Genomic DNA, 121,896 nt, shown 5'->3' on the forward strand with positions numbered 1-121,896 from the left:
CAGTAGCTCCACATGAGAAACAGACTGGGTTCGTATGAGGAGTCTGTCATGTTGTACAAAGTAAAGCATCATGAGTAGTGGCTCAGAGGGACCGAAAGTCAGGGTTATTATTAATAAGTGGAGGAGAAAGAACATTATGCTGGCAAGCTGGCTCATGAGCTAGCAAATTGAGCTTGCAAGTACTAAAGCACCACAGAGATACGTCATTAAGATACTCAGAATGGAGCTAAGAAACCCACTTCTCACAAAAAGGATTCTGTGTAATTTCTTGGTTTGCAGAACAGCAGAACCCTTCTGGTGCTATACAGAAGCATTTAGACAGGTTCTCTATGCAGGCAGTGGCTGTATGCAGAACCATTATGGTGTTGAGCAATCTTTTGAAAATGTATGAATCTACAGTGCACAGGGTTCAAAACAAGGTCTTCAGCTGCTAACCTCCTCAAAAAGCAAATGCTTAAACCACTTCACCTCCAGTCTCAGAGATTTATTTTTGTCTGTTGGAGTACAGAACTATTAAACCGCCAGGTGCTGTGTGGAAGCACTAATGGTTTTGCAAACATCAGCAAAGGACCATTGAGAGGTTGAAGGGGCGCTTGAAATGGTAAAATTTCTACAGCTAAATTGGTTGCCAGTAAAAGCCAAAACTTGTCAGCTACTGCTTACACAAAATCATTAATGGTAGAGCCCACGAATACCATTCAAATTGTTTTGTGAAGGTGAATGACATATGGGCAGCACATGTGAAAGCATTGCTTGTCTAACTCTGTTTTGACACTTGGATCCGTGATAGATAAGGTTTCATTCTTCAATTAATTGTTAAGGGCTGAACTGAAAAGTGATTACTGGAAAGTATCTTCATGTCAAGGATGGCTTATGTTACCTCTGCTCTTCAAGGACATACTGTACTTTTAAAGTGTTTGTATCTGTAGCTTTTAAGAGGATGTGTATGATTAACATTTTCTTCACATGGTTAAATGGTATTCATTGGTCAAAGAAAGAAAGAATTTATCATGTATCCCACAAAAACCCTCTGGAGAACCAGTGTCGGGATTTGACTTCTATGCTTCACCCACCATCCCTGGAGAAACCATCAGTGAAGTGGTGTGCTAACCCAATGACCAGGAGGTCACTGACCTGAATGGTCACCTCTGATTTCCTGAGCCAAATAACTATCTGTATTGCATTTTCTCTCTATACATCTGAGGCTTTTGGTTATTCATTACAAGGAAAATAATGGAATTATGGAGGATGAGTGTTAGCACTGGCACAACAGGAAAGTGGTTTGCTTTCTTTGGGAAATGGTAAATATCCAGCATCTGTATAATTTGGATTCTGAAAAACAATTAAAGTGAAAAAATATCACTGCAATCATTTGATGTAATTAAATGCAAATGTGTATATGGATGCGCTCATGCTGTGTGTGGTATATGTGTGCTTATATAAGCCACGGCATGTTTTTACCTTAGATAAAAAAGAGCATTATCCCTTCTGTTTATGACTCCACAGACACAACACATACAAACACACACACACACACACAAACACAAACCATGCATGAATACAAAACAAGTTGTTGAGATTCACTAGTGTTACTTTATTAACACAGCAAAACTACTAAAGTATCGTGCTGTTAGGGTTGCAACAGAGATAAGAATGTGAAAAAGGCAATTTCCGAAAGCAAGATCCAACTAATCAACAACTCTCTTTTCCAGCCCATCTGATATACAAATTGTGCCTAATGAACCTTGCAAAATCAATTACCTAGGTAATACTTTGCATGCAAGGGAAACCAAACACTGAATGCATGATGCATACGTAAACAGACATTACTCACTGCAGATTATTTTGCTCCATTTACATTGCATTAGCACTAGAAACAGCAAAATGACTGGTGCATATTCCTCAATCATGTTCATTGCAATGAGATGCAACTAGGCCAGATACATAAACCATATCCACCTACTGATAAGTTAGAGAATTCACTACATCATCCACTGGACAAACAAATAACAACAACTGTGATTTTCTCTGCTTCATGTAAAAGCTAGGGCACAAAATAATACAGCATAAACAATTTAGGTGACTCCTGAATGATTGATGATGGTACTACTTTCTGCTGATAAAGTTCTTTTTTACATGCCTGTTTAGCACTGACATTTTGGCATGAAATACTGTATCATACTTGCGGAAGATAACATTCTTAATGTATTGTTTGACCATAATATAGTTTATGCTCAGGCGATACAAAAGAGGGAGGTGTGAGTATGTTCTCTGTGGTGCCTTCGAGACTTTGATTAAGCATATATCTAGATGTTATCAAGCTCCTTACAGGAAGCTATTTCCAGAATAAATAGGCTTTGGTAAAATGTTCTGTAAGTCTTATAATGGAAAGAGGCATAGCACATACACTTGTCATAATTCATCCTTCAGTGCTTGCTCCACTGCATTTACAATAAAATGGTGATCAACAATATATCATGCTTGGTAAAAAAAAATTGTTGAACTGTACATCAAACTTAAAAAAGCTGATCCACAGCTCTTCTGCAAAGTAACATAGTGGAGAATTTTCAGTTTCTGAGCAGTGAGGCACAAATCTAAATCTGGCATCATGAATTATTAAAGCCCCCTTTATGGAGCTTTCTTCAGAGGAGAGTATCCAGCGCAGTACAGTACAAGCTCAAGATCAAACAGAGCAGAGAAAGAGAGCCAAATGTAATGCCAAAAGTATTTCCACCAAAGTGTTCAGTGTTGTTCTGCACTTGAACATAACGGCAACTTCAGTCGGATGAACTATGAGAAAAAGCTCCATGGCTCTAAGTGAAAACACAGAGAGAGGCAGAGAGAAAGCGAGGGACTGGTCTCTCTTCAAATGGTTAGTGCCAGTCTTCTCCATGGCAACCCATATTTTGAATGCATACAGAGGAAATGAGAAAACTTGGCGTACTTTACTAGATGACAAGATGATGACAAGAATTCAGATTTACCTCTGCTGAATATCACTAGACAATAAATAACCATGGTTTGAAAGTGAGTGTCAATTGTATGTGAATTTTTCCTCTCAGTGTCATCCATCTCTGCATGCCTTTGTAAAATTGCTTTTTAAGTGTGAGTCACATTTACAAAACATTTGATCTTATCTCTAAAAGTATTTCTAAATAGCATTTCAAGCTATATACAAAAGTCTTTTATAGGCTTTTCATCCCTTTGATTTTGAATGTTGTGTGTTTGGGCTGCTCACTTGTTTCAAAGCAACATCACATTGTGTCTTTAGTCTCTCACAGCATTACTTGTGTAGGCACATCACACAGCCTAAAATTTAAAAAAGGTTGGATGAACTGAAATACAGTATGTTTATCAATCATTTGGTCCACATTTCTGAATATTCAGTCATGTCTCCTACTTTCCTCCCATAAAATGTACTCTTATATTTAGGCTGTCATACAGTACACAACTTTGTATATATGAATATAAAAAGATTTAAAAGATGGTGCTGCTCAGGATGTTTTTTCCAGGGCAAACAGTAATTTATGATGTGTAGCATTTATTGTAATATTGCCAAAGTATAAAAGTAATTTAGACATAAAAACAAGCTTTGTGAGAGTCATGAGAAAAATTGTATCTTAGTTAAGATGTATCAAGGTGTATGTTGGCTATTCTACTCTCACCTAACATGACTGAACATGAATGAACATGACAAGTGCAGTTTATTCCTCTTCTGAAGCTAATCAAAGTATAAAAGCAGTCTAAACATTAATGCTCAGTAACGTCTGATCGAAAAATGGAATTGTGAAACTGTTTACTACCCATTTTGGTCATAATAAATTGAAATATAAGTAATTGCAGCAAACCTTTTAAATGTGATTAATAGTTTTTTGGATGACAATTAAGCCTTATGGCACAGAGGCAAACACTATATCAGGCTGTGGCTACACAGACAGTACTTGTTAGCTTGATTAATTCATTGTTTTGGTTCAGTTTCCTCAGTTGGTTATTTGTTGAAAATAATAAAGATAGAAAAAGATAATGCCAGAGTGTAATTCTACAGCTAAATATATCCTTTTCTGCATTTGAATGAATTCCATCATTCGGCTGTTAAGTGCAAGGATCTGTAAAATTACAACATACAAAATGTATCACAATAAGGTGTGCAGCCATATAGTGTACGTAAATATGATACACCACAAGGAAATTACCAAGTGTCTTCCAATACAACTAACAAAACATTAATGTGTGCAAGCTGGATTCAAACAATGGTCAACTCTATGATGCTAACTAATCTCAATTAGTTAGGCAATAAAATCTCCCAGAAATCTTCAATCACCAATTAAATAGCAAATAAACATGAAAAATACTTACATTTACTTACAGATGATGTATGAACAATATATTACAATGACTGAAAATGGACCTGTATGGCAACCAAAAGAAATACACAAAATGTTGATTTGCCATCTATGTACAAAGCAAACTCTTCACTTTTATGTGTGTATGTATTCCATCCCAAATGCATATGGCCAAATTACTGATTTGACCTTTAGCATTAAGCATTAGTTGACAAAATATTTCTACTTATTCATGGAACATAGCTAATCTGTAAAAAAAAAAAAAAAAAAACCTCACCTTCAGTGTTTACAGAGGTGGCTGCTGAACCGCCAATCAGCTGAAGTGATGATGTCACTGTGTATTACTCCCTATTTCTTAATGAATACCTTTCCAAAAGGGTACCCAACAACACTTCACTAACACCTTTAAAAATAAAATAAAAAATATATTAAAGATCAAACTGAGAACAATTGCAAGTGCCAATCAATCTATAATGCTTCTACAACACTGCTCTCAACTTGCTTAATCAATTTCATCTTGAGGTGCTAATTAAACACTTTTTTATGTTTAAGTTTTTATGCCTGACTGAGGTGAAGCACGTGACACAAAATGTGATAGAAACAGATTTTTATTTTTATTTTTTTCAACTTCTGGTGTCCCTGTTACTCTGGATAATCCACAGACCTCATTGTTAACAGTTTCTTATATTTCTTTTGTAGAAAGTGATTCCTGGGACAACATTCCTTTTCAAGGTCTGTGGATTATCAAGAGTAACCGAGACATTGTTTCTTGAAAGAGAATTTACTGTTGAAAATTCAAAATGCAATTTTTCAAAACTGCCAAAGTGATGTGGCAAATTACTGTGATGACATACTGTACATTTTCAACATACATACTGTACTTCTTGTATACACTATATTATCACATATGATGTCACTAAATTCATTTTATGTTTCACTGCAGTTCAATCTTGGAAAGATATAAGTGAACGGCAATTCTGTAGCTCTTTCACTTGTAATAAGAATCAGAGAAGGGCAAAGTGCTCACCTCCTCAGACAAACAAACTCAGCTCAGAGTTAACAGCTTTCTAGGGGGAGAAAATGATTTTCCAATGTTTATACCATTTAAAACCACTATAAATTAGAAAAAGAAAGAAAAAGCTGATATAATTTTGTTTCAGCTGAATCTCTCCACTTGACTGAATGTGTCTATAAAATTCTCAGAGAAAAGTAGGTTGCTAAAATGCACTTAATTTGGCATGATAGATTGAGTCCATGCTTCAGTGACTGTAATTGAATCTGTGACCTATTTCTTCAGAAGAAAATTGTCTCTTGGGTTATTTGTCACCATACATTTTAATTGAATTCAATAGACTGACACTGAATTTATACATTTTCATCCAATTATTAGCATTCTCCTACCAATCTGCAGGTTGTTTTAAATTTAGTCCTCTATACAGTAATAGCTTAGCCTTAAACAAAACAGGGTCATGCTTGTCACAATGTAGATTTGTCTGTGTATTTATCATAGAGCACAATGGAAATCAGCACCAACACAGCACTGAATGACAGGGCACTGTGGTCGGCTGGACTGCTATTTATCTTGTGCTATTCCTTACTCTAAATCCCACTAGAGATCAGCTACTAAGACTGAAATCACAACACAAGCCAACCACGTCCAGTTGTTCCCGGACTGAATGTCTCTATTAACAGGGATCATTGTGGTCTGCTATAAATAATATATAACTTAACTTATAAACATGACTGAAATAGTCTGACAGACTGTAAAGCTTGAAAGGGATTGCTAAAAAAAAAATAAGATGAAAGAGGGTCAATATCACAGTCCTGGAAATCTTTAGTCCACCTGTCAAATTTATGTAAGATCAGGTCTATCTTATAATACTGTGGTCATAATCATTATTATGTAAATGTACACCAACATAGCACACATTTCACAGTATGAAAGACTAAAAAGGCATTGTTGCCAACCAAAATAAAATAAACATTTGATCTTTTTCCTTTTTCCTCTTTTCCTGCATGTGCTTCTTTTCTATGAACATGTCAACAACACCATCATGCCATTTGTGGGCTGATCTTCCCCAGAATACTGAAACAGGACATGATGGTGCAACCTAATACTGCATGTATTGCCAGAGGTTACTGTACGGACGTCATGGTTTGACCTGATACAGTACAGGACGGGCTGCTGCTAGATGGGGGTGACAGGTCTTGAGACAGAAGGGTGACCAGGACCATATTTTAAACCTTTCTTAACATTTTCATGCAATCTTGAACAATGCATGGATGCAAATAAATTGCAATATAATGCAATATGAGTGCAGGGTTGAACTTGTGTTCATGAAATTTATATTTAGAATTACATGATTTAATGTAAGTGTGGCCTACAAGGAACTTCTAGTTGTAAAATGCAATTAGCAGGGGCACCAAACAATCAAGCTGATGCCATCAGATGTCATACCTACATTTACAGTATGTGAATTATAAAGTTAAAAACTGAAAAGACACAACCGATAAAAGGCATCATACCAATTATGGATTGTTTCTGTGACCTCTGCTTGTTCAATTAAGTCAAATTGAGAACATTTTCTTCATACTCTCATAGTAAGCTGCTGTTTATCATTAAACGTTCAGTTGGTTGTCTCTCTGAGGAAATGTTATCCATATCACACTAATGAGTTCCTAGACATTTTTTGTTCTAATTAATGCTACTAATTCCTGTTAATTAATTGTTGCTGAGGCTCACTCCATCTGCTGAGTTGAGGAAAGTAAAATTGGGTCATCGTAAAAAAACAACTTGGTGATATTGAAATATGGGTCTAGTTTTCCCTTTCTAATTTGTTAAGCAAAATGCCTCAGCAGTCTGCTAAGTAGCAGATGAAAGTTAATGTTTGCACTGGCATCTATTTTGCATGAAAAAATCATTCTGTTAAATGGTTTATCATATTTATGGATGAGCAAAATGTAAAGCAGTGAAGAATGCCAGTGGCAGTCAAATACATTCAGTGCATTACACTGCTGAAATGTAAAGATTTAATGAACATGTAACATGTGACTTCGACACAGTAGAGAGAAGTGTTCAAAATATTTAGCCTCACAGAAACCAGCATAAATCTCACAAGTTCAATTTATGTTAAAGCTATAGCTGGTAGCTAGGATCAGGAAACCATACGGTAGAGAGTTGTTTAGATAATGACGGCAACAAGCAAAGACTCTGCCTTGCTAGAGATAAATCCAGCAATCCTGAAATGTTTATTTCATCTATGCTCATTTGCACCCATGCTTGACACCTCTAACCTAAGCAAATGCCTATTAAGTTTTGTGAAACCACGAGCCCAGCTATGATTTGAAGGATGGCATTGTATGGCTACAAAAATGTTTTTATTCTGTTACTATCTGTTACTCACTTGAAGAAATAGCCTTAACATCCTATTGTATCTGATCGTGTGTGATGCTCAGACTCTAAGGGTTTGATTCAAACTGCATGAAGTAGCACTGGTCCTTACCTTATTTGAGCTGTTTATCCTGTATTCAGCCTTGGCCTTTTAGATGTGTACACTGAGGCTATGTGCAAATATTTGAGGCTGAAATGTGATGGAAACTGCAAGTCAAAGTATTAACCTTCTCTGGCTTAGATTAAAAAAGGTAAGCTTAGCATACAGCTTTACCTTGTGGCTCAGCCAGTTTGTATTGTGCTGCTTGTGGCTAAACACTGAATACATAGAGACCAGAAGCCCCTGTTAAATGTAATGCAATACAATGCAGTAGGCCTGGAATAAATGCTAAAGCATTTAATCATAATCATAATCATTACTGATAATTAATCATAATGCACTTTCCATGTTAGTAATGGTGAACAAAAGACAGCGTTCCTTCTGTGCAAAATTGCATTTAAAAGTTCATCTGAAGCTAATATGAGGCTTCAACTGTCCAATTTAAGTCAAGTCAAAGCTTTTATTGTCATATGCACAGTTAAAACAAGTGTCCCTGTACAATGAATTTCTTCCTTTGCCTTCCATTGTCTGCACAAGCTATAGAAAATGAAAAATATAAAAATAAAAGAAAATAAATAAATAAAATGTCAGGAGAGATAAAAAGAAACTAAATAAAATATCTTAAGAACACTGTGAGACATTAAGACAGGGCAGAGTGAAGCTTCCTCTATGGTAAGATGGGTTAGGGTGAGGGCAGTTAGCTGAATCAGAGCAAAATTAGTTGAATCAAGTCAATATCTTTCAGTTGAAGTCTTTTTAGTGCCACATTCCCTCTTTTTGTTACGATCCTTCCACTGCAGCTGAATAGGAAACATTGTCCATTGAGACACAAAGAGGATTTTTTTTTTACCAAAAAGACTGTAAGTGTGGAAGATATCCACTTTATTTCACTAACTCAGACACCTGAAGCGTCATATTATCTTCAGATAAAATTTTAAATACATTTTTGCTCAAAATGAGGACTGTGGATTTTGTCCTCCAACACTTACACTGTAAACACGTTTGGAACGGCAAATTTTCTACAAAATGTGGCACATAAATGACAGAGTGCATCTTGAATGCTTAGTTGTAGCAATTTCTCAATCTTGGGTTTCGTAGCTCATATGGGTTCACTTAGGTAGGGACACAGAACACTTCAAAGACCTACTGTATATGCCTATAAAAATCAATTGAATAGGTGTGGATTTTGGATGATGTCCTATATGTGTAGTCCTTTTGGAGCTTTCTTTATGCTCTTAAAAACAGATTACAAAAGTGTGACACATTCAAATTCACATGACAACTTGACAACTGGGGTTTTGAGACTTTTAAGACCTAAAAGGGGGGTCACTGGTAAGAGAAACCTGAGAATCTCTGTTGCAGAGAGTCATTAAATTGTCTTAAATACCATTCCAATTGCTCAGAGACCAATTAACAGTGTTTCACCACTCAAAGATACAGTGTGATCAAAACTGCTTTTCCCTGTCTGATGGTATTGTTCAACAAATGCCGGAGCTATTAAAACTGGCACTGCTGTGGAATATTAACTACAGCCCTCTGAGATCTTAATGAGCCAGTAGTCTGTCAGACAGACAACAGCAGCTACCAGCCAAAAGCAACATTATGTTTGTAATGATATTGAATTAAGATATTTCTCTCACTCTCTCGCTCTCTCTCTCTCTCTCTCTTACACACACACACACACACACACACACACACACACACACACGCACACATTGTTGTGTGTATTATAAAATATTTAGAATCTATAAAAAGTGCTATTTCTACAACAGAACACATACCACTGATACCTGCCAACAAATAAAGTCTGCTTGTAAAGAGATTGTGAGAGAGTATAATTAACAGCATCTGTGACATTTTATGTGCTGCTAAACATAGCAAGTATGTTTGTTAACTTAAGCCTTTTTGCTGGTAAAATAATCCAAATAGACAGGACACTTACTTGAAAACAAACCTAGCAACAAGGAATGAGGAGCTCATTAATCATTTCTAACACATACTCACTGACTCTCTCTCTCTTTCTCTCTCTCCCTGTTTGTGTGTGTCTTTGTGTGCGTGTGTGTGTGTGTGTGTGTGTGTGTGTGTGTGTATGTCTATTCAACATGAGGATCCATAAAGATCCATAAAGATTTTCTGTACTTTTTTTTCAAAGCCAGTGCTAGCTAGTACAACTGTATTTGCCAACTGCGATGGACAATAATTATTCAACCCCACTGATGAAACAATATGAATCAAACCCACTCAGACATTTGACCTTGCCTCAGGGTACACCAATGTGCCTCAGCACACAGTTTGAAAACCTTTGATATAGATGAATCACCAAAAATAGAAAAAAAGACATACTGCACATTGCATTAAAATCCATAGTGAGCTTTTCTTGACTGAATTAGATGCACTATTTTTAACTTATTTGATTCGAAGGGTTGTGACTCAACACTGCTGATTCTGTTTGATGCTTTTGGCATTTAATATAGCATGTAGGTTTCTTTTCATATAACAAGAAAAAGAAACAAAGGTTAGAAGGTACAGTATTGTAATACACTGTATGGGTTTTGGTTCCATGTTAAAAGTTGTGATCCATATAACGTAATTTCAATTATGATCAGCACTTACTTCACACATTACACAATTATATTTATACATCCTATAAGATCTTGCAGGAGGCCTAGTATTCCCACACATCACACCAGGTTTTAAGAGCATGGTGGTTTTAATGCCAGCAGTTTTGTTGATCATTGTCTGCTTCAGTGCCTTTTCATGCCATTTCCTGCACTACATTTGAGTCTTTTTGATTAGAAGCCCCTTTTAGGCATCGAATCTGTAACATTGCTGGGTTCATCTATCCATTGAAGTAATAGCTTTTTGGCTTTCAGATATGCTGTAAGTCTCAGAAAAGTTCCATGTCGACTGGTTCAAACATGACAGAACTATATGGAAGATAGAGCTAAAATGTTCACACGGCTGGTATCCAGCAAGCAAGAGTAGGAAGATCTAAAGCCATTGTTTCCTCCTCACAGTGGTAAGTAAGGTAAAAATGACACCAAGGAAGAAGAATGTTGTATTTTCATAGGCCGCCACAGTTAGAACAGGCTTTTCACTACATGCCTTAGGCATGCCATATTATGTTATTATGTTACTTTTTATTTTTGTTGGGTATTTTTTGCTAGATTTTCATCCTAGTATCAGTTAGTATGAATGAAAGTTCAACATTAAAGATGTCTTGGTGATCTTGATAAATTGGATTGGGTCCTGAATTGACAAATCACTGCAATGACAAATACACAAAAATGAATGAACATACAGAGAGGAATGCATGTCTGAATGGAGTTACAGTATAAGCTAAGCTGAGCAAAAACACACTGGAACTGAGGTCCTGTCCATAAAGCAGCTGCATACAGCACTGATTTTCTACATATGCCCAAAGAACAAAAATTCAGTATGGATATAATCTTCCACTTGACTATTTGACAAGGAAATAATTTCCCTCCTCTTAATACACGCCACAGCATGAAATGTTTTTATTAATTTCCCTGAAATGAGCAGATTGTCACCACTATTAGCGTCAGAGAAGAACAATGATGCTGACTGCTGCCTAAGTATGATGTGGGCTCCCTCTGAAGCAGCAGCAAAAAAAGGCCTCATAATTATATTCTGCTGTTTCTGACACAGCAATCCAATCCACAAGGACTGTAGATTGTGTCTCAGTAAGGTGACCTCTACTTTACTGTGGCAGATCTTTAAACACATCCACAGCCAGACCTGCCACAGCAAAGACTGCCTTTGTTCAACAAAGCGTCGCATCAACCTGAGGAGTGTTTTAGAGAGCGTAAAAGTGAATAAAACACACACACACACCCACAGCATATACAAGCCTATCATTGAGGTCGATGCAGGAGGCCACACAACAGAGACATTTGCACTACAAAACCTGCGGTTTCCTGTGGCTGTTCAGGACCAAGATATTCATTTGTGTGAAAGCTTCAGTGGGAAAGATGGGACTAATAGGCAGCCGTGCAATGTTTTTCTCTCAAGTAAGCATGTCGTGTGTGATTGCATGTTTCATAATCAAAAGAATACTGGATCGTTTTGTACCTATAATCTCCACATTTGTCGCAGTATCAGCAGGCAATTTCAGGTTGCTGAAATCACTGTTGTCTCCAAAATAACCTCTAAATATTTCAAGGTGACAGCATGGTTCCCACCACAGAAATTGGTTAGGACCTTTCATTTTTGAGATGTCAGGCATCATTATTGTGGATTTTGTTGCCACTATCTGAGGTAAAGGAGACTCCATAGAACACATGCAATAATCAGAGTGACATTGTCACTAGATAGCCTATTTATTTAACAGTGAAGACAAATCTCTAAGTTGCTGATTAAAATCCAAACATGACAATAAAAATGGGTATATTGATAATGTGCTGAATGGTTTTCTTGATCTCTTGTGAAAATGCATATCATAATCTGCTATACCTGAGTGATTAAGATTTAAAGTAAAATTGGCATAATTTTCTGACAGTATGGTTTAAAGTGCTCTGAATTTGAACAGGCATTCAGAGCCTGCATTAGTGTGGAAAAATCCACACACAACTTTTACAGTAAGTACCTTAAAATTCAGTGTGGGCTGCTTCGTTTCTTTAAATAATACAGCTATGAAAATGAAACATAATTTCATTTGCAAAGGTCAATCAAAAACTGTGTCTGACTTTTCTTTTTCTATATTGATCAGAATACTAATTAAAAAACAGTAATGTACATACAACAGATAATATCAACTACTTTTTCATATGCCTTAAGGGATTATAATTTTATTTTTAACCCATGTGCTTTCCAAGGCTGCTGAATTTATTCAGAACATAGTAAGGTGTGTATATTGTAGTAATCATTGTTTGCAAATGAAGTTGTTGAATGCTACAACCAGCGGTAGCTGTTTAACAAATAAATGGATGAAAAAGTATGGAAAAATGTCTGCCATCTAAAATCAAAAACTGCATTGACATTTTAATATTTATTTTAAAATAATAGCTAGTATCCCTCTGATGCGACAAAATTTGTAATATACATTTGTCATGATGGCATCATCTAGTAATTGGAGGAGTGAAAATACCCAGAATCCTCCTATAAATTGGCGAGATTGAAGATGTTGCTACATTTAAAGGGTCACAAGACTAGACTTGGATTCCTTTAAAGCATTTGTGGTGAAAAACAGTTATTGTGTCTCATTAGAGTGGACTCAACTTCATTTGTTAGATTGAAGCCCTTGTCTTGTGCTGCATGCACAAATGCCACAAAATCATATTTTTGAAAAATGGTATACTCACAAATTACAATTCACCATGTGACACTTATTCCATCATACTGGACTTCATGCTGTTGGAACAGTTTGAGGGTTGCTTACTTGAAAAAAAATAGCAGAAAGCAGCTACTTTAACATCTCCTGCTATTGGGGCATTTTAGTTAAAGAACATGCATCATTTCTTAAAGGTATTCTGTGGCCATTTAGACAGACGTGGCTTTGCAAAACATAAAATGTTGCCAGGTACAATACCTGAACTTACTTGGAAAATCTGGGCAGGCAACAGCAACTATCACTGAAGAGCTCTTGAGCAAGGCACATTACACAAACTGCTCCTGAGGTTATATTCTGAGAGCAGTGAGAGTGAAAAACACATCCCTGTATTTAAAAAAACTGAAAATCGCTTTGTCTAATTTTTGTTTATAGTGTTGTGTTAATGATTTTGTCTGCATGTAAAAATCAAAGCAGTACAGTACATATGCTCCATTATCACAAGAATACAGGCCCCCATGTCGCTGCCTTCCATCTCAGCCCTCTGAAGGTAATTAATTGGAGTAGCAATTATATACATGCAGCTGTTCGGCCAGATGCCAGTGAACTCTGCTCTGAAGCCATGTTGGCAAATTAAACCTGACAAACATGAGGCATGTAATCAAGTGTTTGTCTAATAATATGAGCTATATCTACTCTCAGACACACCTGAGATTCAAAGATTCGAAAGATACTATGGAGTACATAATATCTGAAATATTTGATAAATCGTCAAGTCTAATTATGACAGATTAAAAATATACACAAGAAGCTTAACATTTAAGAGACAGTCATATGTTAGATATCATGATGCTAGGACAAATTGTACAATACAATACCATACAATACAATAAACTACGTTTTTGCATATAACTATTGAACCGTAAGTCTCAGAAACACAATTCTTTTTTTCCTGCATTCTGTGGGTCCAGACGAATCTATCCATATAAACCAAGCCCATCTGTGCCTGAGCAGATTTTCTGCCATTTTGAACTTTGTCCAAAAATTTGAGCAATCAGCATCAAATTTGGTACATAGCATATCTGGACTGAGCCAGAAAAAAGTAGTTTATCAGATTTTTGATGTTCCATGTCGTTTTGAAATTATACATTTTTAAAACTGTGTCTTTAAATTTAATTTTACCAAGGCTCATAAATCAAAAGTGGCTTAAGCTATTGTAACCAAACTTGGCGCACCTGTTTGAATGCTAGTTCCAAGTTTTGCTGTGCAGTCCTGGGATACTCTGCCACTAGAGGGCGCCACAAATGTGAGAAGTTTACTTCTCGTAATCGGCTGCGCAGGTTCATACAAAATTCAGTTTGCATGATCTAGGGTGATGACTCAGTTGATGTATAAAATTTGGAAATTATTAATTAAAGTGGGCAGGGCTTATTACAACAAATTTAAATTTCTAGACATTTCACATTCCAAACTTCAAAAAATCAAAATAAATCATCATCAATCATCAATAAATCAGAAGTCAGTCACTCTATATTTTTCAAAATATGCTAAATTAATTAACATCTATATCTCCACAAGTCTTTATTCATATGCTACCAAAACTGACCAACTCATTCTCTAGATGGTAGTTATTAAGTGTTTCAAATGGTGTTCAGATTGGTCAAACGGTGAGTCCACAGTGATATTTAATATCTTGCTGTAATTTGTACTGTATGCACAACATTTTCTATTTTGTCAAATGTTTGATTAATGTTTGATCATCAAAGTATTTGAGAATACACACCAGAAATCAGCAGAATGATTTGTGATTTTTCAAAAGTTTAAATAGACAAAGATACCTGAGTTTTGCACATGTGATGTCATTGCCTCAAGTTGTGAGAAGGTGTGTGGAAGCTCTATTTCCCCAGTAGCTCAGTCAGTAAGTCACCTTCTCTGGGGATCCAAAGGTCTCTGGTTCGAGTTCTGGAGTGATCAATTTAAACTTGCCAACCATGTGGCAATTTATGCATGTGGCATGTTTTCAGATTCTTTTGAAGGTCATATTAAATCGAAGACTTACCTTTGTGCTTGGTCCCAGATCCTTGCCTTGCGGCTATATTTATTTATAATTCTTCTTGATAATATGCACTAATGAAGTAGGTTAGAAACAAAAAAGGCCACAAAGAAAGACCATAATAAAATAAGATCTGTTGATCTGTATCTGTGGAATCTGAGTGGTGAGGATATTATTAATAATCACAAATACTAGTACATCAAGTCAAACTGGAAACGTACAGTATATATAGTAGTAAAAGCCCTCATGTTTTAAAAACATTTTCATCGGTCTCAGTTGGCTGGTTTTACTTTCCCTGCTCATTTCTTCCAGTGAAAACTGCACAGCTCCAAAGCAACCAAACTGTGATGTGCTGCAATGCAGATGGATTTTTCATTGCCCTGCATGGAGAAGGGCAAAGAGGTAACATTGCCTCCATTCTAGCCAGAGTCTTTCTTGTCTCGGCAGCCTCCAGTCAAAACGCATGATCATCATTCCTTCTCTCTTTATCACCACAATGTACCGCATTCTCACTGCCTGACAATTTCATATACGCTGAAATTCATGACCTCATCACAATGTAGAAATTGATTTAGCATGCTGCGATTTCCTGTTCACTTTTCACTGATTCTGATTTTTTATTTTTGATGGCAGTGAGAATATGATGTGCTGAATTTTTGCACTGTTCAATTACATTTGATGTTGTGAAGTCAGATTTGATGGCACTCAAAGAACACAAGTGGCTGGTTTGATACATGACAATAAACAATGGAACAAGGAGATATTATACAGCCTACAAAGTGACTACAGATCTCTATTTCCACTTTAAAATGTCACAATAAATGTAAGTCATGTTTTTTCGAAGTTATAAAGGCACTACAATGCCTTTATTCTCTTTGTAATGTCTTCAGTGCATAAAATTTACATTCATCTGGGAGGGGCCAAAAGATTATACATTGCAATGATTTGGAACAGGAATTGGATTAATAACTGGCTGCTTTAATAAAGCGTCTGTTGTTGTCAAAGATGACAGGTTGAGGCGATGTATTTGATAGGTAGTGTTTATAAATCCCATTGAAAGGCATCATTAATCTTCTCATCTGGATGCCGTGGGACATAAAATGAAAGACTGGGAAATTACTTGTCATCCTCACAGCAGTGCACTGGAACATTTTAAATGGGGGTGTAATTGTTTTCCTGATTAGTTCAGTGTGGGTATGTGTCTATTTATTTACATGTTCTGTTAACAAGGACAGTGTTTGCTGTGACCTACTTTTCGCCCCCCATACCCAATTGAGGATGAAAAATCCCTTTGAGCTCTGGGAGCAGCCACAGAACTGCCTCTGCTGGAGAGAGGAACATCATAGTAGTTTAAGTAGACAGTTAAAATGCACATTTTCACCTGTGAAATGAATAGATTCTTTTCTTTAAGAAACAATCAAATGAGCATATGGGACGGTACTAAAATCCCCCTTTCAGGATCCTGCTGTGAGAGTACATTGAATGGTAACATACACCTGGGATGAACAGCTGGGATTAGTGTTTTAACAGAGGGCCATATATTTTGTATTTGTTATTACAGTTGGACTACTTGCTTGGTGTGCAAACTATAAGAGATGTACAGTAAACTAGATGACAGAAATAAGGCAGTTAATTGTAAACAAGGCTAGTCTACGGTCAAGCTAGTGACTCTGTAATTAACCATACTGCTGCTTTGAGCTAAGTGCTAAAGCATCCTAACAATGACAATGCTGAGGTAAGGTAATGTTTACCTTCTTAGTTTAGTGCATTAGCACTCAATCAATCAATCATGCATATTTGTCACATGTAATCATATAAGGTACAATCCCAGTGCACTGTAATCCTGCCAGTTCCTTCAATTTGTCCATTAAAAAGAGTTTAAATAGAGGGAATAGTAATAAATATACTGTATGTGTTTGGTATGTGATTGGAGGGGGGTTGGGCAGGGGGGTTCAGTGACCTCATTCAGGATCCTTGTGGCCTCAGGGTAGAAGCTCTTCTTGAGCCTCAGTGCAAGCCTGGTGTATCCAGTACCTTATTCCCAACCGCAGCAGGGAGAAAAGGCTGTTATTTGGGTTGTTGGGATCCTAAATGTTTCTCCTAGCCTTATTCTTTTAGCGTAAATATCAATAATGTAAATATCAACAATATACATTGGCCGAACAAACCACTCTTTGCAGGGCCTTGTGGTCCTGTTCAGTACTGTTTCCATGCCAGGCAATGATGTTCCCTGTCAGGACACTCTCGATGGTGCAGGACTAGAAATTCCTCAGTATTTGAGGGGATACCCAGAATTTCCTCAAGCATTTGAGGTGAAACAGTCTTTGCCTTGCCTTTCTCACCACTGAGTCAATATGCAGTGTCTAGGTCAGGCCCTCAGTGATGTGGACACCAAGGTACTTGAAGCTGTCCACCCTCTCCACTGAGGACCCGTTGATATTAAGGGGTTGTAGTTCCTTCCCTGCTTCTTCCCAAAGTCCATTATTAGCTCCTTGGTCTTGCTGACATTCAAGAGTAGGTTGCTGTCCTGACACTAGCAGGTCAGGTCCTCTAATTCCTTCAGGTAGACCTTTTCATTGTTCTCCACGATCAGGCCCACCACGGCTGTATCGTCAGCAAACATGATGATGGTGCTGGAGTCAAAAGTGGCTACACAGTCGTGTGTGTACAGGGCTCAAAATGCAGTCCTGGGATAGTCCAGTGTTAAGGATGAGGGTAGAGGAGGTGTGTCCACACCACCATTGTAATAATCACCAAATTTATTACAATTTATCATGAGAAGAACACGAATGTCTGTACCACATTTTTTGTCAATCCATCCAGTAGTTGTCAAGACATTTTACTCAAAACCACAAAAGTCAACCTCATGGTGAAGCAAGAGTAAAAGTCAGGGGATCACTGATGTCATTAGGATACATCTTGTGGGGACCATGAATATTTGTACAAAATGTCAATCCGTTTAATAGTAGTTAATAGTCTGGACCAAAGTGGGCAGCTGACTAACTGACAGACCGACATAGCCATCTCTACAATCACAAGTCCATTAAGTACTTTTTAAGTTTAAGTACTTAAACTTGCAAGAATTGCTTTTTGGCCACTTGGAGCCAACGCAACAAGCTGTAAACACAACACTGACAAATTATCACCTTATATGTTGATATGGTGAACATGTTAGCAAACATCTGCCTATTTGCACATTAAGCAGACATGCAGCAACATTAGCATTTATTGGGAGTCATGTTTTTGGCCACTTAAAGAATGTATATTCACTCATCTTTTGGCTCTGTTTTGGCCCCCACTAACTCCTTGGGGAATTTTTGGTTTAGTCAGTTTATTAGAGCTTGTTTGCTGAAAACAGCTGCAGCTCAAAATGGGGCTGATAAGAGCAATGAGACTCAACTAAAACAGCTGTAGGGCATGAAACCAAAAAAATGAGCTTAAAAACATTAAAACACTTAGTGGAGCTGAGATGAACAGCAGTGTTGAGGTATAATTATCTGTGGATTTGTCACATACAGCCAAATCCCTTTCACAATAGACATATTTTTATTCATTATTAATATAACCATTTTGATTAGTGTAGCTTTAAAGAATTGTCATGGACATTTTTGTTTCATTTGATGTATCGTTTAATTTTGTATTGTCATCGTGTGAAGTCTTTCGTGAATAAAAAAACTTAACATAGAATGTGCAAATTATTGGGGGTAAAGGTGAAACAACATTGCTACAGCAACCCTCCTACCACATCCTACTAGGGGACACTCCAACAGTGAATAATAATGCAATGCTAATGTCTTTATGAGAATACAATGACACTTTTACTGTAGAAGTAGAGTGGCCGTGTCCTCTCCAGAGTATTCTCAATTGTATAGATAATGTATAGAAAGAGTGGGAGGTGTAGTGCCTCAGCTTTGGTGCAGTAGGCCTATATTTAGTTTAACATTTTCTTTCTGAACCTATAATTAAACTACCTGCCTTAGTTTTAAAGGTTCAAAAATAACTCCTGAATAAGCAGATGTTTGCATTTTAACAGCAGCTGTCATGGCTGGGTGCTGGCAGCCTCATAACATGCATACTTGCTGTAATTGAGAGGTAGTTCTGCTTGTCAAGTGAAAAAATACATCTGTCATAACAAACTGCTGCTGCAACTGGCAGTGTTTATTGATAAGGGTTGTAGAACTTCTCGGCAACCTGGAAATAATTTGAACTTTGTCACGGAGCCCTGGGCTTCACAGTGCTATCGCGCAGGCTAGCCATCCTTCATCACACCGTATCTGAACACATCTGTCATGGCCGTGCTCGGGCTCCCTCTGTGGCTGGACCAAAAGGGGAGAGAAAGCTGATGAATAAAAATACTTGGAGAGGGAATATGGATGATTCAGTAAATGTTTTATTTATTTGTTTACAGAGTAAGTACATCATTATTGAAATTTGGGAGTTTACAGACAGAATGTTTGCGGTATTTATGTACCAGTTATTGTTGGTATAAAACACTTGAATTATAATTCATAAATTAGCTGTCTTGATGCTATTTTTTCTAAAATCATAACACTGTAACCCATATATTGGTTAAAATTATATTCGTTCATTTATTCATTCATTCATAAATGTATGATCATTACTGTAAAAAATACTTATTGCAGTATATTTGTAACAGCGTGAATGAAATCCAGTAATGTTTTTCTTGTGCACCCTGGAGTGATGCGTGCCGTGAAGTGTTGGTCACAGATACAACACACCCCAGTTCATGATGCAACTAGATCTAAACACAGAAAGCTGAACCTGATCATTCAAGTCTCCTGGGAATCTGTTGATGTGCCAAAAAGACTCAAGTTCACAAGCAACAAAAACCCAAGGACGCAAGCCACCTGCTGCTGCTCAAACAAAACAACAGCCAGCCACTGCAGGTTGCACGGCTACTCCTCAGAAGCACTGTTGACCAGCCAGCCAACGCAACATTAGCATCGATCTAGACAAAGCAAGCCCCACACACCATCAATAATTGATGGTGAGTCATAATCACAAGGTTTTTATTAAATGACTGCTTGGTCATTGGTCTTTTCGGGTGTAACCAGCTGTGTTGTAGGAGAAAGTCAAGTCAAACCAGGGCTTTGTTTTAGCCATCTATTTCCTGCTTGACTACACAGTGTATGGTTACTTTACTTCTAATGTGGAAGCAAAGGTTAAAAATAAAAATGGTGACATAAAGTTTCATTGCTTTGCCAAGGGGTCATAGTATTGCAGCACACACTGAAACAAGTTATTGCAAATTCAAAAATATATTGTTTCAAACTCAATATGTGTTGAAAATGATATATTGTTTACTCTCTCTTAAAATAAAACTACAATCAACATTAGGGCATCATTTGTTTGGATCATTTGACATTCACTGCAGCACTCAGCTGCAACAGCAGGGTTAGGTATTGTCGACCATACCCCACATTAGAAGTGCTCTCTGCTGCTGTCATAACAGAGCTTTACATAATGTGTGCTATTTCAGTCTGCAGCGATGGGAAACATGATCCTAAATATCAATGCCCCATTCACTGTACAGTCCTCAGCTGCTCAGAATCTAGTCTGTTGAAGGTGCACAGACTTAGAATTCGCTTAGCAAAGTCAGAAATCATCTATCACCCAGGGGCAAGAGGAAAAAATGTGACAAGACAGCTGCTATGTGTGAATGAGTAGGTGCAGACCCCAGATCTTATGTCTCCTCATACCATTGATGTCCCATTTTTTCAAGGGCAGGACCAACTCAATCACCCAAAAGTAGTCAGAGAAATGACTTATTTTCTCTCAGACAACCCTGATCATTTATTGTACACATGTAATATGAAAAGCAACCACACTATCATATTAAGGTAAGGAGCTACATGGAGATGGATTAGAGTGACACAAAGGCAATTTTCAGTTGACATGGAAGCTACAGCAGCATTTGGTAGGAGCAGCCATTGTAACTTAACATTTTTTTTCATGACAATTTAAAAAATATGTAACTTTCAACCACCTGTACAGCTGTGTCAGTCTCATCCATGCTTTTCTCATTTTTGTGGCCATTTTTTCTGATGCTATTTTGCGTCAATGTAGCTAGGTACCTAGCTAGCTAAAGATGACGTACCCATTCTTAATCCTGCCAACAAATGCCACTCTTCTAAAATCTGATATCTAACTGATATATTGTTTAACATTATATTCATTCATTAATAAATGTATCATTATTGTAAAAACATACTTATTCTACTATGCTTTTTAACAGCATGAATGAAACAGCTAGCTGAAGATGACAGCCTCATTCCTGCCTAATCCTTAATCCTGCCAACTAAACTTTGGTTGGTCGACTGTTTCTTCAACCTGCTGAAACAGCTTTCAGTGGACACAACATCAAATAAGTTTGAACTGCTGAACAAATATGGGCAGCAATTCAGAGGTCTGTAACTGGCTAACTACAACCTCAAAACAATTCAAAACTTAAAACTAAAAGAGCTAACTAAAATGGGTCTGACCAACATTATTTTTTTAATCTCTTGCTTCATCTTATAATTGAAAAGCATCTTATACTGGGCAGGTTGCTTAAGATGTCCTATAAGAAGTTTAATTATATCACCTTACAGGATTTGAGTCAGCAAATCATATAAAATTCAGTTACTTTTTGCTGCTGTTGGGCGTGCTTTTGTGGAAAGTTGTTTGCAACAAGCATGTGCAATTAGATGGCTGCATTCAGGGTAGCATTGTTTGCAAAACTGAGCTCTATCTTGCTGCACAGACTGATGAAACACAAGCTGGCACCCTGTTGCGTGTATTAGAGCTCATACATTTGTGGCTGGCACAGTGTCAGTTTTACATAGAAGTGAATGAGAGAAGGAAGTTGCACCTGCCCCTTTGTTCCCTACCCTAAGGGGGATCTTTATGTTTGTCCCAAAGCACTGTGGAGTACAGTGATAAATTTCAGTCTATAAAACCACACAACCACTACAATGACTGAGGAATTTATTCCACCTCCCCTTCGCAGTTACACTGATATTTAGGCCTATGTTAAATTAGTTGAATTAACCAGCAGGTTGAGCTATCGAGAAGTATTAAGTGAACAATCTCCACTTCTACCTTTCTTTTTAGGCATTTTGAATACAAATACACACTTACGCACTCACAGTTGTATGTACATGCATGCACATACACACACAGAAATGCAAAACAGATGAATTGGGCATTCTGCCAAGCCCATTACCATTTTTTTCACAAAGCCATCTACTGATTTAAAGGGGCAAAATACTGAAAAAGAAATCAATTAAAGTGAATTGGATACAGTATAAGGGATAAAGTGGGCATGTTGTTAAAATGCAAACAGCATCTCAAACACCTCCCCTGAAAGAAAAAAAAACAAAAAAACAAAAACCTCTTTCCCGTCTCTTCAGCTGCTTCGGCCCGGTCCTGAGAGATTGGAGCTGCAGAATAAAGAAGGCATCTGTGCTCTTCCAGGTCAGTCATGCCCTGTTTGGGAAGGTTGGAATTTGAGATCCAAGGATAAACATCAGCTCCCCAGAGAGGACGGTTACTCATGTTTGAATACTGCACGGAGAAAATGAATCTCTCCACAAGCAAAACAACCATGACGAACACTTTCATAGGCTCTTTTGGGAAAGTTAATTCTTCACCTGCGTCTTTAGGGCTACACAGTAACTATGTTTTGCTCATCCTCAGCCAGTTGTTTAACATGGGGAAAATGAAGAGAAATGACAATGCAAATAAAAACAGAAAGTGTTCTATTTTCCACAGAAAAGTGCATTTTGTTTTTACTAACAGAAATCACTGGAGCTAAACTTGGATAGCCAATTTCTGTGCAAACATCTAAAATACAATTTTGATGTGCTGCATGCAGCATTTTTTTTAACCCCTGCACAGTTTCTGTTCATTTTCATCACCCATCTCTTTTCCAGGAGAGAGAATAATGTCTCCATGGGCAGAACCAAGAGTAAACAGCTGTGCCTTTGTATTATGAGTGGTTACAGGTAATCAACAATGCATCCACTTACCCAAGACTCTTCACAGAGGGGATTGTTTTCAGCTGCACTCAATGATTGAAAGCATTAGTGATGAATGGCAAACTGCTTAGATGGTTCACAGACTTTACCATGGCCACAGTGTGATCATCAAAAAAATATACAGTTTTAGTATTTACTTACTTTCTACATTTGAGTAATGCAGTTTTGAAATTGCAGGCACACAGGACGATGTTGTTTATATTATAATTTGAAGGAGCACTATCTTCTTTTGGGCTAATATTGTCACAGGCAGAGCAAACAAAATTGAGAAATGTGTTTTTAGTGTGCTCCAGGTGTGTGTTTGGTATATCTGGAGAATAGAAAGCGTTTTAGGCTCATGATAAGAGACAAGGGGGATTTGTGGCTGCCCAGATGGAGAGCCATTCGACATGTAGATCAGGAGGTAAAATGTAGTGAAGTTACAAAAAGGACACACCTTTATTTTTCAGATCCTTTTACTTAAGAGAGATCTCAGTTTTTTATCTCCCCTCCCCCCTGACACAAAGTCACACCTGTTTTCAAAGCAAATGTTATCAGACCAGAGGCCATCCAACCAAATCAAACAGACAAAGCTCAGCTGTTTGTGTCTTGGTAACATTTCTTGTTCAAAATATCTACTTTCTATTCAAGTAAATCACACACTGAAGTGCTGACATTAATTTTCCTCACTGTGTTTTGAGGGCATCACATCAAAGCTTCATCTCCATGAAAATATGCAGTTGTATACTTTTCTGGAGGAAAATTAATGCATGGGGAAAATAATACTGTGTTTTATAAATCACCAAATGTTGTTTTTCTGTGGAAAATATTTGTATTTTGTGGTTAATGAGCAATTTGGCTGTGAGACAATGCCTTATTGTTACTGTTAGTCCACTGAGATGCTGCGCAGTGATATGGCTCTGGCTCTGTGGTGAACCAGGTCAACCAGAAGTGCAGCACAAAAATGAGACTTTGAAAGTGTTAAGAGTATGAGAGTGTTGAAAGTGTTGAGAGTTCTGTGCTCCTCTGACCCTAAAACACCTTTTCAACCCTGTTTTCTACCTTCAAAAATACAGGTTGTCAATGATGTGAAATAGCAGATGTAGCAATGTTGCTCATCATCAGCTCTCAAGTTTTTTTGAGGGTGCAGATGGAGCAGTGAAGAAAATGAATAAATAAATTGCATGTAAACGTGTCCAAATGGACAACAAGAATTTCTTCCTCTGAAACTCCCTCTCATGCACTCATTGTGGATCAATGATGAAAATTTAGATTTCCTCTGATTCTCTTAATGTAGGTATAGATTTACTGTTTTACTTTGAACTGAATTTTTAGAAACATCACATGATACACATTCTCTGTGGACATTAAAAAAGGTCTATTTTTTTAACTTTTACTTGAATTTATTAAGTTACTGTAGTCTTGTGTACTTACATGCAGAGACACACACAAAAATCACCGAATCACCATGGCATCTTTGTCTCCAGGGTATGGAGCTCTGTCATGTAAACGAACCTGTCTTGTTTGGCTTCGCTAACAACTGCCAGCAAGACAGCAATGAAAACATATTGTGTAAGATAAACATCTGTTGAATTCTGATTCCTTATCATTTTATGCATGTACAGTCTTTTGTTAAACTACTCCAGGGCAGGTGAAAAAATGGCCTAAGAAAACAAAACTAATTGAACTTTTTTAAAAGCCATTTTGTCCTTCCATGTGTAAGTTTGGGACTAATTACTGCCTGATAGAAGCTGCAAGGAACAGGCATGTGCCAAAAGAACTAATTCACAACTCTCCTTGTACCCCCTTCCATCAAGGACCACAATGGTAATAAGCAAACTAGCGTTCTTGTGTTATCCTTGACAGTTTCTGAAAAATTGTACATGGAGCCCATATTCTGTATTTATTTATTTTTATTGTCAAATAAAATCAATCAATTAATCAATGTGATTGTTAGGCCAATTATAACCTAATTGCCCAGCTTACCTAGCCTGAATTAATGCATGGTGGGTTTACAGTGGGTGAACTGATCATGCTTAGCTGGGTTTTAGTCAAGGCAAGTGTTTATCAACACAAATGAGTGAGGGCTATTTTTATAAAAGTTTGAAAGCAATACAGCTATAAATGAACTTGTTTTTCCACTCTACACATCACCTAATGAAATATGCTCCACTGATATTACACCCCCAGTAAATCTTTGGGTTTACAAATTCTTTCACGTCTTAACTTGTTGCATTTAAAGGAATAGTTTGACAAATACTCTTTTTTGCTTTGTTGCTGACAGTTAGACGAGAAGATCTGTACCACTCAAATATCTATTTGTCATATGTGAAGCTGCAGCCAAAAGGGTTAGCCTAGCTCAGCATAAAGGCTGGACACAGGAGCAACCCAGCTAACATTTAGACGTTGAATGACCATGGTTTGAACATCCAATCAAGACGTCCCGTAATGGTTCAAAAATAGTTCCAAAATAGGAATTGTGCTGATGTCCGGGGCATTACCTGGCCATCAGCTGGACATCCTTTTTGGGTGTCTCAGCAACATCAAAATATGTCGTTACCACTAACAGGCCTATTCAGCTATTGTGCCGAGGTTTATGTACATAGTGTGCATTCAGCAGCTTTATACATCCTATATGTCAAGATTAACAACTTAAAATGCTACATGTTCTGAAATGGTCGCTGTCAAGACAATCCTGATAATAAATTATATAAAGCCAAACACACAGCAAACACATTAAAGAGGTACTGCACACTAAAATGTCTTTTTTGAGCTGTAAACCAAATTATATGATTGTACTGTGATGAAACACATCAGTGCTGGTGTTAATTGACATGGCACAAAATTTATGAAAATAGGCATTTCATGTGTTGAAAATGGCTTAACCTGTCATCTGCTGTTTAAAATCAGCCCTGAAAAGGCAGGGCCAATGTCGACGTAGAGTCAACTGTTTGGAAGTTCTCTACGTCATGAAATTTGTATAAATGTTAGAATGATAACACCCACCGCGCCCAGTCCCCACCCTTGAGTGTGAGTCTGTGAAACCACAAAGCCCACCCACGCCCAGTTTTAGCTTCAGGCGCTAGTGGTGTTGGCCTGCTGGAGGAAATCTCTCTGCAACTGTCCGCAGGAGGAAGAGCTGCCGGCAGCCACAAAAACAACAGAAATCCTCCTCGCATCTCACCCTGCAGTTCTTCAACTCTCCGGCTGTCTGTTCCTGCAGTTATCAGCTGGTAAAATCTTGCTTTAAAACGTTAAATCGTGATGGAACCTGTCTGCTGCTGTAGCAGCTCCGTCAAAACTGAACCTGTCTGCTGCAGAGCAGAGCTGTGGTCGGACAGGTTCAGTAACAGTTTCAGTTACACTGCAATTTAACATTTTAAAACAAGATTTTACCATCTGATAACTGCAGGAACAGACAGTCAGAGAGTTAAAGAGCTAAAGGATGAAATGTGAAGAGGATTTCTGTTGTTTTTGTGGCTGCCAGCAGCTCTTCCTCCCGCAGACAGTCACAGACAGATCTCCTCCAGCGCATCAGCGCTGCTGTTAAAACTGTCTTCATGTGAAAGTAAACCAAGCAAAATGTAGACAGGTTTATTTAAAATGACTTCTGGCTCGTTTAAATGTTGTTGCGCTGTTTGCATTCCTCTCATTGTTGTTATCATTTTTCTCTGGACAAGGGATGTTGAGCAACTCCTGCCCTCCTGCCTCACACAGCCACGCTCCCCTCTTCCAGGCCTAGACCCGAGAGTGTAGTTACACTTTAAGTATCTTAGTTAATACAAGACACATGCATCATTACTCAATAATCAATACTGACGTGCAACAGTGTTTTATTAGGATAAATAACACAGAAAAAGATGATCATCAAAAATACAGCTTCTTGTAGATAAATAACAGTTTGAATTCTTAACTCTTTTAATTCCATTTGATGCACTTTTCTCCAGTTTCCATCGAGGCACTGCAGGCTAATGCTAATGCTAACTCCAGGATGTAAACAGCTGCTGACAGTCCTTGTCAGAATTCTGTGAGGAAAACAGCAGTTCTAAATCACTGAACTCTTCATCAACATGAGCGTTATAGAACATACACATCAACATAAAAGCAAACTTTAAAAGCAAATGTACAAACGTACAAAGCACAACGTTATTTCTGGACCATTTCTGTCCTCTTGTTCCTGTTTCAAACTCAGCTCATTGATTTCAGCTCTCAACTCTTGTGCTGAACTACATGTAATCTTGGACACTGGGTGATGGTCTACTCATATTTAACACAAATGACTTAACATAACTTTTATTAACCCAGATAAAGCCCACATGATTGCTAAACTATTAAAAATCTTTAATGCCCAATGATGTTGATTCTATGGGCAGATGATGTCGCTCTCACACAATCTGCTCTCAACCAATTAAAGAATAAAAATAAGATGTTGCACAGCAAAACTTTGAGAAGTATTTGAAGTGTTTTTGAAGTCAGGTCCAGGTGGATTTTTATTGAACATGGAAAGGACGACACCCTGTGACCATCTGTTCAACTGTTTTTAAGCCAAAATTGGACAAGACCAAATATTCGTTAGAAGGAGAAATTCACACTTACACATGCATATCTGTATTCCAAATATGTGCACATGTCCACTAAAAAACAATTTGACTTTAGTTTCATGATTTGCATTTCATGTGCATGTTGCTATTTTTGGCATCCAGTCGGAACCATTCTGCCGGGGACACGACATCACCGTCTGAAAATGCTTGCTGGGAAGCAGCTACCAGTACCTTTCCAGGAAGACACTGCACCTGTACAATAAAGAATCCGGCACATGCACCCCACTGTTAATTGAGCTTTAGGAGTACTGATAGGCAGAATTTCTAACCTTTCGACAGAGCCAGGCTAGCTTTTTACTCCTGTTTCCAGTCTTTGTGCTAGCATAAGGTCACTGGCTGCTATTTGAAGCATTGTTTTTAGTAGGGGTGTGCCCGAATACAAATACATTATTCAGCAAAGCACAAATAGTGGGTTTTATATGAATATTTGTTTCATACAAATATTTTAAAAATTATTTGATTTTGGGAAAAAAAAAAACATGTCAAACACCAGTGCGCAAGTCGGTTACATTGTTATCTCAGTCTCTCTCCTCTGCTCCACTGTTACATCTATCAGGGGTAAGTCCAAAGGGACTCTCCGTAACCTGTTGTTCCCCTTCCCCTTTCTACAACGTTAGGTTGTAAAAAATAGGCAATAAATGAAAAGTGCAAAGTAAGAATCACCTTTGAAGGTCTTCTACATGTTACATGGTATGCTATCTCTGTGTTATGGGTGTATAAATAAGTAGAAGTCTGCCTGCAATGAGTTTTATCTCAGTAGTCAGCGTAGTCGTCTATGATCTGGGAGACTCCAGTTCGAGACCTGGTGTGAGGACCTCCTTCGTAAGGTAGTTTATTCATGAACACTTATTGTAACACTTTAATTTTCTAAAATTAAAAGCATAACAAAAACAAAAACAGGATTTTTAAGCCTCTTTCCACTTTTATTCGAATACAAATACAAATAATTTTGCTGCCTCAACAAATACCGATACAAATACCAATACTGGGCTCTCTGCACATCCCTAGTATTTAGTGTACAGACTTCTTATCTAACTCTCAGCAAAAAAGTGAGTAAGGATATTTCCCAAAATGTTTGAAGCTTTTCAGATGGTTCTTACTGTGGAGGGGATGGACAAAGTAACACTTAACAATTTAATGGAATACATCATTTGTGAAGTTTACAGTTTTCTGTTTTGTTTCAAGCTTTTCTTCCTTCAAATGTGGTTATTTTGAGCCGCTATTTTGTGGTGGTTTTGAAAATAAAAACAATAATCTTTAATAATAATCTTTTTTTGTTTGTTCGTAGGTTTGACCAGTCAGCAGTGGACAGCCTACAGCAGTTTTTCCCAGAGCTGGCTCCAGTTGTGTTGTGTTACGCTGGATTAGAATCAGAGATGACAGCCTGGACAAGTATGAGGCAGATGGTTCCTAACATGGCATCAGTTACAGGTCTTACAGGGAAAATCTTTCATCCTTTTGCTTGCCCTCTACTCGATGCTAGCAGAGATCACATCATTAGAATCCCATTCTTCGCAGACGCCATTGGTCAACTGCATTGTCAACGGATTTCTCTTATTTGGATGGTTTGCTTTGTGGTGCACGGGTTAACTGAACTTATCCTTTCATAAAGGAAGTGGTTAACACCAGTGCTCCATTGCAATATACTGTAAAACAAATCATTTCTTCTGTTTATTTATATCTGCAACATTCAGATGTTTCAGTATTTTGTTAAACAGGGACTTGACTGAGAAAAAAATTCAATGTTTACTTTAATTTTTGAACTGTCAATCAAGTTCTCAAGACTGTGGATTATTGTTTCAAAGGGAGGCTCATAATGACAAATACTGAGTCCATAATGTTTGGTCTATGAAAAGGTAAAAAAAAATCACAGTTTGTTTTTAAAAGCAGCGAGACAAAACAGAGTGAAAACCTGTTTATCACACTAAACCGAGCTGCTGGTTCACAAGCAGCTGCCTAAAAGCTGTTGAAGAGTGCAGCTGCAGCCTTGAGCTTAGACTGTTCCTCATCAGGGTACTTCTTCTGTTCACTCTAAACATGCTGAGACACACATGTCAATTCAACATTGTCATTTACTGGGGAAATAACATCTTCACTGCTCCATGGCACAAAAGAGCCATATTGTATCTGCATGTTACTGATCAAGCTGTTGAATCTGGCCTGCAAAAGACACTCAAAAATCATGCCAAAATCCTGCATATGCAGTATGTCTTGTAATATTGTGATACAGGATTTTACAACTCTTGAAAGTTCCATAGCAGCAGTCATTTTATTTTCTTTCATGACAATCATGAAGGGCAGTAGACAGTAGAATAACACCATTCACATTACAAAGTATTCTATGTGTATATATATATATATGTGCACTTGTAAGTGTTTGATTGGCCCATCTGTGTTGCCTGATGACATTATATTGCACTGTGGCAAAAGCTGAGCTAGGTTCAACGTTTTGCCAGAGCCCTCTGTGTCTGGATTCCCACTCTGCCAAATGCAAAATGAGTGCGGGGCTGCGATTTTTGATACAGTGTAAACGTTGGTCTGAATGTCGCCTAATGATGTAGTGACTACTCACAGGGCTAGTTAAGCTGGTTAGTAAGCCATGGCGTTTCATAGCATTTCAGTGTATTTACTTTGATTTAAGACTTCAAACAGTGATGACAAAACACAATTAAGAAACTAAACACCCCACTGGCAGCAGCCTCTGGAGGCTGTACTGTTTATTACACCCATCCAGGCCAAATTATCGTGACTGACTGGCCTGACCTGCTGACATTACCATGTTTAAAACCTTATAGTTTCTCTAGTGTAACATAAAAATCCTCTGCAGCACACTGTGTTCAACTTGGGAGCCAGATGGAGCATTGCATCAGTGAATTTATTGCAGTGAATGGAAATCTACAAAATAGCCTCAGTTCAAATAACGCAGACATTTTTAGGTCCTTCTTCTCTATCCATGGGAGTCAAATGGTGATAGAGCACTCTCCTCTCTAGCTCTCCTCTCCAGATCTCATAAAGAACTTCATAGAAATAGAAAACATATTGTCTGGCAGAACCATGAACCACTGAGCACAGTGTGGTAAAAATAAGAACCACAGAAATGTTTTAGGCTTTTGGCCATATACAGTAGTCCTGAACATAGGCGGCACCAGTGGGCTATGGGGCTTTACCACCAAATGTTTTTAGCAAAGCCCCAAATCTCTACTGTTCATCACGTGTGGCATTTTTATTATATTAATCCCAAATCATTGCTGTGTAGGGACCGAGGTGTTTTTGTTCTGAGTTCTTTTGACAGAACAGAAAACCAAGCCTTTCCCCTGTACAGTGCTTTCGCTTCGACCTGTTACTGGAGCACCGACCAGGAGTGTTCACAGTGGCTAGTTTTCATACCCTGACAGTCAGACCACAAAGATGCAGCAATTAGGAAATACATGGCCATGTTGGGTGAGTAACTACACCCAAATAACATTTATGTGAATAGTAAAATTCTTATTATTTGTCTCACATAGAAAAAAAAACAATACTAGTCATTTTTTACAATAGTTAATCACATGTGTGCTGGTATTTACTTTAAAAAATCTGGCTCAATGTGCCACCTGAAGGAAGAAATGTACAGAAGCAGTTAATTTTAAGATGCTTGTTTGTAGGATGATTGTTACATGTCATCAATGGAAAAAATGCTCAAGATAAAAGCAGATTGATGAAGGCGTGGCCAATGGACTCAAACATGTCTAAGAAAGCAAAACAACATAACAGATGCTTACTTCTCTAGTAATGATGTTAATGATGATACTGAACTATAAATACTATAAATCAAAGATTTTTGGGCTAAGCCCTGGATCTCAACTGACCACCCCTGGTTGTATACCATCTGATCAGGTTTCAAAATATCAATATAGTGAACTGTAATTTAAAGTGTAATGACAAAACAGACACTATTTGCTCATTTAAATCAGAACATATTTAAATCATTCTTTGTTAAACAAATGTAAATTAGAGAAAATCATACAAACTGTGTCGGTAAGTGAAATAAAACAATGCAGTCCCTATAACGAAATGTACCCTATTCAGCTGAACTCCTTTTTACTACCCTCTTTAGTTCATAACAGAAATAAAAGATGGCTAGCCCTGTCTCAGTTACACAAGAGGTACAGATAAGAAAATGGTCCTGGGTAATTATGCCCATGCTGAGTCAGTTTCAAGAGGGAAAATTCAGCACCTGCTGCCTTGTAAACCAAGAGCAGCACTGCTGTCTGAATACAATGTTTCTCTCATTTATACAGTTACTTTTTTATTTCACCTAATACAATACTATAAATCATCTTCCCAGTAAATGTTAGTGTTCCCATTACATCATTGGGAATTTCAGATGATGTTAGCAGCTAATTACTGAGACTAACTGTTTTTAATTTGCTGCATTTACTGTATTTTCCAAAAGGACTCTTTTGGCACCAAAAGCTGTTACACAGTCTTTCCTTTAAACTAAAGGTCATTTCCTTTTTAGTTTCTTCTGACTGATTAGAATTGATAATCGACATGATGGTTTAGATTGGAAAAAAGTACAATAGGAATGGGAAGAGGCCTTAGGTGTTACTCACATAGCCACAGATCTGCCTGGGATCCAGCTTATACAGAATATATATCCATGATTAAACCACAGTGGCGTCAATGAAGAGGATTTTTCCACAGAAGTAACTAGCAAGCCAAGGTAATACTAAAAATACAGTCAACATCTTATGTGAACATTACTCACAAGGGTCATGAGTAATTTGTACATATTGTTTAACGACCTTAGCTAGCTGTTTGAAAGCAAATTAAGTTCACTTTACTCTATGGCAAGGAGGTAGGTAGCTAATGCTAATTACTTTACTGTTGGTAAATCTTGGTAATTTAGGAAGACGGCCATTAGCTACCTAAAATGTGCTAGCATTTCATTCAGAATTTAGAAGGGAACATTTAGTTGTAAAAATACAGATATCACATTTGAATGTGAAATTTTAGAACACAATCCATGATCCATGCTGCATGTGGTTCTCTCTTTTGCTGAAAAGTTAGCAAAAAGACTCATTTTGGCAGTAAATGGTCTTGTAATTCGGAAATCAAATTACTACAATAACACTTTGAAATGTCTAACAGTGTATCATAAAACTGTATAGGCAAAAAAATCAAGGGTGTACTATAAAAAACAGATCATTATGAAAGCAGCGCTTATACATATAAAAGTTAAATGCTTTTATTTTATTTCATCTAACATTATTACTTAGCTGTTATTACTCTGTGTGCTACAGCTCACTTCATATACAACAGATTAAATGGTCTTCCCTGACACTGGTGTCAAACAGTGACAGACTATGCTCCCACTCACCAAATCTTGTATAAATGGCTTTGGACTGGGAAAGATGTTGTCTGGCTGTACCTTCAGCAATCCACATGGCAATATCATGAATGCAGCAGAGCAGACATTTCTCTAATTGGTATGCTGTTGTATAAGAAATAATTGGCTCATTTTAGTTGAGTGTGAGTTGAGTGATGACTGGAAAATGTACCCTTAAAGAGTCCATTCTGTTCTTTAGGGACTAATCTGGGAAACATTCATATTTATTGTCTGTGCTCAGATAGACATGGATTTCCTTGTTTCACATGTCAAGGGTATGAAAGGAAAGGATGATTAATGATGCAAGTTTCTCTTTTAAGTGCCATTATGGAGCGTCATTCACCACTGCTATAACCTCAAGCAGTGCCGATCTTTATTCAGTCCAAGCTGCCTGTGTAAAGCAGACAAAATTCAATCACTTTCCCCTCAGTGGTGAAGGAGACAGGCTGGCAACAACTTGACTGTGTTGTGAAAGTAGGTAATGTAGAGCAGCTAGCTGAATTCTGAACATGTTTAAAAGCATTAAGCAATAAATGGAAACAAAATGCTCTTTGGATAGCTACAGTTCTCTGAAGCATTCAGTGGATTTATCAGTTCACAGTTTTTGTATTTGGATTTGGAATTTATCATGGGAATTCTGTGTTAGTGAGTTATCTGAAACATGTCAAATGTGAAGCAGTGTTGGCTTTGCAGGATCCTATTGCATTTTTGTGGTAATAAATTATATAACCATACTGTACTCTCTCACTCAGTTTCCTATGGTGCACAGTTTCCCTGTATCAACCTGGCCTGCAGCACTATCTTACACAATAAATAATGGAATAGTGATCAAAGTTCTCCTTTACAATAACTGTGCTACTGTAAATAAGCGCAATTACCAATTATTACACTTGCATCTCCACACAACCACATCTCCAACAAATGACTTCACATTCATTTGCAACTCTTTTGCATTAGCAATCATGTTTTGCAGAAATGTCTAGGGGTAACATAATTACTAATGCCAAATAGTTTCATAGGAATGTAATTTGTTGGACATTGGATTGTTCAGTCAATGAAATTACTTCTTTTCTGGTAAACATGTTGTTGCAAGGCAGACCAGATGCAACACTGAGTGTGCCTGTTGAAGCCTACTTTTGTCTTGGCCAGGGTCACAGGTTCACTTCTGTCTCACTCCCAAAACGCCTTTGGGGATTTTGTTTCATGGCTCTGTCTGGAACAGGTGCAAAAACGGAATGGTTGGCTAGAACACTGTAACACACACATACAGTATAATTATGACACACAATAAAACACTGCACAAAGACGCTATTACCAGAAACCAGAGGGTCCAGTAGTCTACTGTTTATCTACACTAACACTGGTATGTTGGGGCTGTAATCCCTGTTGAGGTATACTGTGTAGTCTGTACTTGGCACCAAACATCAAGAAATAGCTTTTGCAACAGGCTAAGGAGAAAGTAGCACTTCAATTCTGCACCACACAATTATGTCAAAACCAAAGATAAAGGGCATATTAACAATCCTCCATGGTAACATGGAGTTTGAATTTACAGGTTTAGAAAATTACCACTGGGATGACAATCAACATGCTTATTTGTGTATTTGATATTCATTTATACCAAATCACTTTGTTTTGTGTGTTCCTTGCAGGGGGGACTGCTAATATGGGAGGGGGCTACATTAAGCTACAACATGAAGCAAAGTTCAGAAGCTGCGCAAATGCATTGAAAACCAGTAGAAAGAACTGAACACTGGTGATCAGATGCAGATTCACTATATAGGGGGAGCTACAGAATATCTTATGGATCATGCATAGTCTGGTGAGGTTGACAAAAAATCGGTTGGTCCAATGGTCTAAACAAGATATCTTGGGACTGCTGGCCAGAATATCCATCACATCAGTCTGGATATTCATGTTCTCCAGAGGATAATTATGAATATTTTCCGTGACCCTAATGACCTTTTATGTAGAACCACTGTCAGGTCAAAATGTCCCTTTGGCTAACACTAACACAACTAAAAACTGGATTCCCATAAAATTTGTTGTAGATATTCATGGTTCAGGGAATGAATCCTGATGATTATAGTGATCCTGTGACCTCTCCTCTAGGCCAAAGGTTCCACCTTTAAACAAGAAATATCCAAATCTAATGGCCAGATTGCTATGATATTTAGTGAACCCATTCCCCAGAGGATGAAACCTTTTCATTTTTCACTCAATGTAATGGTAAAGCAGACTAGCACTGGTAGTCTGTCACTGGTGCGTTTCTGCATATTGGTAACTGTGATTGGAGTCGAAGTCATGATAAGTCCTGATGCAGGCAGGACATATATTTTACCAGATCCTACAGGGTATGCTAAGGATGTGAATAAACTACATATACAGCCAGAATGTGAACTATCCAGTAATTATTTTGTAATCACTGACATGACTATGTAATCTAATGGTGGGTTTGTTGCGCTTTTGACTGCTGACGTTGTTGCTGTTGGTTGCTTAATGCTCTGCAGTGTATGAAGCTTTTTCAACTGTTAAAGAGCATCAAGTCTGGCCCTTAAAGTCCAAACAAACATTGTCTGTGTTGCCAGGCAACAGACAAATGTATCAGTGGATTTAAGCATACCCAGACAGACTATTACAAATGGAGGGACTTGTTTAGCATTACATCAGCTCAGTGCTATATCCTGAAGTTATTTTCTTTAAGCATAGCAGGCAGAACAAAATGTATTGCAAATGGTCTGTTATGTAGTGTGCTCTTCTCTCTGTTTACACCTCAGGCAACACAACATTTGCTTTTAATGTTCAACTGCAGAAAAAATGTTCTCTCAGTCAATTTTTGCTATCCAATGTATAAGGTAACATAAACACAAATACAGCGTGTTCTGCAAAAATGTAAGACATTTTAAAAGGAACAGTGTGTGATTTACTGACATCTAACGGTGTGGTTGCAGATTGCAACCAACTCAATACCCCTCTCCTTCCCCTCCCCTTCTAAGTATGTAAGAGAACCTACGGTGGCCACGAAAATCGTGAGAAATGTGAAAGGCCCTCTCTAGAGCCAGCGTTTGGTTCGTCCATTCTGGGCTACTGTAGAAACATGGCAGTGCAACATTGCAGACCTCCTCCTTATGCAGGTATAAAGGGCTCATTCTTAAGTAACAAAAACACAACAATTCTTATTTTCATGGGATTATAAAGTGATTAAAACATACTTGTGAATATTATATTCCATTTCTGCCAAGTCCGTTCTGCCAGATTCCACTAAATCTTACACACTGGTCCTTTAGATGTGTAAAAAAAAAAAAAAAAAAAAAAAAAAACAGGTCTAGCAACCTGAAGTTATGTGCTACACTTTAATTAAGTGTTTGTGTTCCGTTCTTCACTGGTCCCAGTAAATCTAATTTGACCAACTGTGATTGTTACAGAGACCCATGAAAAAATCAGAGACAGGGTCAGGACCTAATGAAAATGATTTGTGCTGCTTTTTTCCAATCTAGACATAATTAACCATCTACATAAAACACAGATAAGCCTTGTGTGAAAACACAAGTTCAAGTTCAACCTGCTTTTCATGCAGTGAAGTCCTCAGAGTTAGCCTTGCAAAGTAACAGCCTGGGCAAATCATGATACACAGTGTAGTGACATTAAGCACCCTACACAGTTCAACAGTATTGAGAGCCACTATGGCAGATAAGCTGAATGAATGAATTAGTTACTTTCTGGATTCAAAAGGTAAAGACAAAGAGGCCAACAATTTGGTTTTCCATTCACATGTGACAGGAATGTAACAACACACTGCTTTATATTCTATTAAAATTCACACTACACAGACATTCAGTGGATAGCCAACATAATAATACTGCAATATTTAGTGCTTCTGTTGTCAGATAGGATCAAGTTATATTTTTGCCAGAATTTTACATAATTGCATACTGTAGGAACTGCAGCTGAAAATAACCCAAGACAGGAAAAAACATCCTGTTTCACCGTGTAATTCATGCACATACTCATACCACACAGGGGAAAAGCTGGATAAAACCATGAGTAATAATCTGCTGTATATTGTAACCAAATATGTTATGCCAAATATCAAGCGCAGGAAACTAATAATTACTATATGGATAACTACATGGGGAGATTGAAAACCTAAATCATATACTACCTGGAACAGAGGTGCAGGTCCTTGCAGTAAACATGTACAACAATATAACTGTATACATTTAAAGCCTGTTTTTTTTTAGTTTTCAGTTCAGTTTGTTGTTAAGATTGAGTTATTTATCTGCCTCTTTTCTTTTGTGTACAATTTTGTGCCACATGTAACTTGTAGGGAGGTGGCTGCGGTGGATGGTGTGCATACAAAGCACTTGACTTTGACACCAGAGTCTGGGTTTGGAATCCTGAGTACTACATGTGGTAAGGTTTAGCCAATGATAGCACTTTGGTCCAGACTGGTAAAAGATGGTGGTTTTGGTAAATGTTAATGACGTAAATACGCCCTCTGTCATGCTTCCAGCCGCTGACTTTTTCAATGTTAGAATAAGATTATGGTTTTCCCCTAACTTTAACCAAGGGCTGTTAGTGCCTAAACATAACCATAAAAAGTTTAATCATGCTTTAGTTGCTATACCAGGATCTTATTGTCCATGATTGTTTTTCAGATACATTTTGTAACTTGGCAGATATGTTGATTAAAAATATTTCGTTATTATGTTGATAAAATGTCATCTGGATGACATGTCTCTAAAAATATATTTGCTGTTGTGTATGGAAATATAATTACTGGGAGACAGGTTGAGTGAAAGAGATTACTTCTCAGGATAATTGATAATTCTCTCTCAGCAGTCTAAAGACTAAACATTTGATTTTAGATTCACAGTTATGGAGCAATGAGACCAGACAGTGCTCCATGTTGACTAAGCTCAGTTGACTAGAACAAGTGCATTTTAGTTGAACTATGCATGGGCTGACAAAAACAATGAATCATCACTTCATTCAAAAAAGATCAGTGACACTGCAGTCATAAGACCTTGTACAGTATGATTTACAGCAAATAATAAACAACCTTTTACTCATGTAGAGATGCAGGGAAATGTCGTGCAATATAAATAAAGATCATTATTTTTGAAATGTATTTATTAGACACAGAGGTTTTATCCTCAAAGAAAAAGCATCTATTCATTTACAGGGAAGTGAAGAGAAAAAGCAGGGGCTGGTGAAGCAATGGAAATGAGCTTTTCCTTAAACACTGGTTACAATTAGCCATGTAGAAGAAGAAGGAAGGTTTGTGCATGGTGTTTAGAGGTGTACGCTGTGAGCTTAGAGCCCTAAAACTACTGTCATCTGTTGGCAGATAAATGGGATAATGTACTGATATGAGAAAACTGCCAAATAATATATACACTTTAGAAATAACTCATAATGTAATGCTCAGTTTTTATTATGTTAGACCCATCCTTTTTCTTAGCTATCTAATGTGGCCCAGCCAAACAAATTCATGTACTACACCATCAGTTACTAACCCTTAACTTTTAGAGTGTAAAGTTAGTATATAAGTTTATTAATATCAACAAATAGTCACTTGGAGTCTTGGCAGCTCCCCCAAAGCTACAGTAACCTGTCCTTTCTCTAAGTTCTGCCATTTCCCTGCAGCAGATGGACAGTGGGCCCACAGAGAACCAGTGAAGCATGCAGGAGGCAGGTCTCATGATACAGTACAACATGCAGCAGAGAGAAAGAGGAGCAGAGAGCAAGCAGAAAGGGCTCAGGTTCAGCACGTGTTCAGCTATTCTCTGCTCCAGATGTGCAGTCTTGCTCTTTCAGCATTTTACCCAAAGCTTCTGTGTTAGAACAACAAGGCTTGCATTTGTTCTCTACACAAAAAAAGTTTTATCACCACAGCTCAGCTTGTAATGGAATCCCGGCTCATGAGGCAACTATTTGTGCATTTATTACGGCATTTATGACTGTTTACATTTTCTTTTTGTCTTTTTTTGTTGGGATGAGCTTGCTTTTCATGTAGTTCTTCAGTGTGACCTTACTATGCAAGACTACCTTTGTGACCTTCACCTTTCTTCAGTATTGTGCCAACTTTAGCTTTTTGTAACCAAGCAGCAAGCTCTGGGTCTGAAAAGTGACGCCAATGCTGAAGTGCCTTAAACCTGCATTCTTTCTAATGGTCAGCAGGGGGCAACTCCACTGGTTGCAAAAAGAAGTCCGATTGTATAGAAGTCTATGAGAAAATAACCCTACTTCTCACCTTATTACCTCAGTAAACATTTTCCCAATGAGTTTATGATCTCAATCGCTAGTTTCAAGTCTTCTTCAATACAGCATGATGTTCGTTTTGCAAATTACGGTCCCATTTAGAGTAAAAGAGATGATGAAGCAGGGTAAACTTTAGGGCGTGGCTACCTTGTGATTGAAAAGTGGCTACCACAGCGACAATGCTAGTTATGCACATTACGTATCGTAACCCCTGATTAGAATAGGAGTATAGCCGTAGCTGTTGCTATTTTAGTGTGTTTTCAGTTCATGAAAGTGAATTATAACATTTTGGTCGTCTAAAAAATTCTTGTTCAGCATTTTGTTGTAATAAAAGAAACTCTAAGGAGTCAGCTGTTCAGTTTTTCCAATAAGTATATTTTGTTTTAAGCCTGTTTTTTGCTAGTCAAAATTAGCATTAGCATTATCACTAGTTAACCATAGATTATAAATGCAACATGCTAATCAAAGTAGCAGCTAGCAGCTAGCAGCTAGCAGCTAGCGTTAGGGTCAGTTCCACCCTCTCATCCAAATATGGTCACTTCTGGCTCCAAAAATCAAAGATGGTGACAGTCAAAATGCAAACTCAAGGCTTCAAAACATGAGTCCACAAACCAGTGGGTGATGGTCACGGTGGCTATGTCCATTATTTTTTTTTACAGTCTATGGTTATAACACATTGACCTGAGCATATACATGAAAATTGTTGTAGTGTAAGATGAGAGTGTGCGAGTGAGAGATGAGATATAATTAGATGAGATTAAATTATGTGAGATGGTTAGACTGAATGGCATAAAATGAGATAAAATGAGATGTATTGAGATTAACATAGATGACATGATTAAATCAGAGGAGGTTAGACTGAATGACATAAAATTGGATGAGAATAATCAAAATGTATCCCTGTGAGAGATCTCTGCAGATATTCATAGACCAGAGGTTACACTGTGTAACCACTCTTTCCTTCTAAGTAGCCCCTATTCTGCCAAATATTCAGATTTGAGTCTTAAGATTTTAGTCCTGGTTGATTTGGCAAAACCTGTGGTTACTGATGGTAACAGCAAGTACAGTAACTATACTATATACTAAAGCAAACACTCCTTGAGCATCTCCTTTATCTGACATACAACAGAAGAGCAACTGGTGTATCTATTTACAGTGCAGCCAAACAAATTCATATTTCTGTAATAAAGAAGGCTGATTTTTTTTTATTGTGATGCAGGAGGAAATGTTGGGTTTGCATTAACAGTAACAGTGTTGGGAGAGTGAACAGTAAACAGTGAGGGTGTTTTCAGTGATAGACAGTTGCATCACAGTTACATTTGAGTTGTGGGATTTATTTTCAAAATATGGATTATGACTTTTTCATATATAGATGCAAATGTTGCATCTGTTTCTAATGTGTTAATCAATCACTTTAATCAAAGGTCAGATCAAACTGTTTTAAGTAGCTATCATCATTTGTGTGCAAAGATGTACAGATAACAAAACTAATCAACAGGGGGATATCTAGTTGATAAAATGCACATTTTAACAGGAAATGCCAGGATGTCCTACAATACTGTCTACATGTAAATTGGTATCTTGTTTGTCTTTTTTAACTGAATGTCTCTCCACAGGCCTGCAGAGCTGAGCTAAGCTTTCATCACACTAACCAGGTCACAACAGAAAATTCTTGCAAATGATCAAATGAGTGATGTAACATGACAATAAAGACATTGCCCAGTCTTTGTTTTTTTTTTTTGCTGCCCTACTTTTGTCAAATGGCACCGGGGAAGAATAGAGGTGGGTTGCAGTAATTCAAGCTCTTATCCACATATAAGGAGGGGAAAGGAAACACTTTGAACTCTGCAGGAACAGCAAACAGATGCTAATGAACATGATGTTCTAGTACAGGCCTCTGGCAACAGGATTAAAACAATTTAAAGGCAAGTAAGGAAGAGAAAATATCCACACGAGCAAGGATGAACACTGAAAATACTATACTGATGATGATTCATACTTGGCCTGGTTAGTATTACCAAAAAATAAACTGTGTGTATGTGTGGAGCTTTTTTATATTACAATGATCCAATACAAATGTTAATTTTTAGAGGCTTTTCTATAATTTGTAGTAAATATGGAGTAGTATTCCTGCAAGCAATTATGCTTTAGGGGTCAATCAGTGAATACAGACTAAATGAAAATTAAGAACTGGGTCTCTTCAGCTTTCAAGCACTCTGTCAACGATGTTTTTCCAATGAATTTCCATTAAGGACATAATCTAATGGAGTTCTAATGATCACTGCATGATATTTTATCTATAGCATTGAGAAATGAATAGAAAATATAGCATCATCATATCAATTGGATGTTAAAAATAATGCATTCTAATCAGAGAATCGTACAGGGGAATAGATTGTTTCTTATTTACCCACCTTGTTGGCTTAATATGATGTCAAGTGTCAGAGTTTTGTCCATTATTATAGTGAATTGACCATCCCTGCCTCCCACCCTAGTCCCTGTAACAGGAGAGCCAGATGTAATTGGTTATTTGACCAGCGTAGTTTATCTGAGATGGACTGTGATGGATGCAACAGTGAAAGATGAGGCATAAAATTACATATACTGAGACAGCCAGCCAGCTAGTTCTGGTACAAAAGGTTGGAAAATGTCATAAGCTGCGTCTTGGTGTAGCAATAACAAGCAGTAGCATAGCAAACAGAAGCATGAATAATGTATTTACATGTGCACACACATGCACATATGCCCACATACACGTGCGTGCAAACACACACACGCACACACAAAACAAATCACGTCAAATAAATGCTTGATTATAATGTATGAAATGTTTCTGATCAGTCAGCTGAAAAACTAATTTCATTTTCTCATTAGAAGTCTGCCTGAGGCTCATTCTCATGTCAGTGTTTATTACTCTGAAAACAGAAAATTAAAATCATCAGCTTGGTCAGAATCAGAGCTGTGAATCACTATTTATGACTGAGAGAGAGAAAGAGAGGGGGGGAGAAAAAATATTAAAGACTGGACAACAATTGAAGGAATCCATCTCATTTTACTGAGGCATTGGATGGATTTATAGCCCACATGACCTTTCCTTCTCCAGAGATTTGTTGCTATGCAGTCGTCCATCATGTTTCTAATTTGGCATAAGGTACAGTAGGTCAGTGAATTGTTTTCAGTAGGTGCGTGAGGTTTAAGTAACTAAATGAATATTGGGTTTTACTTCTGAATGGTAACACAGTATAATACTAGTTTTTAAAGCACTAGTGCAGTGCCCATTCTAAACGTGCCTGTGAGAAATGGACCGATTGCTTATTATTTCTCAAGAACCACATATATATGTATACATACATAGATAAATGCATCAATTGACAAATGTATCAATTAAAACAATAAGGAATTAATAAATTAAATGGTTTTAATCCAGACAGAAACTTCACCAGTGAGACTGAACTGAGGTTGGACCGTAGAAGCAACCATATATATATATGTATCAATTGACAATTATATCAATTAAAACAATAAGGAATTAATAAATTAAATGGTTTAAATCCAGACAGAGACTTCATCAGTAAGACTAAACTGAGGTTGAACCCTAGAGGCAGTTTACGGCCTTCCATTGTTTGATTCTGCTGCCAATTAAATGTGTCGGCACTCCTATTGGCCAGTTTTACTGCCTCTGCCTCTGTTTTTTTCTCCTGTGTGCGCTCGTTCTTCTCTCTCAGGCAGTTTAACTGAGTGGGGCACATGCCTTTGTCCCACTCAGCCAGTCAGAGCCCACAGGCCCCACCCCACTGTGATGTGACGGTATTTATATCAAACAGACCCCACTGCACTCTGACACAGAGCTGAGCTGCTTGCTGTTTGCTTGTTTATTCAAAGTTTATTCATATTAAATGTGTTGCGTGTCCAAATTGCAACAAATTCAACACTGCACGTCCTTGGGTACCCAGCAATACACCCACCAAGTGTGAAGTTGATTGGATGAACAACCCTCGAGATCTGCAAAGGAAACACATACAGACAGACAGACAGACAGATTCCTTGCTTTTTAGTTAGATGAACTGCAGTGCCCATTCAAAATGTATCTGAGACATCCTGCAGTAAGTCTTGAATGTAAATGCCAAGTTTCGTTCACAGTACACAGTTCAACAGTGGAGCTTAAAGCTATAATATGTAACTATTCTGCATTAAAATGTGTAAAAATGACTAGATCTGTGTTATATGTTTTTTTCAGTTGTGTATTTACATTATCCCAAATGTTTCCAACAATTTTCAAACCTTAAAGAAATCCGTAATTTAAATCAAGGTAACAGTCCATTTCATTTGGTTGCCTGTCAATGGCGTTATACCCCCTACCAAAAAGTATACATGCCATGATCATCTTGTGCACTGGTTGTCAGCCACAATGGCGTCAACCAAAGAGTATACAAGTACAAGATAATACATCCTTGCGTTGTAGTTGTCCGCCAGAAACTCTGTCATAAATTGACTTTTCTTCAGTTTTCAGCTACATTTTCACTTTTTAGATCTTGGTCGTTTTTAAGTATATCTTGGGTGATGGAAAAAGCGTCATTAACTTTGCACCGCTTGCGATTTTTCCCGGGAATGTCGCCATCAACACCCAGCTCGTAATACTGCAAATGCAAGGGCTTTCATCAGTGGGCCTTAGGCTCAGTTACCATTGTTTTACCCCATTTGGCGATAGGCATTCAAATGAAAATCGTCAAGATTCTTACTTTAAAGCTGTTCTAATCATATATTTTTCTATTAACAATGGAACAATTAACCTGGTGTACTCCCATAGTGACCAGCCCAAAGAAAATTATCACCCAATTCTGCAGTTCCCCTCAGCTTCACAGAGCGTTTCTCAGATTTTAGCTCATTGTTTTGGTTTTATAGTATTGTTGCCACCAACAGGTGGCTATTTTTAGCAATAAGACTAGCTGAACATGTGGAGCAATTAGCATCTAAAGAGCTAAATATTTGTTGGTGGAGAACAAAGCAGAGAGGACACAAACACAGCTCCAAATAAATGCTAATGTTGCTGATGTTGCTCTGTGTTATGTGTTAGCCACTGTTTGCTAACACATTCGCTATAAGCTATATGTTATTGTGTTTACAACTTGTTGTATTGCCCCCAGATGGCAAAAAAAACATTTAATTCAAGTTTAAGTTCGTTACTATTGTTAAAAATATTTTTTAATATTAAATTAATCCCTGTGTAAAAGTAGGTGTTACAATTTAAAAAATGTTTTTAAAAAAGTGTAATAATTTTGATATGATTAAATAAAGATTAAATCATTTCTCCCATTGGTGCTGATTAGACACAGTATCGACAAGGTTCACCTGACTGTACACACATTGTCAGACTGTACAATATTAGGCTAGATAATTATTTTTACTGGGAGAAAATAGAAATTATTTAGGTGTTTTACTGTATTAAAAAGATATAAAAACACTTGAAGCACACTGTTATTCCACTTATTCTGTGGAGATTCTGCCCTTAGAGTTGGCTGTTGGCAGCAAAATTGACATTTATACAAAGATGAATCAAATGAGCCAGTCCTGGATCAATTTAGTTCTGTCTGAGTTACAGAAGTTAAAAGAATCAGGCTTGTCTCCACTCGGGAAAGTGTCAGCACTATCCTCCCGTGAATACATTCTCTCAGGTTAAAATCAGGTTAGTCAGACCCATTGCTATGGATGCCTATATATATAATTACAATTCATACCAACAAATCACTTTTACTGTTTACTGAACCACGTAATAATATGAACACTGCAAAAATACAACATACACAAAAAACATGTGTCTGGTCACAATTTACAAACCTGTCTTAAACTTGACCACAGCTTTTCCTTTAAAGGCTTGTCTGGTAACTATGTCAGTTGGCTAATTATGAAATGAAATGCCCTGATTGTTGTATTGGACTGTGCAGAATCTGCACTTAATGTGCACTGTATAATGTCACTACTACTACATACTAACTTGGTATGTGTTTTGCAGACACTTCTGCAAAGACATGCTGGCCAGTCTGTACTGCCTTGAGATATGTTATCTACACCATATTACAGCCTTACTGGGATAACATCTGGTCTTAGCTGGTCTCCTCTAATTGTTGTCTATGGGGATACTTACAACCTTGAAATTAGTCTCATCTCATCAACCCTTAAGATCAACCAAACAACCAATGAATAGTGAAATGTAAACTGTAAAGCTAAAAACAGGTGCAGGATCACAGCCATTCTGTCAACGTTGCTTGTTATGAATCCACTGTCTGATGAAATATAAAACAATGATTAAAATAGTTCAGTTATGTAAGTCAATAGCTTCAGCCTTAACTTGTCAACCACTGGATGTTTTAACAAATTCCTAAGACATGATCATACAGTACACAGAAAGCATTTGACTCAAGACTCAATAAGACTTGATTTGTTGAGGATTCTTTGTATTGAGGTGCAGTCGGCCAAACCTTACTATAAACAGACTTTATTCCACATCACAGAAACATGTGTCCTGACCTTTCCACCAAGACCTTTCATTTATTTTCTAATACAGTTCCCCTTGTGAGTTATTCTGTTCTCATAGTCATAGAAAAGGTCAAAGCAAGCACTCATGTCTGATGTCTGCCTGCTGAATTAGCTGTGTCACCTTTAATTTCTCCAGAATCAGATCTCACCTCTCTGCCAGGTCTCATTTGACTGTAGCATGTGTTCAGTATTCATGCTGTATCAGATATAGAGATTGCACTCTATATATGAAAATTAAAGTATGAGGGCAAAAATAAACTCAAATATCTTAATTTAATAATTATGTAGGCTCTCCCTGTCCCCTGAATTGAGCTGCTCAATATATATTATAGATTCTTTATTATTTTTTAATCATTAATAATAATTAATTTATTAGTAGGTGGTATTTTGCTAAAAGAATTAAAAAGCTTTAGCTGTGATAAAAGGAATACAACCATGAATGTGGCACACAAATATTAAGTATTCTGTATCACTCACCATTTATTTTAGTGTTAAAAAAGTAGACATAATTGAACTGCAGTGTTGCATCTCTTGTACAAACCCCATTCATCCAAAACACAGGTGTTCCTTTAATAACCAAAAAAGAATGAGGGGATTTGATTTTCCATTAATCAACAATGGCAGAGCAAGCTCGTTTGTATTGTTATGGAGTGAAATTCTGAATTTAGGACATTGTGATGAAATGACCCCCTTATGCTGGTGAACAGCCTCTCAGAGGGGAGGCAGGGGGTGGGGCCTGTCAAACCGATGTTGATCGATGATGCTGCCTCAGATTATGAACACAGAATTAGCACATTAGGAGTTGTATGATAAATAGACCAACCACTAGCCAGCCCCCAAATCACCTCAAAGAGCAGCTAGACAAATTGACTGCACCCACAGCTTAAGCTGATTTCAGCTGGCCAGCATGTGTTTGCATAGAACCTCTAGCTCAGCTCGTCATGGTTACCCAAACTGTCCACAGTGTCAAGTCAGTCAACAATGGAGCCTAAAGATGAGGATAGACTTAATACATACAACATCACTGTAAGCTAATTGACCATGGTGTTGCCGAGTTGGTGAGAGAAAAGACCAACTTATCTCACAAGTTGATTTATAGTGCTTAAAGCTCCTGTGCAGCCACGGTTCACCCACACAGGTTTTTTCACTGATTAAATATCTTCTCTGGACTGTGTGGCCATGGACAAACATGACATCTCCTTTACTACTCTGTGAGGTTTGCTACATTCTTGTTAAGGCAGGACAACTTTTATCATTTTTATTTGTACATGGGGTTTAGTGACTTCAGGTCATTCTCTTTTACAACCCTGCCCTCATCAGAGGTCTAATCAGTCAGGTTAATTAAAAACACCTGTTTAAGAGGGATGGCTAGGGAAGTCAGAATCCTTAAAGTCCGTGTAAAGCAATAATGAATGTGTTCTGAGTATGTCACACCACAGAAAAATGTGCAATTAACCACCCAGCCAAATTTGAATGATTAAAAAAATCACCAAGTATATAAAATTACCTGTCAACTGATACTTCAGCTGCGTTTAAAATAACTCCTTGAGTGTTAACGTTGACCAAAAATGGCCCCATTCCCCAGTAACAGCGGATTATCCAAAGTGAACCCCAGTTGTCTCAAATGAAAGTTTGTAATACTACCCAGTGTAAAAATAGTAACTATGAGTATCTAGTGTTTATACAGTAGGGGAGGGGTCATCCTAGTAACCCCTCAATGTCATCGAGCCACCACTTCAGGCCCACCCAAAAAATCCTGAACACAGAAATGGTGAAAGATAGTTTAACACTCTAATTCCACAATTCAGTACTACATAGTTCACAGTATTATTTTCTAACATGTATAATGTGTTTAAAAAGAAATCCCTGATTTTCCTTTACACAGACTTTCAGTCCTGGTTGATATGGTGACACCCGTGGTATCTGCTGGCAACAGGAAGTGCGGTTTAACACTACAGCAAACATTCTTTCAGCAGCTACTTTGTCAGAAATACAACAGAAGAGCAACTCGTGTATGTGTTTACAGCACAGCCAAACAAATTCACATTGTTTGAATAAAGAAGTCAATCAATAATTTGCCTTTTTCCATCATGCCATGAGCAAACTTGCTCTAATTTCATGCTGCACACAGGGCAAGTAGTTTTCCACACAGCAGCAGAGCACAGTTAAAAGGAGCTGGTGACCTTGGTGAGGAGTTGGAGGTGTGCAGCCTGTCACCTGCAATGCTTCATCTTCATCTACCAGCTCATGGCTGTTCCTTCTTGTTCTATCACTCCCTGCAATATTTAAAACTGATGTGTTGTTGACAAAATGGCAAAAATGACCATTGTCTTGTGTTGTAGACACATTTTTGATGATCACTGTCAGTGCAATAATGGTGACATATACATTGGTTTTCCTGTAAGTGCTTTAATGTGAAGCAGCAGAAATAGGAAATGTTTGGTTTACATTAGCAGTAACTCAATATGGCACTGATATGGCTGTAGAAAGTGAACAGTAACCAGTCAGGTTGATATTCAAAAGATAAAATTACACTGGATTACATGCTGCATTGTTTCCTGTCAATCCCTTGTGCGTAGGTGGGTAATTTGAATCCCTTGCAGGAATAGCAGACTCTGCCACTAACAATAAAAACTATTATGGTAATTACAGAATGTAATTACTGACCATAGCTACTATCAAAAATAGCATTTGATTTCATGAAAATCTTAATCTTAATAACTTTAATTTAACAATAAAGATAATTAAGACAGGACAGTGCTGGTAGTATAATAGTTTTAACTAAACAACTTGTCTTCTTAAATAAAATAAAATTTAATCTAGTTACTCAGTATTGGCTGGGGATTCACACTTTACAGCTTGGTTCAGCCCATGTATGTCCCCTGCACATCTCTTAAAATAACAGCAATAATCAATTCATCCTTTTTTTTGTGCAGTCCTAAAAAGCTACACAGTGATGTGACTTTGTGTAGCTCTGTCTGCTGCTATTAACCTCCATCTTTTAATGAGCCACAACAACTGAAGTTTGTCTGATATAACAAGTTCAGCAGTCTGTCTGATCTGTTGTCATCAATACGGCTGCAGTGAACTTGCTCAAGACACAGTGCCTTGAAAACAAACACTGAGGAGGTTATATGAGAGGAGATAGTGCTACTTCAGTGTGCAAAAGAGGATAATAGGCTGCATACACATATCTGGCATTGACATTGGCTGAGATGAGGCTGTAAATGGGAAACTTCTGAAATTGACTCACTTGTTTCTGTCATCAATAATTAACTGTAGAATGCAAACTGATTTAGAAATCCCAGACTCTTACTACTACTACTACTACTATTAATAAAAACACTGCCAAACATTTATATGTATTTGTAATTATATGCTAGTAGTGTTTATTAACAATTGTCAGCCTCTTCCAAATGAATGTAATGCAAACCATTGTGGTTTGTCATAATAGCACCTGGCATGATTGTGTGATCAATGTCTATATGCAGAGTGATGTCTTTTGGCTTGTACTTAAATTGTTTATGGTGTTTTTATATCAAACTAAATAGCTAAGTAGTACTAGACTGAACCTAAAGCTTTATTGGGGTCTAGCAAATGGAGATAAAAATGATGGTAATGTCTCACCCGAGATTCACACCACAGGAGGAACTGTAAACTTGACTACCTGACACTATTTTTTTTCCAGTGGCTGCAGAACATAATCTTTAAAATGTGGCCACAAATGGCTGAATGATCAGTACTAGTCTGATTACCACTCCTCAATAATACAACACTCAGCCCACTGACTGCTTTAATTGTAATTTATTATCCATTTGCATCCATCTATTAATTTGCCCCTTTGTTGAATGATTGACGGCAGAAACACAACAACAATGTGTACTCAGCACTACAGGCATCACCAAAAAAGGAGTCAAATTCAACTCTGCAGTGACAGACATGACAGTAAAATATTGAAACCAACTGTTTGGATCACTGTCAGTCCGAAACCTGACTACAGTAGATTTGGACCAACCAAAAGGTCTGACCCTCCCTCTCCTTTCCATAGTTCCTCCGTGTTAATGTCTTTGCAATTTGCTTGCAATCGGATACTAATGTTCTTAACTTACACAGAACCTTCCAGTTTTTTATACAAAGCTTGTACATCAGTGAGATCAATCTGCTTTTCCAAGCACTTTTCCAAACACCGACTTGACCTCATTATCTTGCCTGTTTGAATGCTCAGAAATAATATTTTAAATATTTCAGCTGCATAAAGAAATTTCTGACATGTGGTATAGGTCTGAAGTACAGTGTCTTTAGTGTGTGTGTGTGTGTGTGTGTGTGTGTGTGTGTGTGTGTGTGTGTGTGTGTGTGTGTGTGTGTATGCCAAAACACTGATACACATCATAAACATTAGGCTGTGTGGCCTTTTAGGACTGAAAGGACTGTAGGTGAGAATGTGTTGAGGGTAAGTGCAGACCCCTGGCACCCAGCGAGACCCCAGCTCTGCTCCTTCCCTCCCCTGTAGCCGGCCCCTTCTCTCTCTGCAGGCATTGAACAAAGAGAGGACCCAAACAATGGATCACTCTGAGAGCTGAATGGCTTTGCGGGTCAAGCACTAACCCCCCTCCCTCTTTGACAGAAACACAACCCACACTTGTTCTGCTGAAGAGAGGCTGACCCTCCCGGCAAAGAAATAATGAACGCTGCCTGGGCATTAAACTGATAAAACTACTGGGACTGGAATCAGTTTGGCAGACAAATCACCTCTAATGGCATGAGGCTGGAGCCTGTCTTCTGTCCTGTCTCTCCCCTCTTCATTACAAGTCTACTGTACACTGTCCAGGCATCCATGCTGTCGTGTAAACTGCTCAGCCAGGTTCATAGCTCAGGACGTGACCTTAAAGAGCAGCTGTCTGCTCTTTCCCCAGGCATTATGTGTCGCTCATTTTTACATTTAGTTCATTTTTGTTTTGGTTCCAGGTTGCTTAAAATCGTGTTACAAACAAAGAGGCCATCGTGTGCAGCCAGCTGAAGATGTGTTGGTGAGTCATTTGTTAGGCAAATTGACTGATCAACTGCCACATGAGCTTCTGTTTATAAATAAAGCTCCGCCTATGACATCTCTCGCTGCATCAAGGTCCAACCAAGATTTGCATGTTTCGTAGTCAAATTGGTTAAAAATACATTTGCAAATCATTTCCAGCATTTATTATGCTTCTTCCCAGAGTTCCATAGCATCTGGAAATTCAGGTAATGTCAGCTACAAGTTATAAATCACATCACAGAAACATACTCGACTCATTTCACTCATTATTTTCTACTCATTTCAAGTGGTTTCCTATGATTGTCTGAAGCTTCTTGCACATATTCTCTTGTTTTATGGGCAGAAAACACACCCGACCATCTGGTACTGTGAAGTTGAGGAATTATTTAAATGTTATGAATTATGTGAAAATGCAATTAGATCCAGGTCTGTTCATAGTCAGCATAAGGTACGATAAGATAAAACTTAATTATCCCCATGGGGACAATGGGTAAGATCATCATCATTTACCGATACCACCCCTCCTCTGCTTCTTCTCCTTCCTCCAGTTTAACTTTGCTCCCCCTCAGGCCACTGCTCAACCACTGTATCCTGTATTGGGTGCCTTTGAGCTCCTGTCAGCGTTGTATACGGCTGCCGTGACACTTCTGTGTTGCTCAAACAGTGGTTTTATAGCTTGCCGTCTGTATGGGCAGCTGAGGTCTGGAGGCATGCAAGCTGTTCGGTCTTTCACCTTCGCTTGCAGCCCCTCCCCCAGGTCAGCGGCCATACATTAGATCAAGCTAGGCCTCACATTGTCGAGGAACCGGTGCCAATCACACCACAATGCAGTGTGTTGCAAGGGAGAGCAGAAACTATTAGCCTCACTGAAGCAACAGCACATGCATTTTGCCCTTTACTTCAACCCATGTTAATTTTTATCACTGGCTGGTATTAGTGTTATTTGTTCCCCAATACAGCATGTATCATAAATTATTGTCATTAAAATATTCCTCTTTGTGAATTTTTATTTCAAATTTTCTGTATAATCTGCCCTTTAATTACGTATATGCATTCAAAACCTATTATAAGTTAGATAAAGAACATATTTCTATACCAAGTTTGACCTACTTTGCATTGTCTTCAACAGTCTGCTGTCAACAGACTAAAACAGTGCAGCTGTTCGTTGATTGTTCGCAGCTAATCGTTGATTAGTCGATTGATAGAAAATAATCAGCAACAGTTGTCATAATTGATTAATTGTTCAAGCAAAAATAATCTCTCAGGAGTAAATCATTGCTGGTTTTGTTAGTTGTATATGATAGGAAAATGAATCAGTCACATTGGGCTTTTTCTATTTTCTAACAATTAATAAGAAAATATAATACCAATAGGCACAATATAAAGAGCAGTAACAGTACACTGTTCCTGGATGGCCTCTATGTACAGTATCTTCCTGCATCTGTATGCACTTCAGTCAGCAGTCATATACTGTGAGGAGACTCTATGGCTCATTTGCCTCTGCTCTTGCACCCTGAGAATTGACTGTGAAAAGAATCATCCTCAGCTTGAATCTATTATCACCTGATCCTGTACTGTTTTAAGTCTGCCAGACACACAGATTGAGTGCCTCACATTTAACCCCTTCCCCATCACCCTGCTGGATGGCATCCCACTTCCCTGACTATTACCAAGAGTAAATGTTTTCCTTCGCCCTTTCCAATGAGTAATTTTTGGTGTCTAACTTGTCTCTAACCTTTTCCTACCCCCTTTGTTTGGCTTTTGTTTGGCAACAGCTGTTATCATGGATTTCTTTTTCTTTTTTTTCTTTTTTTTTTTTTTTGGTCAGCTGTGATTGCTCCGGGCAAAACAGGAGCAGATGGTGTTTTGCTATGCATGAATGGAGCGTTAGAGGAGTTGGACTGAATAGGCCAAGTTTTGAATGGTGTCTACACAGCACCTGCCTCTTGTAGCAGCAGGGACATCCTAGTGGCATGATCTGTCTTGGCTTCGCTGCCATCGTGAGGGATGAAAGAAAGAAACAGAGGGGGAACCTTGTTGGGTACCGTCCATATTTATTGATTTTCCTGCAAGTCGTGGCATAATGTGGTGTACAGTCAGTTTGAGTTAATTGGATGTGACACAGCGTGCACGTGTAATCTATCACTCTAGTCTCCTGGTACACTTTATCAGTTTTGTTGCCATAGAAACATGTTGGCTCTGTAATAGCCTATATTAACAGGCTAAGTAAGTTGCAATAAAAGGCAATTTCAGAGTTGGGATCCTCTGCTGAACACAAAGCCTATATAATACTGATGAAATAAATCGGAAAGTGGCAGTGGGGGGAGAGCATGCTGGATTTTAAATTCTTAAACCAAATAAGTCCAAATAAAAAGAAACTGCTATCGTTTCCATGCAACACAGGGACATCTGTCAACCTCTGGGGCATGATGATCTGTCACAATAAAGAAAGCTTTCTCAAATCACTGACAGCTTGCTGCGCAATTTTTTTAGAGCGACTATATAACTCAATGGAGAATAAATGCTCCAGATGCATTTGGTCTGCTAAATACTGACAATGCACAATAAAATACTGAGCTAACCATAATAATCTGAAACAAACCAGCTCCTCATATGCTCACTCATGTTATTGTTATGGTGACAACTGCTTCCAATAAACAGTTTTTCTTTGGGCTTTAGATGTTTATTCCATGACCTTTATGACGCTGACAGCAGGATAATAGTGGTTTCCTTATCTGCACTCAGTCTAGCGTGTGTTCATCTGCACAATACATGCTCAAATATATTATATATTTAAAGGGCAATGGTATTAGCATGAAATATAATATCATTTGAATTCCTGATTGCAAGTATGTAAGACTCATGCAAGATTTTAAATCAAGATTTTTTAAATCATTATAAGGCAGGTTGGTTAATCTCAACATCAGATCTTGTTTCGTTCACTGAGTGGGTTGCAAGATTCAAAAGTGTGTTTTAACATTAGCTATTTCAGTGCTACATTGATTATGATTACATACTGTTAATCATTAATTACTTTGAGGAAAGATGATTATTTGCAGCTATAAACAGCAGCACCACTTCCTCCGGCGATATGAAAGATCTAACTGGAGTATCAATCATTGAAGTATACGTTCACAGATCACCGATTTGCTGTACATTAGCAAAGCTGTATCAGAATTATGATAGTGGAGCCAGTGCACTGACTAACCGAGGTCAAAAGACTGGCAGATCAGCCTCAATGTAACATAATTCAGCAAAAGGGGGGATAAACCTAAAGGCTGAATCACTGTGTCACCAAGGCAACATCATTTCAGAGAAATCCAAGGATGGAATATATATGTGTATGTGTGAGTTTGCACGTTGTGTGTGCATGCATGTGATTCTGAAAGACAGAGAGAAGGTTAGAGGGAGATAAAGCAAGAGAGTGCATATGTGATTATTTGTGTTTGAGCTTGTATTTTCTGCAGCACAGATAATTTATATTTATTGTAGGTAATTTAGCAGAGCAATTTTATAATTCAGAAAAATGATCAGTGTTTTTGTTTTTATTGAGAGTTAAGAGATAACGTCATAATTCAAAGATTTAGATAAGATTATCAAAAGGGTTGTGCTAGGGTATCATAATATTTATACTAGCCCCCCCTGAATATACAATTAACTTTGCTTGGAGGCATCGTCTGTGGCGCTGCTTTGGTCTGACAGGTCAAAAGTTCTCTAAACAAACGTTACCATTGGTCAGGGATGTCAACAGACCAGTCAGCCAACAGCCCCCAAACAAAGTTCACTATTCATCTCAGAGGTCAATAGTTCTCCGAGAAGTTCTTCATTGCAAGGTCAAGAATTCCTGAAACGTGGTCAGCCATTTGACTGGAGGCCTAATTCTTCCCTATAAGCAAGGCTTGGCATTGGACTTGTAGGGTCAACTGTCTCTGCACTCCCCTGGACCAGGTCTTATCAGCAGAGAGGTTTTTTTTTTCCTTTTTCTTAAGGAGACAAAGTTTATTGTCAGAGCAGAGAGGCAGGTCCTGCATCTGCGACCTGAGTCCAGACTGTGAGATTGGCTGCAGCGTTGGTCTGATGGTCAGATGGTCAGTGTCAGCAGGGCCTTTGTTATGCTCACATTGTATCTGTGCGCTGAACGGGAAAACAACAAAAGAACCAAATAAATCATTAAAATACAGAATCCCTTAGCTTCCACATCTGACTCCTTAGTCATCTTTGGCATACTGCCGAGCAACTGACCTCAGTGGGGAGGAGGAGGACAATTAGGTCACCTCATGATTGCATTACTCAAATGACATATTAATGTCACAGTGCCCTTAATGCATTTCATCAGTGTTAGTTAATGATGAGGACAGAAAGAAAGACGAGCACGGCTATTGATTGCTTCATGCTTCTATGATCATATCATGTCACACTGTGAAAAAATATATTTATCAAGCAGATACTGCAGAGCATACCGCATTAAGCAGGTGATATTTATTTATTCACCTATTCAAATTAAACCAATCCCCATTATGGGAGGAGTAGTGTATTATCCTTGTAAATTATGTGTGTGTGTATAGCAGTGTTTTGAAAATATCTGTAACCTTTTTATTGCAGAGTCCCATAACTCCAACCCTGGCTGTGAGATATTTGTACACACAGTGACCGCAGTACTGAGGGGTTATGGAATAACAAGGAGCTCCATGCATTATTAATGGGCTCTGCTGTGAATCTGTTCAGAATAATAACAGCGATTTCCCAGAGCCTCATTACTGTGTGTTTTTAAAGCATGTGTTTGGTATCCATGGACACCCGCTCTCACATTCTCTTCTTCTCCCCCTGTATTGAGATTCAGGTCATGCACAGCACTTGCTGTTTTTAATTTTCATTTCATCATAAGCACTTTAAGACTGTTGCCAGTGCTTATTTGCAGTTTTCCTGCAGACCTCTTCACTCAGGCTTCTGACAGGACAGATGCTGCAATTAATCACGGCAGAGAAATGGGCATCGTTTCCATACCGAGCTGAAGAGCCAATCACCGCAGCACCAGCAGCGGCAAGCCTCGGCCCAAATTACAAATGCTCTCCTAAAACTAACTAATTGAAAACAAACCAAAATTTGAAAATTCTATCAAACTGCTATCACAGAAGCACAGGAGCGGATTCACTCTCCTAATTTGTAACTAACGTTAACCCATGTTTAAAATGTCTCAGCTGCCTTTGGAAAAAAAGGCCCTTCTCTGGGCTAGTGGATTCACAGCCTATTGTGAAGATATGATAATTATTGTTTGCCTGCCTTCCCTCCCCCGCTCACCATATTATTCAAGGGAGCTCAGCAAACCCCTGGGGATGTCTTGGAAATGAAGCGATTTTGAAGGGAGTAAGAAAGAGGCAGAATCCAATGCACTGGTGTGTGAGAAGGGGACTGTTATTGAGACAAGTACCAGTTACATGCTGACCTTGTCCAGTATCAACACTGTCTTTACACACAGTTACAATGGATTTCCATTCAAATCATTGAGAAACAGCACACACTATAATAATGCCAACATGAATGGTCTTATATCCCTGCAAAGTATCTTTTTTCTCTTATAGAATTACTCCATAGAAAACATACAAATTTATTTCTTATATCTTGTAAAGAACTGAGTTCTATTAATATTTATCAGTGGTTTATGATCAATAGCTAACAAGGTGAAGAAATACCTCATAGAAATTATGGCTGACATAACTTGAAATAAACCAGTTCCTTCAAATAAATATTTGTGATTGATAGTTTAATTCTGAACAGAGACACAAAGAAATATATAATACTTCATACAAAATTATGGCTACTATCATATTAGTGATGGAATGTCTCTGGATTCGTCTTCATGGCCGAGCAAAACTCAAACATTAAATCACGGTTCCTATTGTGAGCTGAAAACAACTTTTCAAGAACTCCATACCGATATGCATTTATTCTATGGACAGTTTTCAAAAGCAGTGGGTTTGTAAGCAAAATACAAACAAAATTAATCGCTGCTATTGTAACTCATAAAAAAGTATAAAAGAGCAGAAATGCACTATGTGATATAGCAATCCACAGGTCGTTTAACAATGTTTTAATTAAAGCCTCACATATTAAAACTTTACAACAGGTGATATGAAAAATGTACAACATTTTCTTTTTTTTTTCAGGGACTTCTGTACAGCTGGCAAAAATACCTCCGATGCCTTTTCTGTTGGCTTTGGCAGTGCAACAAACTGGCTCTGCTAGTTTTTCTTTTTCCTTTTTTAAAACAATGACGGTATCAAGGAGCAGAGTAAAAATACATCAATCCCCAGACCATCTGCCTTGATCCTGAAATTTGTATTTACCATAAAATATCCCCTTTGTTACACAAAATAAAAACATAATTTAATTGTTAAACATCTGAAGTAAAAACAAATAGATTAAAGAATCATTTTTGGGGGTGCCAGTTACACGCTTTTGGGCAAATCATCTGGAGGGTAGATTACTGGATAAAGGAGGTCTCATCTCTCCCCACTCTACAAATCATGTACAGCAGATTACAGCTACAGTTTGATGATGATGTGATGACATAAATGATTTATGGCAGTTTCTGTCTCAGTCTGTTCAGTCATTCATCCAGAGATCTGCGTCCCAAGACCTTTTACTTTCAGTTCCCCTTACTCTTCAAGACATTGTCTGCATTTGTGACATGGTTTAAATGTGTTCAAATATCACTCGGCTTCCAACGTGTGATGATTTGATCAACGATTTCCCCAACGGCATTGTTGAACAGTTAAATCTGAGAGAATGATGGGTGAAAGAGAAAGGTTGGAGGAAAGAAAGTCTTGCTATATACTGGCCAGTGTGGGAACAAAGACTGATGTGTGGGTTACTGGTTTCCAGCAAGGATCCTGTGAGTCATTCAGTCCAGGCGAGAGCTGATAAAAATCCTTTTGTTGAAATGCATTCAAAATGTTCTTTCGCTGCGCTGAACTGACAACTCTGGCCTCATAAATAAAGCTTTATTGTTAAATAAAACAGTGAAAGACACACGTCTTTCAACATATTGTGTGCCCAGTCAGTTTAAATTGACAATTGAAAGACCTCACAAACAAACAAATAAACAATCACTGGGCGCTCCTGCTAACAGGCTTCTGTCATAGCTCAGCCTATTTTATAGACAAAAACCCAGCAAACATGTTTACCCCCTGTACACCCGAGTGCATATCCGTCTATAACAATGGACAAGTTCTTTGTATAACATTCTAAATCTTACACACTTCTTAAGTGCAACTTAGAAAAGCAACGTGGAATGATGCTTTTATTCTATTCCTGTTCTTTGAGATAGGATTTCCATTTGGCTCAGTAAATGCTGACCTGGGACAGGACCTGGGCATGGGCCTGGATTTGGGAGGGGTGTGGTTGCTGCTGTGGAGCCGGCTGGGGGCTACCGAGCGATGCAGAGCCTCCCACTGAATGGGGTGTACCAGGAGAGTGCTGGGGTGGGGAACACTGGGATTGGTGCTGCTGCTGCTGCTGCTGCTGCTGCTGCTGCTGCTGCTGTTGTTGCTGCTGGAGATGTTGGATTTGCTGCTGATGCAGCTGATGCTGCATCTGCATATGTTGCAGCTGCATCTGCTGCTGCTGCTGTTGCTGCTGCTGCTGCTGCTGCTGCTGCATGTGGTGCTGCTGCAGCTGTTGCTGGAGATGGTGCTGGAAATGCTGATGCTGCATCTGCTGCTGGATCTGCTGGTGATGCATCTGCTGCTGCTGCATCTGATGGTGCTGGAGGTGCTGTTGCATTTGCTGCTGCTGTTGCTGCTGCTGGAGCTGCTGCATTGCATGCTGCTGCACTGGCTGCATGGGTGGGCTCATCTGAGACACCGCTGTGGACTGGGCACCTGCAACCATGGCGCCTCCAGCGCCCATCTGGCCAAGCAGCTGTGGAGGCATCCCGGAGGGCATGTTTTGGTGGGAAACTGTAACCGAGGTCACGATCTGACTGCCTCCTAGTCTCATCTGCAGAGGTTTTGGGGCAATGGCCCGTGGCAGGGCTTGTTGGAGAGCCTGGGCAGCTGATGGCATGGAAGGGTGCTGGTTGAGGGGTGAAGGCAGAACCAGGCCTGGGGACAGGCTGGTGGAGGCCAAGGTCTGCTGTACTGAGCGGATAGTCTGGGCCTCAGCTGATTCTGCTGCAGCCTGGATGGAGAAAATGTATTTTAAAGTTAGACTTCGAATTGCTTTGGTTATTTTATATTTACAACAGAGCTGTCTATAACTTCACAGTGTGTCATATAATACAAAGAATTCTTAGTCATTTAATTCATGTTTCATTCATATTCACACATTTTTCAGGTAAAGAGGAGAAACAGTTTCTCACCTTGGAAACCAGGCTAGCACGGTATGCGGCAAGGGCCTTTAAATAATCTTTCTTAGCAGCTTCTGTTTTGCTTTTGTAAACCTGTGATGACACAAAGGTACTCGTGAATGTACAAATAAAGCTTATTTTTAAATAGCAACAATTTTTATCACATAAGCCAGAATACATTATATACACCTATGTTTTATGTGTTAGTTTCTTGCCAGAATATAGCTGCAGCTGAACGAATCTACAGTTTAAATAATCAAATTTTGCTGTACCTGCTTCTGCTCCTCTCCCAGGCCGTCCCACATGGATGCCACAATCTTGGACACTTCTCCAAAGGTGGCGTTGGGGTTCTGACCCTTGATAGCAGCCTGTGTGTCTCTGAAGAACAGGGCATAAGCTGATACCGGCTTCTGAGGCTCATTGGGATCCTTCTTCTTCTTCTTCTTAGGAGTCTTGGGCTTCTTTGTGGCATCTATTGGGGCTGGTCGCTTCTCTCCAATGACCTGCAATGATTGCAATAATCTCACTAAGATAAAGAAATTTACAAAAATGTCCCTCACATGAGCAGTTAATCCCCTGAATCATTAATCAGTGAATACATTTGTTGTAAATGTAGGCACAGCTGTTCACTGTAAAGCGAGGTGCTTCTAATAAAAATGTCCACCATATGGCTTGCACTGCATCCAAATCATTTCTAACTCTTTGCTCACCCTGTTGCCATCGTCCTGGTCGTCTTCGTTGATGGAGCTGGAGGGAGAGGGAGTGGCGGACTTGCTGGCAGGTGGTGATGGTGAAGTATGGGCGATGTTGGGTCCTGCCATGTTTAGGCTCAACTGTGCGTTGAGTTGGGACTGGTTGATGGTGGTCAGCTGATTCCGTGATAGCATCCCATTGGGGCTGTTCATGCTGATGATGGACTTCATCACCATGGCTGGGTTGGATGGGTACTGGCGAAGATGGCCCGGTCCAACATTCTATAAAAATGACATAAAAGTGGGGGGTTGTTATGATAGTAATAAAATAATAATACAATAACTTCAGTAGGGCGAGCTGCACAGATTTGCACCTGATTTTTCCAGTTGAAAGATCTGTCTCTGCGCTCACTGTGACACCCTGCTGTCCAGTGTATGAAGCTTATGAAGCTGTATCCTTTTACTAGAGAAAATCGGGTCATTGGATTCTGTGGATTGTTATGTGGCAGATCACATGTCATGATGTCCTGGGTCTTAAATGTCTTGGTTACAGGCCATGATAAATTATCTTGACACCCGAGGACCTAACTTTATAAGCCAGTAATAGATGGCTACACAGCTCACTTGATTCATTTCAAAACTCTATTGTATGGAAATCTGTGACACAGCTTTTGACTGCCCAGTCCCTGGAGGGTAACAGTGGACTCAGTTCCCTGCACTGTGGCACATAACTTCAAATGCCACAATAAAAAGACTGTTCAAGTCGCAGTTTGTATGCATGCACCTACATGTCAGTTTAGTTTGAGGGGCCCAGCAGCCTGAGGAGCTCTATACATTTTGATGTAATGTAACTTTAAGGTTATAACTCTGTGAAAGAGGCGCCTTTCATAGATCATGTTTGACTGCCAAAGAGTGGAAAAAAATACTTCTCTATAATCAACTCCATAAATCAACTGGCTGAAGGTATGAAGCTTAAGAGCTTTGGACAGGTCCCCTCCCCTCTACCATCCAGGGTATAATGTAATAACATTTTCAAAATCTCTTTTACTTTTCCTGGTAAAACATTAGGTTCTTGAAAGAGTCTTAGAGAAGGTGCAAGCAACATGTTTGCATTGATTGTGGCGAGGATGAAATTACAAGGACTGCCAGCTCCCTAGAGGGAAGACTGATCAGAGAGCCAGCAGAGCTGACATGGAACAGAGAAGGGGACGTGAACACAACAGAAAAGGTGATTTGTTCTCCCTCGGTACATCCATCTGGTATTCAGCAGCACAAACTCAATCTCTCCCAACATCAACACATCATAAACCCACGCACCTGGCTTTATTGAAAGAACCTTATGAATGCCTGTCTTCAAAAACAATATTGTAACACCATTTCAGACAGAAACATATTGGATCTACAATCCATTTCTTTCTCATATGCCATGTCTACTGCTTATCATAAATACAATCTATGAAGTGCGAGCGGATTTATATTTACATGTGCAAGGAAGATTCTGCAAAGGTGAAGCAAAGGTGGGGGAAGAAATTGAAGACGTATTGTGACGATTCTTCAAATATGGAAGCTCTCAGTTTTCTCTGAAATAAAAGCTGAAATAAACAAGCCCGTGACCAAATGACTGTGATTTACATATCTGCAACCCACCATGTTCCAAGTGCTATTGTCATCTTCATTACTGAGAACACGATGGCTCGCAGTTTGCTCTCTGCTCGCTGCGAACATCAAAGATGCACACACTGAGCTCATTAGTCGTGGCCATCTGTATAATAACACTTTTGCTCAATCCCAATGATGCAGTTTTGACTTAGAGCAATGGCCCGTTCTGCCATTTGTTTGGAATATGGTGATTTCTTCAAAATGGCCTTTGGATGTTGTGCATTTAAAAAAAAAAAAAACAGGCACTGATGACCACAGTTAAATATCCAACACTTAATCATATCACATTCAACAGTCTGCTAAATGTCTTATTTTACCAGATATTGTAGCAATAGTATTTTTCTCTTTGCATCAGAGAAACACCAGCTTTAGTACATGTCTAATTTGAAAGATAACAGCTAATAACACACTAGCAAAAGAAATCATCTTAAGTAACAGTTGCCTTGATTGTGAATATAAATCTGTTACTGGAATGTTTATTTATTCCCTCTGCCTTCTCATTTGCATTTTGATTGCAGTATTGTCAGCAGTCACAGCAGACATCTAACTAGATATTTTGATAGTCATCGTAAATCTGCAAATAAGTCCTTATCTTGAGTACACAGTGGCCAGATGTGCCCTCCTTAGTCAGGTTTCTGTGTGTGTGTGTAGGTGTGTTGTCTGTCTGTGCATGTGTTTGCACATCAAACACTAACAAGCTGAAATCTACTCCATAATCAATAAAGGGTTTTTTAATGTAAATTCAGTCTGTAGTATTCCCTATTGTATTGCTTTTAATGTGAAAGCTGAAAAAGCTGGCCACAACATAATGCTGTCAACAATATGCTGCAAAAAGGAAAAAAAAAATAGCTTGTTTTGTACATTGTTGTTGGCCTCGTCCGCTTTTAACACCGCAAACACTCCAAACAGAGCCACATTAAGCAGTCTGAAAACTAGCAGATGGAAAAAAAACCAAACACGATTGACAATGTGTGAAACCCTTTCCACAATAAACATTGGCCAATAAACACAGCAGCTGGACTCAAAATGCAACATTATGCATTCACCAAGTGCGGTGATAAAAATCTCAACACTGATGTCAATGAAAGCAAGCTCGAGTCTGTTCTTTAAGATACTGAAAATCAGAATTTGGGGAGAATTTATGAACAGTGGCACCATGTACTAAGCTGTAACAGGCTGAAAAGAATGTTAACAAGTTCAATTTCCATTCAATCAATGCCAGAGCTCTTGGAAATGTTCCATGGCAGGAGAGGGGTAAAATCATCTATATGGTAATTATAAGGATGAATCCCCCAGTAACTTTCGCCAGCATGAAAGGTCAGTCCTATTAAAGATAGTTTATCAGTGCTCTGCACATATTCCTTTACTCGGCTTCTAAACGGGTACATCGTTTTATTTTTTTCCTCCATTTTCAGCAAGCTGCTGAAGTCTGTGCTTAAGCCAAATGAGAAAAATGGAATTTTGAATGCCGGTAAAGGCTATAATAGCATGAAGATAAATTGTTTTCTTTCCCCTGCCCTGTCTCAGTCAAACACACTTCTCTCTCTTTCTCTCTCTGTGGTGTGCAAACTCAGTCCATCTATCTTCCCAACCTCTAACCCCCACTTAAAAACAAATCTCTCTCTCTCTCTCCTCCACACCTCAGACTGAGGGGCCAGTAGGTTCCCTCCCCTTGGTCCAGTACGGCCACTGACCCATACCCCCCTCCACCATTTCTCCTGATGCATTATGGGTATTTAAAACTTGTCCAACATGACATCACTTCATTTTGAGAGCTGCCTGAGAAAAGTAAATTACAGAATCAATCATGCAGAAGGTCAAGCTGAGACTTCATTACAAGTATTGCATGCCTGCATGAATATCTTTCATTTCTGACTGACCCAATATGTCACAATAGCTGTCTGTCGAGGGAGAGAAGAAAAAAGAAACGGAGCGAAAAAAAAATCCACTCTCTTAAATTGATGTACAACTCATGTCAGTGCTTCTTGGCTTGGAAGGTAGATAAGAGGGAAGTGTAGAAAAACATGCTTTCTGCAACAGTGCTCACATTTTCCATTTGATTCAGGATATAGTGGTTTTTGACCAGTCAAAACCAAGGGTATTATATTCACTGGCAATCTACACAATATCAAGGCATATCAAATCATGTGAACAACAAACTACAAATGGCTTTTTCAGCCTCAGTTTCATCTTGCATGATCTAAACACACTATTTTATATTGGATATTAGCATATCTTTGCTGCTGTAAAGCTAATGGCATGTGAAACAGCTAGCTGGTAATGAAAAATTTAAAATACATCACCACATAGTGGTAAATGTAATAAGACGGCAGGCCTCATATCTCCTAAATATTGATTCTAACATCTAATACAACAAGTTTACTACTGTCGGTTTCGAATTCAATCATGGAGGACACAGAGCCCATTTCAGTACATGCTTGCATGTGTCAAGAAAAACCTAAAACGTGGTGAAGGCACCAGGTGTTTTTTGAAATAGAACCCAAAGACCCTTGCTGTGCGGCAGGGAGAAAATCGAGAAGAAATTGTGAATAAAGCAATACTGGCAGCTCTAACTCCAGTACTATTTGGCACTATTGAGACTCAATCACAAATCAGGAGGACACATGCTGGGAGACAAAAATGAGAGTCAGAAGCTTGTTAGGAGAGCAGATTAAATAAATAATGACTTCAGATTCAGGGCTTGCCAGGCACATTGCAGCTGAGAAAATGTATTTCTCTTTGTAGAAGCCCGGCATCTGTGGCCAATTTGCAAGACATACGCTGAACATTATGGGAGAAGAATTAGCAGAACACTTGGCAATGCAATGACATGGAAGAAGCTTTTGAAAATAGCTCAGGTATATTCACTGGTTGGGTTTCTCATTAAGTTCTGATAAGGGACAGGCTTTTGCAGACACTAAATATTCTCCACCAGTAAGCTAGTATGGAGGAAGAAAACCAAGACAAGTGTTTGGGAAATATGAGCATGGTGGCTTGATGAAAAATGTAATTGCAATAGTGCACGGTTTATTTGTTTGCCCCTGCAGCCATAACAAATAACACAGAATGTAATCATGTATATAAGGTTGTCATTCCTTTATCAGTGTGCTGACAAAAATGACAAAACACCCCTCTTAGGGCCTTCGTAAATCATTGTCTCTGTATATAGAATGCACTGAGAACAGCACTGTTACTTATCTCATTTAAAGTTGCGTTCTCTTTTCAAGGCTGTGATAAAACCGTAGATGAATAGAATTTCTATAGGCATTGTCACTAGACTTTTGGGGATCAATCCCATTTACAGGAAAAATGAAGGGCCACCACAAGCCGTCCTGCAGTACAATGTGTGATGACTGATAACAAGTGAGTAGTGTGCTGACGACAATGCCACGAGGCAAGGAGCAGAAACCCACATTCTCCCCTCAGTTTTTAATAGAGTCTCCACACAATCAGAGACATGAGCCATGCAAATGGTGTTAAAGAGGAATAATGTTTGAGAATCAAATCTAATCCTCCAGCAAGTCGTGAGAACAGTCAGGAATGTAATTGTGTCAAGGTTCCGTTTCTTCCAGATGTAGAAAGCTTAACTGACCATGAAATGAAAATTCTTTAGGCAAAAGCCTTCTGGGGCTCACTTACTGTATGCAGCAGATATATTTTAAAAGCTGCAATTATTTTACATGCCAGAAGCATGGAAGCAGGAAAGAGAGCTGTAAAATTTTATAGCCCCTTCACATATGGAATGTAAATAAATATCTGTAATATCGATGTGATTCAACAAATGTGTTGGAGAGAAGGAGGGTGGGGGGTGGGGGGAGTCTAAAACACATTTCATTTATTCACACAGTTAAAATGGTCATGGCACCTCTTCTCAGCGCAATGTGTTTTGTGGTTCACGAAGCAAATTCAGCATCAATATCATCATCTCTCCGCTCATGCCTTTGTCCTTTCATTTCTTTTCTCCTAAATGAATCTTCCATTTTTGTAATAGGTCTGTAAGACAACTAGTCAGCCAGTGACATTTCCATTTTTCCTCCTCAATGCTTCTATGATTGTGGCATTTGAAAATGCCTTTCCACCCCGAGACAACAATCTCACAATCTATAGCACATAACAGTATAAACATAAAGAGAGTGATTACTCAGTCTACTGTTGCATGTTTGACCATCCATATCAGAGGAAAGGAGGATTAAGCTAAAACTATGTTCATCATGTTCTCACTATAATTCTCAATCACAAAGGTTTTCTGCACACACACAGAGCTGAACTTCAACTCCAAACAAAGCGCCATTTCTTTTTTTCAAGACCTCGTGTGACACTGGACAGAAGCATGGATCAGCATTTACGGTAGAAAAAAAAGGTTTCTAGAGGCAACATGAATTATATATGAGCATGTGAAACTGTGGCACTTTTGGGTCCCATTTTCACTGTCCTTCTGGGCCTGAATGCGCTTTGTACTCTGACACCTGTGATCTATTCACATCTGCTCACCTTACAGAGGGGATCATCCACGGTCTGTGTGCTTTTTTTAAAAAAAAAAAAAATCCTCACAGTAAGTAACATAATATCATGACATTTACTCAATGTGATCATATACCTCCTGTGTGGTAAACAAGGCCAGATGCTGTGCCAGATGCACTGACAACAGGAGGCTTACAAAAACTGTGAAGGTGACATTATGGTTCAGTAAAAGAGCTCATTTAAGAACTGTACGCTTCTGATATCAGGAGTATCCAGTAGTATATATTACTAAATCATATCTCTTACAGCGGCTACACCCTCAGAAACCACATCTGGAGTTGCCGCTACAACTGTGGCGGTGCTAGCGTAGGATTTCTTTGTGTTGACAAATGAGGATAAGAAGCGGCCGTGATCAGCTCACATGGCAGAAAATAAATAGACTTTGTTATTAAAAGGTGCGTATGCATAGCAGTACTCACCACAGGTTGGCCATTGTTGACAGACATCCCTTCCTGGTCCATCATGTTGCGTGAGATGGTAATAGAGGGCAGATCCAGGCTCTGAGGGGGGAACTGAGGGATTAAATGACCCCTGTGCTGGGCTGGAGGCTCTGGCATTGCTGGGAAAGGTGAATCCACTTCCGATAGGCCCAGGCCAGATTCCGTCTCAGGTGGAGGTGTGATGGGAGGAATCTCAAATTCCTCGTCGCCCAAGCTTGGCGTATGAAATGTCTATAAAAAAAAAGGGGAGAAGAGGAAAGCCATGAAATCCAGCAACACAAAACAGCCAGGAAGCATTCACAGAGGTGGGCTTTATCTTACATGCAGGAAGGAAACCTTCAGGGATTAAATCAGACAACTTTGTTTAAGAGAGGGAGTGTTTTAGTAGAGTGGTAATACACTTGTCTGTAAGTGCACTAAGATGTAACATTTCCTAAACCTATTAAAGTCCACTTTGAGGAAAAGAAGGAAAAAAAAGGCAAGTGCAGAAAAAGACGTCAAAAGCAAAAATATCAAGCAGCAATCATGGGAGAGAGAGGATACATGATAAAAGCCCTTAATCTTAGGGATGGAAGATGTTGGGTTGAAGTGCAGTGAAAATACACGTCACAGGGAGATGGGTTTAAAGAACATTTTCAAAGATTATTACGCTTGGCCAGAAGTGTTTCTTTTTGTTCCCCTTGCCTGCACCCTTAAATCTGCTCATCAAACAGCCTAATCCTTCTGCCTTTCGAATTAAAGCTTTTGGTCACACTTAATTTGCTTATGTGCCTTCTTGGAGATGGGACTGTTCACCTACTTGGGTCTTGTTTTCATCCGCACATTGCATTAAGCTACTCTCTGGAAAGCCAATATATTCATATCCTCACAATGACCACACTGCAGGTCCACATAAATGAAGCTGAACACAGGGCCAAACACCACGATATCTAAGGTGCTAGACTTGGCTTGCTGCTGTTAAATTACTGAAAACCTCTTCAAAGCATGGATCTCTTACCAAAAATGAAATTATTTTAACTTCTAGCACTTGGGTGCCCGAAGGCATAATAGCATAGTGCAAAATCATGTTAAACTCCTAGCACTATAAGAAATGTTTAACAGCATGTCTTTTCTATTGGAAATAAAGATTAAAACAAAGCTGGCTCTGCATTGAGAGACTATTGGAAAATACAAAAACTAAGTGCTTCAGAGGTCGATCTCAAACACTACTTTCTTTGCCATGCGTCACTTTTACAGCACTGTTTAAGAGCTGCCTCCACTACCTGAAAATTCTCAAGCAATCCTGGCATGAAAATAATTGGCCCAGAGGACAAAATGAGGGTAAATAGGCATTTAAACCAATTCAAGCAAGGCACCGATGAGTCTCCTGCATGTCGATTCACCTTTTCACACACCTGCATTTCATTTTCAGAGGGATTGTTGAGTCCTGGAGATGATCCTGCATCACTTTTTGAGATAAACCCAGCTTCTTTGAAAGGGGAGCTGGTTTTTCTCACACTCTTCGCTTGCTCATTCTTAACAAAATGTGACAACATTACAGCGTTTAGTCACATGTAAAACATCATACTGTACCATGCAGTTTCAGCATGGCTTGTCCAATAGGAATTGAACTCCTAAGCTGAATAGAGGTGAAGTTGTACTAACCTCAAACCTATAAACCTGATATTAAGAGTTGCATGACCTTCCAGTAGAGCTACCTACAACAACAACAGAGCTAATCAAGCTTGTCTTCCCCGTCTTGCTTGGCTCTGTCTCTCTGTCTCCAGTAGGGGATGGAATAACAGACGGGAGACAACGGAGGGAATATGCCAACATAGCCCTTGATTAGGGAGTATTAATGTTCCCCTTGCTTGCTTTAGCACACAGACACTTGAAACTAATTCATTGCCTACTCAGGGCAGCTGTCTTGACAAGCACTGATGAATTCCACTGGCAGAGGCAGCTAATAGAGTTTTCATCCCCGCCTTTCTTTCTCTCTTCCTGCTCCCTACCACTGTTTCACTTTTCAATGCTTGTTTCACAGCTAGAGAATCAGTTCTCCTTTCAGAAGGAGCTAAGGTCATATTCATCACAGCCCTGGCCCCTGGCTTGCAGAGTACAGAATAAATCATGAGCACCTTCAGTAGGAACCATTTACTATGAGTCCTCTGCTGTCATATTATGCTTCAGTCCACTCAAAAACCTCTGGAACTTAGTTCACAATAATGCCTGTTCAGCAGCATGTGAATCAAAACACAACGTGTTTAGAAAGTTAATAAAACAAAACTGTCATGAGTCATGGACGAAAAGTTCCAGTAGCACACAGACAGGACCACAGGTCCTCCATCTTCACAGGGTTCATTTATCTTTTCCAACTTCCCCTGTGGGGCAGGGTCAATCTACAAACCAGCCTTGAGACCTAAACCTTGTGGTCTCGGTCTCATCTGTATCATATCATGCAGCAATCTGAAAAATCTGGCACACTATTATAACTTCTGTGACAGAAAATCTCAGCCTTGTCCAGTACAGTCAAATACACAGCACAGTCCGGAATACGTTTGCTACATTTATCCACATAAGCCTTTGCAACGATGCTTTTTTAGGAAGGAAACACGTCACTTACAATTTTTTTGCTCTTGCTCTGCTATAGATACTATTTGCTGAGGTACCAGTAAGTAGGTTTCCTGTGGTGTAACATTGTAAAAGGGTGAATCAGGGCAGATCTAATAATAGATCTGTTAGAGTTAGTGTGTCACAGAGACACAAAGCTGTATATCGGCAGAATGACATTATGATTATGGTTTGGTTTCTATATGAGCAACAAATGTTCTCTCACAAGTAAGTGAGATTCAACACACATTTCCCAAAACAGCAGCTAACCCCCTGCACAGGATCAAATTGGATGATTTTGTGAACTGGATTAACAGAAACAAGAGGAAGTACCATCTGATTTACAACAAAGGTGTCATTTATTGAAAGTGAAAAGTTTTTACATTCAAAATTAACAAAAAAAAAAGTTTGACTGCAGTTCAGACATATATTACACATTAAACTATTTCACATTAATGCTGCAGCAACTTTTAAGATGTTTAAATTAAGAAGTAGCCTAAATAACGCTTTAGTCAATCCAAATAACTTGCACTAATAAACATGCACTCTGTCATTATATTGCACATTGAAACACAGCTACCTCACATCAAATATACTGCACTAGGCCTACAGGGTTACATTAGGCAAGTTTTCTGATTTTTTTGTCCTTCAGTGTGTTTTATATTTGTTAAAAAGCAAATAATTAAAGTGCCAATCTTCCTGAGATGCTCATCTCTGTGGTCAAGTAAGTGATACTGCACTGGTTTAGGACACTGTGTCATTCCACTTGTCTCTTTACATTGAACCTTGTGTTTGTTTGTTTGCTGAGTCAGAGGGCAAGGTCTCCAAATGCCTTGAGTTGGAAAAATGCTTCATCATCCTCCTCCCGGTCAGATTCACTGCTCTGAAACACCTCAGATAAAACATCAAAAATAACATGTGCTTCTTCATGACTCTCTACTTGTACGTTACAGAGAATATCCTCCACTGTGAATAGAATGTGACTTGCTCCTGTCACTTCTAGGATTATTTCTGTTGTGATGTTCCTATTTTCAGTGGAGGTGCAGTAAATGCTCAGTTTTCCATAGACTTCGTCATGTGTTAGCAGTTCTCTCTTGTCCTCCAACAGAATGTGGATGGCTTTCCTCTGCTCATTACTGAACTCCCTTTGTCTGATGACAATAGGCATGTTGTCAATTTCACTTGCATTGCCATCACAGCAAGGGTTACAGTTGCAACGTTGTGCACATATGTCACAACATGAATGTGCAGGGGAGCCAGGGTCCAGTTTCTCTGCATCAAACAGATCCAACAATGTGACCCTCCTGCATTCAGTTGTATTGGCGACATTCTGCTTCATCTTTGCAGAGATCCCCAGCACCTGTAAACCATGGAAGAGAATAAGGGAATGTGTTTGTGCATTATCTGTCCCTGCTCTGCCATAGGCCTGCATACAGTCAATGCCTCAAGATCTTTAGGAGGGCCATAGTTCACAATGTGGTGGACACACCCATCCCAAGAGCAGAGGTAGCGATGACAACGCATAGGACAGATTAGGGATCAGTGAGGGAATTTGTGATGTGTTGCTTGATTTCACTGTCTGTTTCAGAATAGTACATGTCCACAAGCCAGTTTTCGGAGTTGTCAGCAGCCCCAACAGGATATACTGACTTGTCTTCAAGCACTTCACAGTAGAGTCTTCCGTAGTCATCAAGAGATTTGCAGTAAATAACAGTCTTCTCTGTATGAGGCCCTTTTGACTCCAGCTCCCTGACCAACCATGAAAATGTCTCTGTAGGGTCAGAGGACACCTTCTTTATGGTGAGGCAAATGTTGGGACCATCCAGGCTTTTCACAATTTCAATGCTGTCCTGCATACCCAGGTGCTTAATCACACTCTGCCTTGTTGCCAGAGATGCTGTCGCTGTGATTGCCAATATAGGGAATGCTGCTGGAAGTATGGAGCGTAGTTCTGCCACACATCCACATCACTCTCTGAAAGGAGCACTGTAACAAAATAATACCAATGATAAATGTCAATATTGGCAAACAGTGTCAAAAAAGTTAATTGACTATTATATAACACTATAACACCCCTTTGTTTTGAGTAGAATTAGTAAAGGTGTATAAACCACTTCATTGTAGCCTAGACCAGGGGTTCCCAAACTGTTTCATGTCAAGGACCCCCACAATAGATGCATAATAGACCATGGACCTCTATTAGAGAGGATTTTGTCTTAAGGAAACCCTTCTGAGCAAATTTTTATTGTTAGGTGTGAAGATAAAAAGGAAGTCTTTACAGTAAATCAATGATAAAACTTCAACATCTTTATTTGTTTCTTTGTTGTTCCAAATTCCAAAAAATGGCATAAAAGTTAAAATATTCTATTACCCCTTTTGCTGGGGACCTCCTACAACCCTCTCAAGGACCTGTCTGTCCCTGGACCCCAGTTTGAAAACCACTGGCCAGGAGTCATCAGGTGATGCAACATGTGAAGCAGGCTAAATGTGGGGATGGAGGACAATAAAATGCCAGTGTTATTAAACTTAGACAGGAACTTTTAGCACACATTTGATGTGAATGCTTCTTCCCAGCAAGCAATTTTGCATTTACAAGATATTTGATAGTTGTCTATACATAGACCTGTCAGCTAGGCTAACACATGGCTAAATTTGGGCTGAAAGTGAAAGTTTAGTAGATGTCTAATGAAATGAAATGATACCAACACTGTGTATTTATTGTTTACTTTGCTTACATGATATCATGAATCTCACAAGCTGTGTAGGCAAAAACTACATTGAACCAATTTAAGTTTGAAGACAAGTTTGTCTAGAATTTGACTAAATCAGGGCTATATCTAGCCTGGCTGTTGAAATTATGGCTATTGCTAGCTGGGTCTCTTAAAGGAGGCTAAATAAACGTAAGAGAATAATGACGATGAGACTTACCACTGAACGACAGTATGGACCTCATCCACAGCCATCCCCACAAGACGTTTGCAAAAATCAATTTGCAAAATCTTTCTCCACTTATCATTTGCTGAACGATGGACAAGAGTCCCTTGGCAATGTCTTCATCTTTATTTTGGTTCTTCGATGCACATGCGGCAGGTATGCCCATGTCATTCAGGATTTTGACCCACTCTTCCATTATAGGGACAAGTGGACTGATCACCAGGACAATGGCATCCTCTGGCCATTGCTTGGGATTTTGTTTGGCTAGCAGCGAACATGTCATTGGTCATACCTGGTATATCAAACTTTTGCCAAACTCTGTCAGCAAGCAAGTTAACGTTAAACGCAAGCTAGTGTTTGTCAAGCAAATACCTTAAACAAAGCTGTTACAGTGGTTTCAAACTGTTACACTGAGTGTAAACTGGCTACTTGTGAAAAAATACAGTCGTAGTACAGTCCATTCTCACATCTCAGGATGCTAATTGGACTGTAAACAATGATCAGTGCATGGAAAAGGAAGTCTTGGCCCAGATATCCGGTTTAGCCAGCAGCTACACCAGAAGCCCTGAAACATTGGCTGTTGCCCTCAGAGGCTAAATCGCGGTCAGAAGATAGTCGATGGGTTCCGAGATTGTATAGGCCATTGTATCCTATAGGCTGGTGCATTGTGACATGAATTACAGAGCCAACCAAGAGACTCAAGACAAACGTCAAGGTAGAAGGTTGGCTGAGGTGAACTCCACTTTTGTAAGAAAGCAGTACAAACATCACCGTGACCTTTAAGTGAAACACAGACATGTACATGGGGAGCAGGAATGCTTGTGTTTAGTGTCTGTTCAACAGCATTGAAGTGGAGGAGAGAGAAAGAAAAAAAAATTACAGTGGGGGAGGGAAGATGGCGCAAGATCAGTATCAAAGACTAGGCTTGTGTACATTGCCTCTTTTTGTTAATGATGATACAAATTAACATCTGCACCAGGGGCACTGATAATGGAGACATGGCGTTAGTGTCTCATTTGTAGGGGGTATGGAAGATGTCAGCTGTCCACGAAGAAAGGCTGTCTCCCCGGGGAAGAGGTGCCAGATCCTACTGGAACCCACAGAGTGTTACAGTGTTGCACACTGTCTGGTGTCATTTCACATAAAGCCAGTCTAATTCTGCACCAGGAGCAGCTTAGGGGGCTCTGATTGGAGATTAAGAGATGCACAATCCACTTTCTTCGCATCACCAGCCTGATTATCCATTTGAATTGTTCTGAAAGGCTCAGCAGAGCCAAGTGCCAAGCCAGATGCTGGCTTGGGATGTGCAGGCATGTACATGTTAAGGGGTGGGCAAGGGACAGAGAGACACAACAGAGAGAGAGTGAGAGTAGTGTGTGTGTGTGTGTGTGTGTGTGTGTGTGTGTGTTTCCATTGGCAGCCACTGGGTTCAGTGGTATGAGGGCAGAGCAGGGCTTGTTACAGAGAGGTCTGATGTAACTAGCACGAGCATCCTGAGCAGGTGTTTGGGAAATCTGCAGTCCTCAGTGCTGATTGGAAGTGGTAAACCTGGATCAACTATACTGCATTGCAAACTGAGAAATCAAATTAAAATTAAAGTGTGGGGTTTATCTACTTCCAGATAAGTATATAAAATCAGATAAGTCAATTATATAAAAAAAAAATGCTTTAATGACATCCACATACTCCCTATACTGAGCTTAGTTTGCAAATAAGTATATTGTAGGATTACGGATAATATCTAATAATGACTTGTTTGTGTACAGTAGTGCATTAAGTACAGTTAATGCAAAATAAAATGTACTGTTACTGATGTAAAGACAAAATACTGGGAAAATAGTAAAAGGACAACAGAACTTTATCTCTGTGGTAAATAGTATCTGTTTGTTTATATACAGTATGCACATTGTTTAACTCCATATATAATAAATGAAACCCCACAACAATGTTTACAACAATACACACACAGGGAGATGACTAGAAGATGTTTATCAGTGAATTTTCTCTTACGATATTATGTCCCTGTGCTGCCACGGTGCTCTTTCAATATCAGGACAAAGAGCAAGAAAAAGCTTTTCAGGCAATATTCCCAGTCCTTCAATAAACGTAGTAATGCAATTCACAGATGCAATAACCAAGACATGTTAAAGGCAGCAGCATGCAATTACTGCATATAATAGGCCTCAGAATCAATAGAGGCAGGATTGAGGATCCTGTTTCAAATATCTAGACAGGCAGAGTGCAGCTACTCAAATGACAACATCAACCATGGCACCCCTAATCAACATTATTTCAAATTTGGATCATTTGTAGTCCATTTCTACATATTTATAGTTCATTACACGTCTCTAATTTGATTGGGAGAGTAAAGTGATACATCTGAGTGGAACACAATCTCAGTGTACAGTATCCTTTTCCCTGAGGGAAGCAGTCAAGCTTTCCCTGCTAGGATGTATGCTTTACCAGGCGCACCAAGGTCATCTTATCTCATCCTCTAAGTGCATAAGGTAAATGATACACCGGACATTTAAACAGCAAAGCAGGTCTGCTGTTCTGATGCAAAAGCATTCTGCCTCTTACACAAAACATGCACAATTTAACTATACAGTATGTGTTATGCAGACCAATAGTAGCCTGATATAAACAGATGGACATTTAGCTTTAGGACCTTTTGCACAAAAATAACTATTGTATATGCATACTGTATATTAAATAAGAGGTAAAGCAAAAGGAAGGATATAGAGCGAGGTACAAGAGAGGACATGCTGTAGCATTGTAGCTAGGCTAGTTGAATCTTTCTATGAAGGCAATAAAAATGTGTATAAATCCAATTGATAATTCAAAGCCAAGTCATACAATGCCTTTGTCCCCTACTATTTATTTTTTTACATCTTCTAATATTTTTTCCAGACCTAATTTGAGAAAGAGGTGTAACTTCATAGAAAAGAGGGAGTGTATCTTCATAATGGGGCCCAACCAATACTGGATTTTTGGGGTCGATGCCGATACCAATATTAGGGAGTAAAAAACTTCCAATTTCTATATATCGGCCGTAAACACACATTTTTTGCAACAATCCCTCAAATGTGGTTATCAAACACTTGTGACAAAGATATGTGATAAAGACATGATATTTTACAGTTTAACAATAAACTTAATTGTATAAAATGGCATCAGTGCACTGAAACAGTAAACTTCACTGAGAATTTAATAATTATAAATAACTATATACATATGTAGTAAACTTGAATTAACAAAAAGGATCAAATATACATAAAATGCTGCAAAACAAAAAAAATACATCAGCGCATATTGGACAACATATACACCGATACCAATATATCTGTGATAGGCCAATATCAGCCAATAATATCAGCTCACCAATATATTGGCTGGGCTCTACCTTGTAAACTACATAAAGGGTGCCTCTTTTTATACAATACCCTCTGGTTTGATCTGAAAACAAGAGCTAATCAAATGTGTTGACATAAGTTTAGCTGTCAAAATCATGAAGCCCTCATATGGGAGACTTCCCGCTGTACCCTCAGCCCAAAGCTGATAAATAAAGTAGATTAGTAACATTACAGAATAGATAGTGTGAAATCTCACAATTCAAAGTAGAAGTCACTTTAATCTTACTTTTTCTCAGGTTGCTACAAACAAATACATTGGACACTCCATTGCTTGAAAGGAAAAATCTATGCTTAAGACTTCTTCTTGTCTCTCTCTCTCTTTCTAAGCACAATACCATCTGTGCCCTAACACTGGAAACAGTTGTTCCTTTTGATAAAATGCAAATGAGTTGGGCTGTTTTTTATCAAGGAGTCCCCCTCAGCCCACCCCTTCCCCCTTCCCTGACTGCCACAGTGGGCCCTCACAGCTGGGGGCTGAACGCTCTCCAAGCAGCTTGTGTCGGCGTGGTCCCCGCTGCAGTGAGCCTCAGCAGCCCGTGGATACAGAGGATGCGCCCACTCAGCGTAAATGTGGGGGAAAATTAAACTTCTTCCAGAATTCTCTGTGCCTTTGTGAGGCCACCACTTTATGAACATGAGGCCACACGCTCCAAACACTTCTGTGTAGCTGCCTGAGCTTGAATGTCACAGTTGCATCCCGACTGCCCTTCTGACATGAATGAAAACAATAAGGTTAACAATGATATGTATCTCAGTATTTTGGAGCTGTGTAATGACGCTTTGCTGTGGGTTTTGGAGCAAGATCAATCTCCCCTGCTAAACTGGATGAGATTGGACCGTTTGAACCACAGAGGATGACGGGTATTTTTGGTGCACTTTTCTCTAATGACAGGGCAGCAGAGTGGGTGGAGGGGGAATAAAGCGGGTAAATTTAGCACACTGTTAGGACTACTATGGCTCAGAGAGGCGGTTATATACCTCCAGTGAAAAAAAACTATCCCCTTCTTCCTTTTAAACGTGACAGTACAGTACACAGAGTTATTCCAGCAGCTCCACAGACTCAGATTGCCGGTGACATTTCACTTTTTATAAGTGTCAGCAGATAAAGTGGCTGTGAGAGCGACAGGACTACAGAATCTCTTTGGGCTCCTTCATTATGTCTTTGAAAAGAGGACGAAACCAGGGGGTTATATCTTCACCTTTCTGGGATATCACTTAATGTTACTGGGTGCTGTTACTGGTAAAGACAGTCAGATCAGATGAGCGTCAGCTTCAGAAGTTACTATAAGACAATATAGGATGAGCCTAACTCATCTTTCTGTAGGCTTAGTGTCTTATGTGGGTCTCAGGACAAAAAATGAGCAGGCAACATTTCAGGCAATAAAAGTAATGTTACCTGTGACAGAGATGGAGAAACTGAAATTCATCATTGTAGATATTATGGAGGGCTTTATGAAATATTGGGCTTATGCTTTATGATATCGGTCTATTTCCTTGAATAGTGAATCAGGAGCCACAGAGAAATATTAAAAAAGAGCAATTTATACAATGACACCTATGAAAAGGCCTAACTAAATGAAAACTATATTTAGGTATTAACAAGTAAGAAACCAATAAAGACGCATTTACTCACTGTACTTGGCTGCATGTGTATTGAAAAGTACTCTTCATTACTTTAATTTTCTATGTTCAAAGGGGGATTTTAATATGGAAAAAGTAAAGAAATACTCACATCACCAGCAGCAAGCAGGGCACCGTTGGCCTCCGCCATGTTCATGTAGTTGTTGTTATTCTGGAACTGCGAATGAAGACAAAAAACACTATCAGCTTGCTAGTGTCAAGATAACATCCAGTGTTACTCGAGCTCTCCCTTTCATAATGGACACCTGTCACTCAGACAGATTGTCACACTTGGCACTGAATGTTTACACACTGGGTTAACCCCTTTCTCTACTTGCACAAGTGCATTCTGCCACTTTGCCATTATTGTGACATGACGAGAGGCATGTGAGAGGCCCAGGCCAATTCAAACCAGGGTAATGAGAATCTGGTCTGGCTATTCAGCTCTTATGGGATGGCAATTAAGGATATGTTTGCATCACAAAGCCAAGTATCAAGATGCAGTAGCAGGTTATCAACTTTAAATAACCTATGGGAGAGTGGTGATACTGAGGGGAAATAAGGAGGTGGAGAGTGTTTTTAATATGGGTGGAGTACATTTTTGGTTAATGGGAGCTGGTTTAAACAATTTATTCCATCAGCATATTTTTTTTTATATGTATCCATGCATCCATAATCTGATTTGCGATCATAGCCTTTATTGGTTAATATCAGAGTTGGTCTCAGAGTAATGATGGTGGTGAAATAAGTGCCACACTGTGAAGACACATTAGTGTTTAAGACAGTTGATAAGCTATTAAAACCCTGTACTTTGGTAAGAAATAACATGTTTTCACAACATCCCCCGCCTCTCCCAACCCACACATAGCCTGCTGGCAAAATGGCAGCCACTTCCTTTCTTCGGAGACACAACCATGCTGACAGGTAGGAACAATAGGACATAGAATGAAGAATTATGGGCCAGCAGCTGGGCCCAGGAGCACAATGCACCTCACTGTGAGTGAGGAGTGCAGACCCAGCCTACACGGCTTGGAGGAGAAAGAAGCACAGCGCGTTGTGTTTTCATGAGGTTCCACTGAGAACACTCTCCCTATTTTCAACAAAGCTCTGCAGTAATCTCTTTTGTGTGTTTATTACAAAGTCACTCTCTTAAAACATTATGAGTGATGAAGAACTCCAATAGACATGGGGAAGGAGAGAGAGAGAGAGAGAAATAGCTTCTTATCTTAGCAGAGGCCAAACAATAGTGGAAACAAATTAAGATCAGAGCGAACTGAGAAGTGCATTAATATATTTTCTAGCCCTTTGTGTTTTTTTCTCTTCTCCTATTCTTCTGAGTGGTTAGTATGCGAATGTAATTACCGAAAGAACTGCTGCTAATCAACTGCGAATGGTATCCATTAATTAGTCTATGCCCTGGAGAGAGAGTGGGGAATCAGCAGCAATGTTAACAGTGTTACGCACCAATGAGAAAGGGAGCCACAAGCTCTGCTAGCAGTTGCTGAAGCAGGTGGTTTGCACTCTCTAGGCCTCCAGTGCCATCTTACCTGGAGCTGCCCCACTAAACTATATCTGACTCGAGCAACGGGATTTACATGTTTGCTTATAAGACCCATACACACAAAGGCCCACATGGCCCTCAAGTGAGAAACATCTGTCAATAGGTAGTACTTCTTCACTTCCCAGCTGTGTGTAACTTTGAGACATGACATGGCTTGGTTACGTCAGCCACTCGGCTGATAATTAACCTTATGCTGGGCTTATCTTGGAAGTGTTACTCCTTCCCTCTTCTTCTTTTAGATAACAAATTGAAGTCTCAGAGATATCCCTCTCTATTCAAGCACTAGGAACATTGTTCTGATTGTGGGGGGAGATAGAGCAGTGCTGTCTCTGTTTCTTCTATCCCCGTGTCTCCCCGGATATGAATACGATTTTCAAGAGTGAGCATACAATTGCACTTCATTGTAAATAGTTCCCTGAGAATACAGACGGATCTGAAATCTTAAAGCTACTTTTAATATACTTTTCAGCCTGTTGCATGGGAGGAAGCACACTGAGAAAGGTTTCTGTAAGCGGCGTAGCTTTGTGTCAGATTCCGTGCAAATGTCTTGGTGGCATTAATAGTCACACATTTTCAACTCAATTACTTGCCACATTACGCACCACTGGTTAATGTGCATGACAATTTCACAAGCATGTAATTGTTTATACGTCAGGAAGCCATGTGTCATTAAAACAAACATCACACTGAGAGGTATGGTTGAATTACATACTGTAAGCACAGACATTGATCTGGATCACATTAGCTTCATTAGAGGAAACACAATCAAGTTAAGTCCAAGTGCTAATTAGTGGTGTGAAATTCCCTGGGCTCTGTCTGTGTGAGTCACGTTTTATTGTGTTTCCAGGGCCCTTAAAGAGCAGTTCCAATTCCAAAGAGAACTGTGACTAACATCCCAAGAAATGTCCCCAGCCACCGGTATCAATCTTCACCATTAAAACTGTACAATGTCTCGGCACAGCCCAGGCCAGAGCCCTCGGTGGACAACCAGAGTAGGGAGTGGAGATTGTTATTGTTATTCCCAATTCATTTTTTTGGGTGGGAGGGGGGGAAGGGGCATTTGGTGTTCATGTTCGTGGCAGTGCCGATTGAGTCAAATGCCAGATGAAATTAAGTGTGATTGGAGGGACCACGCAGCTGACGGTAAGGGACCGCAGTAAAATGGGTCAGCACAGACAATGAAGGCTCTGTAATTAAAATGATGTGACGAGCTAGAAGAGAGCTGCGGCGGCCATGAAAGGGACCAAACAACCGTGCGTGTGCACGGAAAGGCACATTGAAAACAGAGATGTACATAAATGAAATGTTTGGGACTGAAATCACTTGATTTTTGTGAAATAATTGTTCCTGAAACACAATAAACTTGCTTTGAATGTCTAGTACCAGCCCGGGTAGTGATGTTACATGCATTCAAGAAAAGCATTTCCAAAAAAAAAATCAGCCATGTACTTCTTGTGCTTTGCCTCTTCTGGCAGAAGGGAACCATAGGGAAGCCATAGGAAAAAAAAAGTGCTTTAAAATAGCTGTGGGGAAGGAGGCTTTTATTAACAGAGTGAATTTGCGGTTAAAGGTGCTCTGTAATATGAGTCAGGCACGGCTACATGGCAGAGCAAACACTGGGCACTCAGTGTTTTTATTTCTCCTTCTGCACCACCAGCACATTTCTTCAATAACTGTTTAACAGGAGAGAATTAAGAGCTTACATAGACCCTGATCCTAACGTGAAAAGACTCCACTGTCTGCATGATCGCAGGCAGACAGAAAACCAAGCAACCTCGCAGTGAATGGGATGAATATGAATTTCTCTCTCTTGCTGTAAATGCACAGTACTGCCATTCTTTTTCGTCTGTCTGAGTAAAGATAATACTTTAAGGATATTCTTTGAGTCATAGTGAGGTATTCATTATCAAACAAAACAGTTACAATCAGAATTTAAATCACAAGCATCAGCATGCATACTGCACACTTTTTATTTTTCGGACTAACACCAGTGTAATTTTGACAGTTGATTTTTTCCCCACCTTTTAAATCCCAGTGCAGGAATATTTGTATGAAAGAATGTCCAGTGGGAAATAAGGTGTTTTACAGCTATTATAGCAAACAAAATTATTTCAACCTTGGGGCGAACACAATATTGCACCAACATGACCCCATCTCACCCCCAATATGATGGAGTAACCACACAGATCCTATCAGTAAACATGAACTGGACAACCAAGATCCACAGAATACACGCCTGAAGAGCCTCTGATAGCACAGCTGCCATCTCTGCATGCATACAAATAGAAAAACATGCGCTGGCCAATACCTTCTCATCTGAACATCAAATACGGCTTTGTCAATGGTCATTGAATAATAAAGAATGACTGAGAAAGATGCATGGCACAGCTGTTTTCCATTTAAAAAAACTTCAAGAACAAAAAAGTGAGCTTTCTTTAAATCTGCATTTTCAAATCAGCTTCAGCCGTCTGCTCCTCGGTTTTTATAGTTCAATCAAAAAGTCACAACATCAGTGCTGTCTGTCAGCAGGTAAGCAAATTGGACACATTCTTCCTCCCCACTGAAAACCACCAAACTAATTCAATCAAGAGCCCAGGCTTTTCCAGAAACATATCAACTGCTGACAAGCGATTTTTACAGTTCAGCTTGAGCTCAGTAATCACAGCCTAGCATGTGTTCTGTGGAACATGACACTTGTGCTAATATGTTCTCCAGTGGTCTCCATAAAAGACAGCGAAAACACCACAGTTAAAACTCAATCTCCAATCCAGAGAAACCCACGGTAATTTGCTATGTATTATTTTATTCAATTTCCTCTAAAGCTCGGCATACCGCCAAGTTTGAGCCTCTCATTCAGTGCGGGGGATTGGAGACTCAAAAGAGCAGTACCATTTCCTTTCCTGCAGTCTTGGTTGGGCCCTGTTGTAGCCTCGGGAAAGTTATCTTCTGATTCCCGAGGTCCTCCTCACCAAATACATGCTCATTTACAACCCAATTCAGCATAAACACTCTGCAGCTGCCTCTCTGGTGCTCACAAGGCCTATTCACACCCAGCAGGCCATCATGCATGCAGTGCCAAGCTGACATACTGTATATAGACATATTTCCTCCTATGTGTGCAGCAGTCAATTTGTAAAGCGACTCCACAAAACAGCATGTCCACACAGCCGGCTCCCAAGCTGTGTTCTGATCTGCAGGCCGAATCGATTGGTAATTCAGTTTAAAGCTAAAATCATTACTCCCCCAGCCCAGCACTGTCTTCCACTATTAGCACTGCAAGTCTTCAACTACATAAGGTAGCATTGAATGGAAGTTCGTTGTAAGCATCTCATTCTTCCTCTGCCTCTCAGTGTGAGTACCATCACAACAGAGCGGTGGGTCCAGCGTGAGAAAAAAAATCTAGGTCTTATCTGGGATCCGAATCAAGCTGATGACAGTTTTGTTCAGGCTGTGTGCTGATTATCTCCTCTCTCACACCACACTGACCGCTGTGGCCCGAGCTAGTGTCATCGCAGCTTGTTTTGCTTTAGTAAATGTGGACCTAGAGGCGCAGTTTAAATCCTTGCTGGGATATCTAACTTGCAATAAAAGACCATGTTCCCTGCTACACTCACTTTATTTAGTGCTACGTTTGACATTCAAGTGTCTATACTAAACGAAACCTGGCCTGTACTCCTTTAAACTTATAGAAGATGTTGTCAGTAGAGTCTATTGAAATTTAGATCATAAATTAAAGATGTAGGTAGTCATGAATAAACCCAAAAACAGAGCCTCTGTTCTTCAAATGACTCTTCATGGTAGAGGAACATTACCAGTCTGTCACGGGGCATGAAAGTAAGTTTGCATATCCAACCAAAACGACAAGCTTAACTATCAAAATAAAGGAAAAACTTTAAGCGATTTCACAGCTCAGCAAATACGTATTATGCTTTTTCAAGCTTCCCAGTCATTATGGCAGTGTTGAAAGACAGTAAAAGGCGAGCTATAGTTTGTGCGTTCAGCATATTCCTTGGGGCTAAATTTATATTCAGCACAGACGCAGTGTACACAAGCAGACCAGGGCAAACAGTATTTGTAAGATCTCTGCATTTCTTTTAAAGTATTTGAGAATGAGATTAGTGGAGTTTACTGCATTAGTTCACACATTGGTTCACAGAAAAGTAAACTTCTGGCACACACTGTATTATCGGAATCCCCTCATCTTTTACAACTAGCAAGTAAAAAAAAAAAATAATGCTATCTTCAACGCCTGCTTGACAACAGTAATGTTATGGTGCCTAAACTGTGTTAACTAAAGTATTCTATGATTTTTGAGACCTTCAACCATATATTACTGGGTCCCCCAATGTAAAAGCATAGTTAAAACTAACTGACATTGTAAAATAACGCTACATCCTTGGCTTCTCTATCATCCCGTTTTATGTGTAAGTGTTGATTCTAAGAGTAAACACAGTGACAACTCATTAACACATTAACACCATAGTTTTGTAGCATAAAGTAGCCACATCCAACGCCACCATGTTGCACAATGAAACTAAAATACACTGAGGTTCACCATAGCTACTGTTTTCTCTGAGGCCTAAGACTTGCAAATGCTGCCAAGACAAAGATGATCTAAGCATTTGTCATAATGGACCCATAGCCTGAGCCCAGTAGTCTCAACACTATGCAGGTCAACATCCAACATCCCGTTTTTTTTTCTAGCTGTTGAGTCTGCTCTGTACTCTCAAGAGCAAATCCTAAAAGAAAGCGCAAGCTAAATGGGGTTCCATCTTTGATCTGGTGGGGTGCAAAGCCATTGGCCCACAGCCACAAAGGAGCTTAGGCGATGGAGAGGGCCTCAGAAACATGGTGTAGCTTTCTCACAATGGCTGCTGTTGCATGGACACACAGCTCTTGAGGAAGAAACATGAGAGAGGCTTGGCTTGGTGGTGTTGTCTTGCTTTTACTGCTAAGCCATGTCTCAAGGCTGTTTACTCTCAGCAGCTTTGAAGCAACTCCAACTCAAGATGGTATCAGAGGTGTGGATTTTAACCGAGCTCGCTTTGCTGCGCTTGCCATTCTTCCACTACAGAGCAGAAGGGTGCTGTGGGGTTAAGGAGGCTAATAACTAAAAATTACATGGTTAAATGTCATACAGGAGAGAAACAGCTTTCTGCCACTGGAAATGGGTTTGTTTTTGGTGGCACTAATGGTGACGGTTGTGCTACTTCTCTTGGTTTGTCGGATGGATGGCTATGAGCTCTGGGACTTGGATTCATATAAAGCTCTATTGAAAGCTGCTGGGAGTGAAGTCCTCTCTTATTGCTCTTGCAGCACAGATGCATTTTTCTATTCCCAGTGTGCTGTTACTGGCTAATACACTCATTATAACCGGCTTTGGGAAAGTGCACAGTCAAGAGCTTTTAGTGATGGACCCACTAGTTCCTATCAAGTAATGGCACAGGAAGTAAATATTGGATTTTATGAGTAAAAACAATGCATGTTGCCCATTTACAGTACAGGTACAAAAGCCCAGTGTTTTCAAAGCAACAACATTAAGAGAAGATACATTGAGGTATTCAGCCCATTACGAGCCTTAATACAAAGTAAAGCATTCTTTTGAACAACGTTGCCCAGTGGCTAGCTTGGTTCAATGGTATCTGAAACAAATTATCATTAACTTCCAGAAATAAACAGTCTACAACATGAAAAATACTCTTTCTAGGGGCTGAGATATTTGAAAAAACACAAGAAATTATCAAAACTACTTCTATCTTTACAAAAATACTTTTTAAAAAGTATACAGCCAAATTCTCATATGTAGTTATGTATGCAGTCAGTTGGATGTTTCGTCAAAGTCTCTTTGCCTCTTCCTTTCAGTATGTGCTGTGACAGTACTTTCCAAGTTGGTGTGCAACCTGTGTCTTTTCTGTTATTCTTACCATAAACCCACAATGAGCACAAACCGACCAGTTGTTCAATCTCTATAAATCTGAAAAACACAAACTGCTGAGCGGTGACTCATATATCAGTCTATTATATACTACAGGGCTGACTGTATTAAACAAATGGCTAGGCCTGCAGCTGGAAAAGAGAGGCAATATAGAGAGAGCAGAGGTTATTGTCTAATTTAAATCTTGGCTGCTTTCCCAGAGCTGTACCACATTCCAATTTGTGGCTGTGTTGCTTGGCGCTACTGACAGAGGTCCGGCTGCAAATACTCTCCAGCTCCTCTCCAGAAATGTGTCTCCAAACTGACAATCAACAAGTTGGCGGAGATTAGTGGAATGACTGGGGCAAATTAGGTGAAATAATGAAAATGCACAGATATGGATGTTACTTTGAGCTGTTTCTGTACGTGCCTTTTTTTCCTCCCACTGTGGTTGCAACAATGTATCATTATGACTTGATGTGCAACAACAGAGGCTCATAAAGAAAGCAGTGCATTGCTTCTGTAATGTCTTTGAGTTCTATAATGAAATAGCAGCTGGAAAAGACATCTGTGAACACATAGTAGTTACAGAATGGTTGAGCAGACTCTAAGAAGCAATTAGCTATTTCAAGCATTCTTCTCCTTGGCATACTATTGTCCGTTCATCTGGTAGATTGACAGCACACCAGGACATCATTAGCAAACCTGACGGCTGTTGAGTCGCAGACATTGTTTTTCTTGTGACAGGAATCATCAGACTAAGTGCCTCGCTAATGTTTTTAACAGTATTTAAACTCAAAATGTCACTTTAACATTTCCTACTTCAAAAGCAGTGCGAGATTAAGATACCAGCTTTGAATAATTACAAACACTAAGCTTCAACTTTGATTCCATATCATTGCACTGACATTTAAAGAGATTCAGAACAAAGACACTCTACACATCTTTTAGTCATAACGCAAAAAAATGATTCCTCTCCTCTGTGTAAAACGACAGGTTGGAGATGAAAGGCACACAGAAACCTGGAGGTCTGCTGTGTGTTGAAGCAGTGCTTTTTTAAGAGAACAAGGTATGTTAGCAAAGTGCTCAGCTCTATGCAAAAATTCTTCTCTTTTGTTGATGATACTTGTCAGTGCATGGCCAATCAAATGTGACCATTTTTCCAAGACTCAATTTCCCTATTGATCATATCACACAAAGTAGTGAAAATCCATTCCAGTAATTTCAGCTTGTCACACAAAACTTACACTGCCATGCATAGAATATACACACTGAAATTTCAAAAAAAATAAACTTATGATTATAAATCAAAATAATTTGCAGAACCATTAGTCATGTAGATGTAGCTACAGTGGACATGTTCTTGAGTGTACTAGCAAATAACCCTGAATCTGTCTCTTTACAATTGAAAACAATCGGATACATTGTATTTGTACAAGCCCCCTTTACAGCTGTATTGATTTCCTCCTCTGACCACAGTTCCCTTCAGAGCACTTTTTTCCCATTACTCCAGTACAGGCAGCTAAAAAAGGGGGTCACTGACATTTTCTGTATTTGAGCCTTGACCTCTATTTTAGGACCATGCTGTGAGTTTCTTTGCTAAAATAAATGAGAGCAAGGCACAGTCTGCTCTGCACTCACACCTTCCTGTGCACATGTTCTCCCATCACTCTTCATTTGTCTTCATTAGGCTCATGTTTGACCCGCTTCTTCAATTCTCTGTGAGTATAATATATATATATATATATATATATATATATATATATATATATATATAGTCTGCAGAGAGCATCAGAACATGTGGTATTGTAGCCCAGATCTCCTGGCACCCTGTTGTACATATGCAGACGGGAGGATTTCACATTGAACTGCTCATCAACCATTTAAAAGAAGCCATAGCGAAGAACTGAGTAGATACTATATGATAGATTTAAGGGATGTGTGTTTATTTACAGCAATAAATGTAGATGTACAGTTTTAATTTTACAGTAACCTTTAACAGACTAAAATACATGTAAGAGGTTTTCCCATGTCAGTCAGGTGCATTCAGTCAATAAACTCTGAAACCCAAATGTCACTAATCCAATTAATCAATAGATAAACAAAGCCTGTCATGAGAAAATCAGTTATTTCAACAGGGGGCGCCGTGCTGGTAATACTGACTGCAGCTTTAAGTTGGAGTGAAAAACAGAATTCCCACTGTCAACTTGTCATCAGCTAATTTACCTGGAGCCAGAGGGGGAGATTCACTGGACACATAGGGAGAGTTAATCTCTTCATTCATCTTCGCTAAAGAGATCGACCCAATTAGCTTGCCACATTGACTGACAGCCCCTGTGTTTGCTTTTTTCCCCTCGACTTTTTCCCCGTCTTAAATCAGGAGTTATGCAGTTTATGCTGGCTCCAGTTGAAGGCCTCTAAAAATTATTCGAGGGTATAGTACAACAGTGAAATAATCATGATGTCTTTATTCAAATCTGTCGAGTCTGAAATATTCACCACTGCAATTTGCTGTGACTGATTAGCCAATGGAAGGGTTGCTTGGGGATAGCTCTCCAGAGCTCTGTAATTGAGGGGATTTGACTTGGGAGAGGTTTTTTTCTGCTGATAACTACACACATTCCCTTTTTAATGTACTTTTCTTTTTTTAGCTTCTCCTAAAAGCCAGTGCACACCAGAATTTTGACGCTTGCAGAAACAGCAGTATGTAGGACAGTTTATATTTCGATTGCCGTCCCTGAAAAATGTGATTCCACGTTGTGTTTCATCGGATGATTTAGCACAGTATCCCTGGCTGTGGCCCAGAGACCAGTCAGTGATGGTTGGCCTGGTCACTTCAGAGTTGTCAGATCTAGCAACTCAAAGATCAGGGACAACAATAGCCCTAAGGACTGCTACCATGGCCTCTGACATCCCACAATACATAGAATATAGAGAAAGTTCATGCGAATGTCTGTGTGCCACTACCTCTTTTATTCTAAAAGATATGAAGTCTTAATAATGCTACATTGGCATTTTGCAAAAATATTTTATGAACTTAATCATTTGGCATCTTTTTAATCTACGGATTCTATCTTTGGTTATTATCTTTAGAGTTATTTTGCCAACCACAGCGACCTATTATCTTAAAAGCTAATTTATTTTGTATTCGCCATATGGGGTCTTGTTATTTTAAATTGCTGAGGGAACATTTCTCCTGAGGTATAGCTTTCATGTCACATGTCACATCAAATCTACAGTATTTTGGTAAGTGATGACCTGTGACAATATTTCAAAAGTATGGATATATTCTGTGGCTGGCACATGTGAGGGATTGCAGGGCTTAACAGGGGATGATAAACAGTGCACTGAAAAGGGTAAGCCATCAAATAATGTCTAATAATGAGCTGTTTCATTATAATCCTGTATGGGTAATTATGAGATTAATATGTCAGTCCTGGTTTTGGCAGGTTCTGCAGCCAGGAAAGGCTATATTTACCACAGCCCATGTGCCACAATGCTCTGAAAACAGCTTTTTTTTCCACATTAAATCTCATTTATATTGCGCAGAAAAAAGAAGATATGCTGTTATTCTTTTCCAAAACACACCACTAATGCTCTGGGGCATGATTTGTCATTGTTATTCAGTGCTCGCTCACCTACACTTAAAACATGATCCTTCTGGATTTTAATTAAGCACCAAGGTACCTCCCAGGGGGTTCTGGCTTGGCAAAGGAAACTACTTTGATTTATGTACTACTTTGTTGTTTCTGCTTGAAGCTTGCCTGTTATGAGAGACTGTGGTGATGAATGAAAGAACCGGGCAATTATTCTTATTTGTTAATTAGTTCCTGTAAGGCATGTATTCTTCTGAAAATATCAATACACACTAATACTGAAGCTGAACATAGAGCTGTCTCTTTACTTGTCATCTCTCCACCACAAAACAATCAAACAGAAACCAGTGGCTATGCTCGGACTGGGAATCTTACTGTAAGCTGGGTGCATATTTATAACATGTTCAGCTAAATTTGTTGACACTTCACTGCTCAATCAACTAAAGCTGATAGGATTTTCTCTCAATATGTTCAGCATGCCAACAGGATAATACATCTATTTATATAGTTCCATGCATCCCCCATATCCCCCATACAGCAGAAAATAACACAATTCAGCAAAATACTTAGAATACTAAAGAATGCTATTTCACAACTGATTGTATTTTAACACAATTTACTGACTGTTGAATGAGTAATTATTGATAACACCAAACCAACATAATTCCATGAGCCAAAGTTTACATATTTGTCATTTAGCAATATGCCTGTCAGACCTGTAGAAGTATATCTGTGAGAGTATATCAACAAACCCAGTAAGAGGAAATATGATGTCTGTTTTATTCATAAGAATAAAACTAAAAAGATGTGTTACAGTCTCATTATCTCAAAACCTCCTTTTTTGTTCTTTAGTAATAAGAGGCAAACACTTTTCATAAAGATTAACATATATTTCAGGCAGTGTTGAATATGTACTATAACACCCCAAAGATATTACATTTGTTAGCCAAAGCTAATACTGTTGTTTCTGTTTCTAAATAGGTATTACTTAGTAATCGTATGGCATGGATAGCAGCCAGTTTTCAATATGAAGCTTAATAACTGGCAAGAGTGTAATCCAGACTACCCAGGTTTACAATACGCAGCTGTTTTTGATAACAGGCCACATGCCCTGCAATAACACAAAAACTCTCAAGTGATGTAACCTTGTTCAAATGATTATTTTTGTTACGCAACCTGGTTTCAAATGCACCATAGCTGTTACTGTGTTATGTTGTTGATCTCAGAACTGAAGTTTCTTTTAGTTTTAACTCATTATAAGTTTCTCTGGACAAGCAGCTGATTGATCATAATGTAAAAAACTCTCTTTTCTAACAACTTCATTTTGGCCTGTGGTGCCACATGTGGTGGCGGACATGCCTCATGATGAGAGTTGGAATAGAAGATGGTCAGCGACCTTAATGCCACAACAACAGCATCAGAGAAAGACCTTGTACGAGGTCTGCTCTCCTAGATGCATATCAGAAGCTAATGGAGTCTCGGATCTACAGGGGTGCCGCGGGATCGCTCCGATTAGCTCGTGGAACTGCTGAAGGTCACCACTGCTGAGCTGAGCAGCCACAAGCCTTCATAAAACCATGCAGCGTATCATTATTTTCAAAGTGTTTCATTATGGACGGTTAACCTTGGATAACTCCGGCCTAACACTTTAATCAGCTGCCTGTAATGCCTTTGAAACAGTGTAATCATTCAGCTTCTCTTCTTGTTTATCAGCGGGTAAGACACAAATGTACTGAAGCCTATTAAAAAAGAGAGAGAGATCCCTTTTCCTAGGCTGTGCAGGTATTTGAAAAGTTACACCGGGAGTCAGAACCTCCAAAGACGAGGAACTAGATCAGTTTCCTTGGAAGGAATGTCATTTGAAAGAATTGTCAGTGGCAATCCAGTGAGGGAAACCCTGCCAATGCTGAAGCCTGCAGACCTTGATCTTGTTTCTACTTCTGCCATCCCACACTATGACCACATGCGAGAGTTCACAAGCCAGCAGAAACACACACATCACAATAAACAAGGACATGCTGTGAATGAGGCTCAGCTTCAACTCCTGAAATATCAGAAGTCGGCTCAAGAATTTCATGGACCCTATTCATAATCCCAGTTGAGGTTTCAGGGACTGGACCCTTATTATGTGGCTGGAGTTTTTACTGAGGCAATGTCCATTGTTCCTTTTAATCATGTAACTGAATGAAAGCTGGATAGATTCATGAATACTGGAGGATTTTCATCAAACGGTAAATCTGACAAAGAATTCTCAAAGTGATATTTCAGTGACATGTTGAGAGCTTTGATCATTCAAGTGAAGGCAACTGTTGGACAATTAAAGTTCAAAGAATGATGTAAGAATGATGTCACAGTCATCATAAACACTGTTTCCTAGAAAATATGTTCATACACAACGAATATGCACTGGCAAATAGTAGGAAACAAATGCTGCCAAGGTTGTGTTTCTTTTATCAACACAATACATTTTTTATATTGGACACAACAAACAAAAAATAAAAAAAGACATAAATTGGGAATGAGTGATTGTTTCAAATAAACTTGTTCAACACGATGGATTTACAGCTAGACAGTCCTCCATCAGCATACTGTCTTGATATCTTGATATCATTCAAACTTGAACATGAATTATGGCAAAGGATATTTTTAAAAGGAAAAACACTGTATTCATGCAATAGAATATTCTTACCAGTCTAACGCACGTATTTAAAAGATCCAATCAAACTGTGGCAGGGTGAGATGGCAGTTTTCCAATTCTAGGCAACTATTAAATCTCATTTAGAGGGTGAAGTAGGTTTATAGGCAGCAGTATTATTGCTATGGCAGTAACTGCTCAGATAGACGTTAATACTACCCTGCTGCCACAAACAGACATTATGTTTGAGAGGGAGCCTTCGACAATCAGTGACAACTAGAAGATACTCATGGGAAAACTCACCAGGGTGAACAGAAGCATGCAAAACGGGGACAAAACAGTAACCAAGATTATTTTTTTCACCTTAGCAGCAAATACATGAGTCTATTTTTTAAAATCAAAAATCAAACTTTTGCCAAACATCTTCTCATTATTTCATTTTATTCAGTTACTTTGTTGCTAAAGATGAAAAATAAAACACAAATGTCAAAATGTACTTCTGTTATTGGAATAGAAAAGGCTCAACTATTTTAAAACATTTGACAAAGTGGTGCCAACATGTTATTCTGTGTGATAAACAAGTTTTACTTAAAGTTAGTCTTCTTTGAACACTGCAGCAGTGTGTTCCAACATGCCGTCTATTCGACCATTCAAACAAAAGTTTTATTTACCTCCATTATTTAAGCTGTTTGTCCAACAGGTCTGAGGGATATTTGCACACCTGCTACTATAGTCAGTCCTTTTAGTGCAACCTGGTAACACACTGCATTATGGGAATGTGTGATGTGGGAGGGGGGCAGGTGAAAGAGGGTGGATTAATCACACTGCGTAACATGTAATACTACACACACCTGCCGCCCATACACTCTTAATGAGAGAGAAATTCTCACTCAACCTGACACATGAACAATTGTTGGAACAGTGACTAATATTTCTATGTGTAGGCTGCTTTAGAAAGAAATCCTGCACTCAGCCAACAATTTCTGTTTAGTTGACAGGAGTAATTTATCTGTTAGAGGAATAATATCTCAATTTTGAAAATGCTATATTCTGCTTTTACCCGATTGGAAACTGACTTAAAAGTAAATAGCAGGGACAGCTGGAGGAAAGAAGTCTAATACAGAGATAGCAGCAGTGAATTCAACTGGTCCAGCCTAAAAATATTACTCATAACTGTGTGAGATGGAGGACATTTGTCAGTGGCCTATGCTCCTTGAAAAGAGCTGAGGGCTTAAATCAAGCAAGTCAGGTTAAAAGGAAAACAGCTGAATGTTTTGATACAGTCTGTGAGCCCATTAAGAGAATTGGACATTAGATCTATGAAACATGGAATGGCTGCCTCTCTGGAAAGCTTTAAAAATGAATGTGACTTAACGGTGAGGCTAACCACTATAGGGACACAACACTTATTGAATCAGCCAACCAGAAGTGATTGACTGGTCCTTTTGAAAACTGCTTAATTCACGGTAAAAGCAGTTTCTGGGGGCACAGGGAGTTTTTCCCTTACTTTTAATAAGTCAGCAAGGTTGAGGCTGTCAAAGATGTAGTGAGCCAAAACCAGATTAAAACGGTTTATCATGGTGGAAAAATATCTCTCGTGGGGCACAAAAGGGGCACAGTATTCACCAAAAAATGAGAAGACTCCTTCAAAACGCCTACAGAAGGTTAATTTTACCTTTGAACTTACAAGATAAACAAACCCACAGTAGATTTAATATTTTTCATGTCAGTATATACAGCTTTGCGAAACTCTAGTTTCTGAAGTGTTTGTGGTACTTGAGTCAAGTAGTATCTCGGTCTTATCTAAAGATCATCAAATCCTCAAACTAAAACTCAACCCCTCGCTGACTTTTCCTCCTTTATAAGGACCTGCAGGTAAGGTTAACAACTTTCTTATAGGAAAGTTCATTTTCTGTGTGGAACCATGACTTAGCTTCTGTGACTGTGTATCTCCTCACAAAAGAAAAAAAACAAAACAAAACGTTTTTGTTCTGTTACACAACTGCAATTTAAGTGAGTGAGGTTATACATGGTTTAATCATCATCAAAATAAATTAAACATTAGAATTATTACTGTGTCATGTTTCATTTGCACTGTAATGAAGCAGCAAATAATTACATATTTTGGAGAAAAGAAATAATAAGGGAAGGAGTCATTTTCATTTGCGTAGCAGATTGCATTGTACTGCATAAACTCACTATTGTGAATCTGATGAAATAGCTCTTAAAGCAATCTGGAAGAAAACTTATGTTTTGATATTCAAGTCCTCTTTAACTCAAGTAAACCATTTATAGGACATTTAAATAACAACACTAAATGCTACAACTTTGTATCACTGAAAGAGATGTTTTTGAAACAATAGCTACAAGCTACAAGAAGAAGCAGGGTGTTTTGTTCAGTGTGGACCTGTAAAGCTCTGTAGGGAATAGCACTGCCAGAGGTTATCCTCAAGGAAAAAAGAATAATGTATGCACAAATGGTAGCCTTCTCTATGAAGACATACAACATGTAGCCTAAGCATTCTTTACTGGCTTTACATGGTCATGAGATCACATATACATATATACTTTGTCTACAGCTATGCCAGAATGACACATGATGCCCTTTTAGTCCACAGCCCACCAGATGAGAAACAGTTTTAAGAGTGTGAGGTCTGCTTAAATGAACCACACTGAGTAATGCACGAGGAGATGTAATGAAGTGGATTTATGAGCAGTGATGGCAGGATTAGAGAAGGCCTTTACGAGTGCTGATCTGGGTAATGGTCTATGTCTGTCTAAGATTTCAGAGCCTTTGTCATATTCACCTCATAAACAAAGCAGACAATCTGGTCTTATGTCTCCCACAGGTTCAGACTGTTGGTTCGAATCAACACATTATACAGGTAATACAAGTAGAAATGAGTTGAAACAAATTCTGAGGGACTTAGTTGGTGTGTGTGCGCGTGCATACATGCCATATGTCAACGTCTCAACATGATCAACAAAGTAAAGAGTGACAGCTGTGAAAATGCGGTGCCACAGCAATCAGAAACTATCAGGCTCATGGTTTAATATGAGGCCGTTACAGCTCTGGTGTGGATATTTTCTTTAGAAAAAAATCACTGTGAATCCCTTAAAAGCAAGTTTTCATAAACATATAGTTTCCAGCAATATGACTCTCTCGTACTATCATAGCAACAATCATCAGCTTTGTTCAGCAGACATCCATGCTACGACATCATGCAGGAAGTAGAGAGCCATGCATTAACTAAATGTGAACATCTGCTCTGTGTAGGCATACGTGTAGTGTGGCAGATCACAGAACAGTCAGACAGAGCAGTCATTCTTAGTGGCAGGAACTCCAAGTATAGTGTGTCTTGGAGCAGGCAGACTAAAAATAACACTCTCTAATCTCAGTGGGAAAATTAGGTGTTTAATAAATCTGTTGCACTACATCTCCTGACAAGCTACAATTAAAAGACTCAGCAAAACACATCAGCTATTCACTTCTTGTGACATTTTTAACATTTAACATGTACCTTGGAGTCATATCCATCAACTGTTAAGCTTGACAAAGCAGACAACCTCTGAGGTTACACTCCCCCCACCCCAACACACACCAGCACCGCACACACGCACACACACACATTTAAAGTAGTGTTTGGATATGTTTAGAATGTGTGTGATGAAATGGCACCAGCTGTGTACACTGGAGAGATGCACAAGGCCCCCTGGTTGAGCAGAGTGTTAACCCCTTCCCTCCCTGTAAAACAGCAGGGACGGCAGAGACAAAAGAAGCCTGGCCCACTGTGGTTTGGACACAATGAAAGGTTATTGCCCAGAGAGTTTGCTGCTGAGAAAGTACAGTAATTCACTTCCCTCAGTTCCTTCAGTCTTTGTTACTTTTGGTTTCTTTACATATACATGGGTCAGTAGCAGCCACATCAACCATGAGCAGGCTTCTGTTTCACCTACAGTGCATTTTACAGGCTCAATAAAATCCTCTGATAATTGCAGCTGCAGCCATTCATCATCATGTTAAGTCGAACAGTCTGAACAACTTCCTAATCACTGTCTTTACAGCAGTTACACTTTCATATCAAAGAGTGGATAATAAAATACAGAGTATATACACATTCTCAAAGAGTGCTTCAAAAGTACATTATGTGCAGCAATGGAAGATTTGTCATCAAGTAACTTTTCCTTGTTGTTGTATTAAAGTCAAAAGAAGCTGTCAGTTTAGAAGTTAATAATGACTTCTAGCCTGTTGCATCACAAAAGTGCACAAAAGTTGTATGTTGCCTTTACAGCTTTCAACACCAACAGGATTATTTTAGTTAGCACATTTTCATCTACATGTGCTATGAAGGTATGTATCTATATGTTTGTCCATATGTCTCTACATTAGCGTAGAGCTGCAACGATTAGTTGATCGACAGAAAATTAATCGCCAACTGTTTTGATGATCGATTAATTGTTTTGAGTCATTTTTTAGGAAAAAATGCCAAAAATCTCTGGTTCCAGCTTCTTAAATTGGAATATTTTCTGGTGTCTTTAGTCTTCTATGATAGTAAACTGAATATCTTTGTGGACTGTTGGTCGAGACAAAACAAGAAATTTGAGGTTGCATCTTGGACTTTGGGAAATGGTGATCAACATTTTTCACCATTTTCTGACATTTTATTTGTAGCCCTACATTAGTGCCATTAAAAAAATCTGATGTCAGGTCAACTCCTGACTACAAAGAATTATGAGTCTTGGTGGTGCTGGAATTAGTTTTTCGAATAAACCTCAAACGTTAGCACCAGTGAAGGTAAAGAGTTTGTATTAACATCTGTTGGTAATTTCAGTCCCTCTGCGCCTGGAGGTAATGAAAGCCTACACTAAATAGATACTGTATCTGAAACATTATTAAACCTTAGACCAAAAAAAGACCAGATGGCCATAAATATGGGAATAAGACTGGGTCCCTTTCATGAAACCATTAAAGTCAATCACATTTGACTTTTACAAATACCAAAACCAGACAAATCCAAACAGCTCCTTGTCTTTGGTTAACACAGTGCATGACTGAAGAGCTTGCCCAGAAAAAAACACATAACTTTAAATGTCTCACATCACTGGCATTACCAAAATGAAAAATTAGAAAAATGAAAACTAGATGCATAAATACATAAACCCATGTATTCATTTAAAGTTTTCCAAACTTTAAAAAGGCAGGTCTTATAAATTTTACTGACTACAACCAGGTGTTCTCAACACAAGCCAAAGAGCCAATAAAAGCAAGAGTCGTTATCACAGGTAAATTGAAAACAACACAACTGCTCAGTTCTCAAAGTAACAAGCAATCAGTGAAAAAAAGGGGCCTTGGCAGGTTAATGCCCTTGAGCATAGCTGATACGTGTTCAACCTCAAGTCAAGGTAGTTTAAGAGAAACGGACCCTGCTGTGACAGCCTTGTCACACACCTGAACACTCTGCATTACATGTTTACAAATGATATCACAGTAATAAACCTATACATCTTTAAGGACAGTGTTGATGAAGGGAGAACCAGGTTATAGTAGGTAATTTTTCTTGCTTAATATATTTTATAAGCCTTATTCGGCTGTGTGAGGTTGTGGCATGTTTCTCTTCAGCAGCACTGTTTCTTCTTCATCTCAGTGCCAAAAAACAGGAAGCTTCATTAGTCATGACTGCAGCACCTAATTAAGTCTGTGCCACTCGTTTGGATTTTTCTGTAAATTTAAAAGAATCTCTGATGTTTCAAAGTGCCTCTGGGTCCTTCTGCCTCTGTTGTCATTAAAATTGAACATTTCCTGTGCCAGCTTTTTGAGAGGGTATTGCCTGTTTCAAATAAAAACTGTGAATCAAGTGAAAGTTTTGCTGTTTGCAAAGATGCTGTGACAGCTTATAAATAGATTAAAGAAGTAATACTTCAGTTCTGTCTGACTTGTAAGCATGACGCATCTTTTGGATGACTAACTGCTCTCCATTGTGCTACCTTTCAACGAGTTGATTCAAATAAATCGGAGGCTTATTTGAAAGATGCATGCAAAAGAGGCTATTTGTTCGCCACGGAAAGGCATTGTAATTAGCATGAAATGCATGCTTTGTGCTCGCTCTCCCTCCTTCTCCCACTCCCTCTCCAACATAGCTGGTAGAGATACTGGATAAGCACCTTCTCACAACCCTCCTTCTCCCGCCCTGCCTCCTTTTGCATTGTGGCCAATTACTGTTACAGATGGAAAATTTCACTTGACCTGGGGAATTTATGAGTAGGAATAAAATCGCACTTCAACTCTTACACCAATTCAAAGCAATGTAGTTAAAATTTCTCAAGGCTGATGAAGACATGATGAAATTGGGCACATATGACAACTTGGCCACATGACAAAGAGCTGATGAAACAGTGAGACAAACCTGGTAACTGTTTTGAGCAGCATCAGATTGCAAGGGCAAACAGGGCTGCACTATGAGGCTGAATAATTTGGGAGGGGGTAGTTTGTGCGTGTGTATGTGTGTGTGAGGAGGGGTGTGGGTACCTTTGTTTAGACTTTATAAAAACAGCATGCAGTAGTTGTGTAATTTTTTCTGTCACAGTGATATTCCCTCTTACTGGAGAAAATGGGAGTCAAGCTGCTGATGGATCTAGGGGTCCAACAGTTCAAGTGTTACATCACTGACAACATATCACAAACCATCAACTGTGTTTTACATGACGTTAGGGAGTTAATAAACTTGTCATACCTCAAGAATGTTAATGACATTTCCAACTTAGAAACAGTGCTGGGAAGTGAATAAAACAATTTATAAACAATATTAAGTAGGTGTGTAAAGGTTCTGAAACTGAGAGCAAAACCGCAACACAGATGTCCATAGTCTCAAGACACAGTTCCGTCTTCTGTGTCCTCGCCATTCCAACCAACCCGATGCCACCACTGCAGACGCAGGCTGTTGATCTCTCATTATGTTAGTAATGTAACAAAACTCACACAACCCCCCAAAATGACTTGTTTCACTATCAGAATTTGATCTATTTGGTCCAATAACATTGGGAAAGTCTAGAAGAGTCGCACAATTAAGTTATTTTATCCCCATTCAAGTTAGCAGAGAGCTAACCGGAAGTTAGCCGGCTAAGCCAGCAGAAGTCTCTGGTGCGGATTACTGTAATTACCAGTAAAGCTGTACAAAAATTTAACAGAGCAAACAGCAGCAGATCAGAAAACAAGGAGGCTTCATACTAAAATATGAGCAAATGTGCTTATCAAATAGAGGGAATTAGAAATAAAGGCCTCTCTCTAATATAAGCCTGCTTTCAATAAAGCCTGGTGCCCTCTGCAGTTGAGGTAAATAAAGGCCCCAGCCACTACTAAATACAGTAATTTTGTTTACTTACTTAATATGTAGACTGGTCCTCAGCAAAATGTATTTATTTATTTTTGTTCACTTAGTTAATTTATGTAAAGTTAATTTATAAAGTTAATCTACTTTCATAGTGTTCTTTAGTGTTCTTGATATTTCAAATTGTAGCTCATTTTTGTAGTGGTGTTTATCTTGCAATCGCAATATGCAAATTCAACCAATCTCCAGAATATTTGCGGCAGCTTGCAATTTTGCTAAATTCCCGCGATTCCTCCACATTAAATAGTCCCCCCCAGAAAACTGTGATTTTGTGATTGCAAATATTAACGCAAGAGCTTGCAAATTTGCTAAATTACCGCAACTTTTCCGCATGAAATGGCCATATCAACAGACTCCTTGTGACTTGGACCAAGTGTCACATTTCATGTCATGGTAATTTACGTCATTGCAGCGCGCCAGAAGTGATTACATATGACTCTTCATTGGTAGTTTTTTTTTGTTTGTTTGGGGTTTTTTTGGTTTTTTAAACCAAAACCACACTATTTTCCTTTGCTTGCAATTTTTTCTTATTCTCGCAATTGTACCACAAAAAAGCACATAAAACACAATAAATTTTGAGAAAAGCTACTGCAAAATCAAGCATTTTTGGCCGCAATCACAAAAATACTCTATGATATCCTGGAGGGACTAATTAGTATGACAGTCTGAAGGTTTACTGTTGCCATGTATAAGATAAGTTCACAATGCAGCGCAATGCTGATAATGAGCACATTCATACTAAACATTAAATGTACGCTATTTCTCTTTGTATGTGTGTGTGTGTGTGTGTGTAAGCTGTGAAGTTGTTTCCAGATAATAAGTGTTCATTTTCAATCATATCTGCAAGTACTGAACTTATCAACAGCAATCCTGGTGTATTGAAGCTAGTTAAATACCCTATAATTTGTGAGAATGGCTTTTATGTTGTTGTCCATTTAGATAAAAAATAACACACTAGCACATCTACATGCCAAAGGACAGACAAGTGCTTCTATAACATGCTATTTGACTGCATCATGAGAGTCATTAAACATGATCACAGTCCAGCAGAGCACTTTATTTGACACTTGATACACTGTATCTTACTTTTATCACATTCTAATGCAAGATTGTAGGGTGCTGATGCAATGATCCACCACTGATGTTCAAGAACATGAAACTGTATAGCCAACAGCGCCCATGACTGTGAATCACATCACTCTGGTGAGAGTTTGGCAGTGCAACGAGGCTGTAAAGTAGCACAGTGTCACTACACTTGTGCTATCATTTCCATCACTAATAAACGACAGCAAAGTTTGTTGCTGTGTGTGTGTGTGTGTGTGTGTGTGTGTGTGTGTGTGTGTGTGTGTGTGTGTGTATGTGTGTGTGAGGGGAGGAGGGGGGGATTAATTAAGCAACTCCAGAAAGACAGCAATGATTAGTGGTTTAAGTCGGGAGGAAACAAGTGGAGGCAACTATGAAAATGAACATACCACTAGTTTTAAATGTACTTAATTTTGAACAGATTTGCATTAATTAAAGCTAGATTAGCCCGGGGTTACGGCGCACTGGTGAGATTTCAGCACCAACGTGGGCATACAAGACTACACCGCGAAAACAGAGGAGTTTCTCACCTTGTTGAAGTTGTAGTAGCCCAAACAGTGGGCAAAATCCAGGTTTGGTGGATCTCCTGGAATAGAATTTCCACCGGCAGTCGGATAAAATCTTACATCCATGATGTGTGTGTGAGGGAGCCGCGCAGCTGTAGCTGTAGCCTACTCTGCACGGAGCTCAATTTGTTTCTGCCGTTTACAATCCAAGCGCACAGAGGGAGACGGAGAAAGAGAGGCGGTGAAACTGACCCAGGCTTTGTTGGGGTGAATGAGATACTGGGGTGGCGAAGAAAACAGGTTTAGGTAAAGTTTCGATATTCCTCTTCTACGCCTGGTTGAGCCGCTTCATTTCTGAGCAAGCACACATGAAGGTTGGACTGAGCCCAATAAGCTGTCCCTCAAGGAGCAGCAGGCGCTGTGTGCCCATGCATTTACACACAGCTGCTGCTGTATACAAAGAAGCCACGAGACCGGCGACTGAGCGTGGGTCCACCTCCTTTTCCTCCCCCTTCAGATGCAGGAAAAAAGGAGAAAAAAAATGAAGACTGTAATAAAGTGGTAATGATAACCGCAAAGTAAGTCCGCACGTCAAAACACTGCGCTACTCTGCGTCCGTATCCTCCGCCGCGCGTCTCTGTCTGAGAAGTTTATTTCTCCAACTTAGAAAACTAGCTGGTGAAGCAGTTTGAGTCAGAAGTAGCTCACTGGCCGCATGAGCCCATCTGCTGAATACTGTACAGCGTTTGGAGGGTTTGTAAAACAAGCACAACAACACTCCACAGATGGTGCAATTAGTGAATATGATGTATGTACTACACTGAGTATCCCAGTTCAGCTCTCGGCTCTGCCTATCGTAGTGAACAAGGCAGAATGTGTGAACAAGCCAGCCACTCCCCAAACACACTAAGCCACTCCCATGAAAACACTGCATTTAAGTCCATGTGACCTGTTGGTATATGATAATTAATTGCAATTACCTTACTCTGTAAGTAATTAAAAATTATATATACAGTTATTTTGCATGTCTGTGTGTATTTTATTATATATAATCCTCATCTGTAATCAACATGTTACCACAGTATCCCTTTCTATGTTCTGTGTAAGCACTTTAAAATGATACTACAACCTACATGTCAATGCCAAATGGTTGTTTCAGTCTATGTTCTTTCAATCACATCATGACTGTTTCATTTTCAGTAATAGGTAAAAGCCAAAGGATATTTAAATTTCACTCCATTTTTACGATTTTTTCGTCTTTACCATGCTAACAAGGAGCTTGGCCTATGTTATTTTTTTCTCCAGAGAAACAGAAGGGGATTGTATAGAAACTCATACTGTGTTTGTTTCAGTGTTTAATAATGTGCATTTCAAATTCAAGTGTACAACATCTCAAGTGAATTCAGATTATACCCTATACCAGGCAAATTTTCTCCTTGTCTTTTTTATGTGAATTTGACCACTGGGATGTTTTTGCTGTTTATTCACTTCAAACAGCTAAACTGCCAACATACCATGTGTGGAGGGAGAGTGTCTGCATGTGTTTATATGACAGCTGAGATTCTGACCTAAAAAAACTTCAGTTGTTTCTGTTGTTCTCTTCAGTCTTTCTCTTATCTCCATACATTTCAAACTGTGCAATAAACATGTACAAACTGTTGTAAATGACTGTATATACCAGAGGAAATGTGTATATATCTACATGTATATAATGTTCATAACTCACTGTATATCCAAATGTAACTTATTACATTAACCAAACTATTTGCACTACTGTATACATAGTTAACAGTGACAGTTTGACCTGTTTATAGACATTTTATGTATGTTGTTCATTGTTGTGTGTGTATATGCTTTTTATTTTATTTATTTTTTATATTTATTTTTTTCTTCATTTTCCACTTACATGCCTGCACATAATTGCTAAATGTTTATTTCTGCTTATTTCTGTTAGCCTGCTGTACTTGTTTAGCTGTATGTCTTGTGTATGTGTATCTTGTATGTGAGAACATTGAGAGCCACTGGAGACAAATTCCTTGTGAGTTAAAAGATACTTGGCCAGTTAAGCTGATTCTGATTGCGATTCTGAGGATCGATCGTATCTACCACATTGTAGAGTTAGCCAATTTTATTTCAGAGATAAAACGAATGATTAACTAAAAACTTGAAAGAAGAGTGAAAAAGAACAATGTTTCTACAGTTTGTTAGAGTTACTGATCCTGCAGTAAATCCTGTTTTTTAATTGTATTACAAAGACAACGCTTTTTGTTTGTTAGTTTGGTTGCATTATTGTTTTTAGAAAACTGAAAAAGCCAAGTTGCACCACACTGCCTTTTCTCTGCCTCTAGCTGCACATATCCCTGTTACCAAGTAACACTAGCACTATTACTGACAGTCATCTGTGTTTTCATTTGGCGAGTTGTGGGTGTTTGCTAATTGCTACTGTTATTTTATTTAAAGATGTTAAACCTCACCTGGGCTCCTGCCTCTAATTATCTAGTCTTAATGTCAGCAACATTTGCTCTTTAATTTACAGTATCTGCACTTTCACTAGTTATACATAGCTGGTTCATAGTTTTATTCACAGTAGTACAATGTAATCATTCAGACTCGGCCATCTACTGCTTGAAGTTTTAATGTTACAGTCTGTCTCCACAAACCAGATGTCAGTTAGAAATGTTCCCTGGCTCCATACAAAAATAATGGTTAAATGCAATTTTAATAGGCTATTTGGTTATTATGAAAAAATTAGGAAAAAGAAAAATATGCGAAAGTACCACAGCTAATGGATGGGGTGGAGGCAGTGGTGCTTAGAGGCCACTGAGGAAACAATACATCCTGTTCTTGTTATTCTGACTGTATTATTTGGGAAATGAAACTATTTTGTGAACTTCATGACTGTCCTCATACCAAAATGTTAGTTTGTCAGTTTAACAGACTAACCCAAATGGACTTTTATGTGTGTTTTCTGATCTGCCAGCTCTATAGCGTTAACATATTATTAAAGGTCATGTAAATCCGTTTTCTTAATCAGCTTATTAGTGTGAATGATGGGATCCTGAATGAACATACAATTTTCAGCCAAAGTTTGAACAGTTTTGGTTATTTTTACAGGAAAGATCTTCTGTATTTTTTTGTTTTGTCTGTGCTCTTCTCAATGGTTTGAGGTATGCAGGATTCAGAAAAAGGTGATGTCACATATTTCTATGGACCAATCACGATTCAGAATTTAAATGAAAATTACAGTTGTGGGGTTGTCAAATCTTATTGAAACACACCTACACAGTCATGATGAAGCAAAGCTGAGTTTTTGAGTGTTAGACTCTTAACTTTAGCTTGCACATTTTTTAATGTTAGAGAGGAATACTTAAGATTTGAAACCACATTTTGAAGGTTTTAAGTTTAAGCATCCAAAACATAAATAACATATGGTACCAAGATAAAGTTTTCACTATTCACCTCTCATTTGCAGAGTTTGGTACTGAAAAAATGGCCTGTGGCTTAAGTGCCATCCACACCTTCAGAGCCATTTCTAATGGGATTAAAATGTGTGATGTCATCCCTCAAATATCACCTTCTGACATGAACGAAAACATCAACGAATGATCACCGATTACAGCAGACACAGAGCAAAAACAAAAAGCTATCAATTTGCCAAACATAAACCCTCAACACCCTTCAACCAGACGAGATTCATGCTCTTCCCACTTCCTATCCCTGGCCACCTGCCTCAACCCAGTTCACTTCACCACCCTACTTTAAATGTAACATGAGGTCTGTGTACAATTCTCCCAGCGCACTTCTCAGTTTTCATCTCAGTTTCTGAGTCAGAAACAAGACAAGATTGTGCAAGTGTTACTTTTAGATGGCTGCTGAAAAACTGTTATTTCCAGACAGCCAGATCAGAGACATTATTTTGAGCAGAAGTTCCTCACAGCATTGGGAGAGAAAGGGTGTACACCAGGGATCCACAAGCCCACCAACTGTAAGTCTGTGTGATCAGGTTTATAGGTAGCTGTACTATATAGTATGTCTGAAAACAAATAAAAAACACACTATTGTTTACCAGTGAAACCATTGAAAGGTTTGTGTAAAAGGAAAGTCATAAAGCAATATTATGCTAAGCCATGCAAATCAAACAGTGTACAGTAAGAAATATTTGACATTGTGTTGGGAAATAGGTTACTGTGTACTGAGGAGTTTTCAGAAATAGGCCACAAAAAACTGTACTAAAATTGAACAGGACACCAGCATCAGTGTTGTGTAACTGAAGTATATTGTGTGAACATCAGACGAGATGAATAGTTCATTAGTAGAACTTTAAAGTGATAATCCACTCAAAATCTATATGTAGTATAGCCCTTTTCACTGCAGACATTTTGATCTGTCAGGAAAAGCAGGGGTGTAATTAATAACATTAATGAAAGCTGTGTAACATTAAGCCATACCAGTGAGACAACATGCACAATACCAGAGCCCTCAAACGGACACACCTGAATAGAGTGCAGCAATAGTTAATGTTATTAATTACACCTTTGTGTCTCCTGCTATGGCATGTCAAAATGCCTGCAATGAAAAAAAGCCTATTATAATTTTATCATTGTACTGCACAATCTTTTTTATTGCCTATGCATTTTAAAGCATTGACTGCTATGTGAATTTCTATCGCAAATCACCACATTGATTCAAAATTGTGAGCAATCAGAATGTTTCTAATACAGAGATGAATACATTGAGGATTGGTGGATTTACTGCTCACAACCCAGTTGTATGGTAAGTATACAAAAGGAATCTTTTTTATTCACCCACCACATTCAGCTCTCCAGAGTGGTCAGAAGAGAGGTGAGAATAAACATGAAAATCAATGCTATTGGCCATGAGCACACATGAAGTTATGCCATATTTTTCTGCAAATGTCACATTTTCTTTATTTACAACTAAATCTCTGCTTTGGAATATGTCAGAATGTATCTTTGTATAGCCTAGGTTGGCATATTCTGTTGAAGTGAACATCTGCTGTTTAGTGATACAAATTCTCATATCCCTGCATCTGTGATGTTACAGCTTCAGTCTCACCTCCTATTAATTGTCAGCAGGAAGTACCAGCGCCTATATGAGTATGAAATAATTTGCAATTCACAGTTAATTGAATACAATTGTAAGTAATCAGGCTGCCTTTGATGTTGCTTCTTAAATTGTACCTCCTGCCCTATGACAATCACAGAGTTCAAACATATATATACTCTATACTCTACACTGTATGTATATATGTATGTGTGTGTGTGTGTGTGTGTGTGTGTGTGTGTGTGTGTGTGTGTGTGTGTGTGTGTGTGTATACATACATATACAGATACACATACATATATACACACACATATATATACACACACATATATATATATCTTTTGTTTATGTGGATTGCACTAAGGCATCACAATTTCCATTTATGTACCTCTGACACATGCTTTGGCACATTGTTTTTATGCCATTTCATTAAATACACAATCATCCAGGACTCATTATTTTAGGTGTGGAGGTTTGATGGACTTGTTTACATCTGCTATCACCATATGAATTGAGAGTGTGTTTGTATCCTGATATGCTTTTTACTCTTACAGCCGGTGTTAAACACACAATACCTGTGGCTAAATTACGTTCAATTGTGACTACATTTTCCTTCATTAAATAAAAATGACTTCTACTACTTGTTTTGTCCTGTTACAGTCTGTGCTTTTAAGGTCAAATTAGCCTTGCCCCTAAACTCTAATAATTATTATCTGAAGCCCGCAGATATAAAATAATAGGTCACAAGTGCCATACTGCTATTTTTACAGCCATCTTTACAGGTGGGTTCAGTGATGCTTGAAACTTTAGAAACCATTCAGAGCGATAACCTCTGTATCTTCCTTTGCAAGATAATTACATCACTTACCTTAGCAAGACATCCTTGCCTGTGGTCCAGAGTGTCTATTGAACTCTAAAAGGGTGAAAAGGGTGATACCATCAAATTCAGCATCAATATCTCAAACTTATACTAAACACTCCGACTAATAAATTGATGTTGTATATTCATTTTAACTATAAGGAATAAACTATACAGTATTTCTTTACATATTCAGATAGTATGTGTGTTTGTATTTCCAAGATGAGGGTGCTTTTAAGCACTTGTTATGAGACAGAAGAAGACACTATGCAAGTGGGATGTGTGCTGGCATGTAATATGTGTGAGCTTAATCAATGACATACAGTGCTAAACTCTGCTGTGCTGTGCTGGAGTAGATAATCCTCATTTGAACACTCTCCAGTGCTCGCTTAGAGATGGTCAACAATCCATAATAGTTGCCAAGAAATCTACTTTGTAATTATGGACACATTGATGCATATGCAAACCCTTTTTCGTCATGTTCCCGTTTGATAGTGGGTCTTGCATGCATAACGAAGCAATGCCTTCACATACTACACACACCGATACGCCCACCCAATCAAATCTCATTCACTCTTGCACATACAGACACATAAAAAACCCCACGCAGTCTCCCACACACCACATATCAGATAAGCAAGCTCCACTACATCCCCAATTCAGCCTGGTTATTGGATGTTTGGTTTTCAATACAACACGAGTGTAGTGTGTGTATTTTGGTTGCTGTTGTTATTTATTCCTGTTTTTAATGTTGTTTGGCTGTGCAGCCAGACAGCAGAATTAATTTCCTTTCTGATGGTTGGGTATCAGAGTCTCAGCCAGATGAATTATGTTTTTCTACCATATGTCATTTCCTCTCAGCCTGGCAACACTGGAACCATTTGGTAACATGAAAACAAATTATCTTCGGCTGGCTCCTGCTCAGATTCAATTAAAGCAGTGCAGAGTAATTATACGGAGGTACAAAAGAGTAATAAATGCAAAATAATTAATTAACCTAATAATCTTTATTTACTGTACGATCCCCTTCATGTTGAGTGTGTTATTCTGTCAATGTGCAACACCTTCACAAATAAGTGCTGACAGATGTTTGTCACAAGTTCCACCAAAGACAATGTGGTGTTGGTGTCATACAGTAAAAAACAAACATTTGCAATCTTACAGCTACTTGTAATTCTCGGTGCTATGATTGCTATCACCATCACTCATGCAGAAAATATGCATGCTACAGCTAAATGATGTTTATCAACATCAAACATAATTCAGTAATCAGTAAGTAATATAAAAAGAAAATAGGAAGTTATTCATACATAAATGGTGGCAAATTGTGTAGGATTTTTTCTTTCATAGATGCAAAGCAGAACTTAAAGTAGGAGTAAAAAAAAACTAGCCATTTTAGCTGAGAATATCTTGGCAGGTGAAGCTACTTTTAGGTCTCAGCTTTATATTCTGTTAAATTTTTGAAGCAAGCATGCATTTGAGTACGCTGTGCTTGAATTTATAATGTCGGCAAATACTGAGAAAAATTACACTGAACTGGTTTTACATCTGCTTGTGTCACAGCCGCTTTTGCTTTGTCCTTTGCTTTGAGCATCAGAAATCTGAACAGCGCTGACAACACGAAGGAAGAGCTTCACCTTGACATGCAGAGGCCTCGCAAATTCCCTTACTGTTGCTATTCAGTCAACCATGTAAGATGGTTAATTAACTTCCTGTATAAGTACAATTTTTGTTCCACAGAAAAACATTATTCATATCTTTTCCCTCTGAAGGGTATTCATTTTTTTTTTTTTTTTTGCAAAGAAATGTGTGCCTTGTTTTACAAGAAGCATGACACAACCGAGACATTCAGAGCATGAAGTGTACTCCTCTCAGACAAACATCATACAAGCCATTAGAAGACTAAAATGGGTATAGTTGTAAGACTACATGGCCGTTTCTGTGGAGTGTTAGTGAACAGCCACTCCACTGAGACTTAAAACACACGCACGCACGCACACACACACACACACACACACACACACACACACACCCTGTCACAGATAGACAGTGGCCTTCAGCTAGACACTGAAAACATGAGGGGATAACACGCTCCAAACCTCACAGCTAATCATTACAAAACTTGCTTTCAACTTCTATCGCTGTAATGAAGATGTGTCCTATATAAAAATATGATAATATGCTCATCGCTTTTCATTGAAGTGTAAGGCTAAAAGAAAGAGCAATACAAAAAAAAAAAATAATCAATGGTGTTACAGCAGTGATAACTTGTTTAATAGGTCAGAGAACAAGTATTTCTGTTGAAAAAGGGTTTCAGTCATTACACATCAGCCTTATCCTTCCGTTTCCCTCTCAGATAGATTCTTTAAGTAATGATAATCACTACAACATGATCACAAGAGGAGAAGAGCTCTGTTGTTTATGAGAGTTTTGCTCAAAGATGAGGTCTCAGTCTAATATACCATGTAGCTCAGTTTTTATGGATTTGGATTCACTAAAACTGTAACATCTGAGATGGTGAAAAGCTGAATTTGTTTGTTTACAAGCATGCATCAAAACTGCAGTGATCAAATAGCTCAGGCCAGTTCTGTGAGCTGAATCAGCCCAAGGGCATACAGTAAGCATATGTTGTATGTTTCAGTATTTAAAGAAAAACACATTTCCTTCAAGCATCTTTATTTGTCTGCAGCCAAGAGTGTATCCGCCATTACTATAAAGTTCAGAAACTCACTGCTGTGCTGCTGCTACAGTAGTTGAAGCTATGGAGACCTAAGGTGTTCAAAATTACATAAATAAATAAGAAATAAGTAAGTAATTATGTGAATGTGTAATATAACCATGAACAACCCAATAGTCTTTGTCTGTCAATCAAGACAAACAGGACGGCATTATATGTCATAATATGTATATAATAAGCTTCCATTTTTCAATTTAACTGTGATATTATATCTTTTGTCTATATGTTTTGGTATATAGCTATACATAACAACCTGCTGGAGCTTTTAGTCCTACTGGTAGCTAGATAGAAATAAAGCAGTGGCTAAAACTGTACTGCTACTGTACAAGTCTAGGTCAACAACTGTTCTGATAATCAGATGTCAGGACTGGTACTGGCCACTCTACTGACATCACAACTGAGGCAATGTTGTATTTGACAATCTTTAAATGCCTAGTACTGATGCTGCATGCTACATACAGCACCTAACATCTTATATTACATCCTGCAAATGGATTTAGCCAAACTCCTTCCACCCACCACCCACACTTCCCTCCCTCCAACCACCATGTTTGCATTTTATGTCGAGCCCTTGGGGCCCATTTCTTATATTACACTTCTCAGTAATGATGAGGGAGATTAGACATTAAAGGTAAACTAGCTTCCTTTTATCCTTTCTGGGTTTACGGTAACATGCTCACTGGTGAATCATATCTGCGTTTCTTTTTGCATATCAAAATTTGTAATACAATTAATGCCCTAAGCTACTGTTTGTTTTGAATTCATGGACATGTTGTACTCAGGTTGCTGGTTGCTGGCGTACTGCTGGTTGGTACACTGTAGCAAATGTTATCTGCAAAACATCAGCGGTAGATTTTATTTTGGGCCTTCTTCCTACTTATTATGCATATTGTGTGTGGAATTGAAACATGCCAATAAAGCAAAGACAATTTAATCAGTAAATAAATTTGGTTACCTTCTTCAAGAGTTGCACACAAAATTAAATGCTTTGCTTGTGTCCCAAATGAAAAAATAATGAATGACACCTGTGCACTAAGGAGGAAAAAAAAGCCTTTTAGCTGCTGGACATACTGCTGGCTATTTTATTGCTAGTCTTAGGCCTGTGTGGACCAATAAGGAACAAGGACTGCATACTGACAAATCAGCAGGACACTTCATTATATTATTCTCAATTAAAGCCTGTCCTCGGCAGCATTAGTCATCTTAGCACTCGTCATTCATACTAATTAGTGCTTGCCTTCCGTGCCACATGCTGGAAGAGGATATTTCAATATCCCATTAAGTGATTCCAAGATATGCCCTTGATTGACGTTCCCTTAAACCCGGGGAGTAATTACATTATATGCTTCAGTTTTCTTTTAATAATTTCAGATTTCCTCAGGTTTTCAGAGTTTCATGTTTAATTTGTGTTAAATTTATCCATGTCAACACTGTAAAAAGAGCAACATAAAAACACATGCTGCCACACTGACTCATCTAATTAATGAGGCTTACAAACATACAGGCTGTGTGTATAGATACTGTATTAATAATAGTAAAACTATTAGCTAATAAATAATTGCAGATTTTGTGGTTAGTCATAAATCTAAATTACACAGCATGCACTACATGAATTTCCAAAATATTACATAATTAGAAGATAGTTGTCACAAAAAACAACATATAAACTGACTGCTATTCATAATGGAGTTACTGGAGGTATCTTGTGTCTACATTTTTGTGTGGCACATTTGTACTGAATCAAGTCTGTGCTTCACTCAAATTTACTAACTTGCTGATTTAAAACAGCATAGAGAGGGAGAGAGAGAGTCTTAAATGGGTCGTCATGCTGAGCAGCTACAGAGCAGAGATCAGCTCGAGTCTGAATTTGCATCCATCTCACTGTCAGCAGATTTCACTGGGTACTATTTTCAACTGAATGTAAAAGTTTGTGGAAACTGTAGACAACAAGGTCTAATATTCAGAAAAAACGAGACATTGTTTTTGGAAAGATGCAGTATAGTACTGCTGAATTTTTCAAATGTCAAATGATATGAGCAACATAACCAAATTCCCTTAAGCTCCATTGTTTTGGTGTGGCAGGTGACATCTCAGAGGCAGAGATCTCAAAACCTTGGTAAATAAAATGACATATATTGTGGTATATATGGTATATGTAGTATATATTGTATTTTTTGTGATTTGGGTGAAATTAAACTAAACTGCATTAAACTAAATGAACTTCATTATCAGTCCCATATAAATTGTGATGTAGGGCTTTTCTGTTATTTTATTATTTGTCTTAAATGGTGATTTAACAATCATGGCTTTAATGAAAGCACATGTTATGCAGAGGTTTGAATCTCCATGTGTTGTTGCTGTCTTTTAAAATATTTATTCAGTGCAGAGAGTATGCCACAAAAAATATTAATTACTGTAGATTTTGACAGGACATCTGTTATTCCAGAAAGGTTTGCTCATGAGAAAATATTATAAATGTCTCCCATAGCACTGTACATATTCTAAATGGTCCAGTGTAATGAGTTTTTTGTAATGAACATTCAATGTGTGATGATGAATAGCTCTGGGCTCTTATTTGTAGAATGCAATCAGTTATTCTGTAACATGTTGGGGCAAACTTCTTTTTGTTTGTCTTATGCTCTTAACAGAGAAGAAGCAGCACTTTGTTTTGCTTCACATGTAAATTACATTGTTCACAGGGTAATTGTCACCTTATCACACAAAGAAAAGGGAAACTGTCATCTGTCACACAGATTATAACCTATTCTCAGCACAGTGTGAGTGTCAAAACACTGTGAAGGTATGGAGTGAATAAGAAAATGACATGTATGTAAATACATGCAGTGTGACTCAATTCACATGATGTTTGATGTCAAATGGGATTCTTAAATTTTTATCAATCCTGATTTCAGTGCCAATTCTGCTTAATGAGTGTGGTTATTAACATTGTTATTTAGTCCTGAACTTTGTTGTATTATTTGAGTTAGAAAAGAAACCAAACTATTATGAAAGCAAAAAAACAATTTTATATTCAACAGACATAGGTTGGCATAAACAGTCATTTGTCATAAGTCATTTTGTCTTTTGCGAATCTTTTAGGTAAAAAGGTAACATACTGTAAAGAAAACAGCTTTCATTTTCATGGTGCACACAATATTCCTTTACACTTGTGTCTACTTGACCTGGACTTGCTAATAATACCATTAGCTGATTCTGGGACATCATGAATGTGACTGGGAACATCAAAACATTGCATTTGTATGCTGTGCAGCAGCAAAATGCTTTGTAATGTTAGATAGACTTCCTCTATTGCAGGAAGTTATTTTTGCAGATTGATTCAATTTCTATTGAAGTATTTTCTCTGACATTTTTGCCTTTGATGGTGGACAGTAGAAGGCTGACAGGGTGCAAATAGAGAGAGAGATTATATTTCACTGCATTATTGTCTTTTGCATAGCTTAGCCACACTTTGGAGCTCCAGCTCTGGTCCACCAAAACACTATAAAAATTTGTACTGACCAACATGACAAAAACATTGATATCAGATAATTCTTTAAAAACCTGGAATATGAATATTCTTTGCAACCAATGCCAAGGTTTTCATAATTCTCACTTTCTACAATATCTGCATAAGGTAACTAAAGTAGGATGAAGGTTAGAGAAAGATCATGATTAGGTTTGGGGTTAGTTACTGTTAATAAAAGGGCAAATACTGATTGCAGGTCCTGTCTACTGCATGAGTCAGAGGTGCAATACCTTCAGTCACCACCTCCATACCTTTACCTTCTACCTTGCCACAGGATACACTGCTTCTTGTTGTACAGCCAATATGAATGTAATCCCTGGGCTAGTACTGACATGTGTGACAAGCAATGTATACAACTGACAACAAAAATACCTGACTTTTTTGTCAAAGAGAAGAAGACTCTTTCTGAATGAGGTTCAAGTTGGAGTTAAAGATTTTTTGAAGTCAGTGGTAGTCAGTAATTACTACATGTACTTTAAGTTTTAGTTTATGGCCATTAGCACAGATAGCTCTAATCATCCCAGCACATTTGAACTCTAGCTTGCTTATGGCAAAACTGATTCTGAAGCAGGCATGACAAGGGGAAAGATGTTTTAACAAGTCCTATTCTGCCTCATGTATGTCCTCTAATCACAGTAATAATGCCGATACCTCCGAAGCATCAAAGACAGGTTATTCTATTTGATCCAATGTGACCGTTCACTAATGCCTGTCACTGGCCATATTCTTATGTTTATATCATGGGTTTGGAGGAATCCTCATGAATATTTATGACCCACTGCAACTGAATGCTCAGCATGAAATGAAATACAGCACTGCTTGAGGGTTGTTTGCCTTGAGACAGAAATCTAAATCTACATATTGCTCGTTGCATACAAAGTGCTACAGGCTTGAAACTGCAGGCTACTCCAATCTACTGGTCTGTTCAAATTTAAAGATACCAGTTCATTTGGGTATGCGCACACGTTTCTGTTGTTGGGCAAAGCTTTTTTGTGCAAAAAAAATATGTATTACTTTCTTAATTCCTCCAAAACTGTGCTTGTACAGTGTAATGTTTCTTGCCTGACAATCACATCATGCTCTGAGCACCAAGATGGACACAGTGCATGGGCACTATGAACACAGCATCGTTTTCCAGCTACATTAAAATAACTGCATTTTCTCTTCCATGGTCCAATAACTGAAGAAAGGATCTTGATTTGTTTTCCCCTATGGCTGCAAATCTCATTTTTATAGCACAAGATATTATGTGCAAACCAATTCCAAATCCACTTTTCCAGTCTACTTTTCCATTATCACAATAAAATCGAGACTCATTTTTATGATGGCTGAATGTTGAAATACATTAAACTGGGTCTGAGAATAGCCTTGCCCTCTTGGCCGTTGTCTTTTGAATTAAATGTCAACACAGGTGTAAAACAAAATGTAACCTCATATTCGGCTGAATATAAATGTGCCATTTGCTGATATTGATGAGTCTGGAGGAGAAAGAGGCTCATCTCTGCACTCATAAATTAACTAGGGGCTGTCCGTGGTTGAGTGACACATCTTTGATTTGCAGCAAGCAGTTAATTTCAATCCAAATCCACCATGCCGTAATTTCTCTCTTGCTTCCCAGACTGCCATTCAGAGGAAAAAGGAATACACCACCATCAAATAAATGGCATGTCACGCAACCTTTCAAAGTAAACCATTTGCTAATGTAAGCTAAAGCAAACACGACACAACTTCAGAGGATCGCTTAAATAAACGTGAGCAGTCAGATAACTAGTCAAAACAAATTGCTGATGGTGCCTGGTGACAACCAGTTTAATGATTTCCACCACTGATATTTTTCCAGGGAAATTGATTTCCACAGTGTAATTATGTCAGGACAAATGCAGTGTTTTCAGTTGACTCACGCTTCCAGTAGAGCACCGTATTAAGTTGTGCGAGACGAGGCTCAGGAGGGCAACCAGTTTGGATAGGAGAGAAACAGAGGGGTGGCTGGATCCGAGCCATGACCCTTCTACTGTCTCTCTCCAAAACTGTCATTTCCATTAGTGTAGACTCACCATGGCCCTGACAAACTCTCTCATCCCCTCCAACTCTATTCGATTGGACAAGCACTGGACTGTGTCGTTAAATTCTTCATAAATGGCTGTGTTTTCTGAAGCATGAATGGCTCCACGGTGCTAGTAAATGAAATCAGTATACAGTATATAATGGAGAAGTTTCTTATAATGCTGTACCTTTCATTGGAATGTGAAATAGGGCTTATGGAGAGCAGAGTTATGGGCTACAAGCTGGAGCTTGTCCAATATGTGTTCTTGAGTGTTGGAATCTGGATTCACAATAATGATAGGTTTGGGATAATTTTCAGTCTGGAGCATGTGGGCCATAAGGCCTGCATATGTTGTATGTCATAGGCTGATTATGAAAGAGCCGATGCATTACTCAAGCCTGGCTATCCCTCAAGATATTCATGATATTCAGTTCACTTCATATGACAAATGTATGCATTCTTGCAAGTGCTGGACTTAAGTATAAATTATAGATGTTATAGTTACATATAGTTCATATCAGTTTTACCCTCTTGGATCTTTTGAATCAGCAACGTTACGATCTACAGTACACCTGAAATAAAAGGCATTACAAAATACAGTTGAATAAGGGGAAATGCTTGCAAAACAAATTACACAGAAAAAAGTAAGACAAGAAATTAAAAAACCGCAAGAGAAGAGAAGAGAAGAGAAGAGAAGAGAAGAGAAGAGAAGAGAAGAGAAGAGAAGAGAAGAGAAGAGAAGAGAAGAGAAGAGAAGAGAAGAGAAGAGAAGAGAAGAGGAGTTACAAAGGATGAAATGCTCTCTGCAGACAATCCATTTACTCCCAAACACACCTTGGGTTATTGAGAACGATAACAATGCAGCAAGGGCCTTTTGTATTGCAGCGCACAGACACATGTTTCTCCTAGCCTGACATAATTGCCATTCTTCCTCTATTTTCTATCTGGGCAACATCAATCTCTGTTGCCGGTCTGTCAGAACTGTCGGAGGCACAGAGCAAAGTCAGGCTTCCCGTATCAGGCTTTGTGAAGTGCCATAGCTAAGCACAAGATGCAGCTGAGGATGAGAGATCATACAACTGGCTCAGCCAAAAAGACTCCATCGTCCTCTTTACATCGTGTGTCACCAGATAGATTTAGTGTAAAACTCTGACTTCAGCACCAAAGCCCCATACAGGTTGACAGTAACGAATTGATTCTTGTTGTCTCTGTGCTCTCTAATATCACATCAATGACACCTAAAATGGAATGAAAAGCAAGGACCATGCAACAGTGAATATGAGGGCACATCACAATTGATGATGATATACACACATTATACTGTATGTATGGTGCTTTAAGGAATCATGTTTGCATGTTGAACTCCCATCATAAAGTATAAGCTTGTGCTGACAGCAAAAGTACAAAACACCCTAAGAATATCCTGTGCACTGTGAGCATAGACTAATCAGTGATTCAAACATTTTTTCACAACTTTGGGATGAAAAAGATTGTTTGAGGGGAGAAGCAATATTTCACTGGGTGAAATAGGTGCAGGCAATCTGCCTTTGGAGTGGAGAAGGCAGCAGTGTTTTATAATGGAAGAAATTCAATGTGACATGTCGAGAATGAATTGCTCAGTCAACCAGAAATATCCCTTGTTCTAATGGCTTGGGACATTCAGTGGCGTGTTCTCTCCTCCTCCTCCCCCTCCCCCCATATTTCTCTCTATCTCTCCTTCCCTCTATCTCCCTCTCTGTCTGTATAAACACAACACACATCTGTAATGAATAAGGATATAAACAGTCCTTGATTGCAGAAATATACCTAAATATACAGCAGCAAAATTTGAATAGCTAGTCTCAAGGGACTTGATGAAAATGACCAACTGAATGAAAGGAAAAAATGTGTGGATGTAATTACTAACCTTGACATCAGATCATTATTATTTTGTAAAACAAAGTTATTTCAAAGTAACAAGCAGTATATAATGTATTAGTTAAAAAATAGGTCTGAAAATTTTGAGAAAAATATCTAATCGCAATTTTTCTGACCAATATTGCGACTGTAATATAAACTGCAATTCATTTTCTATTAATTTAACTACAGGCCTGTATTTGCAGTACACACAGTCTTATACAAGATATTATTTTACCATGAATAATTACAAACTTGTGTTGTTTATACAACATTATTACAACATCTTCTCTTTTAAAGAAAAGTCAACTTCTTAGTAAACTAATAAAAATGAGCAGTTTACATTGGCTCACATTTATAAAGTATTCAGATACAGTGGTATACTTCACATTATTCAGTAATATTTAAACATAATCAGGATATTCAAGAGTAGTGTTACATTTACTGATAACATGCTATATAATTGGCCAGTTACGGTAATAGTCACAAACTGCTCGTACATAATGTCCAACAATATGAACAACCTCTAATGATTCTTTTGATAGCTCTTCATTGTAGCTGTCTGAGTTAATGTTAGCTTTAGCAGCAAAAAGACAAAGCTCACTGCTTATTTTTTCAAACATCAAAAATAATAGAGCAGCATTTTTTTCTTCCACACAAAACATCTCTGACCAGATGTAAATAATACAGACGCCAGCATGCACAGAGCACATTAACCCGGAAACAGCCAAAATGTACTCACAGAATTAACATTAATTAGCTACAGCTGAGTACATTTGCAGGCGACAGTTGCCATTATAGCCAGTCATATAGGTGGTCAGTGACTTAAACTGTCTCTTACTACAGCTTTCAAAGACACTGGAAAACATTAAAAATGCAGGCCTTGTGATTTGAAAGTTGCACATCAGAAATTGCTGTCTGATGTTCAATCATCAATATTTCAGAAATACTAATGGTTACAGACCTTAACATTTAATAGTAGCTGTTAATGCATGTGTAGAGCTGATGTCATATTTTCAAATGATGTAGTTTCATCTACAGAAGCATGCTAAAATTGTCATGTTGTTGCATTATCTGTGAAGTGGGCTGAGCATAACATGGTGAGGTGTATGCTCTGCAACAATAGACATGTATTTTCCCCGGGTCACTGCTATGTTGTGATATGTGTATCTTGCTGCTGATACAGAATATTTATTCTCTCCTCAGTGAATCTAGAGGATGCACTGTCATGTATCCTTTTGCATTATTGACTTTTGAGTGTGTACAGTCTGTGATTGGCACTTTAGATATTCATTCTCTGAGCAGAGCATGTCTTACCTTACATGAAATATGATTTCTTGAGAAGTGTAATCATGGGTTGAAAGATTGCTTTCTATTATCCGGGAGTGAAAATGATAAATTGGTGCTGGGGGGAAAAATGTTTCAGATGTCAATTTCGTAGCAGGACTATTTTGCACACATGCTCAGTTTCATTGTGTTAGGTGTCTGATCGAAGTATTGTTGAAGATTGTGATGATTCTCCTCTCTCATCAGCAGGGTTTTGTGAGGGCCGACACAGCATATAATCTGTTCTCAGGATGAGTTAACCCAGAGTCAGTGCAGGCAGGGGATTTGTGCTTTTCACCAAACCTAGCTTCTGTCCTTGTGCTGACATGTAAAATGGAAACAAACCAAACTTTGAGGCTGAAAATACCACAGTATTAAGATAGGTTATCTGGCTACTGATAACCGGCCACAGAATACATTACATATTAACCAACATTCACACTCTGGGGTTTCAACACTTGTGTGCAACACTCGAATAAAGAGGAACTGTCATTTTTAAAACAGAATGGTTTCAGAAAACACACATTTGTGTTCATTTCTCATTTTACAGCAAACACTTCAGCATTTATTGGTTGAAATCAATAGTTCAGTAGTAGAAGATTAGATCAGTTAGGTTGCTGAATCTTTTACACATCCATGACTGAAAATAATCCCCAACAAATACATTATTTACTGTTTGATTATTGTTTCTTAAAAGCTACAGTGCCCAGGTGTTTGAGGTAATTATTTTGACTGTTTTAAAAATAAAAGTATATAATTATCACCCAATTTAAGAGATTTGTGATTTTAGTGGAAACAAATTGGTTTGGGGCGGATTGCTACAGACAAAGCAATAACAAATATATAGAATGAAACCAGCCTTATCCTTTGAGATTTTTACATTTACTGCACACTCAGTGTTTGATGGGACCTTTCAGTGGGAAAAAATTCTGGTAGATTAAAAGTAATGTGTTTTATGCAAACACAACAGAGGAGGAACTCCATAGTTACTATATGTTGTGATATTTATCATTAAACTGTTAAATAAAAGAGCACCACCAACAGAAACACCATTATGAAATTAAATTTAAAAAAAACAGACTTCACAAAAGACTCCACTACTCCATATACTGTTACAGTTACGGGTAATTTCTTGGAAATGCAGTGCAAAAATACCACAGCGGTTCCTGCTTTGCATTACATTGTTGCGTTGTTGAAAAAGATGATCCTGCAGAATATAAATTTATCATAAATATACATTTGAGATGATGATTATTAACATGTACTGGCTGAACCTGCACAGTCAGATGTGTTTAACAGGAAGATGCAGCATAAATATGGAATGCATAACAAAGTCCCAACAGTGCTGTTTATGGTGCATACAGTATGCAGCTGTTTGTGGCAAAAATCCACAGCAATCCAAAGGGTATGAGGTCCAACAAAGTGGGCCAGAGAATTTGTTATTAGATCATTAGCACTGGAAACCCCCTTCCTCTTGGAGCTAATGCACTGATGTCTTTTCACACAGACTCATCTCCTCCTGAGCTCTAGCAGCACTAAGCTAATACTCTCCGAGGCGTTAACATTAAGCTGGGCTACAATGTCCGGTGGAGCTGTGGAAAAAGGGGCTCCCTGTGCAGCCTTTCTAGCGCACTGTTTAGAGTCAGCACACCATTAGTCAAATCTCCTCAGCCATGAAAAAAGAAGAAGGGGGAGGGGGAAAAATCAAAACAGAATATGCATGCATAAAATTCAACACATTTGTTCCCATGGCAACCATTCAGCATGTCATTCACTTGTCAAGCCGCATCAGGGCCGATGGGGTCCATTGTCTGGGTCCTGGTGAGCATGGTTGCCTGGAACAGACCCGGCCCCCTCTTCCTCCCTCTGACCGACATCCAGGTCATTCACCACGCTGTTATTTCTCTTTAATTCACATTCGGCTCGTTTTTTCATCGCTAATCACACGACAAATGACCACCACGGTTAAAAAAAAGAAGGGGATAATGCAGTGCAGTACTGAGGCATGGCTTTTATGATTCTTATGAATAGGAGGGGGGGTGGGATTAGGGAGAAATTCAGGGCCACTACTTTCAGACCAACACCTCAAAGATTTTCCTGCTTTAGTTTATAGATTTGGTGGGCGGTGAAGGCAGCGCCAAGCCGCAACGTCTATGACTGGCTGTCAAGATCAGTTTAACAGTCACAATGGAAGAAAAGGCCATTTGACTTCTGTAATCTTTTCTAACATGCTCCAGAGTTGCTGTTGATTGGCACTGCTCAAGCATTTCCCCTGTGAAAAGCACTGCGTTGTTTGCATGTTAAGCTTGTGCAGAGGTTGTTGGATGTCGCATGTTGCTTTAAAATATTTGTTCAGGTTCATTGTTCTTATCTTTCCCACAAAATTATTACTGAGTGAAAGAGAGCAGCACTACAGAACAGTTGAATGAGCAGTTCATTTGTTTGACTCCAACATGTTTTGCTGAACATCAGATCCACTGAGCTCCAAAACAAATGTGCGCTTCCTCCTTTTAGTTAATAATCAGCCCAACCTTAGCTTGTTAACATGACTTACAAATTAGTAAATGTTGACAGCTGTGAGGTCAAACCACTCTGTTGTACTTGTTTCCATGGCAGCAGCAGTTATGAAACTGTGATGTACACTCGTTATGGTGCAATAAAAACTTAATTCCTTAATTTCTAACCACTTAAAGCTCATAGCACTTTATGACAACACTTTTTCAAATTGATAACAATATATTTTCAATTGCTCAGATGCTTCCATGCAACACACAGCATTGATTATTAAAACATGCATGATAGAAGTGACTCTGAACATGTGGAGAGCAGGTAGTTAGTGTGTTTGTGAGCTGCAGATTGTCCTCCGGAGGACGGCCATAAGCTGGAGCATTTGGTCAAGCAGCCATCTCTCAACACAACAACCTAGCTTGCATCCAGCCAATCACCTGCCACAGCCCAATCAATATACATTAGTGGAGATAATATATGGTATCAAGCAGTATAGAAACCTGTTTTGGTGTCAGTTCATTGCAGTTTTTATTTGGCCTGCTCTTCTGCTATGTTAACTTGAAGAGGATTGCACCAAAACTCACAGTGCAATTTCTGAAAATATCACTCCAGTGTACTTTGCAGATGCATCCATAGTAATTATACATTTTTTTGTTTTTATCTTATTGACGGTTTTTCTCTCATTGTTCCACATGCCTGTACACCTTCAACAGACACCAATGCAACCTTCATACCTACCTTTTACCAGAGAGAGGCAGAAATTGGACTGTAGTAACTTGCACTACAATTAAATAAGAATCCTCACAGATCAACTGAAAAGAGAGAAAGGGAGTTTTTCTTGGTAGTGCCAAGTCTCGGAGCTATTTGCACAACAGCCAGATGATTAAGTCAGCACAGGAGCATGAGAGATGAATAAATGAGAACTTTGTTCTGGTATATTAAAAAAAAATGAAACCGATACACAGTCAGACAATATAATAAGACCGTGTCCTTCGAAAGGGAAGTGAATTGATAAAAGTTCCAAATGAAAAAATGCACAGTAAGAGAGAATTAATTAAAAATGTACTTTTACAATTAAAAGTGATATCTGTTAAATTTAGTATTTTTCAAGTTATAGTTAGAGGGACACTTCCCTCCTGCAGCTGCAGAGAACAGGTATGTGAGACCATTAAAACTGCAAGTTTAGATGTGTTATCTAACAGTTACCTTTTCATAGATTTTCACCAAATTATACTCTATCTATTATTATACTGTACAGTGTAGTCCTCCTCCAGTCAAAAATGTGTTTTGCTTGTTGTTACTTCACTGTGATGTTTGAGCTTCTCTGTGTAGAATCATGTACTGTATGTGCAGAGTTTGACACTAGAAGGCTGTGCACATGTGCACATAGTGTACGATTTATACACTGTATGATTTGTGACATCACAACTACTTTGGAGCCAATCATGGTCCAGTATGCAACTTACTCAAGTGTGATGTAGAAACTTGAAGCCTCCAGTGCACAAACACTGAGAATGGACTTTTCAGTGAAGTAGGAGACATCTTGTGTCCAGCATATTCATAGATTCTGTATTTTTCAATGAGGGTGAGGGTGTGGGTGTCAATTTAAAGATTTTAATGAGGGAATTGTTTTTCTTGTGGAAAAACCATACCAGACAAAAATTATTATTCAAAACAGAATATTTTTATATGTCTTAAAATATGTCTGGAGGGGATCTTTTCAGAAGCATGAAGAAAAACAACCTTGTTTTCGGCTTTGTTACAGCTCAATTTTCAGACAATCCTATGGGATTCAGTTTAACATAATTTTTTTAAAATTACCAAATTGACCAAAAACATAGTTTTCACAACAGTGATATCCTGTTTTTTCACTTTACAGTCCAAGATCATAATAAATTCATTGATTATTTTAAAGAAAAACATGAAAATAGTGACCCCTATGAATATTCAGAAACATATTTGGCATTTTTTTTGGCACAATGAAAGATTCTCCTCATACATGACACTAGAGTTTACACTATATTTTATGCCTGGTAATGGCCATGGGATA

General features: G+C 38.6%; 1 protein-coding gene across 1 annotated transcript; it reads right to left on the reverse strand.

The window, feature by feature from the left end:
• Positions 1 to 56,735: 56,735 nt before the first annotated feature.
• On the reverse strand, positions 56,736 to 100,951 carry tox3 (TOX high mobility group box family member 3). The gene is made up of 7 exons (XM_042419822.1): positions 99,911 to 100,951; positions 77,319 to 77,384; positions 66,630 to 66,881; positions 60,049 to 60,312; positions 59,611 to 59,841; positions 59,351 to 59,431; positions 56,736 to 59,169 (listed from the first exon to the last, which is right to left on the reverse strand). The coding sequence occupies exons 1-7, from the start codon at positions 100,010 to 100,012 to the stop codon at positions 58,333 to 58,335; spliced, it is 1,833 nt and encodes a 610-aa protein (XP_042275756.1). The 5' UTR covers positions 100,013 to 100,951; the 3' UTR covers positions 56,736 to 58,332.
• Between the last annotated feature and the right edge of the window lie 20,945 nt (positions 100,952 to 121,896).

Source organism: Thunnus maccoyii, chromosome 1, assembly GCF_910596095.1.
Source record: "Thunnus maccoyii chromosome 1, fThuMac1.1, whole genome shotgun sequence".
Classification (NCBI taxonomy): domain Eukaryota; kingdom Metazoa; phylum Chordata; class Actinopteri; order Scombriformes; family Scombridae; genus Thunnus; species Thunnus maccoyii.

Excerpts from the sequence above, each read along its gene's own strand:
- tox3 (XM_042419822.1), bottom strand. The coding sequence starts at position 100,012 with ATGGATGTAAGATTTTATCCGACTGCCGGTGGAAATTCTATTCCAGGA. Across the intron at positions 59,842-60,048 it reads ACCAGGACGATGGCAACAGG|GTCATTGGAGAGAAGCGACC; the intron begins GTGAGCAAAGAG and ends CAATCATTGCAG. Across the intron at positions 59,170-59,350 it reads GTGCTAGCCTGGTTTCCAAG|GCTGCAGCAGAATCAGCTGA; the intron begins GTGAGAAACTGT and ends TTCTCCATCCAG.